We start from the raw sequence: 144,179 nt of genomic DNA, 5'->3' as shown, positions 1-144,179 counted from the left end.
GTCTGTAGAGACGGACGAGCCCAGTTTCCCCAGGATTTCCTCGCTAAGATGCTTGCAGAGTCCAGAGATGATGGGTGATGCTGGGGCTGGCAGCTACTTGGTTTCTCATCTGGGAAATGGAAGTGACCTCCCTCCTGGGGGTGCCGGGAGGATGCAGCCAGCTTGGATGTGGAGGGCCCAGCCCACTCTGGCCCACAGTGGGTACACACTGACTGTCACAGTCCTCACACTCCTTCAAGCCTGCAGTCCCCACTGTGGTCCGTGTCTGTGTGCGAACTTCCCGGCTTCCCAGTGAAGGGCAGGGGAAGGTTGCTGACAAAGCCCTTGACCTCGTGTACGTGAAGCTACTGTTTAATAATAACTGCTACCATTTGGGGGCTTTTTATAGGCCTTTCATACAGATTATCTCACAAGATATGGGATGAGTCTCAAAGAATTGAGCTGAGATTGAGCCCAAGGCTTTCACACCCTAAAACCAACTGTCTGACCCCAGAACGGGGGTTCCTAACTGGGAAGATGGGGCTCCATGAGTCCCCTGAGTAGAAAATGTGGTGTGTTACACTTTTCTAGAACAAATCCCAAGGCCTTCAATCAGCAGTAAGATGTGTGTGTGTGTGTGTGTGTGTGTGTGTGATACTCATGAGATGTCTAAAGAAACAATGACTGCTACATTTGATAATTTCAAAGGATGGCTCCAGTGTTATCCTGAAAAGTTAAGCGTGTTCCCCAAACATCGCTGGCTCTTTCTCCCTGGTATTAGGCCAGTTTATCTTGATGGTTTGTTTCATCATTAGTTAATCTGATCTCATAGAGCTGAGTGGAAATGTGCAGACTTAGGAGGCTGGCAAGGGCTGGCCCTCCAGCCGGCCCCTCCCTCACGCACAGAGCAGTCAGCCATCAGATGCCGCAGCGCTCAGGGTTGGGGACTCGGACTTGCATCCCAGGCTGGCTCCTCGGAATCCTCCCTGGTGCAGAACAGGAGGAAAAGGAGAGTGTGAGCCCACGGTGCTTGGGAAAGACCGTGGGCCACAAAGCCGCCTTCAGCAGGAGGCACCCTGTTCCCTAAATGGTTAAACAGAATTCCGAGACCTTGGGGTGGGAGGGCGGTGGGAGAAAGAAGGGAGACAGGAGAGAGGAATTGTGTTGGCGATGGCTTGGGATTTATTTATTGTACTCGCTGTTGATTAAGCCTGCTCCGCAGCAGGCGCGGGGCTGGTAAATACACAGGCTGATTCATTAGTTTCTGACCATCTGCTTCCCGGGGCCAGGGGGTGGGGGGCCGGCGGGCCCTGCAGGTTAGGGCAGCTTAGTGCCCGCAGCCAGGTTGGAGCCCCCGTCCCTTGGCAGAGCTGGCCACGTCCGTCTTCCTGATGACAGACAGGCTGGTGCAGTCTTCAGTGGGGACCCCTGGAGCTGGGGAGGTGAGGGAGGGTAGACAGGGGGATGGAGAAGGGGGAGAGGTGAGGTGTGAGTGATTGACAGCAGCTGGGGGTGGACAGAAATACTCTCAACATTCACTATGAGATCTATTACTATCAATATAGTTATCTTCTATTAATAACTAGTTAATAGGGTAACAATAACTATCCCTTGGTCTTCCCTTGTGGCTCAGCTGGTAAAGAATCCGCCTGCAATGCGGAGACCTGGGTTCGATCCCTGGGTTGGGAAGATCCCCTGGAGAAGGGAAAGGCTACCCACTCCAGTATTCTGGCCTGGAGAATTCCATGGACTGTATCATCAATGGGGTCGCAAAGAGTCGGACACAACTAGCGACTCTCACTTCACACTAGTGTTTACTGAGGTCCAGGCCCTGTACGGAGGCTTCACCACACTGGCCCAGATAAACACACTAACAATCCTGTGATGAGGGAACTGGGTTCAAAGATGAATCAGACAAGGCGGGCTTCCTGGAGGAGGAACATCGGGAACGACTCTCTAAAGAAACCCAGAAGAGGGAAGGTGGCTCCAGGTGTGAAGCTCAGAGGTGAGAGAGGGCGAGACAGCTTCAGTGCTGGGTGGATAACTTTCCAAGTGGGCAAGGGAGCGTGATGCCACCTAGTGCCAGCTGACCAAGAAGTGGGCTGGTGGAGGAGGGCCCCAGAGAGAGCTTCTGGTGGCTCTTTCCGCCTGACCCAGTCTCTGCTGACCTGGGGTAAGACACATACTAGTTTGCTAGGGCCTGGGTGGGCTTAAACCACAGAAATTATTCTCTTAGGTTCTGGAGCTGGAAGTTCAAGGTCAAGGTTTGTCTGGCCCTTGAAGCCCAAGGCAGGCTGGTATCTTCTGAGGCGTCTTCCTTGACTTGCCTCCAGCTGCTTCTTCACAAGCTCATTTCCCTGTGCGCACAAGCCCCAGGTAGCTCTCTGTGTCCACACTTTCCCTTCTTGTAAGAACCCAGGCAGGTGGTGACTCAGGGGTAAAGAATCCACCTGCCAATGGAGGAGACGCAGGTTCGATCCCTGGGTTGGGAAGATTCCCTGGAGAAGGAAATGGCAACCCACTCCAGTATTCTCGCCTGGGAAATCCCACGGACAGAGGAGCCTGGCGGGCTACGGTCTATGGGGTCGCAGACTTTGACACGACTTGGTGAATAAAACAATAACAACAGACTTGGACTAGGGGCCACCTAACGGCCTCCTTTTAATGTCATCACTTTTCAAGGCCCTGTGTCTCCAAAAGCTGTCAAATTAACACAGTCAATTAATTACAGTCAAAAATACAAATTTGGAGGTCCTGGGGGCTAAGGCTTCAACATATGAATTTGGGGGGAGACACAGCTTAGTCCATAACGAGGTGGCGGGGGCGGCAGAAGAAGGGGGAGCTGTGGAAAGAGGGTGACGGCTGGGTTGGGGGAGGGGAGGACCCCCCCCCCCCCCGCCCGGTGCAGACTGTGTCTTCCGGTCCCCAGTGTCCAGCTGTGAGCTCGGGGACATCTGCCCACATGTCACAACCGGAGCCCATTCTGCTGTGGGCGGCCCGCGGCCCGGGCAGGGTGTGCCCCCCGGGCAGGCCTGCGTCCTCCAGCCCCGGCGGCCCGCCCGGCTCTTATCACCAGGCCTGGCCCCTGCGGGCCCCTGAGCCATCCCCGCTCAGGGCAACATCGCAGAATCATGGGCCGGAGTGGGAGGAAGCTCGGACCCCCGTGAGCCGAGCCGGCCCCTCTCCCGTGTGTTGTGTGTGAGGTCAACGAAGCTCCAGGTCACCCCTGGGGTGGTCCAGGACCGAGGAGGGCTCATCCTCAAGCCCCTCCCACCTTCAGGGAGGCGGGGGCGGTCCTGCCCCACCCTGGGCCTCAGTTTCCCCATCTGCTCAGTGGACTTGATGTTCCCCTCCCCTCCAAGTTTCCCGGTCCTGCGAATCCGCAGAACTGAGCAGGTGGAGTGGGCAGGCGCCACAGGAGGCCAGGACAGAGCTATTTTGGTGGAACCTGCCCCAGTAAACCCCGGGGCTGGCCTGCCCACCGAGGATCCCTGAGGAGGGCTGGGATCTGGCCTCCACTGACGGGCTTCAAAGGTGATGGCCTGAGGTCGCCGCAGTGATGCGGGCTCAGCCCCCCAGGAGGCGAGGCGCCCACTGCCCCAGGAGCCGGACGCCTCATTTTAGAACGGGAGGCTTTAACTCAGATTCAGGCCGCTTTGTTTCTGAGCAAACCGGGGACCTAAAATATTCATCAAAAGAAGCTGCAATTGGTCTGGGGCGCGTGCGGCTCTTAGTGACAGTTTTTCCTTTTAATTAATAGACTTTACTTTTCAGAGCAGTCTGAGGTTTACTGAAAATGGAGCAGGCAGTCCAGAGAGCTCCTAGGACCCGTTTCCCCACACAATTCCCCCATTATTAACAGCTTACGTTAGCGCGGCGCCTTTGTTAACCAGACGTGTCGTGATTACCCCAAGTCCACACCGACAGTAAGGTTTACTCTCGGTGTTGTACATTCTGCGGGTTTGGACAGATGGATCATTTCTCCACCATGACAGGATCGTACTAGAGGGTTTTGCTGCCCTAAAACTCCCCCGGGCCCCCCCTTTCATCTCTCCCACCCCGGGCAACCACTGCGTTAGATTTTCAGGCCTCTGGGTGAGTTCATATGGTGGACCAGACCCGGGGGGATGGGGTCGGAACTACCGAGGAGGGGAGCCCCAGCTGGAGCTGGCTGGGCCTGGGAGTGGGCTGCCAGCTTTCGGACGTGGGGGCGTTGGGGAGGAGAGGAAGCAAGTGGGAGCTGTGCCCCGGCTTTCCCAGCCAGTGTCCCCCACGGGGCCCGCCAGTCACGTGCCAGGGACCCGAAAAGGACCTCCCACCAGATGTACCTCTTTGAGAGGGACCAGTCAACACCCAGTGTGCCCAGGCTGTGGGTGAAGCGGACAGGCAGGCTCTGGGGACAGGGAGCAAGCTCCTGTGACAGACAGACCCCTGTTGCTCCTCACAGGGTCTTGGGGCCAGGGCCACCACCTTCCCGAGCCCGGGTGTCTCCATCTGGGGCACGGAGCTAATGCTCCCCACCGTGCACCTCTGAGGTGAGACACTAAACAGGAGGGAAACGGGCACCAGGAGACCTTGACTCCTTCCACTGCCCCTCCCGTGGCTACTGACTGTTCTGTTCGAAGGGTCAGGAAGGTGTCTCTGTGTAGGAGGCGATTCAAGAGTCAAGAGTGTGAGCAGGCATTTGGAGGCAGACAGAGGGTGGAAGGGCACGTGGGGGACAGGGAACACCATCCTCAAAGGCTCAGAGGCACAGACACGGGAGGCTTGGAGGACAGGCGTGCTCAGGTCGGAGGCCAGGAATGGTGGCCCCCAGCACAGAGGGAGGAGGTCAGGGCATTGCAGGAAAGACATAGGGCATTATCCTCCAGGCTGTGGGGAGCCACAGACAGTCGTGGAGCGGTGACTAGCTCCCACCTTTCTTGCTTGTCTGTGCTTAGAGTAGAAACAGGTGTGTTCTCTGGGAAGGCCCTAGAGCTGCGTGTGTTTTAGGGATTTCGGGAAAGAGAGGCTCCCTGGTGCCTCCAGAGAGGCTTCCCTGGAGCGCAGGCTCTGAGACCTCTGGGCACCCGGCAGGGGCCGGGCTGGGCCAGGGCTCCCAGTCCCCACCCACCCAGAGGAGCCAGCGCCCACCCTGGTCTACCCCCCTTCCCCCCCACCACTTGCAGGAGAACCCCTACCTGTGTAGCAACGAGTGTGACGCCTCCAACCCAGACTTGGCCCACCCGCCCCGGCTGATGTTCGACCGGGAGGACGAGGGCCTGGCCACCTACTGGCAGAGCGTCACGTGGAGCCGCTACCCCAGCCCGCTGGAGGCCAACATCACCCTGTCGTGGAACAAGAGCGTGGAGCTGACGGACGACGTGGTTGTCACCTTCGAGTACGGCCGGCCCACCGTCATGGTCCTGGAGAAGTCGCTGGACAACGGGCGGACGTGGCAGCCCTACCAGTTCTACGCGGAGGACTGCATGGAGGCCTTCGGCATGCCCGCGCGGCGGGCGCGCGACCTGTCGGCGTCGGGCGCACACCGGGTGCTGTGCACCGAGGAGTACTCGCGCTGGGCCGGCTCCAAGAAGGAGAAGCTCGTGCGCTTCGAGGTGCGGGACCGCTTCGCCATCTTCGCCGGCCCCGACCTGCGCAACATGGACAACCTGTACACGCGGCTGGAGAGCGCCAAGGGCCTCAAGGAGTTCTTCACCCTCACCGACCTGCGCATGAGGCTGCTGCGGCCGGCGCTGGGCGGCACCTACGTGCAGCGGGAGAACCTCTACAAGTACTTCTACGCCATCTCCAACATCGAGGTCACCGGCAGGTAAGGCCCCGGGGCGCCACGGTTTCCGGGATGTTACCTGATACCTGGGATGTTACGGGGTACCCAGGATGTTACCTGGTTCCTGGGGTGTTATCTGGTTCCTGAGACGTTACCAGGTTCCCAGGATGTTACCTGGTTCCTGGGATATTATCTTATAACTGGAATGTAACGTGATACCCAGGATGTTACCTGGTTCCTGAGATGTTACCTGATACCTCGAATGTAACGTGATACCCAGGTTGTTACCTGGTTTCTGCGATGTTATCTGGTTCCTGAGACATTACCTGGTTCCCAGGATGTTACTTGGTTCCTGGGATGTTACCTGATAACTGGAATGTAACATGATACCCAGAATGTTACCTGGTTCCTGGGATACTACCTTATAACTGGAATGTAACATGATACCCAGGATGTTACCTGGTTTCTGGGACGTTATCTGGTTCCTGAGACATTACCTGGTACCCAGGATGTTACCTGCTTCCCGGAACATTATCTTGTTCCTAAGATATTACTTGGTTCCTGGGACATTATCTTATGCCGAGGATGTTACCGGGTTTCTGAGATGTTACCTGGGACTTTACTTGGCACCTGGAATGTTTACCTGGTGTTACATCGAAGGGGCTGCTTGTATTTTTCCATAGAGGGAGATGAATGGTGGATGATAAATGCCCTCCATAAAGCCCAGGCTACCTCTGGCCACAGGACTGGGAAGTCTGGAGAGAATGGGCAGAGCTGGGCCCAGCTGGTGGGACTAGGGCTGAAATGAAGCCTGGTGCTCAGGGTGTACGGCATAACTGCCCACCGATTCAGTGAGGAGCAGTTGTGTCTGGGGGGACCATGAGATCACCCTTAGGCTCGGTGATTTACTAGAACTCACTGAACTTGGCAAAGCTGTTATACTCCCAGCCGCTGTTTGTTACAATTAAAGGACATAGATAAAAACCGGCAGTGGAGAAAGGGGCACAGGGCAGGGTCTGAGAGACAATATTGGGAGCTTCCAGCCATCATCTCCCAGGGCAGCCGTGCAGACAGTGCTTGATTCTCCCAGCAACGATGCGTGACAACACCTGGGGAGTAGCCCAGCCAGGGGGGCTTGCCCGAGCCTGGATTTCCAGGTTTTTATCAGGAATTGATCGCATAGGCATGGCTGACTGGCCATATGATTGATCACAGCCCCTAATTCCTTGACCCACAGGTCATGTTGATACAACATGGCCCAAGGCCCCCACCATAAATCACATCTTTATTGTAAACTATGTGGAATGGCCCCCAGCTCCAAGTAAACCAAGACACTCATTGGGCAGGCCATTCCAAGGCTCAAAGTTACCTCCCAGGAGCTAGTCAAGGGCCACACTTTTCTTTGGAACATGTAGGCTGTGGACAGCTGTCCAAACCTGCTGAGTTATTCCTTTGCTCACAGCTTTGGAGAAGGAGATGTTTTGAGGACCCTTTTGGGGGGAGGCAAAAGACCATCATAGGAGGTAAAAACAGCCTTTGATTCCCAGGAACTGTTTAGGTTGCAGCAGATAAACCAGTTCCACACTAGGATACTTCGTTTGTTTGACAGGCCCTGTGCTTGTCAGTATGAACAAGGCCTTTATCCCACAGCGGGGATAGAACACCCTGCACTCAAGAGCCAGGCTCGGGGAGGCCCCATAGCTCATAACCAAGGGGTCAGTTGTAAAGGGCAGTGGCGTGTAACACAAGGACTGCCTGAGTGTGGTTCCTGGACCAGCAGTGTCAGCATCACTTGGATACTTGCTGGAGATGCAGATTCTCAGGCCCTATGCCAGACCCACTATATGATAAACTCCAGGGCAGGGGCCCTGCAATCTGTGTTTGAACAAGCCTCTCTGGAGAATTCTGATACACACTTACATTTGAGAACTGCTGGTGATGGTTGGGAGTAGACACGTTTTAGTCAATGGCCTGGGCCTGCCATAGACTGGCTGTGAGCCTCTGCACGAGAACCTCTCTGTGCCTCAGTTTCCCCCTCTGTAGAACAGGGAAGATAATAAGCATGCTTCTCTCATTGGGCTGCAATGAGTTAAATGTGTTCCTGTTGATGAAACCCTCAGAAATACTTTGCGCCTGTGTTTATTACATCGTAAGCCGACTCATTGGAAAACACCCTGATGCTGGGAAAGATTGAGGGCAAGAGAAGTGGGCAACAGAGGATGAGATGGTTGGATGGCATCACCGACTCAATGGATATGAGTCTGAGCCAACTCTGGGAGATAGTGAAGGACAGGGAAGCCTGGCATGCTGCAGTCCAGGATCGCAAAGAGTCGGATACAACTTAGCGACTGAACAACAACAATTTAAACTACGTGTTTACCATGTTACGCATGCTGAAAAAGTACTTATTGAATAAAATAAATCGTGGTCAAAATAATGGTGTCAGAGAGCTGGGGCAGGCTGAGGAAGGACCGAGTTGAGACCCAGGGGTGTTGGAGTAGAATTAGGGCCAGGACATATCATTGGCCAGTTTGGGCGGGGTTGCACCAGAGTCCAGCTGGGACAATGGAGCAGGGCATCTCTCCACAGCAGGCTCCGCAGACTGCCCTTGTACACAATTACTGATGAGTACAAAAAATAGCTTGCTGCATGGTATGTATAATATAATCCCAGTTTTGTGAAATATATGATAAAGCCACGCACATAATTTCTCTGTTGACTTTAACATTGAACAGAGGTTGACACTGACATTGGAAAGAGCTCTGTTCCGGCCCAGGAGGACCGTGGATGCAGGGGAAAGGCTGGAAGCCTGTGTACTAACCCCTCACTGTGGTCACGCCTGCGGAGCGGGGGTGGGCAGGAGCGGCATGGGGCTTTGTCTTTCAGCTTGTGTTGGCATTTTATTTCACTTTGACTCTTGGTGTGGATTCCAGATGGGCCAAGGCAAAGGCAAAGGCAAGCGATTCTTTGAGGTGGGGTCAAGTTCAAGGCTGGCAGGTAGCAGTGAGGCAGGTGCACGTGCAGGGGCCTGTGGTTCGGACACCCGTGATTCCTAACCCGCCCTCGCTTGGGGCGGGCTGTTTTAAACCAGGAATGTTCTGGAAACTGCCTGATATATGGTGGTTATTGTGGAATCTGGTGGTCAAAGATCAACTTCTTGCTCCTGCTTCTTGGATCTATGTCCAGGCTTCGGGCCATTGGTCAGCACAGTGACTTCTGCCGGCCCTGGGGATGTGATGGTCTGGTTTGCTTAAGACCCTCCCATCTGCCAGCTCAACAGCTCAGCAGTTTGGGGGTGAGAACCAGATCCCCACCCTTTCTGGGGAGTGTGGCCTTTTTTCTGTCCTCCTCGGACTGCTACAGGGGGTTCCTCACCTTCAGGAGTCTGCTCGAGGGCCAGCCTTCCACTTTATCAGGCGGCTCAGGCAGGGTCCTGAGGTCTGAGCCGGCGGCAGGATCTGGGCTGGATGCTGACAGCCAGGACCGGTCGTACCCCTCCTACCTCAAGGTGGGTGAAGGTCATTTTTCTCTTAGGAGGGACTCTGTGATGCTGAAGTGGGGCAAATCGTATGTGGGAAGGGACAGAAGGGGTGGGAAAGAGTCTCAGCTTTTCAGCCTCGTTCAAATCAAGAGGGCTGCACTAGTGCTGGGTGACCGAGGCCGGGCAGGCAGGCGGCTGAGCTGGGCTCCAGACCTGCCCCCTGCACCCCTCTCTGGGGCTCAGTTTCCATCTATAACATGAGGACCGGAGCTGCCTGGAGCCCGTGCCACCCTGGTAGGGTGGCAGGGCGATCCCTGCCAGGCAGCTCCCAGCTCTGGTTGGCCCCCAGCCTCTGTGGGCAGCGGGGATTGGCCGTAGTGGAGGCGAAAGCACGCAATCAATTCACAGATAAAGTAAGTACTCTTCAGGTGACTGGTTGGCAGGAAAGCGGCATCTTGGCTTATCGATTAATTAGGTCTGGTTAGATGGTTCAGCAAAGGGCCATGACTTCCCTTACTTCTTCTTTTCAAATTCCAGGTGGGAAAGCCCAGCTGTGCCAGGGAGCCAGAGAGGCAGGAGGGGATGGCAGAGGTGGCCATGGGCCTGCCCAGACGATGCCGTTGGTGTTCCTGAGTAGGCACCTGGGGACCCAGGGCTCTCGGGTGCTGGGATTTCAGACTGAACCTGTTCTGGGATTTGCTCAGAATTTTATGACCTAGAGTCCACGGTGCCTCCCCCTATGGCCTGTTAATGATATAGGTGAGATTTATTATTTGCGATGGGCTCCTTTCCTGTTGAGCAGTGAGGTAAGGGCTCACTTAGTTAATCTGTAGTCATTTGATTCCCGCATGATTAGTAAATCCCTAAGATCCCACCAGCTGGAGCACTGAGCAAGCCGGACCTGATCTCCACCCCCATAGACCCTTACCCACAGGGACAGCACTCCCCTCTGCCTCGTGTTTTTAGATAAGGAGGCCAAGGTCAGTGGGCATAGGTAGATCTCACAGCTAAACTGAATGCCAAACAGTCAAGATCCAACCCAGGAGTGCCCAAGCAAGCTCAAATCTATCTCTGTGGAATCCAGAAGTCTTTGACACTGTGATTGCTTCCAGCCCTGTCACTCATGTCAGCTATTTCCAGCTTCAAGGGGGACCTGGATGGGAGGGGGAGGCAGGAGCGGGCCTTCTGAGGCACCTGGCTCTGAGCTGGGGAGGGGGGCAGATGGAGAAGCCCAGGCCTCTGGGGATGAGGAACTGGTACAAATCAGATGGTGGGGGGAAGGGGGAGCTCCAACCATGGCCCCCAGGGCAGTGCTGGGAAAAGGAAGATAGCACCTGGGGACTGCTGTCCGCCACCGGCCTCCCCTCCCTGAAGGACCAGGCCAAACAGCCTTGGTAGCCCTGCCCACTCTGGGTCTGAGATAAAGAGAATGGGGGAGAGAATCCCACCTGCTCCCATTCCTGGAGGTCTGGGAGAGGCAGGTGCGATCTTCCCCTTCTACACATGGGGAACCTCAGGTGAGGACTGGGAGAGTGGCGGGCTTTATTTAACTGAGTGCGTCTGGGGCAGCATCCGGATTTGAGCAGGAATGAGGCGGTGCTTGGAGCAGAGAAAAGGGCCTGCTCCTCTCCCAACACAGTGGTCGAGGGCAGCCGGCCCTGCATGCAACCAGCTTCAGACAGGCAGACACACCCAACCCCACTGCCGAGAGCTCTGGATCCTGTAAGTTTGGGGGCGACACCCAGAGGCTTTATCGTTACAAAGCTACTCCCAGGAGTTGGAGATGTGGACCCCCCCCCGCCCAGGTCAAAGCATCATTAGACCAACCAGGGTTTGAATCCCTTCTGCATCACTGGTTAGCTGGATCACCTAAACTTGTCTGAGCCTCAGTTTTCCCACCTGCAAAATGGAGATATAATAAGGACCTCACCAGCTTGGGGTGAGGCTTGAATGAAATGATGTATTTGAAGAGCTTACCCTGGTGTCCCTTTCCTCTGGCTAGATGGCCGGAGAGGGGAGGAGAGACCAGTTATTCCCAGATACCCTGATGTTGCGAGAGAAGGCACATGGCAGATATATATAGAGAGAGGTAGATATAGGTAAAGCATCTGCTGGCAAGGCAGGAGACACAGGAGATGCAGGTTCGATCCCTGGGTCGGGAAGGTTCCCTGGAGGAGGCAATGGCAACTCACTCCAGTACTCTTGCCAGGAAAATCCCCATGGACAGAGGAGCTTGGTGGGGTTGCAGAGTCGGACATGACTGAACACGCATGCACAGATACAGATACATGAAATCTCTTGCTTTTTGATACTGCCACCTACTTCACAATTCTTTGAAAACCCTGTGCGGGTGAAACAAAACATACCTGCAGCCCAGGGCAGCTCCCGAGCGTATCCGTGTGTCTCCTCTGCTCTGAGACGTCCCTGTCTTCTCCCTGTTCTGACAGCATAGCCACTACACTCGTAGTATTCCACAGGTGCCTGGCAGGGTGGGCACCCTGGGATCCGAAGTCAGGCAAACTCTGGCTAAACAGCCTCACCGATCCTGCTGACTCTGGGTCTGGGGCAGAGACAAAGGGAGGTGTTCACTGTCCTAGTCTCACCCCCAGGCCCTGCCCTGGGTCCGAGGCCTCCACCCAGAAAACTCCACCCAGAAGGCTCCAGGGAAGCCGTCCACCTGGGCCTTGGTCGGCCAGGGACAGAGAAAGAAGAGTGAGTTCCCCGTTCCTGGAGGTATCCAATCAAGCAGGGTGGTGGTGGTGGGAGATGGTGGAGCATTTCCTCGCATCAGGTGAAGGTCCTGTGCCCCTGATCTATACACCACTGATTAAGGGAACAGAAGCTATAGCTACCATTTGAGAATTGGGTGGGTGTTGGAATCCACCAGCTTCCCCAGATGCTGCCGGGGTCTGGCTTCTCATCCAAGGCCCTGGGCTCGCCAGCACCCGCCTGGTTTTCCCCTCCCTTGCCCCCTCCCCCTTTCTTGCCTTCTTCTTCCATAAGCGTCCTGTCCCTATTGATCACCCAGTAACTGGAGATGGACGGAACTTAGGACGAGAATAGAAACCGCAGGAGGGAAGAAGGCTTTGTGCACGTTGGTGGGGGGACAGAGAGGGGAGGGAGGGGAGAGCAGAAGGCGGCCCAGTGACTGTTCGTACCTTCTAGCCTCGTCCTCCGCTGACCCACAGGAAACACGGGCGAGAAGAGAAGCGTGCAGTTCTGTTCTGTCTGCACTGACCCTTGTAGCTCTGTGATCCCCACCGAAGTTGGGGGCGGGGCTTCCTCCTTCCATAGTAACGTCTGTCATTGCTGAGCAGTTGATGGGCCACGTGGTATCCTGAGTCCTTTATGTGTGTTTCCTCATTGATCCTGCCCCATGAGGGTCATCGTCCCCAGCACACAGAGGAGGAAACTGAGGCTTAGGAGGCCGAGGAGTAGAACTTTCTTTCTTTCTTTCTTTTTGGCGGTGCTGGGTCTTTGTGGCCACACGTTGGCTTTCTCTAGCTGTGGCGGGTGGGGGCTACTCTCTCGTCTCCGTGTGCAGGCTTCTCAGTGCAGCGGCTTCTCTTGTGGCAGAGCGCGGGCTCTAGGACTTCCGCAGTTGTGGCTTGTGGGCTCCGCAGGTGGGACTCTGGGGTGCTACTTCACAGGCTCAATAGCTGCGGCACATGGGCTTAGTTGCTCTGGGGCATGTGGGATCTTCTAGACCAGGAATCAAACCTGTGTGGGCCTCCTGCATTGGCAGGCAGATTCTTCACCACTGAGCCACCAGGGAAGCCCCTTGGAGACCGAGAAATAGATGAAGGGACCCCCTTAGGATGACTGTTGTCAGAAACACAGAAAACAGCAAGTGTTGGTGAGGATGTGGAGAAATTGAAACCCTTGTGTGCTGTCATGGGAGTGTCAAATGGCACAGCCTCTGTGCAAAACAGTTTTGTTTGATTCCTCAAAAAATTCAACAGAATTCCCATATGATCCAGCAATTCCACTCCTGGGCATACCCCAAAGAACTGAAAGCAGAGACTTGAACAGATAATCTGTGCACCCATGTTCCGAGCAGCATTATTCACATGGGCAAAATGTAGAAACAGCCCAAGTGTCCCATCAGTTGACGATGGAGTAACAAAAATGTGGTCTATACATACCGTGAATTAGTATTAAGCCTTGAAAAGGAAGGATATTCTGACACCTGCTACAACGTGGATGAACCTTGTGGACCTTATGCAAGTGACATAAATCAGACACAGAAGGACAGATGCTTTGTGAGTCCACATGGAAGGCACCAGGAAAACCAAACTCTTAGAGACAGAAAATGGGATGAGGTTACCAGGGGCTGGGGGGAGGGGGGAATGGAGTTATTATTTAGAGGGTACAGTGTTTCTCTTTGACGTGTTGTAAGCATTCCAGAGAAGTATTTTTTAAGGTAATTCCTCTTCTTTGTTTGTTAACTTAATTTTATTTTTGGCTCTGCCACGTGGCTTACAAGATCTTAATTCCCCAACCAGGGATTGCACCTGGGCCACTGCAATGAAAGCTTGGAGTCTTAACCACTGGACCATCAGGGAATTCCCTGGAAAAGGATATTGACGGTAGTTGCACAATAATGTGAATGTACTTAATGTCACTGAGCTATACACTTTAAAACAGTAAGTTTTATATTACGTATAAGCTCCCCGCACCCGCCCCCCCCCCCCCCCAGCGGCTCAGTGGTAAAGAATCTCCCTGCCAGTGCAGAAGATGCAAGAGATATGGGTTTGATCCCTGGGTTGGGATGATCCCCCGGAGGAGGAAATGGCAACCCACTCCCGTATCCTTGCCTGGGATATCCCATGGCCAGAGGAGCCTGGCAGGCTATGGTCCATGGGGTCACAAAGAGTTGGACACGACTTAGCGACTAACACATGACATGTTATATGTATTTTAACACACACATACAAGAAGAAGTAGGTGGATGACTTCCGTGTCAGACTGTCCAGGTGCAACGCCTGGCTCAGGGGTGACCCTGGACAAGTTTCTCAGCCTGTCTGTGGCTCCTTTTCCACCTCCACAAAATGGAGATAATACCATGGGGTTTACATGAGGTAAACCACGAAGAGGATCGGAGCCGTGGCTGGGCCGTGGTGAACGTGCAGGAAGTGCTCGGGTCACCACTGTGTCGGTAAAGCCCCAGGATCACACATCCTGGAGGTCCTTCTCGGGGCCCGTGGACTTTCAGGGGGGTGGGCTTTAAGGCTCCCAGTCTCCCAGAAGTACATTGTAAGTGCTGTCTGGGTGTGCAGTCGGCCCAGGGGAGGGCCCTAGTTTTTATTCCATTTCCAAGGGGGTCCATGATCCCAACACGTCTGGAGAGTCAGTTTCATGTTTTACTTTCTATTTTTTCAACCCAGCATGTGTGTTCCAGCTCATTAGAGACAGAGATTTTGTGAGGTGCGGTTAACACCCTTTAACCAAATCTGTCAAGCCTCCTAAACCATTGCCTCCCACCAAAGACAGGACATGCGCAATACCGTTGTCTGCCGAGAAATGGGGTACAGGTAGAGCTGTGTGGAGGATTGCGGGGGTCCACTGCCAAGTCTAGGAGGTGGACCCAGGGGGTATTCGCGTGCCTTTGAGCTGCTCATCTATCAGGTGTGGCTCCACCTCTCATGGGAGGGGCAGGAAGGGGGTCCTGGGTTTGGCTAGGGTCTCAGAAGATGTGGGGAGCGCTGCAGGTGAGTTAAGAATGGAGTCGCTAACAGTAAAACCTTCCAACAGCCCTGGGAAGCACCAACACCCGCCTTTCTCCTTCTGAGCGAGGAGGATTTCCTTCTGAGAGTTTCATCACCGTTGTAGCACTTCACTCATCAAATATTTTTTAAAAATAAGCCAGACCAGTGTTGGTCCTTTTTAAAAGTTCTTTACTTATTTTTGGTTGCTCCGGGTTTTCACTGCTGCAAGCGAGCTTTCTCTAGTTGCAGAAAGCGGGAGTTACTCTTTGTTGCCGCCACGTGCAGGCTTCTCTCTGCGGTGGCTTCTCTGGCCGCGGAGCACGCGCTCTAGGTACCCAGGCTTCAGTAGTCATAGCACGTGGGTTCAGCAGTTGTGACACACGGGCCTAGCTGTCCCAAGACATGTGGGATCTTCCTGGACCGGGGATCAAACCCGTGTCCCCTGCATCAGCAGTGGGATTCCTATCCACTGAGCCACCAGGGAAGTCTCCAACAAATATTTCTGCTGGGCACTTGTATTAATTTCCTAGGGCTGCCATCCCCAAGTACCACACGTCAGGTGCGTTTAAAACAATAGAAATGTATTGTCATGGAGTTCTAGAAGCTTGAAGTCTGAAATCAAGGTGTTGGCAGGGCTGTGCTCTCCCTGAAACCTGTTGGGGAGAGTCTGGCCCCTAACTGCGACGGGGAGCCAGCATCTTTGGCATCCCCTGCCTGTAGGTGGATCACACCATCCATTCTGTCTTCACGTGGGCGCCTTCTCTCTGCTCTTCTGTCTCCATAGAGTGTTCTTCATGTGTCTCCTCTGCTTAGAAGGGCAGCAGTCAGATTGGACTCATCCTCCTCCAGCATCACCTCATCTTAGTTTATATCTTGATCACATCTGCAAAGACCCTGTTTCCATATCAGGTCACAGTCACAAACACCAGAGGTTAGAACTTCAACCTGTCTTTCTGGGGGACACAGTTCAGTCCATAGCAATACGTATTATGTGTCCAGCACAGCCAGGCGCTTCGTATCCAACAGCCCCACAGGGTTTGCAGTCCTGTAGGGAATCAGAAATAAACAAATGAAACCACCACGGGTGACTCAGGTTTCTGGGAAGGTAGCAGACAGGGAAATACAGGAAAGGTGGCTGGGAGGACTGGCCTGACGCCGGGGCTCAGGTGGTGGGGGATGCCCCCTGCGGAGGCAGGAAGAGCAGTTTTGGTCAATGGTCCCCTAAAACATCCGCCTGTCAAAGGGAATTTCAGTCGCTTCCAGTTTGGGGCAACTATGACTAGAGCTGCTTTGAACACTTGTGGGAAGGATTGGGAGTGAGCATAAGCTTTCATTTCTTTTGAGTGAATCCCCGGGTGTGGGATGGTGGGTTCATATGATAAGTGTGTGTTTAACTTTCTAAGAAACTGTGGATCAGTTTTCCCGAGTGGCTGTCCCTGAAGAGGAAGACAGAGTTCTGTTTGCACCTGTTGCTGTGAGATGCCCTTGAGATCGGAGCCTCTGAACGCCCAAGTCTGAAGGGCAGGCAGCACTAGGCAGCAGGAATCCTGGGCTTCACGATGACTCCTGACACCACGGGAGCATGTAAGGCTCTGAGACAGAGGAGGAAGATGAGGGCTGACCGGGGATGGAGCCTGGGAAGCCAGACAGTGAAGGCAGGACGCGGAGAATGAGCAGCCACAGGGGGAGGAAATCTGGAAGGACAGTGTCCCAAGGCCCAGCAGGAGGAGTGGGTCCAGGGGACAGGGGCATCAGTGTCCAGAGCCACTGCGGGGTCTAAACAGAGGACAGGTAGGTGGGTCTGTGGACTTAGCAATAGAGAGATCAAAGGGGGCCTTGAAGGGGCAGATTTGGGGGTATTGGGGATGAAAGCCAGGTTGGCTGGATTCCAGGGTGAATGCAGAAAATTTGTAAAGAATGAGTGAGGAGTAGAAAAAAAAAGGCAACGCCGATAAGGCTTTCAAGGAATTTGATCCTGAGAGGGAGCAGGGAAATAGGGCAGGAGATGATGGGGAGTCTGGGGGAAGGAGAAGATTCTTCCTGAAAAGAAGGAGGGACCACAGCACCCTGGGGTGCTGACGATGCAGAGAGGGGCAGCAGGGGGACGTGCTGGAGAAATCAGTCAGGTGGGGTGGAGGGGCTGGGAGGGGCGGGGACTCTGCCACACGTGGAAGGAGAAGAGAACAGGGACAGGCTGACAGACAGTAGTTAGGCCAGCAACCCCCCCCCCCCCACTTCTTACATTTCTAAGGATCCTATATCCTCATGGCAACCAAAAGCAGTCATCCTCCCGGCTCCGAGGTCTCTCTGAAATGAGTCAGTGGCGGCCCATCTGGGTGTCAAAGAGAAGCCCGCGTTTGAATTCGGACTCTTTCATTTGCTAGTTTATGGCCCGGGTCAAGTCTCTTCAATTTCCCTGGGCCTCAGTTTCCCCATCTGTGAAATGGGATCCTGCCGTTTTGAGAACGGTCTGAGAATTGCAAGTCTTCAGCTCGAGACCCGATGACATGCAGTAGATGCTCAGGAGATGGGCGCCCCTATTATTCCTAAGGAGTCAGTACGTGGTCAGGGGAACCAAACCCCCTTTCCACGGATGCCTCGCTCACGTGGAGGACCCGCTGCAGCCAAGATGAATCCCTGGATCTCTGCTCCTGTCCGGCTCTCTGCCCCGCCTACTTCATCAGTCACTGGGTGTGTAGGAAAGAGAAACTTATTTTCATGTCAGAGGCACTAACCTTGGAAGAGCGTTAGTGCCAACAGCATCTCAGGGAGTGTGAAGGACCAGGCAGGTGCCTGTGCTCCGCCCCCAGCCTGGTAATCCGCAGGATCTATGTAGCTGTAACCGGGGCTAATGAGGCGTGGGCCGGACAGACAGGGCCGGGCAGGGGAAATCCGACTGGGGAAGAGGCAGGTCAGTTCCAGGCTAACTGCGAGGTCCTGTTCCGCTGCTGCCCTGGCTTGGCCGCCTCCCTACCCCTTAGCAGAGGGAGCCTGGGGTGGGGGGTGCATTTTGAAGGCTCGCTGGCACACCGCCCACATCAAGCACACTTCAGACTCACTGGTGCTCCCTTGTATGTACCCCTCCGTGCCGCACACACATGCAGCCCCCCCACGCGCGGGAATCCACCTCCGCAAGCGTCAGTCACAAACACATCACACGCCCCACCGCCGCCGGGCACCCCGGCTCACGGAAGCCGACCCGGAGGACGGAGCTGGGGCGTTCTCAGCAGCCCAGGGTCATCAGGGAGCCTCGGCCGGCCTGCTCCAGCCTTGGGGCATCTGGGGGGCCTCTCCCCCCATTTGCAGTTGCCTCCTTCCACTCTGGGGAAATGCCTCCCTCTGGATTCCCTTTTTTTTTTTTCCATTGAAGTGTAGTTGATTTACAATGCTGTGCTGATTCTGGTGTATAGCAATGCGGTTCAGTTAGACATATGTATACATGTTTTAAGTGTATTCTTTTTCGTTACGGTTTCTCATAGGCTATTTAGAGTTTCTCATAGGATATTGAATGCGGTCCCCTGTGCTGTAGCTAGGAGCTTGTTGTTTATCTGGTCTGTATATACAAGCTTACATCTGCTCACCCCAAGCTCCTACTGCATCTTCCCCTAAGCCCCTCCCCTTTGGCAACACGTCTCTTCTCTGTGCCTGAGAGCCTTGTTCTGTTTCATAGATACGTTCATTTGGGTCATATCTTAGATTCCACATATAAGTGGTTTCATCTGGTATTTGTCTTTGCTCTTTCTGACTGACTTAGGGTGATCATCTCCAGGTCCATCCATCCTGCAAATGGCGTGATTTCGTTCCTCTTCTCTCTGAGTAGTATTCCATTGTGAACATACACCACATCTCCTTTGTCCATTCTTCTGTCGACGGACATTTAGGTTGTCCCCATGTCTTGGCTACTGTAAACAGTGCATGTATCTTTTTGAATTACAGTTTCATCTGGTTATATGCCCAGGAGTGGGATTGCTGGATCATATGGTAGCTCTATTTTTAGTTTTCTAAGGACCCTTCATACTGTTTTCCATAGTGACTACACCAACTTACATTCCCCCCAACAGTGTAGGAGGGATCCCTTTTCTCCACACCCTCTCCAGCATTTGTCATTTAGAGACTTCTTAACGATGGCCATTCTGACCAGTGTGACCACCTCTGGATTCCTACCCAGCCCTCCCATCCCAGTCCGTCAGCCTGAGCATTTCCTACGTGGACCCATCACCACCCCTGCCCCCCAGAGAGGGACATACACTCCATCAGGATCTTGCTTGGGGAGATGACTGGCCCGCCCCCTTCCACGCAGAGGTTATCTCCAAACCCAAACCCAGTCACGTCACTTCCCTGCAGAGTACTCTTCAGTACTTTCCCGTTGACCTTAGAAACTCCATTCCCATGGACCACAGACCCTTCCTCCCACCTCCCTGGGCATGTTGGGCTCTGCATTCTGGCAGATCAGCCCCCTGCCCGGAGCTGGGTCACTCTGACTTGCCGCTGAGCTGTTCTTTCTTCCTGGGACACAACCTGCCCACCCGCACCCCTGCTGTCTGGCAAACTCCTCATTCCTCAGGGTTTGGCTCGGAGAGCACCTCTCTGGGGCCCCCAGAGTCTGGGATCCAGGTGGCCATCCTCTCCGCCCGCTTCTCGGGCCTTCTAGGAGCGCAGCAGTCCCACTGCGCTGTCACGGCTGCAGCCCAGCAGCCACGCTCACACCCAGCAGCGTCCCTTCCCCACCCCGAGCCCTGAGCTCCGTGAGAATAGGGTCTGGGTCTGTGTTCTCCACCTGTAAGACTGTAAGGCCAGCACCGAGAACCCGAGAGGCAGGCTGTGTATTTGGGGAATTCATTCATGAACGAGTGAACTTATTTGCTCGAACAAATGGGCCTTACCATCAGTAATTCTTTCAGAGAAGGGAGCATCTGGAATCTGGGAGCGAGGAGGCGCGGTGACAAAACCAATGGGTCTGTTGACACCCACCCCGTCCCTCTAGCCCCCCTGCCTCCACCAGCACACCCAGCACGCCTCGTGTTTCCCCTCCCTCCTCCCCCAGCACCCCCTCCCCACCAGGTCTGGCCCTTCCCTCCAGGGTGCTGGATTCTCCCACAGGCAAAGAGATGATGTTGCTTCAGTCCACCAGCCTGGTCACACACACACACCGTGTCTCCCCCAAGCCACACGCCCGAGTCCCCCCAGCATCATTCTCTCAGCTTCCTGCTGGCCGAGGAGCTGCCTCTGGCCTTATAACGGGTAATAGGATTTATCAGTAGACTGGAGGAGGTGATGTCCGTTAAAGCACTTAATACAAAAGGACTTCGCACAGAAGCCCAAATCTGATTTGGCCAATAAACTCGATTGCCAGCCCGACTGCGTTCCAGGAGACCCAGCAGCCGGCATTTATCCACATCACCCTGAGAGCGCCGGGCCACGCCGGGCAGCCGAGGTCTCGCACACCCGCGCCCTGCGGCTCGGCACTCAGTCTCCGCTCTTCTCGGGGTCTCAGGCCCTGACTCGCACTTTTTTGACCCAGATGGCTCAAGTTCTCCGGCACCTAGGAGACCTCTTCCCGATAATACCCTAGTCCTGCCCCCACTCCACAAATTCTCTATGAGTCCAGTATCCCTTACCAGGGATCCCCAACTATCCTCATCACTTGTCACCTCTTGTATTTTTTATATTGATCGTCACGCTGTTTGGCTTGTGAGATCTTAGTTCCCTGACCAGGAATTGAACCCAGGCCCTCAAGAGTGAGAGCATGGAATTGTAACCACTGGACTGCCAGGAAACTCCCTATTTTATTTCTTGGCCGCACTGTGCAGTATGTGGGGTCTTCGTTCCCCCACTAGGGGTCCAACTCTCACCCCCTGCGTTGGAAGCGTGGAGGCTTAACCGCTGGGCCAGCAGGGAAGCTCCCCCTCATCCCCTCTTGATCCATCCTCTCCAGGCATTTCTCCTGACTGTTGCTTGCTTGCTTGATGCATGCCAGCCTCTCCCTGCTGGTGTGTACCAGCCAAGAACACAGCCTCTCTCTTAACCCCCTAAAGGTCTGACACCCCCAGGCCACAGCGATCCATCACAAGTGGACTCGGACCCTGGGGCGAGTCAATGAGAATGGTCACATACAAAAGGGACACCTCAAAGAATGGCCATTAGCCAGCAATGACCCTGAGATCCAGCCGTTGGCCTTGGCCGCCTGCTGCCTGGGAGGGACAGCCCCTGGGCCACCTCTCTCATGAGCCCCCAGCCCCCTCCCATGGCCTCCCATCGCTCCTTGGGGTCCAGGCCCCCAACCCCAGATGCATGAGCCCTTCCACGAGGGGCGTGCCCTCCTCGGGGTCAGCCTTCTCCCTCACGTGTCCACCCTCACCTGCTAACATCTCCAGGCCAGCGGAGGCGTGGGTTTGCTTCCCTGCACACCCAGCAGCCCACTGAAATCTTTCTCCCCAAACAAAAGAACAGTCTTTCCCCAGAGATAAATGCTCTCTCTGGCAGGAGAAACGGGAAGACACTGCTGGTGGCTTTAAAATAGAAGTTTGTTTCTAGCAACTCTAGCCTTCAAGGTGTCAGAAATACGCCCGTCCTTCCCCAGAAGGCTCCATATGTAATGACGTTCGGACAAGTGGTAAAAGAAGTGGGGGAGGTGCCAGGCAGAAGGGAGCGATTACCAAGCACCCCCCGGGGTCCTGGGCTCTCCTGTGCGCCCCCCACCTAGGCACAGCCGGGAATACCCTGAAATCCTGGCAGAGTTGATGGTTGAGGGGGACAGCCGCACCCCTCCTCCCCTCCCAGTTCCAAGCACCCAGATCTCTTGTTCACCCAAACTCACCGCTTCCCCCTCTTTCCCCCAGAAACCGATGACATCACTCTTTCCGGTCTTTCCGGCAGCCAGGAGTTGACCTACATTCCTCTGTCCTCCTGTCTGGGAGGCTCTCCAAACCCCCGGCTTCTCTCACCCTGAGAAGGGGAGGGCCCAGCTCACGATTTTTGTGGCGCCCCGGTGCCAGGCCCGTGTCCAGATGGCGCTCCCGCCAGGAGCTCCCGGGCACTGCCCGCCCCTCCCCGCGGGGCAGGGCGCGCTGGCGCCTGGCACGGGCTGGCGCCCCTGCCGTCCTGACGAGAGCTTCGTGCTTCGAGCGGCTGTCAGGCCCCCAGCCGGGCCCGGCGGGTGGATGGGATGGGGTGAAGTCCGCGTGTCAGTCTCCTGGCAGGAGCAGGGCACGTTTCCCCGAGAACTTGGATTGTCTGTGCTGGCCTGCTCCAGGAGCTGAGGCCCAAGCCCGCCTCCAGTCCCTCCTGGCCCTCCCCTGGGGCTCGTTAGGGACTCATCAACTGGAGAACAAGAGAGGACTTAGCGGTTTAGTGGGGGAGGCAGCTGTGCCCGCCTCTCTGGCGGGCAGCCGGACCAGCTTCCGGTGGGTGGGTGGGCAGGGACACTCCAGGCCAGGCCCTGAAAGGGATCGGGGGTCGGGCAGAGGGCCGTGGCTCACCCTGAGGGTGAGCAGGGTGGCAGGTGGGGCTGCCGGATGAATGCAGGCTGCGGGGCCAAACCCGAATTTCAGATAAGCCATGAGTATTAATGATGTCTTTAGTACAAGCACGTCCCAAGTATTTCATGGGACATGCGGGCAAAGCTTGTTTTATTGCTCTCGCTTTATTGAACTTCAGAGGTACTGTGTTTTTCACGAATTGAAGGTTCATGGCAGCCCGCATCGAGTAAGTCAGTTGGTGCTGGTTTTCCGACAGCGTTTTCAGGGCTTCCCTGACAGCTCAGTTGGTAAAGAATCCACCTGCGATGCAGGAGACCCCGGTTCAATTCCTGGGTCGGGAAGATCCCCTGGAGAAGGGAGAGACTACCCACTCCAGTATTCTGGCCTGGAGAATTCCACGGAGAAGTCCATGGGGTCGCAGAGTCGGACACAACTGAGCGACTTTCACTTACTCACTCACTTCAGATGCTCTGTGTCATGGTTTGGTAATTCTTGTGCTGTTTCAAACTTTTATTATTATTGCATTTGTTGTGGTGATCACTGGTCTGCATTTTACTACTATGACTCACCAAAGGCTCAGATGAGGGCTAGCATTTTTAAAAATGTAGTATTTCTTTAGTTAAAATCTGTACATTTTTGTAGACATAATGCTATTGCACACTTAGACTACAGTGTAGCGTAAAGATTAACTCTTTTTTGGGGGTGGGGGCACTCTGGGTCTTCATTGCTGTGCACGGGCTTTCTCTGGTTGTGTTGAGCGGGGCCTACTCTTCGTTGCGATGTGGGGTCTTCTCTTGTTGCAGAGCAGTTCCTTCAGAAAGCTATTCTCTAAGTCTTCAAGTAGTTGCAGCTCTCAGGCTTAGCCGCCCCTAGGCTCGTGGGATCTTCCCAGACCTGTGATCAAACCCATGTCCCCACATTGGCAGGTGGACTTCCAACCACTTGGACCACCAGGGAAGTCCCTGACATGACGTTTATATTCTCTGAGAAACCAAGAAATTCGTGTGACTCCCTTTATTGATGTATTTGCTTCATTGGTCTGGAACTGAACCCGTGGTATCTCTGAGACCCGCCTGTGCTTATACTTGAAAATTATTTCCTGTCTACCTGAAATTCAAATTTAACCAGGGATTCTGTTTTTATTCGCTAAATCTGGCAACCGTAGTGACAGGAGGCCCTTCAGGGAAGCGACTCTAAGACACTGGGTGTGGCCCCCTGGTGGGGGCCCCCAGGGACCCAGAGAACAAGTCAACTGATGGGGGGCATTTCTGCTGGCTGCCAAGAGGGGCTCTAGGGTAGGGTGTTGGCAGGACAGCTCAGATGAGGGGAACTCTCCCATGGGGCTGGGCGCCTGTCAGATAAGGACAGTCTGTTCCTAGGAATCCACAGATTCCCACCGACGTCACTTGTGGGCCATTACAAGGGCAACGCGGCTGGCGTATATGGAAGGCTGGCTGTGTGCCCGACCCGATGCTGAGCGCTGCCCCCATGCCAGCCCATCCTTGTCCTCTCAGTTGCCCGGCCCCATGGGAGCCGTCAAGTCCCCAGTTTTACCAGGAGACTAAGACCCTGAGGCTGGCCACCCGCCCCCACACTGCTCCGGCCGAGACGCCACCTGGCCTTCCGTGACAGGTGTTGGGCAAAGAGCCTCTGTGCAGTATCTCCTCCCTCCCGTCCGTCCTTCCTTCCGTCATTCAGCCCCTCTTGATTAGAGCCCGCTCTGTGCCAGATAACACGACAGTATGTTAGGCACCCATGAACAACTGAATAGTAAAGTTGAAAAGCTAAGGTGTAACTCAGCCCTTCCATTTGCAATTGGAAGGTCTGAGGCCGGGAGAAGTGACTTGCTCAAGGTCACCTGGGCAAAACCTGAGCAGAGAATCAGCTTGGCGCTCTGGCTGCTGATTCAGCATCTCTGCCCCCTCCCCCATCCCCTTTCTTACCAAGCTACTCCCACTGCCGTCCACAGGGTCAAAGCCCTGGCATTCTGTGATGGGGCGGGCAGCAGATCCTGATGGGCTTGGGCAGGGGGGTGGGGGTGGAGAGGGGGACTGCTGGCCAGGGGCAGGTCCCGTGGGCTGGCCGGCCTTGCGCTGTCCCTTTTGCTCATTATTAAATAATGCTTCCTGATGGATGAGCCGAGAAGTGCTGTGTGGCGGGCTCAGGTGGCTCAGGTGATGGTTTTCTGGTGAGACTGATGGTTCTCAAAGGTCAAATTCAGAAAGCAATTCCTTGGGAAAATTGATCCCATGGATGCAGGAGAAGTGTCTGGGCCAGAGGTGCAGCCGGGAGCCTGGACCACCTGCCTCGGTCTAGATGCAGGCAGCAGCTGGTGTTGGGACAGGAGGCAGGAAAGGGAGTTTCTTTCTCCTGTGTTTCCTTGGCCAAAGTTGGGCCTCGGAATTGGTGATGGGCTTGGGAGGATCAGCCCAGCGGCCCTCCCCCCGGCCTTCATCATCCAGGTGGAATCAAGGTAAGGGGAGTGCCGAGAGACGCAAGGAGTGGAGTGGTGATGAAACCCGAGCATTGTACCCAACAGTTCTGGGTTCAAATCCAGCCTCTTCCACCCAGAGGCCTGGGGTGACTCGTGGCACTTGACCTATCACAGTCTTACTTCCTCACCTGTAGAGTGGGAAGAATGGTGCCTTCTGGGTTTTCACCGGGATCCAGTTAATAATGCAAGATTTTTCTCCCATTCTGGGTGTTTTTTCACTTTTTTCACTTTTCTGATGGCTTCCCCCTGAAACAGAGAAGTCTGTAATTTTGATGAAGTCCAGCATCTCTATTTTTTTCTTCTGTGGCTTGTACTTTCAGTGTCACGTGTAAGAAACCATTGCTTAATCCAACGTCGCAAAGGGTTAGCCCTGTTTCTTTCTCAGAGTTATCTAATTTTAACTCTTACATATAGGTCTTTGATCAATTGTGTTTTGTTGATGGCATGAGGTTGAGTTCTGATATCAGTCTTTTACATAAGGATATCTCACATGATTTGTTTACTTACTAATTTTTTTAAATGAATATGCTTTTAAACTTTGGCCTCACTTAGGCAATAATATTTCTGAGATTCCCAGGTTTGGTGAATTTCTCCCTTAAAAAATTACTGTGTAATCAAAGTGAAAGTCACTCAGTTGTGTCGGACTCTTCGCGACCCCATGGACTATACAGACCATGGAATTCTCTAGGCCAGAATACTGGACTGGATAGCCATTCCCTTCTCCAGGGGATCTTTCTGACCCAGGGATCGAACCCAGGTCTACCCCATTGCAGGCAGATTCTTTACCAACTGAGCCACAAGGGAAGCCCAAGAATACTGGAGTGGGTAACCTACCCTTTCTCTAGGGGATCTTCCTGACCCAGGAATCGAACCAGGGTCTCCTGCATTGCACATGGATTCTTTACCAACTGAGCTATCAGGGGAGAATCCCAATGAAGTCTAAGACTATATAGTCCATGAAATTCTCCAGGCCAAAATACTGGAGTGGGTAGCCTTTCCTTTCTCCCGGGGATCTTCCCAACCCAGGGATCAAACCCAGGTCTCCCACATTGCAGGCAGATTCTTTACCAGCTGAGCTATCAGGGAAGCTATATAATCAAAGCTAAACAAAAACTATTAAACTGTTCGGCAGTTCATACTCACATCTCTCCCAGCCATCTCGCGGGCTCCACTTTGGGAGATGACGCTGATCACGATGAACACTGGGACAAGGGAGAGTGTAGCAGGGGCTGATAGAGGCGGGATCATGAAAGGCCTGCCTGCAGAAGTGGCATTGGGCCTTGAACTTGGCACTCTCACTAGGTGTTAGCTTTAGGAGAAAGGAGCGGAGCCTGGCAGCGCATCCAGCAGAGGGAACAGCGTGTGCAGAGGTCCAGAGGAAAGCAGGATCTGAACCATGGGGGACAGAGACGTGGAGAGACATAGAGGGACACAGAGAGAAAGGCTTCACAGAAAGGTGAAGCCCCCTGCCCTACACACAGAGGCAGCATCACCCCGAGCTCCCTGCACAAGTCAGGACGTCTGAGAAGCAGCTCCATTGACTGGGTTCTGTTTCTGTGCCAGTCCTGGTGAACCTTCCCCCACGCCATGTGGGCTCCTCCTGGCAGCCCTGCCCAGCATGAAACTTCCCTCCACACTCATTCCAGGGCTCAACCAGGGAGGCAGAGAAGCCAAGACACCCTCTGGGAGATGAAGATGGTGGGAGGGGATGGCCAGAGTGGGGCAGGGCAGAGCCGGGTCCGGGAGAATTGTCTGGATTTGGATCTGGAGTGGCCTTTAAACTGCATGACCTTGGACAGGCTTCTCCCCACCTGTACCCCTCACCCCTGCCAGACCTGTCCAGCTCTCACATTCTGTGACTGTCGTCTATCGGCATTACAGTACACTTCTCAGATTCAGCTGCCTTTTAACAAATGTTTAACAAGCCAAGGTCAGTGTGATCACCCAAAGTTAAGACGGCAATCTTTTCTTTCTGTAGCTGATATCTAAAAATATCTGATCTTCGGGCCAGAGGCATGGTGTACATTCCTGCTTCCACACAGCTGGGGTATTCCTCTCCAGCTAGCTCCGTGGGATGTTAAATAGGGATTCAGATGAAAAAAATTAAAACCTTCCGAGGTCAAATATGTTTTGCCAGCAAACTTTAGTTAGACAAAGTCAGCAGTTTCTTTCCTGCAGGACTTGTCAGAGCCTTTGATGTGCTAATGTACACTAGGACTCTGGGTGAAAAAGCAAAAGTTTTTGCTTTTGCTCTGACTGTTAGTCACTCAGTCATTTCCAACTCTTTGTGACCCCATAGACTGTAGCCCTCCAAGGCTCCTCTGTCCGTGGGATTTCCCAGGCAAGAATACAGGAGTAGGTAGCCATTTCCTCCAACAGGAGAACTTCCCAAGCCGTGGATCAAACCCGGGTCTCTTACGTTGCAGGCAGAACAGATTCTTTACTGTCTGAGCCACCAGGAAAGACCTGGGTGGACGGGGCAATCAGGGAGCCGGGTAGGACAGCGTTAGGAGAGCATCATGTGTGTTGACCAATAAGATTCAAACACAGAATCTTTCTTTGCCATGGACCGTCTTTGGGTCTAATGTTTCTAGGAAGAAGGGTCCCCGGTGCCAACTGGGGCCTGCCCAACCCTCTCTGTGCGTTTTCCAGCAACGGGAATACAGTAGGCCCACAGTACCTGTGTGGTAGTAGATGGGGGCTCCAGAGAAACAGGGAACAGACTTTCTCAAGCTCCATTCATTTCAGCTTTGTGCTGCAGGAAAACTGACCGGGCCAGGGTGCAAGGAAGATGAAGTTAAAACAGCATAGACTTTAGCACCAGCTGATGCATCAGAATTCTAGTCCAGAGAACTCAGCGGACATCTGTGGACCCAGGAATTGAGAGTCATGAGCATCACATGTAACATGGAGTGATGGCTTCCCAAATAGGACCCGATAGACCTGCTTCTCCTCCTGAGAGGAAATACCTGTGTGAGCTCAGGAACCGGCCTGGCCTGATTTCAGGTTTTCAAATCTCATCTGTTTTCTGCTTACCAGAGTAACACCTGCTCACTGTGGAGGATGTAGGAAACATGCAAAGTGACAAAGAAGGAGACAGAAACCATTTGCAATCCCATCCCTTCCCTCCCTAGACAACCACGGGAGTACCGAGATGTATTGTCTGCTGGTGTTTCAGGTGTGAACTTACACACAGTCAGAAGCTGATTACAGTCTGATGCGTCTGTGCCTGCCAAGTTGCTTCAGTCATGTCCGACTCTTTGTGACCCTAGGGACCATAGCCCACCAGGCTCCTCTGTCCATGGGGTTCTCCAGGCAAAAATACTGGAGTGGGTTGCTGTGCCCTCCTCCAGGGGATCTTCCCAACCCAGGAACCATACCCAAGTCTCTTAGTCTCCTGCACTGGCAAGTGGATTCTTTACCACTAATGCCACCTGGGAAGTCCATAGTCTGACAATAATCTGCTTGGGCCCCCATAATGGAGTGTGGGGCTTTAATTACAAGCATTTATTTATTTCCTCACAATTTTGGAGGTTAGAAGTCCAGTATCAAGATGCCGTCAGGGTCAGTTTCTGGTGAGATCCCTCTTCCTGGCTTGCAGATGGTTGACTTATCACTGTGTCCTCATGTGATAGAGAGAACTCCAGGGTCTATTGCTCCTTTTATAAGGGCACAAACCCTGTGCGATTAGGGCCCCACCCTTCTGACCTCATTTAATTTTAATTTCCCCTCAAAGAACTCTGTCTCCAAATACAGTTGCATTGAGTGTTAGGGTTTCAACACATGAATTTCAGATTGACACAATTCAGTCCATAGCTCTATAATACATACCATTTGGTGTCCTACTTTTTTACAATCCATATTCTAACCTATATTCACCTGTTGGACTCCAGAGCTGGATATCTCTGAGTTCCAGTCCCAGTCAGCTTTGGGCAGCCCCGTGACTCTGGGCAAGATGCTTAATATCACTGAGCCTCCATTTCCTCGTCTTTAAAGTGAGGGGGACGGTAATACCAGCTCTGGTAGCCATTCAAAGATCAAATGAGATACCCATTGGCACACAGCAAACGCTCACTAATTTTGGTTTTTTCTTTTGTATTAGGAACATTCCCCAGGGCTTGAAATAGCCTCTGACAACAAAATGTTTAGTCACTAAGTCATGTCTGACTCTTGTGACCTCATGAACTGTAGCCCTCCAGGCTCCTCTGTCCATGGGATTTCCCAGGCAAGAATACTGGAGTGGGTTGCCATTTCCTTCTCCAAGGGATCTTCCCAACCCGGGGACCAAACCACATCTACTGTGTCTCTTGCATTGCAGGCAGATTCTTTATTGCTGAGACACAGGGAAGAGATATTTAATGGCTTTATAATACCCCATAGCATGATTGTGTCTAATTTCCATAACCATCCTGCAAGATGACCTGATGGCAGAGAGAAGTTACAAGAAGGAAGGTGGGGACTTCCCTGGTGGTCCAGTGGTTAGGACTCCGAGCTTCCGCTGGCAGCAGAGTGTGCAAGTTCAATCCCTGGTCCAGGAACTAAGATTCGTCAGGCCATGCAGCCCAAAAAAGAAAAAGTTCTTGAACTGAATAAAAATGAAAATGCAACATATCAACAGTAAATTATTTTTAAAAAATTACAGAAGGCGGCCCTGAGACTTCTGAAGCCAGCAGGCATCAGGTTAACTCAGAGCTGCGGGGCTGCTAGAAACCTGGCAAGCACCTCCCCGCCTTCGGGATCCTTGCCCTGGAAGGGCAGCCTCACAGCGGTGCTCCAGTCAGATGGAGACAGGGAGGTCAGGCGGGGGTGGGTCTGGCAGGACAGATTCATGAGGCGGGAAGATGCAGGAAGTTAAATATTCATCCTGTGGATAAGCAGAGGCTAAGGGGGAACACTCCGTCCAGAAGGAGCATCACTGAGTGGGAGGTGCAGTGTGAAGAGAAGGGGGAATTGTGAGCTGAAGAAGTGCTGGGTGAGCTTTCAGGAAACAGTCTTCGAGATGCTGGGAGCCAGTGGTGGGGAATGTTGCCCACGTTGGGCATCACTGGTGGGACGCAGGTGCCTCCATCCTTGTCCAGACCGCTGCCCTCTTCTGCCAGCCAGGCACGGCTTCCTGTTGCCGCCCCCCACCCCACCGTGCCCTGGCTCTGGTCTCCCAGACAAAGCATCCTCCATGGAGCAGCCACGATGACATATACGAGCCAGAGCAGGACACCTCTGACCTTCCCGGGGCTTCCAGAACAGAATCCAGCCTCTGTGTCCGGTCTGGCCTCCTCCTGCCCTCTCTTCTCATCCCATCTCAGACCTCATCGGTTGTGCTCTTCTTGGCCCAGGGGTGTCTTTCCTCATTCTTGTCTCCTCCAGAAGGTTCTCCCCTCTTTGCCTGAGTTACTCTTGGTGCTGTTGCAGGTCTCAGATTTAAATTGTTCTTCCTGGAAGCCTATCCTGCTCCCCGCTCAGACTGAGACCCCACCGTCCCCTCTCCTTTGTAGAGCACGTGGGCACCAGTGACCACTGACATGGATGTTATAATTAAAAAGATTGGCGCGATTATTATTTTAAGATTAAGTCTTTGTGGAGTTTTAGGTTTTAGGTTTACAGAAAATTGAGTGGGTTGCACAGAGGGCTCCTAATACCTAGGTTATTCACATCTTGCTTTCCTGTGATCCCTTTGTTACAGTTGATGAACCGATACTGATACGTCATCATCAACTCAAGTCCACAGTTGACGTCAGGGCTCTATCCTGATGCTCTCTGGGTTCTGTGGGTTTTGACAAATGCATAACATCATGGGTCCACCATGACAGTGTCATACTGATCACTCCACTGGCCTTAAAATCCCTTGGGCTCCACCTGTTAATCAGCCCCTACCCCTCCCCCACCACTGATTTTTTTTTTTTTTTTTCCTTGTCTCCCTGCTGGACGCTAGGCTCCAGCAGAACAAGGACCCCATCTGTTTTATCAACCATTGTACTTGCCATTCCCAGCTCAGAGTCTGGCACGTAACAGGTGCCCTATAAATATTTGTCTTTGCTTATTTTAATAAAAAGAAAATTCTACCAAACACGTTATTCTGCTTTTTACAAATATTGACAATATATCTTGGAACTCTTCCCATATCAGAATGTAGAGCACTCTCTATCTCTAACTTTTATTACAGAGGTTTTCCAACATGCATACAAAAATAGAATCTACTGTAATGAACTGCCACATACCTGTCACCCAACTTCAGCAATTAACTCATAGCCTTTCTCACTTTGTCTGCATTTCTCCCCAGGTTCTCCCTTCCTGTGTTATTCTGAAGCAGACCCCAGACATCAGATCATTTCATCTGTAAATATTTGTGTGTCTCTCGAGATAAGGACTTTTAAAAACATAATCACAATGCCATCACTGCACTTAATAAACATTAATTTAATATTGGGCTTCCCTGGTGGCTCAGACGGTAAAGAATCCACCTGCAATGCAGGAGACCCAGGTTTGATCCCTGGGTCAAGAAGATCCCCTGGAGAGGGGAATGGCTACCCACTCTGGTATTCTTGCCTGGAGAATCCCATGGACAGAGGAGCCTGGTGGGCTACAGTCCATGGGGTCACAGAGTCAGACACGACTGAGCAACTAACACACACACGATTTAATGTCACCAAATGTAGGCAGTGTTCAAGCTGTTTCACAAATATGCTTTGTTTATCTGAGTTTAGGGGTTGTTTGAACCAAGGCCCAGATGAAGTTGTCCTGCCCTTGGTTGCTTTGCCCTTGAGGTTTTTCTTAATCTGGGTTCCTCCTTCCTCTGTATCAAGTTTTGCTCCCCCCTTGCAATTCATCGGTCCTAGAAGCTGTCATCACTTCTGGATTTTGCTGACTGCATTCCCTCCTGGTGTTGTTTAGTATGTTTCTCTGTCCTCTGTATTCCCTATGAATTCATAGCTAATCCAGAATCTGCTCCAGAGCGTTGATCAGATTCAAGTTCAATTTGTCTTGACGAGATTGCTTCAGGGTGGGCTGTATCCTTCCACTGGGAAGTTTTTCTCTGGACATCTCTGTTGATGCTCTGTGCCCACAGCCATCCATTCAGTAGGGAATGCTGCATGACGACTTTCTAATTCTATCTTTCCTTCTTCAATTAGCAGCTGGACTGTTTCTATAAAAAGAAACATCCCCTCATCAACTGTTGGTTACCTGGAGGTATGCTTTATATAGGACACGCAAGACAAATGCTTGATTCTTTCCCTTTATTTACTGGTTTCAGAATGATGAGTTGCCTATAAATATTTGAATGAATGAATGAATAATATATGTGTGGATGAATTGACAGGGGTTTGGGAATCAGGGCTTCTTTCTGCCCTCAAGGGCACGGGTGTGGGCCACAGCCAAGAGCAGGGGTGCCACCTGGGGCCAGGGCCAGGTCCAGGTCCATGCAACCAGGGGCAGGTAACTCTTGCTACCTGTTAACCACCACAGTGATCCAAAGCTGCGTTACTAAAATACAGCATCTGGGACCACCCCGTGAGAGGCAGGAGCCAGGGGCAGACTCACTCAGAATGGTGTGTCGGGGGTGCTTGTCCCAAAGGAGAGTCTTGGCAGGTTGGATGGGTGGCCTCAAGGGTCCCTTCCCGGCCACCGCTGACACTCTCCCAGCCCTTCAGGGAGCCGGAGCAGCCGCCTACCCGCTCACTGATGCCTCACCCCCTCCGTGTCCCCCCAGGTGCAAGTGCAACCTGCACGCCAACCTGTGCTCCGTGCGCGACGGCAGCCTGCAGTGTGAGTGTGAGCACAACACCACGGGCCCCGACTGCGGCAAGTGCAAGAGGAGCTTCCGCACGCGGTCCTGGCGCGCCGGCTCCTACCTGCCGCTGCCCCACGGCTCCCCCAACGCGTGTGCGTACACAGGCTGGCCACCGCACTCGGCACCCCCCGCCCCTCCCCACCTCAGACCAGCAAGGCCGTGGGCTCCCCCGACCTTCAGCCTCAGGAGCTGTGGATCTCATCACGAACACACATGCACACACACTTGCACAAAGATGTGCACACAAATGTGCGTGTGTACACAGACACACATGTGCAAACACATGCACACATTCACACAAAGGTGTGCACACAAATATGCACACGTGTACACACATGTGTGAACACACATTTGCACAAAGATTTGCACACACAAACATGCATATGTGCATGCATAGACACATATGTGAACAACATGCACACACTTGCACAAAAGTGTGTGCATAAACATGCATGCACAGGCATGTATGAATGCATGCACACTCACACAAAGATTTGTACACATGAACATGCACACACCCATGCACAGACTCACATACACACATACACAAAGGTGTGCACATACAAACATACATGCATACACACACATGAACACACACAAACATGCACATGTGCATGCACAGATACATTTGTGAGCACATGCACAGATACACAAATTTGTGCACACAAACATGCACACACTGACACGCATTTGTGATCACATGCATACACACTTGCACAAACAGGTACACTCTTTTTAACCAAGCTCCTAAGTGCCAGGCCTTGTCATCAAGGCCCTCTAGCATGCCTGCATCCTGCTGGGAACCTGAGATGAGCTGACTCAGCATCCTTCTCACTGACCTTCCCCTTCATGACCCTCAGGCAGGAGAGAAGGCCCACAGGGAGTCAGGGAGGGGTGGGCAGGGACCCCTCCCTCCAGGCTGACCGTGAGGAGCAGCACCATCCCTTGTAAATGTCCCAGTGTTTACGGGACATTTACAGGTGCCGCATGGCACCAAATGCTACCGAGTCCCCCCTCAGCCCTCCAGGTGGCCCCTGGAAGTCGGTCTCCTGTTATCCCATTTTACAGAGGGGTCCTCCGAGGCCCTGGCCATGCCGTCTGCATGGTCCACTCCTCTCTCGACTCAGTTCCAGAGTCCATCCTCAAGGTGTGCCCTCACACACCTGACTCGTGAACACACTTTCCCCCCGTCATCCGTCCCTAGCACAGTCCCTGGGTGTCTCCTTGAAATTGAGTCCCAGGGAGCCCCCAGCTGTTGTGGATAAGGGCCCAAGCTGGTCCCGGGTGGGCTCTCCCCAGCCAACCCCCCGCCCCCCACCCAGTCACTTGCTGACACTCGGCCAGTGCTTTGACAAGGAGGCTGCACCGGGTACTTTATGTACAGCTTCTCTGCCCTCTGATTACCCCTCAGATGGTATTTTCATTATGATCCCACTCTCCAGATGAGCAAACTGAGGCCCAGCGACCCTCGCCCTCCTAGTTAGCAGCAAGTTAAGCGCCAGCACTGGAGCCAGTTCCTAAGCCAGGCTGGGCTGCTGGGACTACTCGGCCCGCCCCTCCTGGGCACACTCTCTGGAGCCCATCCACTGGCACCCTGCAACCGAGCAGTGAAAGCTTTATGTAACGTAACTCGAGGCTGATCAAAGCCAGAAGCCTCGTGATGAGGCTGTGACAGTATGTCGTGTGTGTGCCTGGCATGGCTCTCGAGGCCTTTGAAGGGTGACTTACCGGAGTCGCAGCCCCCACGCGGGCCTTCAAAGGCACAGAGAGTGCTCTGGGCAACCACCCAGCCCCACCCGGAGGATGTCAACCCATCTTTGTTGCCAAAACCAGTTCTTGAGTTGCTGTCACCTCCCTCTGATTCGCAGGCTCACCTCCCTTCAACTGTCCTGCTGCCCCCCCACCCCCTCTCTGGGCCCCATTCTCCTCCTAGAAGGATCTGTGAGATCCCCCGGCACCCACAGACCGACACCCTTACCTGCAGGTCATCCTGTGGGCCCCCAGGCGCATCCCCCCAGGCACCTCTCACTGTCCCGCCCCCTGAGTCACCGGGAGAGGCCCACACCCCAGCAAGCACCCTGGGGCTCCTCACGCCCCATCCTTTGTCAGGACCGCCTGGAGGGGACACTGTAGCCCCAGCTCCTTGCTCCTGAGACTGATGACTACCACCCAGCTCAGACCGTGCCCTCGGGCGCCTGCAGTCCCAGAGCACAGATGCACACAGACAGAAAGGACCAGGTCAGAGTCAGGCCTCTGCCACTCAAAACTGTGAGGCCTCGGACAAGCCATCTCTCCCTCTGAGCCTTTTGTTCATTTGTAGAACCAGGACCCTAGAAGCCTGCCCTAGGGCTGTTGTGAACTGTAGCCTGCCAGGCTCCTCTGTCCAAGTCTGGAATTCTCCAGGCAAATGAATCCTGGAGTGGGTAGCCACTTCCTTCTCCAGGGAATCTTCACGGCCCAGGGATCGAACTTGGGTCTCCTCCATTGCAGGATGGATTCCTTACAGGGAAACCCAAATTATAAAGTGCAAGTATTAGTCGCTCAGTTGTGTCCGACTTTTTGCTACCTCACTAGGCTCCTCTGTCCTTGGAATTTCCCCAGGCAAGAATACTGGAGTGGGTTGCCATTCCCTTCTCCAGGGGATCTTCCAGGGATCGAACCTGGGTCTCCTGCAGTGCAGGCAGATTCTTGACCATCTGAGCCACCAGGAAGCCCTGAGCCCTGAATGGCCCGGGTGGGGGCGGTGCTCAGCGCGTGACAGCCGCTGTGATCACCTGCCCGTCAGCCCCGCAGGCACCCCTGCGTGTCCCAGATGGGAGCAGGCACGGCGGCTTCCCCCTGTGGCAGCATCCATCAGAGCCTCCAGTAAACCAGTCTGCCCCTGTGGCTGGGACCCTCATGTTCTCCGACACCCCATTGCCCCCCAGAGAATGACCTCCCACCTCTTCGTCTTGCACTGGAGGACCTGAGAGTCTAAAGTCAGACGAGAAGGGTGCATGTGAGGCTCCCAGCGGAGGCTTATCAGCAGGTCCCCTGATGGGGTAAGTCACAGCTCCGAGACTCAGTGGACTCAGAGCAGCCCTTCCCTCGCAGGCACGGGTGAGGGTATAGTGGAGAATCAGACCCAGTCCCTGCATGGTGAGGTGCCCTGGCCCCCCTGATTTCCTGTCCCCAGCCCTGCCACCCCCTCCTTACTCTTCTGTGACCCCCCTCTTTCCGCAGGTGCCGCCGCGGGCTCCGCCGTCGGCAGTAAGTACACACCGGGGCCACCCGTCTGGGGAAGGTGCCTGGGGCCCTTGGTGCCCGAGCCTCTCTGCACGTCCTGGAAAGAGCAGGAGAGGAAAGACGGGACTTTCCTGTCCTCCCCTCCCCAGGTCCACCCCCTCCTCCCATCCATTTGCTTCTTCGCCCTCGTTCCTTCCTTCCTGTCTCACAAGCCCTTCCCTCCAGCTTCTTGACTGGTGCTGCTTTGGAAAGATCCCCTTGTCCCACCCCCGCCGGGAACCCCCACTTCTCCCACTCCTGCCAGCCAAGAATGGGGGTCACCTTCCTTGACCGGTGGCAGAAGCCACCCCAGTCTGATCACGGGGTCTGGCCTCCCTCTGGGCAGCCCACAGCCATCACCATGGCAGCTGCTTGCCCGTGGGGAGTCTGGGCGAGGTGAACCACGATCCCAGCTGCAGGGAGGCTGGGGGAGGTGACCCAGACCCCCATGTGTCCAGGTCAGCTCAGGCCCCAGAGTAGTCAGACTGTCTGAAGGAGGGACTGGGCGTCCCAGGAATTCAACAGGGAATGTGAGGGAGGGTGGGAGGGGGTGACTGACCGACTGTCGTTAAATCATCATCAAACATGCACGGTGCTGGGCATCAGCTAAGTAGGATCCTCATACTATCTCATTCCATCCTTGCAGCCAGCACCCCCAGGTGGGTATTGCCATCTGCTCTCAGATTCAGCAGGAGAGAACTTGCCAGAGTCAAACAGCCAGCCAGCGGCAGACCCCAAATCTCAGGCTTCCAGGGGCACCACCCCACCTCCCGCCATGGCTCTTTGGGGCCAAACTCAACCCTCGTGGGACGCCAGTGGGCAGAGAGGGGCCAGAGGAAGCTGGATTTAGAGGGGACCCTGGTCCCCTCAGTGGGATAGTAAGCTGTTCGTCTGCCTTGGCCCCCCGCCACTGACCCCCACCCGTACCCTCTCTTGCTTTTCTCATCTCTCACCAGGCATCAGCAGGTCCCGGAAAGACCCTGTCCCCAAAGCCCCTGTGGCCACTGCGGCCATTAGGGGGGACCCTGCTACTCCTACCCCCCCAACATCCACTGCCTGGGCCCCTGGGGCCCCCAGCACCCTACAGCCCACAGGTGGGTGCCCAGCTGCCATGCCCTTCCCCACTTCTTGCCCCGAGTCCCTACCCCTCTCTGCAGTGTGGGGGTATCAGCTCTGGGGAGGGCAGGGGCTTGGCTTTTAGAGTAGGGGGTGCTAGATCCACAGTCGCAAGAGCACGGTGCCTGGAGGCCTCCAGGCTGTCTGGACCTCCTGTTGCTGAGGTCCAGCCGGGGCACCCAGAGCTTGCGGCAAGCCCCTGGGCCCTCTTCCTCCTGTGACCCCCTCCCCAGGCACTGCTCAGCATCACCCAGAGAGCCCAGGGAGCCAGCCCAGGCCCTGCCCCCACAGCCATGCCAGCCCCCCGGCCCTGCCCCCGGCGGCTGACCCCTAGGAGATGGACAAGGCAGGGTTAGCTGAGCAAACAGACTCCTCAGATCAGCAGGGCGGAGGGGATTGCCGCCTTGAACTGCACAACCTCTGAGCTGGGCTTTTAGACTGTGGACTGCTGGGCCTTTGGGGGTGCAGAGTGCGGGGCAGGGCCAAGCTGGGGGTGTGTGGGAGGCTTGGGTGCTGGGGTGGCCCTCTGGTCTCCCCGGGGGGGGGGCGGGGGGATCCCGCCAGATCCTGCCTTCTGGGAGTGCCAGGAGTTGAAAGGACTCACCCTCCCCCAAGGGTAACAGGGAGATGTGGTCAAGGTCCCTGGTTCCACCATCCGGGGCCGGGTGCCCCCACTGTGCGCCCCCACCCTGTCCCACCCCCTCTGCAGTGAGGAGATGGCAAGGTGGGGGTCTCCTTACTCCTCGGGCACTGCCATGACCCTTCCTCTCTCTGATGCTCACGGACCCCTGTGGGGTGGCATTTAGAGTAGGCAGAAGCCCCTCCGTCAGCGGGGAGGCGCCCCCGACTCTCTGGCCTCAGCTTATTGTGGGGGATGGGGTTCAGCCCTCTCCCAGCCACAGGCGAGTGCCTGCACCCAGCTCCTCCACGGGACCAGAGGCTGACACACCACATGTCCTTTCTTTCTGTCCCCCTCCCTTCTCCACGGGAGGCATTTGTCCGGGTGGGGCAGGGGAAGGGGCCTGGGAGATCCGAGGGTTTCAGGCTGGCCTCCTGGCCCAGGAATCGCTTTGGGTGGAGGACACGGGTCACTGGGAGTCCAGGCTCTGGACGTAAGTTGGGCCAGCCTCCTGAGACGTCGCACTTTTTTTTCTCTTGCTGAGTCTGTGACGGGCAGACAGGACCAAAAATAGTCGTGGTGGGTGCCATGTCTGCCTGCAGGCGGTGATCTCTCTGGGTGGGAGGCCAGACACACACATGCACATGCACACACACACATGCACACACGCACACGCACATTGAGGAACCCGGACTCCACCTTTGGAGCTGCTTCTGACGCGGGACACGGGGTGCCAACTGCAAAGCTAGGAATTAAGGAGAGTGTCAGTCAGGCCAGTGAACCTGGATGAGGGGAGGTATGAATCGTGAGGGTCCCCAGGACTCTGATGGAAGAAGGAGGCATCCTTCCCACCCTTCCCTCCCTGGACTGTCGGACATCCAGAAAAGTCAGGGTCCTCTTTGCCTCTTGAGCCCAGGGCTGGGCTGGAAGCCCAGTCCGGAGCGGCCCATGGCTTAGGGGTCATCAGTCCTCTCTAGCACCTGAAGCCCATGCCTGGGCCCCCGTGATGCCCCCCACCCCCTGCCACTGATAGTGACATTCACTGTGGCGGGTGGAGACTGGGTGCCTCCCGGGCCAGGAGCTTGTAGTGGATTCCTGGTCCGTAGCCCCAAGAAATGGGGACTGGGATTTTCCTAGTTTCCCCAGGTGAGGATATTAACACTTAGGAAGCAGCAGCTGGGTTTTTATGGTATGTAAATGATCCCTCAATAAAGCTGTTTTCAAAAGAAAGACGTAGTTGCTCAAGGGAACAAGACAGGTCCTGACCTTGGGGCTCACCGACTCCTGAAGCTTCCTGCCCGCTCAGCTGCCCAAAGCCACCGTCCTGAGACCTTGGGGAGCTGTGAGGTGGTGCTGCCTCTAAGGCCAGGTTTGCACGGCTCCCCAGTTTTGAAGGAACAGACGGGCATCCATCTGGCCTTGGCAAGCAACACGAGTCACTCTGAGAAGGCTCTTCCGGCACACCTGAGCGCATCCCTGGAAAGTCCAGTCTTTCCCACCCCCAGGCCGCCAGAAAGGTCCTGATTCTCTCCAGGCGCCTCCCAACAGGTGCTTCGGGCTCTTTGGCCCGAGTCCAGCTGGGCCTGTGGACTGTTGGCCCGCATGTCTCTCCCTGCTGTCAAGCTGTCCTGAGGGCGGGGGCTGCCGGCAGAGAGGCTGTTCAAGACCACTAACCCTGTCCCCAGTGAGGCTGCGGTGGGGTGGCGGGAGCGAGCCTGCAAAGCACCATGCCTTCAGGGCGGGTTTATCGCAGCCCTAATTAAGCCCTTGCCAATTTGAGTCCTGAGGCCTCTTCTCATTGAACATCTCATAAATGTCAATTTCACATCCAGAGGCTCCCGGCTCCCAGCTGGAACATCCCCCGCACTTTTTAGCTGGTAGATTTTCTTTCTCTTTCTCCACCAACTGGCATCATGCGTAATCCCTTTAAGAAGCAGAAAATATCCGATTTCTCCCCTTGTCCCTCTGGGTTTGTCCTTTGAAATTCGGCGCAGAGTGATTCTTCAATTACTCGTCTTGCCAGCCCTGCCCGCACCGCCTACTGTGGGTCCAGTTAGTCCCAGAGAAGGGCAGTGTGGCGCTTGGGGGCTGACTCATATTGGGGTCCCTGGGTAAGATGGGCCCAATCTAGGGCTCAGGGAGGATGCTCCGGTCGCTGGGTTGGGGTTGGACCGGAAGCTTTCAAGGACCCTCTCTGGGCATGTTTGGTATCTTGGCCAGAAGACACACACGCCCTTTACAGCCATTGGCCAGAGACCCCGATACAGGACTCCATCTAACTCCAGCCTTCATTCAGAACGGAAGCCACGCAGGGAGGGAGCTCCAAGGATGAGGGATCCCACTGAAGAAAGGGCTGTCCAAAGTATGCAGATTCTCAGGCAGGGGTCCCTGTTCCATCCGGCATCCCTGCGCCCTTCACAGGCTGCCTTAGCATAGATGCTGCCTCTCCTATAGATTTGAACCCAGTTCCATTTGGCAGCTGTAGACAGAGCCGCTTCTTAGAGTGCTGCTTCTGTAAGGCGCCTGCAGGGGTGATGCCTCAGGAGGTCCCCGGGACAGCCCCAGCCCCTCGCGTGACTTGGTTTCTCCTCTTCTCTCCCCCAAGAGTGGAGCAGGCCGTCCACCGCTGCCCCGCTCTGGGCGAGCGCCCCTTGGCCCCAGGTGTCCTCCAGTGCAGAAGGTATGGGGGAGGCGGGGTGGGTGCTCCTGAGACTCTGCAATGGAGGGATCAGGGCCATGGGGTGGGAACCCCGGGTGGCAGGGTGCCCCCGGGGGCGGAGGGGAGGGGCCTCGGAGCTCTACTCCGCACCCCCAACCCCACCTACTTAGCCAGCATGACCTCATCACACCCGACCCCTTGCAGTCCTGCACCCGAACCCCCGAGGGCTCCCAAGCCCAGTGGATACCCTGTCCTAAGAACAGTAATGCCCTGGGGCTCAAGAGTCAGAGAGGGCTTCCTGCAGGGGCTTGGCTCCTGGGTCAGGAAGATCCGCTGGAGGAGGGTATGGCAACCCACTCCAGTATTCTTGCCTGGAGAACCCCATGGACAGAGGAGCCTGGTGGGGCTCCAGTCCATGAAGTTGCTTCTAGAGGAAGGGGGAAGGTAGCCTTCCAGATGGCAGGACCAGCTGCGGCAAAAGCTTGGCTGTGGGATGCCAGGGAGCGGTGGCTTCACCAAGCGGGACCTGGGGAGGGCTTGGGGGTTGCGCTGAGACCAAGCCCAGAGCCTCATTCTCCCATTGCATTGGAAAGAAACTCGTGTGGGCTCGAGGGCTCGTTTGCACTTATAATGGACACACCCAGGAAGCATACAGGGTCTGCCTGAGTCTCCAAGATGGGACACTGTCCCTGGTCCCCGCTCACTGTTCCCTGGGCGGTAGGACCTGATGCCTGGCTTGGGCGGCAAGCCCACCCGCACCTCCATTTCCCTCCCGCGGGCTGTGAATGGTGAGCAGGGCTTTGCGCGCCCCCTGCTGGTGAGTGGTTCCGGAGGTAGACACAACTGGGGAGGGTCCGCGGTTCCCCGCAACCTGGAAATCTTGAGTCCGGGGTCGTCCTCCCAGCGGTGGGAAGCCGGCTGGAGCAATCACTTCTTGGCCCTGGGCCGACTGGGGCACCACGGCCTCCCACGGAGAAGCCGAAGGGACCGTGGAATGCTCCCCCACAAATAAAGGGCTGGGGTTCTGGGCAGTCTGTGCTGCTGGCTAGATGGCTCCTGCCAGTGGAAGGCAGAGGAGTCACTCTGCCTGGAGCAGGGAGCTTGCTTCAGAAAGGAAGTTCTCAGTCATTCAGTCATGTCTGAGTGACTTCATGGACTGTAGCCCACCAGGCTCCTTTGTCCATGGGATTCTCCAGGCAAAAATACTGGAGTGGGTTGCCATTTCCTCCTCCAGGGGATCTTCCCGACCCAGGAATTGAACCTGCATCTCTTGCTTTTCCTAGATTGGCAGGCAGGTTCTTCACCACTGAACCACTGGGAAAGGAAGGGGGATGCCCAAATCTTGCATGCCAGGTTCACACTCTGGACTTGACCCTCACAGAAGTCTGGAGAGGAGCAATAGTTCAGGGTGTCCAAAGTGGTGGTTTTCAACCACTCAGCAAACCGTCCAGCTTCAGCAAAATGTTTAGCGTAGCGTGAGAGATGTCAGAGAATAATGTGGGAGGATTAATCCAGCCAAATTGATGGTAGATGGTCTCCGAGGGGGCACGCCGGGTTCTGCATGCCACTGGTGGTGCTGTGTCATCTCACATCTGAGCAGGTGACAAAGTTGCTCCAGAGCTCGCCCAGGGCACCCTGGGAGCCTCTACTGGGCTTTATCTGGGCAAAGACAGCCGCCCTGGGCAGCTGGGCCACGGCTGATGAAAGAGCTTATTTCTCATCTCTCCAAGCTGCGGGCACCTCCGCTGTTGCCCCCGCCCCCGCCCCTGCCAAGGCCTCCAAACTTTTCCAGCTCAGGCCCAAATCTCCTCAAGTGATGCCTGTTGAAGAATTCGAAGGTAAGAGGAAGGCCCTGGGGTGGATCAGCCCTCCTCCGGCATTTCTCCCCCTACCTCCACTGGAAAAAAAAAAAAAAAAAGTGCCAGACGAGGACCAGTGATGTCCGGCTCAGAAAACCCTCCCAGAGTAGCTGGGTCAAGGTGAGATGGAGCCTGTCTCCCCTCCAGTCCTCCCTCCCCAAGGGAGCTGGGGGCAGGCATGAGTCAGAAGCACAGTGGGCAGGCACAGGGCAGGCAGAACAGCTGCCAGAAATAGCCTGCCCTGGCTCCCCTGGGAGGTGTGGCCCAGGGGCTCATCTTGGCGGAAACAAGACTGGGGACACGGGGTCACCGACAGCGCTCCTTGGACACCTGGAGGCTGTCTCACCTTCTCACTGTCCCTGGAGGGATGTGACAGGAACAGGAGGCCATGGGGCAGGAATGCCACCCAACTCCTCCTGGGCACAGCTCAGAGGTTCTTTTCTCCAAGGCCTCCCGTGTCCTTGGCCCTGACACCTGGTCAGCCCTCCCCCTGCCGTCACAAAGGGAAGAGTGGCTCCCCTGGAGAGACACAGATGCTCTCCCACAGAGCGCACCCTTCCTTGTTCAAGGGGGTGCTGCACCCCAGGAGGGGGCGCCAGGGGACGGCCCCCATCTGTGGCAGGGAAGGTGACCCTCCTCACCAAACTCTGCCCCCTCGATGATGCCATGGGAGCCACCTCCAATCCCTGGGGGCCTCACCTCTAGGGGTCACAGGTGGCTCCAGTGAGAGTCAGAAGCTGGGCCAGGGCTGGCCTTGGAGGCCAAGGCGAGACACTCAGGGCTCAAGCCTTAAGGCAGCATTCGCTGTCAGGGTCATGCCAGAGCAGGCACTCTGCTGCCAAGCACATCAGCAGAACAGCTCAGGCTAATGGGAAAGGGTCCTGCAGGTGGCTATTTCCTTCAAAGCGTCTTCCAAAGCAGCACGGGGAGGAAGTTCCTGGTCCTTTCCACCTCTGGCGTACATGCATGCGTCTACCCGTCACTGAATCACTGGGATAGCGTGGTGAACGCCATGTACCCAGGCACCGCCCTCCCTGAGCTCACCAGCTGGTGGCATGACCCATCCTCCCTGCATGGATCATTTCTAATCACCCCAGCATCCCTCCGGAGAGCGCTTCACCCTGGTACCCAGCCAGGGCTTTAGCGCGTGCTGTCCCTGGTCCCTGCCCACGGGGCCAGGTGGGAATTTGTGGGCCGGGCCCACGCTGGTTCTCATTCGGGTTCAAAGCCAGCAAGGCCATCTCTCCCCAAACGGTACAGGAGTGTTGGAGGCCCGGGGCACCTTCCTGTGCCAGGTCCTCCCCGCCCCGCCTCAGTTTCCCTGACTGCATGGGGGAGGGGCACAGGAAGGCACCGTCTCCATTTGCCCTCTGACCCTTGGTGTTTCTCACGCCCGGCCGGCCCAGACTGCGAGTGCTATGGCCACTCCAACCGCTGCAGCTACATCGACTTCCTGAACGTGGTGACCTGCGTCAGCTGCAAGCACAACACGCGGGGCCAGCACTGCCAGCACTGCCGCCTGGGCTACTACCGAAACGGCTCTGCGGAGCTGGACGACGAGAACGTGTGCATCGGTGAGCCCTCGGCTGGCGTGTGGGGGGCGCGGGGGCGCAGGGCGCCAGAGCAGCGTTAGATGGAGGCTGGAGACCCCTGCATCGGAACCCCCTGGGGAGCCTGGTGGTGGTCATTGTTGTTCAGGCGCTCAGTCGTGTCCGACTCTGCGACCCCACGGACTGCAGTACACCAGGCTTCTCTGTCCTTCACTAACCCCTGGAGTTTGCTCAAACTCATATCCATTGAGTTGGCGATGCCCTCTAACCATCTCATCCTCTGTCAGCCCCTTCTCCTCCCGCCTTCAATCTTTGCAAGCGTCAGGGCCTTTTCCAGTGAGTTGGCTCTTCACATCAGGTGGCCAAAGAACTGGCACTTCAGCTTCAGCATCAGTCCCGCCAGTGAATATTCAGTGTTGATCCGGGAAAATTCCAATTCCAGGGCCCACTCCGGCTGGGTATCTCTAAAGGCAGAAGCCTCCAGAATCTGCTCTGTTGATAAGCTCCCCATGTGGTTCTCCCCGCAGGCACTGGAGTTTCAGAACCACGTGTTCGAGCCAAAGACAGGGTCTAGGGCTTGCCTGGCTGTGTGGTGGTGGTGGTTTAGTCCCTAAGTTGTGCTTGACTCTTGCGACCCTGTGGACTGTAGCCCACCAGGCTCCTCTGTCCACGGGATTTCCCAGGCAAGAATACTGGAGTGGGTTGCCATTTCCTCCTCCAGGGGGATCTTCCCAAGCCAGGCTATGTGCGTTTCAGCAATTCTCTTCCCCTCTCTGGGCCTGTTTCCCTGTTAGTAAAGTGGGAGGTGGATCAGATCAAGGGTTTTTCAACCCTTCTTGGGGAACTGATGCTTTTCTTCAAATGAATTTTCTTTTGTGCTTTATAAGCGCTCCACCCCCCAGTGAGCAAATGGTCTGCTTTCTTTACCCTCTGCGCCAGGCCTGGCTTTTGCAGTAAAGAAGGAAATAAGTCTACAAGCCTGGGCCCAGGCAGGGGCAGGCCAACCCCAAAAGTGGGCCCCATGGCCTGCAACCGGCACCCACTAGACTGGAACGCTGTCTCCTGTAGAGGCCAGTTCTCAGCTCTGGGATGCCCAGCGCCCTTGGGAACTGCACTGTCCATAGCCCGCCCAGCAGGCCGGCCCTGGCTGTGCAAAGCTGCAGCTGTCAGTCTGAATTATGGCAGCGGCCTTCAGATAATTCCATCAACTCTCAAGTGATCCCAAGGGAACCGTGCAGCCCATGTCACACTGGCCAGTCGCGGGGGACAGGGAGGGGCCTCTGGATCCGATTAGAGGCGGTCCTCCCCGCCCCCAGCACCGCCTTTTTCCTTGCCTGTCTGCCTCCACCCCCGGCCCAGCACTAGGCGACAAGGACACCCAGCGTGGGGGCGTTTGCCTCCCCCAGGGGGCAGAGGCCCCAGGAAACAGACTGGGAAGGGGCAGGGTGAGGCTGGAGGCCCTGGAGGAGAGCTGTGGATGCCCGCTACACCTGCCCGTCACACAGCCCGCGGGTCAGATGTCAGGTGGCCTCGGTGAGGCCCCGCCCACCTGTCAGTCACCGCTCTTTGAAGCTGAGCTGGATCAGCGCCAGCCCCAGTTACAGAAGCGGGAGACGGGCCCAGAGAGCGGAAAGGGCTGGCCTAGGCCACGTAGCGCCAGGGCCAGAAAGAGGGGAAGGGGCTGCCTGGATGGGAGGAATTGCCGTCTTCCCTCGCGATCTGGACACCCCAGGCAGCCCTCACCCCACCGTCCAGCCGCAGATGCGGAGATCCGATGGGGAGGGTGGCGGGGTCTGGCGAGGTGGGTCCGTGCGGACAGCGTCCACAAGTCACCCTGATCACTCGCCGTGCGACTGTCGGTCCAGAGTGTAACTGCAACCAGATCGGCTCCGTGCACGACCGGTGCAACGAGACCGGCTTCTGCGAGTGCCGCGAGGGCGCGGCGGGGCCCAAGTGCGACGACTGCCTCCCCACGCACTACTGGCGCCAGGGCTGCTACCGTGAGTGCGCGCCGGCCGGTGGGAGGACCCGGGGCTGTGGGGCCCGGGGCGGGGCCTGAAGCTGAGGGGCGGGGCCAGTAGGTGGGTGGGGCCTGATGCTGCCGGGGCCAGTAGGTGGGTGGGGCCTGATGCTGCGGGCGGGGCCAGTGGCTGGCGGGGGCCTGATGCTGCCGGGGCCGGTAGGTGGGTGGGGCCTGATGCTGTGAGGCGGGGCCAGTAGGTGGGTTGGGCCTGATGCTGCGGGGGGCCGTAGGTGGGCGGGGCCTGATGTCAAAGGCGGGGTCTGGGTGGTGGGCGGGGCCTGATGCGACTGTGGAGTAGGTACCAGGAAGGGAGTTGGAAGGAAAAGTGGAACTGGGAGTTGGTTGGAGTTGGCAGGAGGCGGGAGGGCTTTCGGGGAGGAAGGGAGGCTGTCCAAGGAAGTGATGGGCTGGCGGAGACCCGATGTTAGCCACGTGAAGAGGGTGGAAGGGCGCCCCAGGTACTTGGACCGGCACCTGCTAAGCACTGGATGCGCGAGAGCAGGTGCGTCTGAAGAACCACCAAGGCCAGTGCCCGGCGGCAGGGGCGGGGCGGGCAGGGAGGCAGGGGCCAGGGCTCGGCCCTTGAAACCATGACCGCAGGGACGGCTCGCACCAAGTCCGCCCTGAGCCTCCAACACCGCCTGGTCCCGGCCGCTCCCCCAGGATTCGCACGTCCCAGGCGCAGAAGCTCCAGCACGGGTGGTGGTGGTGGGTTCGGGGTGGACCAGACCGCCGCCCGCCTTAACCGCCCCTCCGCCCCGCAGCCAACGTGTGCGACGACGACCAGCTGCTGTGCCAGAACGGGGGCACCTGCGTGCAGAACCAGCGCTGCGCCTGCCCGCGTGGCTACACCGGCGCGCGCTGCGAGCAGCCCCGCTGCGACCCCGCCGACGACGAGGGCGGCCTGGACTGCGACCGCGCGCCGGGGGCTGCCCCACGCCCCGCCACCCTGCTCGGCTGCCTGCTGCTGCTGGGGCTGGCCGCCCGCCTGGACTGCTGAGCCCCGCGGAGGGCACCCCGGGCAGGGTGGGGGCCAGTCCGCGCGCCCTGCCGCGCTCTGCGCCCCTCGCCCGGAGAGCCGGGGGGCCCCGGGGCCGGCGTCCGAGGCCTGGCGGTGAGAAGGGTGCGGCCTGAGCTGCTCCCAGGTGCTACTCAGCAGAGTCCTCCCGCCCCGTCCCCCACCCCACCGCAGTCGCACCTGCCCTCGCCCCTGCACAGCAGCGGGGGACGCTGTGGGGTCCTGGTCCCAGCGGCCTGCGATTTTGGTCTTAGTTTTTCTTTTGTATTACCCACCGCCCCTTTCCTTTTTTTTTTTTTTTTTTTGCCGGCGGTGAGACAGAGGGTGGGGAGAAACGCTGATCATCCCACACCCTCAGATTCTGCCTCCTGCCACACACACGACTGTTGCAGACACCCCCAACGCCTGTCCCTGGCTCACCACCAGCCAGCGGACCCAAAGTCCAGTTGCCTACAACTCTAGTCGCTGACGATTCTCTGTTCTAGTCTTGGTTTTCCTTTGCAACCCACCAGACCCCAGGCCTTTCCAGAGGTCTGGTGACCAAGGAGTTCACTGTCTGGGGGAATGCAGTTAAGACAGACGGTTGGGAGGGCCGGACACTTCCTTTTGTAGAGAACTATTTTTGTTTGTATTAACTGCCCCTATGAAGGAGGGACTGGGCTGGGATGTTGGTCACCATGGTGGGTGGTTGATGGTGTATAATCTGACAGTAAAGAATCTGCTCACTGCTGCCTCCAGGGCCTGTGTTCTTTCTGCTCTTTTTTTACCCAGCAAGTGTGGAGGTGAAAGGGGAACCTACAGAAAAGCCTTAAAGAAACGACTTCACTTTCAAGGCCCGTCCCTTCCCCAGGCCCCTCTGCGAATGACAGGCAGGCGTGGCCAGCAGAGCTGTCTCACTACGTGGCCAGGCCTGGCCCTGCAGTGACCGATGTTCCCCAAACTTGGGAGGTTGTCTCCCTCCTTTCCCTAAAAAGAAAAAAAAATCCAAAGTGTATTGGCACTTTTCCTTAACTGTCTTCAAATTTAAAAGCACATGGTAGACAGGGATTTGCTGAGAAGTCCCAGTGAAGGGACTGGCAGAGCGCGGAACAGGGCTGGACGCCAATGATTCTATTTATAAACCGGTGTCGGAGCGGGTATCAGGCCGGCTGGACCCTCAGCCTCAGGCCCAGTGTCTGCAGCTGGGGCCGCGGCCTTCCGGCGCCCCCTGGTGGCCAGATTCCAAGATGGGCACAGGCTGAGGGAGGCGGAATGACAAAGACCCACAGCCCACAATCCTCCCCTTTCATCTCCCTCTTTCCCTCCCAAGCATCAGTAACGGGACGGCCAAGGGGACCAGGGACAGCCTGGGAACTGTGAAAGGAAGCTCGGAAGAAAGGGGTCCCTCAGCTTAGCCCTGTGCTTCTGAGGTGCCTGTTGGTTTCTCTCTGGTCCTTGGGAGTTGGACTTCCCTGCTGTTTCTCAAGAAGGTCTGACTTTCCCTGGCCACCTGCTTACTTCTCAGCCGCCTCGTTAGATTCCCAGCCCATGGATCAGGTTCCGGTTCCTTGCTGTCCCTACGGCCTCCCCACCGCCCCACCCCCACCCCCACCCCCGCCCCCCACCCAGCACCTGCAGTTACCCTCTGGCCGCAGCCGATCTTTCCAGGCTGGGACATTTAACATAAAACTGTGTTCATTCCTCCTGCAAGTCCCCAGAGCAAAGCTCAGACGGAGTCTAACGAAACTTGCCCTTGCAGATGACAAGAGATACAACACGGCCACAAGGGATATAAAATGTGTTTAGGGCCTCTCAGGGCCAAACACCAGGCCCTTCTGGCCTCCCGATCTGTCTCAGCTCCCAACCCCAAAGTGCCTTCTGTCAGGTCCCCCGCGCCCCCTCGCCCTTACCATCCTCACCTTCTTTCTTAGTGACAAGCTCACTAGCTCAGTGGCTAAAAGAAAACATCCCTGGGGCACCTTGTGGCTGAGCGTGCTCACGTGACCCAGCTCTGGCCAATGGGCTACAAGCAAGGGTGATGGGCGGGGCCTCCGGAAAGAGTCTTCGAAGCCCTTGTTTGCCTTCCTTCCGCACCAAGCCTCAGTTGGCCAAGTGTGGGGCCCTTGCTCATCTCTCTGGCCCCCTCTCCTTGATGCTCAGTCAGCATGGTTTGGGGAGCCACCCGCTCAGGAGGGTGGAGCCCAGAAGGTGGAGGTTGGTTTTCTGAGGACCTAGCAGAGCTGGGTGACACCAGCCCTGGTCGCTCGCCTCTGCACTTAAATGTGTGAGAAAAAATAAACCTTGATGTGATCAGAAACACTGGTCTTCGGGTTTTCTGTCACAAGAGGACTTACCGGTTCCTAAGTTATTGGCCTTTCCCACTCAGCATCTGGGTTCCTGAGTCCAGAGGCAGAGACACTAAAACGCTCCCAGCCACAGCCCCCAAGTTGCAACACTGCCCACGAGGAAGACAACAGGTCACAGCGGCTTTAGGCCCAGGAGTTCAGGGCCTCACTGTCTCAAGACCCTCTTTCCAGGACGGGACTGTCCTCCACCTTCAGATGAGCAGGGGGTGGGGGTGGGGGCTTGGGGAGGATGAAGGGGAAGGGGGAGCAGGCTGAGCAAATCCGCCTCTAGGTAAAACACCAGCTGCTGGCTACAATTTGTAAGCAGTGGCTTGTCTTCCTCCTCCTCCTCATGATGTTAACATAGGAAGGAACCACAATCATCACCCCTAAATACACACACAGAGTCTTGGGTTCCTTGACAGAAGCAGAGCTTGAGACATGGGTTCGGAGCGTGGATTCATGGAGGGGGTGCTGTTCAGAAGAGAGATGAGAGGATTCGGATGGGGGTGCGGAGGCCCAGTGAGGATGCCTGAGGGTACGCACCGAGAGTCTGAGCAGAAACCCCATCTTGAAGCAAGGGGCAGGCTCATGTCATGGGCTTCATGCTGGAGTTGGGGGCCCCAGTACAGAAGGTGGGCAGCTGTGAGCTGTATCAGGCATCACAGCATTGCAGGGGTGGTTCCCATAGGCGGACTCTGGGCCAGGCATCAGCAGCTTCTACTGTAAACACACACACACACACACACACACCTTGGTGTCACCCTGGGCGTTCCCCAGGAATGGTCCTGAGGGGTCGGGGAGGAGGTGGGCAGAGCTCTGCCTGCCCTGAGCACTCTCAGCAGGGCCAGTGGCACTGTGGCAGCTCCCCTGGGACCAGATCTACACAAGCCAGGGCCAGGGAGGTGGAGCACGTGGTAAATCAGAGTGGCAGCCCTGGTCCCCCAGGACACGGCCCAGGCCCTGACCCCAGCCGGAGGCTGGGCAGAAAGTTGCCAGCGGCCATTTGGAAAACTCGACATCTTCCAGGCCGTGGGGAGAAGGAGAAAACAAGGTGAGCAGAGCCCGGAGTCACAGCCCGCCTCTTCAGCGGTGCTTCCTGGTCCCAGACCTCATGTGTGGACATCTGGTTCTGAGTGGTCGAGAGGAGAAGGCTCCGCTTTCACAACGTGGATGGTGAGAGCACGGTCCGAGGGCCCAGCCCGTGCGTCCTTAGGCTGCACCGTCACGAACTTCACCCTAGGACAGGACTCGCAGCCGCAGCGCCACCGACATTGGCGGCATTGCCGGCTCGGGGGGTGCAGCTGTGCTGGGCGGGTAGGATGTTTAACAGCATCCTTGGCCTCGAGTCTCCAGGTGACAGTCGCTTTCCCTCCCATGTGGTGACAACCAAAAGTGCCTCCCGGCCTTGCAAATCGGGGGTGAAACTGTCGTGGGTGGAGAATGTTCTAGGCGGAAGGACTGGTCTACCCAGTTAACAGAGAGGGAAGTGGCGGCTCTGATTTGGGAGGTAACTTGCCTGAAGTCACGCTTGCTAAGAAGCAGGGGCAGGAAGTGATTCAGGATGGCGAGAGTGTGAAGCCCAGGGCGGGGAGTGTCCACCCCGCAGGGCCTGCCGCTCTGGCCCAACCCCCTTCCTCCGCCCCTGCAGCAGCTCCAGGGCAGAGCGAGGCGCCCTGGGGAGCCAGGTGTCACCCAAACGGCCTTGCTGTCAGGGGAAATGCCTTGCCTGCTGCCCCCACGTGCCCCCTCTAAATAAGCAGGCCTGCTGCATCGGCACTTTTACAGTTATGAGGCGTTTATGGGCACCTGGGGAGCAGTTGTGGGCATCTCCCCGCAGGCCTGGGCAGGCAGGGCTGAGAGGGGGCTCCCCCATGCCTGCACCCCTGCCCCAGCATGGCACCTCCAGCGAGGCCAGTCTCCCCCAGTCCCTAAGGGAGCCCTGCACATCTCAGGCCAGATGAGCAAAAGGTAAAAACCCAGGGAGGAGAAGCTTGACTTGTTTTTGTTTTTTTTATAAAACACAAATCACAACTTCAGGGAAGTTGGAAAAAACAGAAATGCTAGATAATAAGAATTTTTAAATTAAAATCACCCGCAATCTTCCGTCCAAAACTAATAACTGTTAATATCTTCTGATGTGCGTGTCCAGTTTCTTTCCATAAAACACTACCCCGCCCCCACGCAGTTTGCCCAGCATTTGTTAAGACCGTGCTAAGCCCTGTTCTGAGGCTGAGGCGGACCCCTGAGATGAAGCTGAGAAGTGGACTCTGGGAATTAGAGCCATTTTACAGCTGAGAACACTGAGGCTCCACAAATGTCTTGGTCCGAGATCTTGGGCACGGCATCAAAAGTCGACTGGGCAATTTAAGTTGAAAAGATGATTTGAAAGATCACAGGACCCACATGGGACTTCCCTGGCAGTCCAGTGGTTTAAGACTCTGAGCTCCCAATGCAGGGGACCCAGGGTTCAATCCCTACTCAGGGAACTAGATCCCACATGCTTCAACTAAAGATCCTGAAAGCTGCAACTAAGACCTGGCTCAGTCAAATAAATTATTTTTTAAAAAAAGATATGCAAAATCCCACCCTGTTACTTTTTGCCCCTGCCAATGACCCTCTTCCCCACCCACTGGCCCACCCATGGGTCCCCCCACACACACACGGCAGGGTCTCCCAGGCTGTGCTCCCCGAGACACAGAGGAACCTTGCGGTCTTGCCAGGTTGGGCCAAGGCTGGAGGCCGGGTGGGTGCATCTGCATAGCCGCGCTGCTGACAACTTCCAGTCGGAGGACGCCTCCTTTGCTGATGTTGCAGGCGGCCCTGGGGACCTGGCCAGGAGCCGCTGAAAACAGAGCCCGAAGTCCCAGGAGATCCCAGAGCTGGGCCTGCAGCTGACACCCAAGGTGACGGGAACTGTCCTGCACTGTACACTTCATGGCTGACGTAGGGCCCACGCTTCCTTCCTTGAGTGGAGGGCAGGGGGCGGGGAGGGGTGTGTTTCCAAAGGCGGAAGGGATGGCACTGATGGGCTCTCAAGTCCCACGACGTGGGTTCAAAGCTGTCCTCTACTACCTGGATGAACTTGGACAAGTTACTCAATCCCTCTCTGCCTCAGTCTCCTTATCTGTGAAATGGGGATGTGAAAAACGGCACCTGGTGGTCCAGGGGCTTGAACTTTGGGCTTTCTCTGATGAGGGTGTGGGTTCAACCCCTGGTTGGGGAACTAAGATCCCACCAGCTGCACCACAGGGCGGAAACCAAACTGAACGAACGACAAGAAAACCTAGCACCTATATCATAGCGCTCTCATGAGGGTCACAGAAGCGCAGTGCCGGCCCAAATAAGTATGCGCTATTGTTATCCATCTCTTCCCTCTTTCCCCCTGCCCCCAAAGCCTGCCACGGGGGTGCAGCATCACATATATACACACACCTAGAGCCAAACTGTAACCCTCACCTTCTTGTGAGATCGCAGACATCCTCCTTCTGCCAGGATCTATTTCTATCGGAGTCTGTCCTTCTGCCCTAAAGAAGTGCTCTCATTAACCAACCCCTCATGTTAGCTGTAAGGCCAAGTCGAGGAGTTACAACGATGCTAGGACAGGTTGGTCTCTAGACCCCGTAACTACCTGAGGGTAGACTGCTAGGTAAGGGGTATTCTAGTCAAGGCATTTCAGTTGCAAAGAATGGAACCCACACAGGCTGGCTCCTGTGATCAGGGGGTCACTGGTGGGATAAGGGGATTTGGGTGCAGGCCAAGGGCAGGACTCCAGCCAGGCCCCACTGGCAGGCTGTCCTCGCCACTTGGTTACTGGGAATGGGGGCACCTGACCATGCTGTTGTTTGGAGCCCTGATGTCACAGCCTCAAGCCAGAAGCACCCAGGGCCAGGTGTCCTGGAGGGCCTTCCAGTCCTGTGTCCCCGTGTGACACAGGTCTGGGTCCTGCCCAGGAAAGCTCCTCTGTGTGTGCATCAGAGCGGAATGGACAGACTCTGGCATGTTCCTAAAACAGAATACTATCCTCCAGCCCGCAAGAGTAGACAACCGCTATAGCTATCTCAGAAACGTAAGGACGAGGGGGAGAAAACTCAGTCACGGGATATCCATTGTATATATCACATCAAGTACAAAATTAAGTAAATATAATTTGGGGGTACATGTGCTGGAGCAGCAGCTGCATGGCGCTGGACTGACTTTGAGGAGATACCCCACGTCCAAGGGCAAACGAGAAGCCCCAGCCAAGACGGTAGGAGGGGCAAAGTCACATTTAGAATCAAACACCATACCGCCAGAGACACTCAGAGGGCCCAAACAAACCCTGTGCCCACGAGGACCCAGAGACCCCACAGAGACTGAGACAGAACTGCATTTGAGTGTCTCCTGAGGAGGTCTGGGTAAGCAGTGGCCTGCTGCAGGGGCAGGGTCTCTGGGTGCAGCAGATCTGGGTGTGGCATAAGCCCTCTTGGAGGAGGTCGCCATTAACCCCATCACAGAGCTGCCAGAACTTACAAGGGTATGGGAAACAGACTCTTGGAGGGCACAAACAGAAACTTGTGTGCACCAGGACCCAGGAGAAAGGAGCAGTGACCCCAAAAGAGACTGACCCAGACTTGCCCGGGAGTGTCCAGGAGTCTCTGGCGGAGGCGTGGGTCGGCGGTGGCCTGCTGCAGAGTCTGGGGCAGGGAGTGTGGCAGTGTGCGCACGAGACCTTTTGAAGGAGGTCACCATTATCTTCATTACTTCCACCATAGTTTGGGCCCAGGTAAATAACAGGGAGGGAACACAACTTCACCCATCAACAGAAAATTGGATTAAAGATTTACTGAGCATGGCCCCGCCCATCAGAACAAGACCCAGTCTCCCCCTCAGTCAGTCTCTCCCATCAAGATGCTTCCATAAGCCTCTTATCCTTCATCAGAGGGCAGACAGACTGAAAACCACAATCACAGAAAACTAATCAAACTGATTACATGGACCACAGCCTTGTCTAACTCAATGAAACGATAAGCCATGCCTTGTAGGGCCACCCAAGACGGACGGGTCATGGTGGAGAGTTCTGACAGAACGTGGTCCACTAGAGAAGCGAATGGCAAACCACTTCAGTATTCTTGCCTTGAAAACCCCATGAACAGTATGAAAAGGCAAAAATATAGGATACTGAAAGATGAACTCCTCAGGTCGGTAGGTGCCCAATATGCTATTGGAGATCAGTGGAGAAATAACTCCAGAAAGAATAAAGAGACAGAGCCAAAGCAAAAACAACACCCAGCTGAGGATGTGACTGGTGACGGAGGTAAAGTCTGATGCTGTAAAGAACAACATTGCTTAGGAACCTGGAATGTTAGGTCCATGAGTCAAGATAAATTGGAAATGGTCAAACAGGAGATGGTAAGAGTGAACATTGACATTTTAGGAATCAGCGAACTAAAATAGACAGGAATGGGTGAATTTAACTCAGATAACCATTATATCTACTACTGTGGGCAAGAATCCCTTAGAAGACATAGAGTAGCCCTCATAGTCAACCAAAGAATCCGAAATGCAGTACTTGGTGCAATCTCAAAAATGACAGAATTATCTCTGCTCCTTTCCAAGGCAAACCATTCAATATCAGAGTAATCCAAGTCTATGCCCTGACCAGTAATGCTGAAGAAGCTGAAGGTGAATGGTTCTATGAAGACCTACAAGACCTTCTAGAACTAACACCCCAAAAAGATGTCCTTTTCATTATAGGGGACTGCAATGCAAAAGTAGGAAGTCAAGAGATACCTGGAGTAACAGGCAAATTTGGCCTTGGAGTACAAAATGAAGCAGGGCAAAGGCTAATAGAGTTTTGCCAAGAGAACGCACTGGTCATAGCAAACATCCTCTTCCAACAACACAAGACTCTACACATGGACATCACCAGATTGTCAATATCAAAATCAGATGATATATTCTTTGCAGCCAAAGATGGAGAAGCTCCATACAGTCAGCAAAAACAAGCCCAGGAGCTGACTGTGGCTCAGATCATGAACTCCTTATTGCCAAATCCAGACTTGAATTGAAGTAATAGGGAAAACCACTAGACCATGACCTAAACCAAATCCCTTATGATTATACAGTGAAAGTGAGAAATAAATCTGTGATCTATTTATGATTATACAGTGAATACAGTGAAAGTGAGATTAGATCTGATAGACAGAGCGCCTGGTGAACTATGGATGGAGGTTCGTGACATTGTACAGGAGACAGGGATCATCCCCAAGGACAAGAAATGCAAAATAGCAAAATGGCTGAAGAGGCCTTACAAATAGCTGTGAAAAGAAGAGAAGCAAAAAGCAAAGGAGAGAAGGAAAGATATGCCCATTTGAATGCAGAGTCTCAAAGAATAGCAAGGAGAGATAAGAAAATTTTCCTCAGTGATCAATGCAAAGAAATAAAGGAAAACAATAGAATGGGAAAGACTAGAGATCTCTTCAAGAAAATTGGATACCAAAGGAACATTTCATACAAAGATGGGCTCAACAAAGGACAGAAACGGTATGGACCTAACAGAAGCAGAAGATATTAAGAAGATGTGGCAAGAATACACAGAAGAACTGTACAAAAAAGATCTTCATGACCCAGATAATCACGATAATGGTGTGATCCCTCACCTAGAGCCAGACATCCTGGAATGTGAAGCCAAGTGGGCCTTATGAAGCATCACTACAAACAAAGCTAGTGGAGGTGATGGAATTCCAGTTGAGCTATTTCAAATCCTAAAATAGGATGCTATGAAAGTGCTGCACTCAATATGTCAGCAAATTTGGAAAACTCAGCAGTGGCCACAGGACTGGAAAAGCTCAGTTTTCCTTCCAATCCCAAAGAAAGGCAATGCCAAAGAATGTTCAAACTATCACACAATTGCACCCATCTCATACATGCTAGCAAAGTAATGCTCAAAATTCTCCAAGCCAGGCTTCAACAGTACATGAACCGCGTGAACTTCCAGATGCCCAAGCTGGTGTTATAAAAGGCTGAGGAACCAGAGATCAAATTGCCAACACCCTTTGGAATATCAAAAAAGAAAGAGAGTTCCAGAAAAACATCTATTTCTACTTTATTGACTATGCCAAAGCCTTTGACTGTGTGGATCACCACAAACTGTGGAATATTCTTCAAGTGATGGGAATACCAGACTGCCTGACCTGCCTCTTGAGAAATCTGTCTGCAGGTCAGGAAGCAACAGAACTGGACATGGAACAACAGACTGGTTCCAAATAGGGAAAGGAGTATGTCAAGGCTGTATATTTTCACCCTGATTATTTAACTTATATGCAGAGTACATCATGAGAAACGCTGGGCTGGATGAAGCACAAGCTGGAATCAAGATTGCCAGGAGAAATATCAATAACCTCAGAAATGCAGATGACACCACCCTTATGGCAGAAAGTGAAGAACTCAAGAGCCTTTTAATGAAAGTGAAAGAGGAGAGTGAAAAAGTTGGCTTAAAGCTCAATATTCAGAAAACTAAGATCCTGTCCCATCACTTCATTGCAAACAGATGGGGAAACAGTGACAGACTATTTTTTGGGGCTCCAATATCACTGCAGATGGTGACTGCAGCCATGAAATTAAAAGACGCTTGCTCCTTGGAAGAAAAGTTATGACCAACCTAGACAGCATATTAAAAAGCAGAGACATTATTTTGCCAACAAAGGTCTGTCTAGACAAGGCTATGGTTTTTCCAGTGGTCATGTATGGATGTGAGAGTTGGACTAGAAAGAAAGCTGAGCACAGAACTGATGCCTCTCAACTGTGGTGTTGGAGAAGACTCTTGAGAGCCCCTTGGACTGCAAGGAGATCCAACCAGTCCATCCTAAAGGAAATCAATCCTGAATATTCACTGGAAGGACTGATGCTGAAGCTGAACTCCAATACTTTGGCCACCTGATGGGAAGAACTGACTCATTTGAAAGATTGAAAGCAGGAGAAGGGGATGACAGAGGATGAGATGGTTGGATGGCATCACCGACTCAATGGACATGAGTTTGAGTAAGCTTTGGGAGTTGGTGACGGACAGGGAGGCCGGTGTGCTGCAGTCCATGGGGTCGCAGAGTCGGACACGATTGAGCGACTGAACTGATAATGACAAAACTTTACGCAAACTACAGAATTCGGGATGATGTTTACAACTAGGTGGAAGGGGAGGCGGGAGGATGTCTGGAAGAAGCATGGAGTGACTTTCCCAGGTGTCAGCCGTGTCCTGCTTCCTGTGACGGGGCAGTACAGAGATGTTGATTTTGTCTTCCATTTTGCATTGGCCTCATATATGCTTTGATGTGTACAATTTATTTCACAAGAGTTTTGAGAGCCAGGTCTGTGCCATTCAGTGGTCTGACAATCACTGTGGACATACACTATCCCCAGGTCACAACTTTAACTGCTTTGTAGCCCAACTTGCTTGGGATGCCAAACTGAAGTCATTCAGGAAGATAAAAACCATCCCATCTTGGCTGCGTTCTAACTTTGGGAAAGCTGAAAATTAAACAAGATAATGTAGTAAATTGAAACCATATTGCTAATGCTTTGTTTCAAATTATGTTTGTTACTTAGAGTGTATTTGATGGCTCAAGGGTTTTTAACATTTAAGAAAGTTTGGCATTTTCATCAGATTAGTTATTTCAAGTTGAAACCTACTGAATCGCTCAGTTTAGGATTAAATGGAAAAGTTTAAGACCGTTTTATTAAATGCGCTTTTTAAAAGAACTTTAGACTCAGCGTTTGATTAGATTTACTAGATCGGTTTAAATACTGTTAGAAGAGGTGGCATTTGAAGGTTTAAAAAGAAAATTAGGCAACAGTTCTCAGAGCTTTCTGAGATGCTCTTCCTGGGTGGTTATCCTCAAATTTGCCTTGAATAAAATTTCTCAATTCTTTCTTTAAAAAAATTTAATTAAAAAAAACTAAACAGATTTAATTTGTAAGAGCAGCTTATAAAAATGCCTTTTTATGGCAGTAGCCTATAAAAAAGATCAGAGTCAACTCTCAGTTACTCACAGATACCAGGGGCGTGTGGTAAAGCAAGTGCTGGCAATACTTTGTCGTTTTCTGGAGGACCAGGAGAGAGGCCCCAACCTCAGAGAAAACCCATCCCTCCGCCCAGAGGAGCTCGGATAAGATGTCCTGGGGGCCTGAGGAGTGACCTGTGTGGGGAGCCCCTGCTGTTATTTTTGAAATCTCTTTTCTCTTGCTGCTTCCCTCAGAGGGTGAGCTTCCCCCAGAGCAGAACTCTGTTACAGTGCAGGGGTCCACAATGCAGTCTGTATAGGGGACCTAAGAAAGTTAGTTTTAGGTTCATTTGTTGCTTTAATCATCTATTGAGAAGGGGATGACAGAGGACAAGATGGTTGATGGCATCACCGACTCAATGGACCTGAGTTTGGGCAAGCTCTGGGAGATGGTGCAGGACAGGGAAGCCTGGCATGCTGCAGTCCATGGGGTCACAGAGAGTCAGACACAACTGAGTGACTGAACAACAATGTTGTCATGAAACCCAAGGAACTATAAACCTAAGTAGAATCTTTGAAGACATTCTCCACCAAGATGTGGGCAAAGGCGGGTGCCATGGGCAGGCTCCCTGCCCAGCTGTGTTGGGGTGATTCTGGGTCAGTGTCCGAGACAGGGGCAGTGGGGGTCTCTGAATGTGGAGCTGCAGCAGCTCAGAATCAGGAGACCCCTGCACCACCAGGGAAGTCCGCACTGTGCTCTTTTAGCCTGTTCTTCTCCGGGACACGTCAGGGTTTGGGACTTGGAACTTTAGAACTTATTAGTGAAAAAGAACTAACACCCTGATCATCATTTTCAGGCAGAGAACTTGAGCCCACAGCAGGTCCTCGGGAGCGGCCCACAGCCAATGGCAGAGCTAAGGCAGACCCCTGCCTCGTTTCCTGTGACCGCCTACTGCCTGCTCAGTCCCCTCCGCGGCCAGCTTGCTGGGCACTCCCGCTCAAACCTGATGCAGGCTCGCTCGGCTCTTCTGAGGCTCCACAGGCAGCCTTCTAACTCCTTCTCTCCACGGCATCAGGACCCCCAACCCCTGACTGAGCTGTTCCCGGCTCTCCTTCCCCAGTCCCACTGCGGTGCCCTTGGGAATCTCAACAAAAGGATGCCTGCCCAGATGGCTTCTGGGGGGAGTGCCGCACCCCCTCCAGAGCCCCTGTAGGGGACGAGGCACTGAAGAAGGCAGACTGGACCCCGATGGGCCCCAGGGCTGTTCCCCTTTCTCCCTGACCCGAGGAGCCAGGCCTCAAGGCCTGCCGCTCACTGCAATCACCTTGGAGTGAGTTCAACTTTTAAGGTTTTTTTTTTAAAAAAAAAGGCAGCAAGTACTTTCTCCCAGACCCAAGAAATTAGCAATTCTAGGGGACAGCCCAGGAGAGGGAATTTTTAAAGTTCTCTGGGTGACTCCCAGGTGTACCTCCCAGGCTGAAAAGTACAACAATTAGATTTGCAACATTGCTTGAGAACAAAGGCTACAGCATCCACAAGCAGAGCTGGCCCCAGCTGGAGGGAGGGAACACAGAGACAGCTCCCTTGGATCACAGCACCGTCCACCTGTGGACACCGTTTACGCAGTTTGACTCAGCAATCAGCTCCTGTCCAGTGGACAGGGTGACAATAACTCGGGGCCTTTAAGAGTTGCCGAGGGATCCTTTGTGTACAGAAACTGCCTTCACAGTACTACACAAAACTGTAAATTCTACTTAAGCTGAAGCTAAATTTTAGTTTCCTTTTTTATTTATTTCCTCAAAATAAATGGTGAAACCCAGGAGGTGGTGATGATGGCGTGTGTATTGGTAAGGAAGGATTTTTTTAAAAATCCCTGTGGCAGCTGCTGCAGGAACCAACCGCATGGATAGAATGGCCATCACGGAGCGCATGCCTCTCATCAGGTCTCCTGGCAAGTTCACCTCACCCCACGACTCCCCCCGAGGTCGTCCCTTCACTCTCACGGGTGGTGGGTGCCTCCATCCCGGATGAGTGGGAGGCCCAGCGAGGCTGGCGGGGTCCACATCCCGGTGGAACTCAGCATGTCCAACTGTGCTCCCTGAAGCCACCGCTTTTGGAGAACGTGCTCTCCTTTGTGACCACCAGTGCCTACCCCCGGCCTGGCCATCTGCCTGCAGCCCCGCCACTGGGGCTCCCGCAGCTCCTTCTGTGGGTCCCTGCTCATCTGGCTCCACTCTCCCAAGCTCAGCCTGGAGGTGAGCGTGTGTTTCTGGACCAAATCTCAACATGTAACTGACACCACAGTTGGCCACACGCACCTCACTCACTACCTTATGGGTAAGATTCCAAGAAGAGATGAGAAGCTAGGAGCACTGTGGGTACAGACTAGATGAAAACATCAATCCAATGGCAGACTAAACGGATTATCTGGGAAGTTCCTTGAATCCTCATTCAATAACTCCTAACCCGCGTCAGTTTTCTTGTTTCTGCTTTTAATTCTGCCATTTTCTCTTAATATTCAGGTCTTAACAGAGACAACAGAGCTATTGTTTGCCAAATCCTGGCTAGGAATTCAGAGCATAGAAAGAAAACTACAGCAAAGAAAACTATAAATCTGTACAACTGACTTTAGAAAACAGTTTAGTACAATTTTGTTATAAAACTCATTTACAGGAGGTTATTCACAAGTACTTATCAAATTTGCTCCTGATAATACATGAAAACAGAACTAAATAAACCGTGCACAGTAATTTGAAGGCAAATCATATACAAAGAAACAAAACAAGATTTTAAGTAGAATATTTTCATGTTGAAAGAATTAAGACTGAAAGAAGACAGGGCACTTTCTTATAAAGCCATGGCAAGGACAAAACTAACAGCTGTTATTTTTCACCTGCAGATTAACTGCCCACCAACAACACTGCTGTGACAGCTACATCAACAAAGGCCACACAGGACATACGAAGTGCTTTGTGCAAATACCTAAGTACACCAACTGGAACCACAGTGCATTTCCAATGCAACGTCTGGTATGACCATTTCTGCTGGGAGAGGCTGTCGGGACACACGTGCTCATTAGATTTTCTGATGTGCTACTTCTTGTATTCCCAGACTAGGTCAACCAAAAGGTGGACATGACGTGCGAGAACAGGCAACAAACCCTTCCTTAACTTCATGTTGTGTGAGCAGGGAAAGCTCCTGGCCCAGCTGTGTCCATCACACCTCTTCTATAAGCTAACAACACCTTCTAGACTCTCTAAACCGTGACCACTACAACTGTCTGCTAAATCAAGCATTCTACCAAGACAGGAGGAAAATAAACACAGTAACAATGAGCTTTCTTGTCAAAGGCCAGGCAGGAAGCTTACAAAGCCCCGGCCCCAAGTAGGGCTCGGCTCGCCTCCGTGACGGGGGAGCAGGGGCTGACTCTGGGGACAGAGCGCATGCTCCCCAGGTGACAGGGAGTATCCATGCCCATCAGCAGAGGTCTAGACACCAGTGGGAGGGACAAGGGGAACAGAAGTAGAGTGTTTAAACCTATGGCAACCAAACACTCTTTTGAAGCTCTTAATAATCCGCTTCAGTAGAATTTCTGACGAACACAAAGCCCTCTCTGCTTAAAAAGCAGAAGAGCAAAGACACTTCAGAGGGTGCGCGTTCACACTCAGGGATGCACTCTCTACCCCCAATTAGCGGGGTTGCTGCACCGCTACACGACCAACCAGGGCTTCAAATGCTGGTTGGCTGTTAACACACGCTCGCGTCTGTGAGACTTCAGCACCACCGTGTGTGTGCAGGGAAAGCCAGGTTTTGAAATCAGGCAGCCCTGCCCATGTCCAAGTCTCCAGATCTCCACCCACCACAGCCACTTCCTTTCGCAGAAGCACAAGCCCTCTAATCAGATGCCCCAGAACAGCGCTGCATCTGCATCGGTTACAATGGTCTCCAGTGACGACAGGAGATCTGTCAACTCCCTCCTTGGTTCTGCACTCCCAGGTATCTGCACTGCTCTTCCAGCCTGCTCTTTTTAAAGGATGTCTCTTTCCTGTCTAAAATATTGTCTCAAGTCCCCAGGAACCCCTTGGGAAGATGCTGAACACCCCGTTTTCTGGGCTCAACCCAAGAAATGCATGCTCTCACACAAGCCACCTCGGCACTGATCTTGCACTTGGCAACTGCTGGATTTCTAACCCACGAGTTGCAGAAAACTCATAATATGCTGGGGGCACCTGAATGACATGTCAAGAACTATACTTTCATTTCATATTCTAATTCAAGAAGAATGAGAATTTTAGTTAGAGAACTATGTGCTCACGACTAGAAGATGAAGTCATCACAGAAATGCACTATCCTGTGTCAGGGTGCCTGGTCTTCAAAGGTCATCAGTGAAACTTAACTAACATAACTTTCTGCTTCCCAAGTTTCCCCTAGAAGACTCTACTTGCTTTTAAAAAACAGAACTAGAGACCTCTGACCCACCAGCACTAAACTCAGCTCCTTGCCAGACTACCTGGGCTGTTAAACATCTATTTTGCCATAACAATGGTTTAAAGGACCTGCCCTCCTCACACTTTTTTTTTTTAAAATATAAGGTTTGTTCTGTTGAAAATGATTAACATTTTAAGCAGGGGAAAGAAAAGCTATCTACCAGATTAAATTTTAAAAGGATTTTGTTATTTGCTATACAAATATACATTCCAACTTCTACAACCTCCTCTCCAGGCTGACCTCCTTTTCTACAAGAACAAGAGATCAACACTGCAAGCCTCCTACTTCAAAGACATAATTACTGATACACAAATGTCCTCTGAAAGCTTCTGCAACTGACAAAAAGGACCAAGAGGCCCACGTGTTATGATACATTTTGTTTTCCAACAGCAACAAACTCCTTTAAGGAAAAAAACAGTCTTATGTGGACAAGCCTGTTAGCTGGTCATCAGAGGTCTGCAGCAATGGTTGTGGCTGACAGCCTCTGTTGTTCGGCTGTACTATAAAACCCGTCTCTTCTTCGAGCTGCTGTCCTCCTCCAGGCCCCTCTCGTCCCAGTCTGAGTTCCTCTTTGTGTGGGAGCTCGCCCACCACTCCTGATCCCCTTCACTCAAGGCCCTGGTCTCTCTCCTGTGGCCGAGCACCCCCTCTTCCTGGTCACACTTCTTTTTGCTTGTGGAAGTGTCAGTACTAGCAGCTGGAGAGTCACACTGCATGTGAGGTGTGTGGTTGTTCAGGGTAACTCCCTGCTGCCCGATGGTGCACGGCTCCTGGGGACTCCCAGGGCAGCCTGGTGCTCCCGAAGGAGGCACTGCTCCGGAATGCTGGGGGCTCAAGGGCTGCGGCTCCCTGAGGTTTATTCCTTGGGCATCAAAGGCCAAGCCCATCCTCCGCAGCAGTCTCGGGTCCCGAAGCCGGTCCTGATTGGGTGGCCTTTCAGGATCCTTTGCAGCATCAGTGACTGTGGCTTCTTTGGAATCAGAAGGTGAGTGGTACAGGGAAGAAGCAAAAGATGTCTTGCTGAGTTCACCATCTTGCTTGCTGCTGGGTAGGCCACCCTGGGGTCTGGATGCCTCTGGAGCAACAGTAGGAGGGTGAGTAAGGCTCCTTTGAAGCAATGGTTTGAGCTTCAGGATCTTCATCGCATCGTGTCTGTAGTTCTTGTCGCAAGTCTTAATAATGGCTCCACGCTTCTGTGCATCTTGAATCAGGTGATACCAATGCCGGTTTTCCTTCAAACAAAGAGAAGCAAGAAAATTACATCCCAAAAAAACACTCATGTGCTTGGGAACAAACAATAAGAATCTCGTGAACAGATTCCCAAGAATCCATTACTTATTAGACAAAGCAGAAAGAAAAAATAAGATGAAATACAGAACGATAAAACACCCTGCTACAAAACAACACTCAGCACCACCTCAGAACTTCTACCATTTTGCCAGTTACTCAAGCCAGCTGTCATGCAATTCTGTCTGCTGTCAGTAGCATTCTGCAGCTATTTGAATTTCAGTTAATTAGAAGTTCACTTCCTCAGTCACACCAGCCACACTTCAAGCTCTCTACTACCACACGTGACTGGGGTTAGTGTCCTGGATGACGCAGACATAGGAGGGTTCCGTCATCCCACTGAGTTTCCTCTGACACTGCCTGCCTCCGGGAAGACAGCAGGAAGGCTCAGTTTCAGAAAGTTCTAACTTTTGAGTGCATGTTGACTGTTCTACAAACAGGTCCATAGCTGTCACCAAATTCCCAAAGGCTTCCCAAACTCCAACAGGCTAAACCATCTTAATCCACTGAGATACTAAAGATATCATGAAACTTTCTGTCTCTTCTAGAAGAGCTTTAAGTTATGAAAAGCACATCTCAAGAAAGTGGAAAGAAAATCCAACTCAAGCATCTCTCCTCTCTTCCTTTTAGAGGAAGAGAGACAATAAACTGCTTATTTACAATCATCAAAACTTGGGCTTCCTTAGAAGAGAGAGCATAGTGGAGGGAAAAACAATTAAGACTTTTTGACAAAGTAAAGAGAAGAAAAAGGATGGCTACCAAAGAGCCATACGTGACTTAAGTGACTGAGCAACAACCCTCCTGTGGGCTCCTGCACTATAGGTGGCTGGGGGTAATGAGTTACTGAAAGTCATTCAGTCGTGTCTGACTCTCTGCAATCCCATGGACTACACATATACAGTCCATGGAATTCTCCAGGACAGAATCCTGGAGTGGGTAGCCGTTTTCCTTCTCCAAGGGATCTTCCCAACCCAGGGATCGAACCCAGGTCTCCCACATTCCAGGAAGAATCTTTACCAGCTGAGCCACCAGAAGTCATAGGATTTATTTGCTGTGTGACCATGCTCAAGTTACTTGACCTCTCCGAGTCTGCTCCCTCAACTGGAGAACATGAATGGTTACTTTATTTAAACGACTCTGAAATGCACTCTGTTTTCACATTTTATCACTTCTGACTGTTGGGTGTCTTTGGGCCAGGTAGCACTCTCCATATATGCAATCCTGGAGAAATTCACAAGCTCTTGCCTTTTAGTCAAACCATTTTTAAAAAGAACAAGTCCTGGCTCTTGCCTGAAAATCCACAGACATCTTATATGACACAGTGGCAGCACTACCACTTGGAAAGCAGGTGGCCTTGCTGTGATTTTTGCCGAGTCTGATGCACCTAAACATGGTGTTTAATCCAAGTCCTACATCACAGAAACAGTTCTGAGGAGCGGCTATTAGTCCTCATTCCACTCCCATAAGGGCAACTGGGCTGAAAAACCAAAAAAGGTGTCGGGTGAGAAGCCCAAGAAGAAACCCGAAAACTGGACTGGAAAGTCCAAATGACAGACTGGGGAGCTTTTTATCCTTGGTTCTCTCCGTCTCTAGCTTCCCAGAGTGGGACAGCAGCGCTCTGCCAATGTGCATGTGGGTGACTCTGGAGGCTCACAGAGATGCCCTTGGCGGGGGAGGGATGTGGGTCCGTTCTCTGCCAATCTATTTCTAAACCTCAGCTTTCAAACGTCAGTTTCCTACGTCCCCTCCTGGGGTTTTCCTGCCCTTCCACTCCACCCTTCCCAGTCACCATCACAATCCTCACCCGTACCCAGGCTGACAACAGAGCCAGCTGTCAGGGGCAGATACAACCATCTGCATGTCACATCTGGGGGCCCACGAAGGCTTCAGTAATCAGGGCACCTAAGACACACAGCTCTATAAACATTTACTTTTCAGGTTGGAATATTATCAGAATTCAACTGTATAAAAATAATCACTGTTAGTATGTTCTTCAACTGATAAGATATGAATTGTTAAACATTTTGATCCTTATGGTCACAGGAAAAAGAATGAAAAAAAAAAAGATCTTTAATTTACATGCATATGTATGGCTGGGTCCCTTTGTTGTTCACCTGACACTATCACAACATTGCTTGTTAACTGGCTATATTCCAGGACCAAAGAAAAAGTTAAAAAACCACCTTTATTTTGAGGTTAACTATAGATTCACTATAGATTTGCTAAAGCCTTTAACTGTGTGGATCACAACAAACTGTGGGAAATAAGAGTTGGGACTACCAGATCACTTTACCTGTCTCCTGAGAAATCTAGAGCAGGGCAAGAAGCAACAGTTAGAACTGGATATAGAACAAGAGACTGGCTCAAAATTCACAAAGGAGTGCGTTAAGGCTGTATGTTGTTACCCTGCTTATATAACTTATATGGAGATTATATCACGTGAAATGTCGGACTGGGTGACTCACAAGCTGGAATCAAGATTGGCAGGAGAAATATCAACAGCCTCAGATATGCAGATGATATCACTCTAATGGCAGAAAGAGCCTCTTGAGGAGGGTGAAAGCGGAGAGTGAAAAGTGAAAGTCACTCAGTCGTGTCCGACTCTGTGACCCCATGGACTATTGTATAGTCCATGGAATTCTCCAGGCCAGGATACTGGAGTGGGTGGCCTTTCTCTTCTCCAGGGGATCTTCCCCACCCAGGGATTGAACCCAGGTCTCCCGAATTGCAGGTGGATTCTTTACCAGCTGAGCCACAAGGAAAGCCCAAGAATACTGGAGTGGGTAGCCTATCCTTTCTCCAGGGGATCTTTCTGACCCCGGAATCGAACTGGGGTCTCCTGCATTGCAGGTGGATTCTTTACCAACTGAGCGATTAGAGAAGCCCAAAGAGTGAAAAGGCTGGCTTAAAACTTAACATTCAAAGATTAAGATCACGGCATCCAGTCCTACCACTTCATGGCAAACAGATGGGGAAAAAGTAGAAACAGTGACAGATGTTATTTTCTTGGGTTCCAAAATCACTGCAGACAGTGACTAGAGCCATGAACTTAAAAGATGCTTGCGCCTTGGAAGGAAAGCTATGACAAACCTGGACAGCATATAAAAAGCAGAGACAACACTTTGCCAACAAAGGTCTGTAGAGTCAAAGCTCTGGTTTTTCCAGTAGTCATCTACGGATGTGAGAGTTGAACCATAAAGAAGAACTGATGCACCGAAGAATTGATGCTTTTGAACTGTGGTGTGGAGAAGACACTTGAGAGTCCCTTGGACTGCAAGGAGATCCAACCAGTCGATCCTAAAGGAAATCAACACTGAATATTCATTGGAAGGACTGATGCTGAGGCTGAAGCTCCAATACTTTGGCCACCTGATGTGAAGAGCCAACTCCTTGGAAAAGATTCGACTCATTAGAAAAGACCCTGATGTTGGGAAAGATTGAGGGCAAGAGGAGAAGGGGGCGGCAGAGGATGAAATGGGTTAGATAGCATCATTGACTCAATGGACATGAGTTTGAGCAAAGTCCCAGAGACAATGAAGGACAGGGAAGCCTTGGGTGCTGCAGTTCATTGGGTTACAAAGAGTTAGACATGACTTAGTAATTGAACAACAATAGATTTACAGGAAGTTACCAAAAAAGTACAATCTTCACAGTTTTCCCAAATAGTTATGAAAAACAACTCTTTAAACGTTCAATTTATATTGTAAATTTTTTTGTGGCAGAAAAGCCTCCTAATCACATTTACAGAGACTTTTAATTATGAAAATATATTCATTATCCCCACTGAATTGTACCGTAAACAGTACAGATGACAATTTTAAAGAGCAGAAAGAACAACACTGCTCTGTACACCACTGGATACACTTAAAAGAGTGACATAATAGATTTATTTTTATTAGCCTTATTTTAAAATGTCAGTATTTACAAAATATTATAAACAAAATCTTTATCAATACTTCTGATAAAAGATTCTCAGTATCAACTTAAAATGGAGGATATGCAGCTTTTAAAAATTATTTCAAGGAGGTACCAAACAACGAAAGCTGCAGACCACAGACCTAGGGAAGAGCTGAAGGAGGAAGATTGTATTTGAACGCCCTCTGGTGGAACTAGCCGAAATAGGGGGAAATACTAAGTTGGCTTCCCTTGTGGCTCAGCTGGTGAAGAATCCACCTGCAATGCGGGAGACCTGGGTTCAAGCCCTGGGTTGGGAAAAGCCCCTGGAGAAGGGAACAGCTATCCACTCCAGTAATCTTACCTAGAGAATTCCATGGACTGTACAGTCCACAGAGTCGCAAAGAGTCAGATATGACTAAGTGATTTTCACTTCACTTCACTAAGTTGGCAGGAAAGTGATGACCAACCTAGACAGCATATTAAAAAGCAGAGACATTACTTTGCCAACAGAGGTCCGTCTCGTCAAGGCTATGGTTTTTCCAGTAGTCATGTATGGATGTGAGAGTTGGACTAGAAAGAAAGCTGAGTGCCGAAGAAATGATGCTTTTTAACTGTGGTGTTGGAGAACTCTTGAGAGTCCCTTGGACTGCAAGGAGATCCAACCAGTCCTTCCTAAAGGAGATGAGTCCTGGGTGTTCATTGGAAGGACTGATGTTGAAGCTGAAACTCCAATACTTTGGCTACCTGATGCGGAGAGCTGACTCATTTGAAAAGACCCCGATGCTGGGAAAGATTGAGGGGAGGAGGAGAAGGGGACGACAGAGGATGAGACGGCTGGATGGCATCACCGACTCAATGGACATGAGTTTGAGTAAACTCCAGGAGCTGGTGATGGACAGGGAGGCCTGGCGTGATGCAGTCCATGGGGTGGCAAAAAGTCGGACACGACTGAGCGACTGAACTGAACTAAGTTAGCACTTCTCCTAAGATAAACCAAAGACTGTTAAAATTAGAGAAACTGAGTTATTACCCCTAAATGAGACAAAGCAGCAAATACACATTTATCCAGCTGTAGCTCACCCAACTAAGCTACACTGTCTGTGGACCACAAGGGGAACCTGGCCCTTCTGGAGGAGCATCTGCTCTGAGAGGACCCTGATAGCACTCATCTCTCAAGGGAAGCAGGAAGTGGTGCAGCTCCGAGTGTCAGGACAGAAATGAAGATCCATACACACACCTGCGAACTCCCACTCTCTCTGGCATTAGGCTGAGCCAAGACCACATTAACTCAGAGTTTACTAAGGGCTGACCAAACCCACGATGTAGAAACAATTCCTTAAAGGTCTTCTTGAGAGCACACTGTGACTACTGGGTCCTGGGCTAGGATAAGAAGAACGGTCTGGGTGTCTAAAAGCTCCCATGAAGAAGCTGCTGGGGAACTAACAAGGTGGGGGTGAAGGAGTAAGAGGAACACTATTGTTTGTGACCTTGAAATCATTTCCATTTTGATGAAACATAAAAACAAAACCTCAACCCAGTATGAGTAATAAGGGGCAACCCTTTTGAGATCCCTGGTCCTCTAGAATGTACTTACCACTAGGGTTCTCAAGTGTCCCAGGATGAAGAGGCTGTACTTGGCTCGTGTGATGGTGACATTCAATCTCTGCAAACTTGCCAGAAATCTAAGCAAAAGAAAAAAAAACATTACTTCTTTGTACAGAATGACTTGGCAGTGTATCAGTGTACGTGAGACACAGGCGATATTTCAGACAGCTTTTCTTGGCTCCTTCTGCTTTAAAATCACAATGCTTTTGCACCCCTTCTCCCAACACAGGGGACCTGGCATAGGGCAATTCTCATCAAAAACAATAAACAAACGATGTCTGGAGCTTTCCTTCAAAGTGATGCACTTATTTCCTATCGTGACTTAGATATTAGAAATTTTAATGCTGTGATTTTTAAGTCTTAAAACATCCAAAAATATGACAGTAGATCAATTATGACACATACTATGGAGAGGAACATGCCCCTGCAAAATATACTGGATTCAATCATCTACTTCACTCTTATCAAGTGAAAAAAACAGATTCACTAGGTGACATGGGTTAATACACAAGGAACTAAGAAAAGCAGACCTAACAGTGGATCAACTACACAACTTAAAAACCTTCATGACATTACGTAATTTTTATATAATTGAGCAAATGATGGTACTAACAGTGATTAAAAATAGATCTACTTCTGGATTATAAACAAAGCAAGGAATCAAGGATGACAGTTACCCACCCAATTGAGCCTTGTGTGGCACTTGCTCTGACACATGTGACAATAACACAGTCTTTCTGACGACCCTGGAAGGCATCCACGGTATCTACTTCTGCTGCCCTATTAATGAGAGAGAAACATATTTACTGAAAAACATAGTTATTAAACTATGTCTATTCCCAGTTGAGAAGCCCTGTGCCCATTAGCCATCAGTCTCTAATTCCCTTCCCACCAGGCCCTGGCAACCACTAATCTGTGTTCCGTCTTCATGGACTTCTCTACAGGGGACACAGCTAGCATGTAAATGAAGTTACAGACTACGTGACCTTCTGTGTCAGGTTTCTTTCACTTAGCACGATATTTTCCAAGGTTCACGTGTGTCACAAAATATACCACTACTTCAATCCTTCTACGAGTATTTCCTTGTACAAATACACAATTTACCCATATACAATTTTTGGAAGTTTGAGTTGCTTCCGCTTTCTTTCATGAAAAATGTTGCTATGAACATTCCCCTGTACAAGCTTTCCTGTGAATATTTTCCCAACGCAGGTATGGATCTAGGAATGAAATTGCTGATCATGTGGTACTTCTACATTTTATGAAGAACTGCCAAACTGTTTTCCACAATGATTTACCATTCTATCTTCTCACCAGCAATGTATTGTTTCAATTTCTCCACATCCTTGCCAAAATTTGTTAATGCCTGTTTTTTAATGATAGTCATCGTGGTGGCTATGAAATGGTTATCTAATTGTAGTTCTGATTTGCATTTCCCTAATGATAAATAATGTGGAATACTTTTTAGTGTGCCTGCTGGATTTTTCTCTTTTGAAAAATGCTATCCACATCCTTTGCCCATTTAATAAATAAGACTGTCATTTTATTACCAAGTTGTATGAGTTCTTTATATTCTGGATATAACTCATCAGATAAATAATTTGCAAGTACCTTCTCCCATTCTGTGGGTTGTCTTTTCACTCTTTGATAGTGTCATCTGAAACAAAAGCTTTTCATTTTTATGAAGACCAATTTAATTTTCCTCTGGTTACTTGTGCTTGGATATCACACCTAAGACTGTTGCCTAATCTGAGATCATATGAATTTACACTTTTGTTTCCTTATACATTTTATAATTTTGTCTCTGAAGACTCAGGGCTCTAATTTGAGTTAATTACTGTATACAGTGTGACAGGGGTCAAAATTCACTCTTTTGTAGGAGGATACCTATACTTATTCCAGCACCATTTGTTGAAAAAACTACTCTTTCCCCACTGAGTGATCTTGGCACCCTTCTTGAAAATCAACTGGCCACAAACATATGGATTTATCTCTGGAATCTCACTTCTATTAGTCTATATGTCTACCCTGATGACAGTACCACAATGTTGATAGTTTTGTAGTAAATTCTGAAAAAGTGTGAGCTCCCCAACACTGTTCTGTCAAGTTGTTTGGAGAGTATCTTACACTTCCACATGAACTTTACAATAAGCTTTTCCAAAACTGTAGTTTTGATTTTGATGGAGATAACCAATCTGTAGATTAGCGTGGGGAAAGGTGCCATCTTAATAAGTCTTCCAATCCATGAACATGGACTGTCTCCACTTATTTTGGAGTTCTTCAACTTCTTTCAACAACATTTTGTACTTCTCAGTGTAGGAGCTTGTATTTCTTTGGTTATATTTATTCCTAAGTATTTTGTTCTTTATGATGCTACTGTAAATGTTATTTTTTAAAAAAATTTTTCAGATTTCTTGTGGCTGGAGAATACAATTGATTTCTGCATACTGATCTTGTATCCTACAACTCTGCTGAACTTGTTTATAAAGACTAGCAGTTTGCACAAATATTGCATTTCCTTTTCTTACTTAACCGCTCTGCAGAGAATTTCTAATACAATGCTGCACAACAGCAGTGAGAACAGACACCCTATCCTTCCTGATCATATAGGGAAAGTTTTCATCTTACCATCAAGTATGGTTTTCGAACTATGGGTTTTTCATAGATGCCTTTTATTAGCCTGAGGAAGTTCCCTTCTATTCCTAAATTTTTTGAGTATTTTTATCATGAAAGGTTGCTGTTGCACTCAAATGCTTTCTCCACATTTATTCAGAAGATCACAACCATGTGAGATTTCCCTTTAATATGGTACAGAACACTGACTATCATATGTTGAACCAACCTTGCATTTCTGAGATAAATTCCACTTGATCTTGGTCTATAATCCTCTTAATATGCTACTGAGTTCAGCTGCCATTATTTTGTTGAGAATTTTTGCACCCACACTCATAAAGGATATATTGGTCTGTAGTTCTCTTTTCTGGTAATGTCTCCATGGCTCTGGTATCAAGGTAAAAGTGACCCCATAAAATGAGTAGTCTTCCCTTCTATTTTTTGGAAGCATTTGCAAAAAGACTGGTGTTAATTCTTAACGTTTGATAGAATTCACCAGTGAAGCCTGGTCCTGGGTTTGTTCTCTGTCGCTAAGTGTTTGATTACTAACTCAATCTGTTTACATTTAATAGATCTGTCCATGTTTCTGGTTTTTTCCTAGAGTCAATTTTGGTAGTTTGTGTATTTCAAGGTGCAGAAACTGCAGAGTTATTGGATTTCCAATATTTAATTTTACTGTTGAGGTAAAAGGAGACAAAGACATGATATCTTCATGATCTTTAGTGAAGGCACTAAAAGGTTTAAATAATTTTTTCTAAGTGAAAATGTGACTATGTGTATCTCGGTACAATTAGAATTTAGATTAACAAGTCATCCAATGAAATGGAAAGACCTGGAGAGTTTCTCAGTCAGTTTCACTGTCAAGTGTAAGGTGAAGACCTTCAAAATGGCAGCAGGCACTCCGTCTACAGGTGCTACAAGTGCAACCACACTCCCTCTCAGCACAAGTCTATGGAGCCAGCATCCTGGTCTCCTTGTTCTGCGTTACCAGGGTCTATGATCATACCCCAGGGGTTAAGTTTCATTTTCTTCTTTCCTTCCATCCCCTCTTTCTTTTTAATTAAACAGAAAAACTGGAAATAGCCGTAAAAACAGAGATGCCTCACCCTTTTCTATCAAACTCTTTGTCCAAATCCTTCTGAATCATCGTCTTCTGAGCCTTGTAATGGGTTATTATGCCAATGTTTCGGAAATTAATGTCCCTTCTTTTGTCTTTAATAAGTTTAATTAGTTCCATTACCAGTTTTATCTCTTGAACATTTACATATGAGCTAAATAAGATGAAAAAAAAAATACAACACATCAAAACTAGTAGCAGTCCAACTGTTAAGTTCCACTTTGTTTTCTATTACAGTAAAGGGTAGATTAGTAGGCTTTATCTTTATTCAGTCAGCAGTGATTCAAAGAGGCTGTTATAATGACCATTAACACTGTACATATGAATAAACAGAATAACAACTGCCCAGTGGAAAATGAAGCTGTATGACAGAAAAGAGCTTGGAGTCAAAGAAGTTTAGACACCAGCTTCTTCATTTGTTAAAACAGGGATAGCCACAGTGAGAACAAAGGTATTTATAATAATGAAGACATGATTAATGAAGAGCTCCTATTACAGATTTATTATCTTCCCAACACTGAGAAAAGTGCTTCAGATATATCACTTTTCTCATTCCCCACCACAGGCCACATGGACCATGTGCTAGCATTCACAGACCACCTGATTCACACAATCCAATATGATCAAAGTATTGTCCACCCCCTGCCTCACACCTTAATTCAACTGTGTCTGTATTTCTCCTTCACAATATTTAACCCAACTGGAATAATCAATCACCACAGTAATGGCCTGGTTAATGTCTGCCTCGCGTTAGACCACAATAGCCTTGCACTGGGGCCACGTCTATCTTACTCAGAAGTTCAGCATGGATCTACTTAAGTGTTAATCACATGTTAGGTAACATAATCCCCACTAATAACAATTAAGAAAGAAAAACGGAAAGACTGAAATACATAAAGATATCAGCATTTTTTTATGATTAAAAAGATGAATTTATCAATCCAACTAAAAGAAAATGATTGTGCCCTGGCACTAGGCAGAGAGATTTGTATGAAAAGTATTTTGAACTTAAATATAAACAAAAACAATATAAAAATTCTGACACCATCAGTGAGGACTGAAATAAAGAACATACTCATTATCCCGTCTTTCCAAGCCATCTCCAACATCAAACACGAGGTAGGGTTGAAATGGCCAGTCAGATGAGCACCGACTAGTCTCTGTCCCTCTATAAAAGAGCAGCACCATTTAGAACACAAGTCAAGTTAGAAACATTTTTTTAAATTGTTACTACCATTTTTCTGTGTATATGTGGCAGGAGAGAGCTAGGGAAAGTAAGGGGACAAGAAGGACTCTTCTTTAAAAAATTAAAATTTCAGTACATTAAAATAATGTATTTTAGTGAAAGGTAGAAAGTGAATTTTATTTCTATTCTAGTGCTAGGGAGAATAATCTATGTATTTAAAATATAACAATTATGATTGGAAAATTACTCATAATACAGTACATGAAAAAAGCAAGGTATAAAATACTAGGTAAAGCATGGTATGATTGTTTCCCAAAAAGAGAAAAACGAAAAAAAAAAAAAATGTGCATAGTACAAGGACTGGAAGTAGATATACTAAAAGGTTACTAATGATTATTTCTGGGTAGTATAAATAGGGGGGTTGGTTTTTTTTCCCCCCTTTTCATTTATCTGCATTTGCTACAATCAACATGACTTTTATAATTTAAATTAAGCCTTTATGTTTTTAATAACAAGACTTAAGAGCACCGTGAAACAGCTATTCTTCCTAAGTAGCCAAACCTACAAATAAAACAAGCTAACATGCAATGAAAAGAACCCACCTATTTGTTTTCAAGGTTCCATCATAAACGTAACTAGAAGGGAAGAGACATATGTCTGGGTGCATCCTGTACTGGATGGTGAGCTGTAAGACGGGCAGCCTGCCAATCATGTTGTGCTCCACACTCTCCTCTAGGAGCTTGTGGAAGCGGGCCATCATCGACTGGTCATAGCCATAGTCCTGTGCCTTCTGAAAGCGGGAAGACAAAGCAATGATCTCTAATGATTCATCTGTACTTTTTCCATTATTATAAAAACAATTACTGAGCTCTACAATGTACATAGCAAACGCACATCTAAAACGCACACAGCATTACCAACAACCAAAGATTCAGAGAAAGAAGGTGTTTCTGATTTCCACCTTTGAAAAGCCACAGAGCGTGACTACAAAAGCTGAGGCATATTCTCCTATTCAGAAATCCCACATACTGTTGATGAATGATGTGATCTTGTGAATGATCACAACCATTGCTATTTTGGTGCTAACAGAGGTCACCTGAAAGAACTGATGAGAAAAGCAGCAAAGAATTTTAACACAGATTTTAACCATTATTTCTGGGCTGCACTCCCACAGCTTGAAAAAATGAATGTCACTGTAAACCAGCGTCTTAAAGACCAATTTTTTCATCCATCCATCCAGGCAACATGCACTAAGCGTCTAAAGCTTGGGGTGCTGGGGGTCTAAGGTGAATAAGATCAAGCGTCATAGAACTTAACACTCTAATGGAGGAGACAGACAACTAAGTTGATTTCATAAATCCTACAAAGGGTTACAACAAACCTGCAACCTGAAACAGAGTTAATTGACAAATGAAGGAAAGTGTCTTCATGTAATCACAGTTGTGATATACTTGGGATATACTTTTCAATGTTAGTACCATGTCAAAATTTAGAAAGAATAGTGGAATCTTTATGAGTATGTTGCAGATATGAGCACTGAAGATGTATATGCAAAGTTTTAATAAACCTGTTTCACAAACTATCAGAGTGGAGAAAGCAGACATTACTTCCTATTTGTATTATTTATGCAAGTGATTATATACCTATGCAATTTTAAATAGGTTTGTGTAATTAAATAGAATAAAATATCCTTAGTGGACATTTGGCATTATCATCTATACCTCAAAAGTTTATCTATTCAAGTTAGCAAAAAAACTCACTCACTTCACTCTGGGAAAAAGGAAAATGGGATTTATAGGAGGTAACACATTTACTTAAACACACAAAAAAACTGAGTCCATTCTACCAAATGACAGAGATTTATGTTTTGACATGAATGTACATTCCTGATCTATTTATTGACTAGAAAAAAGGCAGTGTGACACAGACTGACTCTGCCGCCGTTAAACAAGGTCAGAGTCGGCACACACAGATGTGCACATCCCCTGTAACTACCCAACCTTCTGAATTTAGTAACGTACTGTCTGTTACCCACTAGAATGTCAGCTTTGTAAGGGCAGAGACTTTTGTCAGTTTTCAACACTGTCATAACCCTAGAACTTAAAACGGTGCCTGAATTAGGCTAGCACTCAATAAACACAGACTGGAAAAAAGGCAACTTTGCACACCCATGACCACAAACTGTTCAAATTACCGACTACACTATTCATAGTAATTATTCCTAGAAATAGGTGGTCAGAAAGGCATGTTGAGAAAATTAACTTTGTAATCTTTTTCTGAAAATTTCTCAATAAGCCTGTATTATTTTTACAACAGTAAGAAAAGCCCGAATAGATTCTTCTCATTTCCGCTGTTCTTATTCTTAATCAATTACCAAAGCAAGCAGTAACGCTGAGGCCTATCAACAACCCCCTTTCGCTAACTACATGCTAAGGCCCTTCAAGAAGTGGTCAGTCAATTTCTGAAACGCTCTATTATCATTCACATAACGGAGTGCAGAGCTGGCTCCTCCTAGCTCCCCACGAAACCCGGTGCAGCAGCTCTTCCCCGTGGACAAGGTTTTCACTCCAGGTCAGGGGTGCTCCTAGCCTACCCCCTCACATGGTCACGTAGGAGTGCTCAGACATCAAAGAACTGCACCATCATGTTGATGATTCCAAAGTCAAAAAACAGTAACAACAAAAAACAGCAACACGCTTTCATTCCATAACTGAACAGAAATGCTGTGAAAATGGTCTGCTCTCTGGGACTGTTCATGCAGCCACTACTCTGCACACATACTCTCTGTATCAGTAAAATGCTCAAGTGTTATTAAGTTTCAAAACCTAGGTGGAGGCCTGTGCAAGATTACCCCAAACATCCTGCTCCTGGAAGTGCAGGCACAGTCTGGATCCTGACTGTGAGCAGTTCTAGTGAGTGTTCACACAACAGGGAAGGGGCACAGCTGTGCTGCTCATCTTCCCGCAAGCAGAGCCCAGTCTCTTTCCTTCCACCTTCCCTTTCAGAGCATGTGAGGAACGTTATAGGATACAGAATCCTAATACTGTACACATTACTGTAAGAATAATTTCTTACTGTTTTCCTCAAAATTTGTATATACATAAACATAAATTAGGAGGTCAGGATTCTTCCCCTTGCTTTTAGAGTTTTTCTTTTATCATGGGTTTGGTGGCTGTGTCATGAAAACAAATCAGCCCTCAGAAGAGCGGCACACTGCCTTTCTCAGAGGGACGGCCATTGCACAAGGGTCACCCTGCTCCTCAGCTTCTGGTCTTCTGACACCCACATGCTCCTGGTCACACGCACACAAGCTCATTACGAACAAAGAATATTTTTGGAGACTTTACTATGAAGGCTCTGAACAGTGGCTCTTCTCTTTCTTCAGCCACTCCCTATTTCTCCCTGCAAGTAAGAGATGATGATCCAAGAAGGATGCCCACCCCCCAAAACAAAACACCAAAAGACCCTTCCACTTTAAAGCAACATGAATGTGAAAAAACATACCACGGAAATGACTGTGGGAGGGAGCTGCTTAGGGTCTCCTACCAGGACAAGCTTGTTGCAACGATGGATGAGAGGAGTAAGTGTTTCAACTTCACAGGACTGTCCAGCCTTGGTAAGAAAGTACAGAATGGAGATACAGTCATAGTTATCTCTGTTACTTTTTATCCACATATAGTCTAATTCATAATGAAAGTGTTAGCCATTCAGAAACATACACCTTCTCCTTCTGCACCAAATATCAAAAATAAAGATTTTCTTTGGTTAGAAAACAATAAAAACATTCTAAACACTTGGAGGGGGAAAAAAACCCCAAAACAACTCCCCCGCCCCAACACACATACATTTTGGAAGCCAGCCATCTTTCAGGTGCCACTACCACTTGGGAAACAGCCATAAACTACAAGGGCCAAGTCCTGTCCCAGGTCTGTCTGTCTGTCTGTCTGTTTGTTCCCGCTGGACACGTGCCTGACAGGGTTGTGTTTCTGTGTGTCACACTCCCACCCACCCACCTGCTCTCCTCCTCAGTAGGCCACTTCACATTTGCAACCCTCAAGCTTCACTTCAATTTGGCAACATTTCCTTCAATTATTTCATCATCTTTTCTATTCCTTCATTTTGGTGAATACTGCATCTTGGATCTCCTGGACGGGTTCTCTATCCTTCATTTTCCACCTCTTTTTGTCTTCTGGCTCTATATTCTGGCAAATAGTAGGTAAACCAATAAATACTTGCTCAGTGAATGAACTAGGAATTAGGATGATAAGCTGAAAATATGGCGCTCAGAGCTATCGGATTGCATTAAAAATGCTTCAAAAGGTAACCAGAGATATTCTAAGCAGGAGCCAGACAATCCTTGGGATGATTTTGTTAAGATCAGGATCCCTAAGACTATAATTCCAATACTAGAAAAGCAGTTTTCATCATAGTGGGTCATTAGCAGCATATTTCAACATACAGGAATACCCACGTAAGAGCAGGTCAAAATCAGAGGCAAAAAGACCCCTATGTCAACATCTTGGCAGCCACGCTGCACCGAGGACTCCCTCCTCACAGCACTAGGCAGAGCCGTGGGGCCAGCTGCTCACTGACCTCATCGACGATGACGCAGCTGAAGGGGACGCCACCCTGCCCACGGAAGGCCGCCTCGAGCAGCAAGCCGCCGCTGGTGCTCAGCGTGCAGCAGATGACATGCGACTCCAGGATGATGATGCTCTGGGTCTTCTGTGGGCGTCCTTGAACCTGAGGCAACGGAAGTTCATCAGTGCTCACTCGCATCTAAGCAAGTCTTGACTACGATAGGCCTCTCTGTACCTCGTAACACATCTGCCACTTACGTGACAGAACAATGTTCAGTAAGTGTCGGGTGGGACCCTGCAATCTAGAAAACAGCAGCAACACGCAAGGTACTCAGAAGCCATCAGAGAGAACACTCTGCAGGGGAGTCTAATCTTGGAACATGATTTCAGCACGTTAAGAAAAATTTATTCAGGATTTAATTTGGTCAAAGTACATTTACAATTCTTACAGCCTGACATATGTGGGAAGGTATCAGAATAAGCAAAGATTAAATAATTCTACTGAACTGTGAAGCGATTATCTGAGTAAAACCAGGAACAAAACTAAGCCTGAACATACCCTTTTCTGTTAGTTTTAAGCATGTAACCTTACATTCTTTCTAAGGGCCAGTACCAACAAAAACACCTGTGAAACTGATGAGCATTCTACTTCCACAGCAGTAATGACCACCTTGGTCCCTGTCTACATAATGGAATAAACTGAGATGGAGACTGAGTCTCATCAAAGATTCAGTTAGCCCATTTCTGCTCCTGAAAAGCTGGAGCTGAGCATATCACAGACTCATGCCTGGACTCGTTGACGCAGGTCTGTGAGAGGGCGATGGCAGCTGTGGCCTTCCTGCCAGTGCTCATATGGTAACTGCCATATCCCTCTCCTTACAGCCAGCATCATGGTAAAACCACAAGTGCAATTAATTTAACCACCCACAGAACAATGTGATCAGTGGCAAAAACCATAACACCGGTAAACAAAGACTTCATCCTGAAATATGGGAAGATTAATTTTGGGCTGAGTTTAAACTTTAATAGCTTTCCACATAATTTTTAATTGAAATAAACTGCTAGTGGAAATATGCATTAAATTCAACTATATTCATTTAGCCACACAGAGGTCAATAATATATTCAAGAGAAAAATCTCAGCTCAAAAATACAAATGCCATTACCGGCTGCTAGTACCCTCTCTCCCTTCCCCAGTTCATTTCATTAGGCTGGCTCATTCTAGCTTCGACTCATCTAAATGTGAGTTGATATTTTTATACCCAAAGAATACTGGGGGGCAAGTTATACATGCTAATAAGGGTTTTTGTAATCAAAAACAAGTAAAAAGAGCTTATGCTTTCAGCTAATAATTGAGGGGAAAAAGGCACTTTTCTTGTGCCACATCCCAGCCACTGTTAGTCTACCTGAATTCAGACATGTAATTTTCTTTATTTTTAATAAAGGAAAACCCTACAAATTTAGTTTCATTAATTATTCATATGACAATTACCATAAATTTCTGGGTGGGAGAGTAGAAAGAACACTTGAGAGTTTTAGAAAAAACTATAAATGCACAAGCAATTACACCATTTTCTCTATTTTTATATATGCTTGAAATTTTTCATTATAAAAAAATTTTAATTTTATTTATCTACATTTTTGACCACACATGCAGCTTGAGGGATCTGAGTTCCCTGAAAAATGGAACAGATTCACATCCTCTGCAATGGAAGTGCAGAGTCCTAACCACTGGACCGACAAGAATTCTCAAATTTTAAATGTAACTAAGAAAAGACCATAGGCTGTCTGAACCATTTCATAATTTTAAAAAAGAAGTGCCAGGAAAATGCTACAGATGAACTACTTACCTCTTTAATTTTAGAAGCAAGCTCCTGCCTTTCTTTTGAAACTCTGGCAATTTTTCCATCTAATTCTTGCCTCTGGAAAAAATTAAGACTGCTATCATTAAACTAAGCATTTTTAAATGCTTTCCAATGAACTGCCTCACATTTCAAAAAGGAGAGCCAGTACTTTACCAATGAAAAACTGACTCACCCAGTGTGTTTCCCCTACCGGTCTCTCTATACTACTGTGTTTCAGAGTTCAGCTAAGCTACTCCAGGGCACTGCTGCCCTGACATTCATTGTGTTTGGCCAGGTGCCTGCTGTGACTTCAAACTGACACTAGCCCCTCATTCTTGCAAATGTCTTATATAGCACCCAGAGTCACCAGCAAATGTTTGCTCTTGTGATCAATGGTTTCCATGGCCTTCCAGCACCTGTATTCCTTATATGTTCCCTTGAGATAAGACTCTCTATGAAACTTACTAAAACCCTGCTCTTTCCATTCAAACTGCCCAATCCAGCCCTAGTCTGGAAATGTCAAAACACGCCAACCATGGACCCTGACAACAACAGGTGGCCCAGGGCCTGCTTCTGTCTCTACTCTGCATGGACCTCCTGTGTGACCCCTCAAGGTAAGCTATGCACCTCCTCCAGGACCTCTGAGTAATCAATTTCTCTATTTCAACTTCTCCTGTGGTCTGTTTTTAAACCTCAGCTCATTATCCAGCAACCCAACAACTAGCACTCCACAGTCCATTTAGTAGGTGTTCATTAGATAAATTCTTTTTTTTTTTTTGACCACACAGTGAAGCATGTGGGATCTCAGTTCCTCAGCCAGGGATTGAACCTGCACCCCCTGCAGAGGAAAGCTCAGATTCTTAACCACTGGATCACCAGGGAAGTCTGATAAATTCTTAATACTGTATTTAAGATGCAGATCTGTCCAAGGTATTGTAGGTTGGCTCTTCCTGTCTGCCTAGCAGGCCAACCCTTGGCACATCATTTACATGTTACCAACTGCTGCTGTCTTCAGGCTACAACAGTGGAGCTGAGTGGCTAAAAGAGACTCCACATACGCCTGTAAAGTCTAAAATATTTACTATCTGGTCCTTTAAAAAAAAAAGTTTAACTCCTAATGTAAAGATACCATTTTTGTATACATCTTTTACACAAATTACATACTACTTCACAACAAAAGACTAGCATCAAATACTCAACTAGTTTATCTATGAGCTGTTATAAACACTGATCAAGACATGTCTAGATACCTGCGATTCCCTTCCACCTCGGCATAAAGCACGCTGGCGGGAAAGTTCATCAAGTTGACGATCGAGAAATTCCTTTCTTTTGTGCATCTCCTGAACATGAGACGGTAAGTCTTTTTCTTTAAAAAAAATAAAAAGACAAAAAATTGCTCATTCTAACAAATATACACATACACACACACAATGAGAAGGAAAACTAGCTTTCAAAACCAGACTATTTCTAGGGTCTCCAAATTACCTTTAATGCCCCAGCCAACTATACAACAAGAAAAAGAAATAAATTAATATATACCTTTCTTCCATACTTACTCATTCTGTGGTTAACTTGACTGTCCAAACTGAATCTTAGGACCTCATTATTAATAGACTTTTCTGGACCTAGACGTACTAAGTTTATATCTCCACAGTTTCCTGTTGATAAAAGTCACAAAGAGATCAGTAAGAACACTGTCCATCTCTGTACATAATAACTGTTTCTTAGCAAAATATTAACAATCAGAGAAGGGAGCTAACATGAACTATTAATCAACCAGACATCTGGAATTGTGCTAGAAGCTCCACATACATCCTTTTAGATAAGCTTCATAAAAACCCCTAAAAGGTAAGGACTTATTTCCACCTAATAAAAGCTACTGGGGTTGCACAAATAGTACATAGCAGAGATGAGATTCTGTTACACTAATGCTCCTCAAACTATGTTCTATTCAACAATCCATGGTAAAATTCGTTTGGAAAATGGTAAACAGATTCCTTAACCACAAGATATTTCAAAGATGAAGATGTTTATCTTTTAATACATGTCTGAATTCCCCAAATGAAATTTTATGGGACCACCAATCAAATCCTTTTCTGTAGAATACTCAGAACCAAGGTTTTGAAACTCTGCTCCAGGTCACAAGGCCACCTCAGGATCTAAGGGACAGAAGATGCTGGAAATTCTGGCAATTTCAAAAACTGTCAGCATCATTTAAACTGGTTTACTAACCACGTTTTTAATTCTAGGTTAGCACACTCAGGTATTATTTAGTCTAAAAATCTCCCACTGCTTCACTGAACTAAATAACATCAACCAAGCACTGTTTATTAGCACCTATCCCAACCTAACATGTCACGTACTTGTTTGCTGTCTCCTTCCACTGAATCCCAAGTCTCATAGAATCAGGTTTTGTTTTGGTCACTGCCTAGAACAGCAGCTGGCACACAGTACGTACAATAAACGTGCTGAATGAATAAATTAACAATTATACAGTTGTCTACATGTATCTGTATTCCTAGTTCAGCTCCTTCTTCTAAATATGAAGCCATCTTCTCTGGCCAAAGTTTCAAAACTGCTAAGTTGTATATCTGCCAGAAAGGTGATGAGATTTATACCCACTCTAAGCACCTCAAAATGCTCCAGAAATTAAAACAGACATCCCTTAAATTGCAGGGTGAGCTCAGAAGGATGTAAAAGAAATTCCTAGGGGCGAAAAACAGAGAAAGGTGAAAACCAGATATGAAAGTCCCTGAGATGCTGTGGCTTCCCTGGAGGGAGAAGGGTGAGAGCCGGTCACTGTCCAGGTGCTGAGGTGTTGGGTTTTTTAATTCACATACAACAAAACGCAAGGATTTAAAAATTAGCAAAACTCACTCAAATGCAGAAAACTTGAATAAATCAACAATTAAAGACATTCAGCAGAAACTTATCCATCTGTCAAAAAACAGACCAAAAAGAAAAAAAGAGAACAACAAACACCAAAACAATACTAAAAACAGATTAACTTTCAAGGAACAGATAATCTCTTACACAAAACATTGCAAATAAATGTCTGTATAAAATTCAGCACCCATTCATAAAAAAGCTAATGAAAAAGGAATTTCTTTAACCCAATAAAGGGTATATACCAAATCCCACAAACATATATATCACATGCAATGGGGAAAAAAAAAAAAGTATTGAAAAAGAAGGAAAAAAGCTCTCTTTGCTGACAGAAATGTCATTTTCTAGCAAAAAAAGTTAAAAATCCAACCTAGACCCGGCATTTGTCCCACCTTCATCCAGCCTTGTTATGTTGTCAACAGACACCTGAAAAAGTGCTTATTACCCTTTCTCAGGAAAAGCAAAGTGAAAATAGCACCCCTGCCCACTGTTTGGGAACTGTTCTCAGTGTAGGATCTGACACAACCACTTTCTAGAAGAATCTGGCACTATCTAGAAGATGCACAAATCCTTCAACCCAGCATTTTCACTTCTAGGTGTATACATGCTAGACCAGTGCTTTTATGAGGTACACTTCACACTGTACTGAAAGCAGTACTCTCTCATTTCACCAATAAAATAGGTTTCACAAAACACTACTTACCCCCCTCACTACCTATGCTCTGATCTTTTCTGTTTCCTTCTGTTCTGTTCTATCTTATTTAAGTATGCTGGTTCTGACCTCCCTAAATTGACCTCACAATTCACTGACCGGCCACAAGCCACACTGTGAGAGAAGCACTGTCCTGGAAGGCCTGGAAGGCCGCATGAATGAAATTCGGGAGATGCGCATAAGCCAGAACTGGCTTACTTTTTGTCATTCAAAGCTCCCCACACTAAACACTGAAAACAAATTAAAAGCCCACATAAGTATCATACCCATAGGATTCTTCTTGTCTTTACACTTTTCTTTGAATTCAAGGATAATTTTTTTCATAAGTTCATCAACAGCTGCATTGGAAGGTGCACATACAAGGACACGGTTTTGCTTGATTTTGGCATTGGAGTTTTCATCTGAATGCCCCCTCCTTTGGTTCTGCAATTTGCATCAAACAAAAAATCCTGATGAGTTCTATTACACAATGTTATAGTTCTTTCCTACTTTCACATATATTCAAAAGTTCCTATAATAAAAATAAAAAGTACCTGCATCTTACACTGATAACTAAAAAATTACTGTGGAACAGCTCCACCCCAATACAAAATAAAAAGTTTAAAAAAAAATTACTCTGGCATAAAATTTTATCATTAACTTTTCTGAGCCTTACCTTATTATCCACTTATTTTATTCAATATTCAATCCAACCAAAATGCAGCCCAGGGATAGAAATATCCAGGATGGTCTCCTGGTATCGGCTGTGACCACTAACAAAGCCAGAAGACTACCATACTAGCCCTTAGGAGTAACTGCACACAAGATAGTGTTTTCTGCCTTTTTATTTCTTATAACCTTCTCTATCTCTGCTACCCCTTTATCTGATATGGTTCCACACAGTATCAAAAGATACACAAAAGTGAAGGGGAAAAAAGGCAGTTTAGTACTTGTTCACACATTAGTTAAACCTAGTGACATGAAATGATATATTCAATTAAGAACACTGCTGCCCTCACAAACACTTCACCTCTGTCAGGAGGCGGTACAGGATGCCAACAATGGTTTTTGATTTTCCTGTTCCAGGCGGTCCATGAATCAGACAGATCTTGGCAACTGATGAGGAGTGTTTCACCATGGCATATGCAGTTTCTATCGCTTTCTTCTGGTCTTCATTGAAATCTTTTAAGTAGGCAACCTATATGAAAGACATTTTAGTGAGAAGGACCTTTTCTTCCTGAGGCGGCCCAGGAAAGCAAGACAGTGGAAAAATCTGTGTGAACTGCTCCTGTGCTTCATCAGACAGAAGCTTTATGATCAGGCAAGACTCCAAAATGACCTTTAATCGAAGAAGCGTGTTCACTACTGCAAAGAGTCACTTGCAAGTGTCTACAGGCTTCAGTCCATCTATAAACAAAACAATATTTTTATCTGTGATTCTCATAAAGATCACAAACTGTTCTGTACTCTTCTTATTTATTCTCTGATTCTTCCCATTTTAGTCGATTCTCTCCCTAGACAGTAAAACCATTCCAAGACTTTCTCCCCTAACACAAGTGACAGAGGGGAAAGAGGATGGATCCTGGTTCAGCTCCGAGTCTACCCCTCAGTTTCACTCTCAAGCTGTGTCTCCAAACTCACCTCTCTGGACTTCAGCGTCCACCCATTTTTATATGAATTTAGGATCCCTCAGAAGGTGAGAATTGACTGAGAAAACACACATGGAAGCCCGAACACGAGGAAGGGGTTCAAATAACATTTCTTTCTCTTCACCTGCCTCTGTGTTAACTTCCTGGAACTTATACACAATTTTATAATGAGAAATACGCGTTCACACAATACAACAACTTCATCTTCATACTGGCAACAATACCAAAGCTCCACTGGTCATTCAAATGCAAAATTCATTCCATTTAACCTATTCCTACTTACTCCTGCATTTTAACCACCTAAAAAGTTAATAAAAGTAGGATGTTCACCCTAACATTTTAATGTTGTTCTTCAAGCATATTTTAAATTTCTTATTGCACTCTACCTTCTTCCTAAGGTAAGCTGACTAACACAAAGACATACTTGACAACATTAAAGAAAACCAGGCACTAAAAATGTCACTGGGCATACATTGTGACTAATAAGTCTTTGCTGTGGACAAAAGGAACATGATGCTTTAACGTTGTGACATGAAATGTTCTGACTTTCCCTGTATCAAATGGTTATCACTCACAATTCTCTCAGATGTTGTAGTTAGTAAATCTTTTGTACAGAAGTCCATGGGGTTTGGATTCAGAATGGCTCTGGCCAGTTGGTTCCGACCACTCAGCAAAGACATGGCTTTCAACTTCCTTTGTGTAGTCACCAGAGAGCTGATTACAAAGCATTTCACGAGTTCATTTAAATTGACTGGTAAATTATCTTGAGTCTGGATGGAAACTGAACACTCAGTCTTCCCATTACGCACTGTTACCAAGACAGAGAAAAAGCAATTTCGGTTACCAGTGAATGCAAGGTGTCCAGTTAAAAAGGTTATTCAGAACAAAGAGTTTTGTAACATGTTTTCTACACATCATTCAAATAATTTACTCAGTGAAGGTAAATTACTATTTATCTACTGAATGGCTCCTACAAACCAGGCAACATTCCAGTCCTTGGGAGGCTTATTTTTTAGGAGGAGGTGGCAGGTAATCAAACAAACATGCCAGGTGATGGTAAGTAGTATGAAGAATGCAGAGGAGGGGGATGAGGAATTGATGAGGGATGTAAGGGAGTGTTATGCAGACAAGAGAGTCAGGGAAGTCCTTCCTGATAAGATGACATTTGGGCAGAGACTTAATACAATGAAGCCATGCTGATAACTGGAAAACTACGTTACAGGCAGAGAATCAGCAACCACAAAGGCAGCAAGGTGCCTGGATTATTGAGGAACAGAGAGAAGGCTGGTGTGCTGGAAGGAAGAGAGCTCGAAGCCTGAGAAAGTACTGGTGGCTACTCCTCACAGGGCTCTCTGAACCTGACTGTGAGTCAGGTCAAGGGCTACAGGACAGCTCTGTGTAGGGAAGGGACCTGCTCTAACGCCCACATTAAAAGAATCACTTATGGTGAATCAAGAATAAACTACAATGGGAAAAGCAAAAAGACCACTTAATCCAGGTGAATCCAGGTCAAAGTGAAAGGTCCTGTAGGCCAGGATGCAGTGAGAGAGGAGGGGCCAGGATGGAGGATACACTGCAAAGGATGGCCAGTAACAGGGCTTCCTGATGAACTGGAAGGCGCCTGTGAGGGTGAGAAAGACTCAAGCCTGACGCTGAGGTCTGGGGCTGAGCGACGGGGAGAACGGAGGCCCTGCATCCTGTGACGGGAAAATGGAAGTGACAGTTAGTCAGGTGTTTTGGAGTAGATTTTAAATATCTAACAATCTCCAAATGGAGATGGCAGAGTATTAGACACATGAAGAGCTCAGGGAAGGAGGCCACCTTTGAAACAGAACTCTGGCAAATGTAGCCACCTGTGGGAGTCAAAAGCACAGAGTTATGTATCCCCACAGCTCCTCTTCACACATGCTACACAAACAGCTGAGCTGTGCTCACAGGAGTAAACACAGCACACCAGTTACAAATCAACACATTGCTGAACTCCAACAACTTTGTTGCTGTCTATAAGATGTAACCCCAAAAAGGTGAACGAATAATGAAATCATATTCTCTTCACATAACAGAGACTAAAAAAAGCAGCACTGTCTAAAGGGCAGCTTGGCATATATAAAGAATGTGGACTAAGCAGTCAAATAAAATTAGGTTTCAATTCTGAACCTACCATTTAATACTAAGGGTGACCTTGGGTAAGTTATTCCACATCCCGACCTCTGATTTCCCAGTAAGCAGGGAACAACTAATTCTGCTTTGCAGGGCTCTGGGAACAGACAGTAAATGTGCACAGGAGGACAGAGCACACCGTGTGGCATAGTTGGTACTCCTTAAATTCAAGCTAACATTATTTCTGTTCTGCTCCCTTAGGGAGAGAAGCCCCTACAACACAATGGAGAAGAGTGATAGAAACAGTAAAGCCCTCAAGGTGCCTTACAGTTAGTTACATCTTTGGTCTGCTCATTAATAATTAGCCAGAAAATCAAAGCTGGAATGTGATTTAACAAACAGATGGCTTGCAAACTGTCTGTTTTATAACAAACACTGACAGATGAAGAATTTACTAGAAGGAGAAGAAGACATTACAAAAGAAAGCTTTCAAATCTGAAGTCTAAAGCAAGAAATACTGGGCCTTTTCCACCCGAGTCTAGAAAATCTAAAAGAGGTCTCAGAAAGGTAAATCATCAACCTCACAAACACAAGTCTGATAAATGTACACCAGCTAAATGTACAGCAAATACATGGCTGGTAAAGCCTAATCTAGAAGGAAATGAGAAGACAAGTTTTTGACAGACTTCTCTACAGAGTCTCACTAGGTACTCACTGACTGAAGTACGGCGGAATTTATGAACATAGCCACAATAATATTCACAGGCATCCTCCAGATGACTCCACTCTAAATCTTTCTTCTCCTCATTGGGTCTTTCAGGAACCAAAAACACCAAATCATTTTCCTTTGGATGAAGCTGTTTAGCTAGCTCACATTCCTCAAGATAAACTGTAAAACAGTGAGAAGTCGGCATTTATTCTAACAGAATAAATTTACATAAGATTAACTAAAGGAATATTAAACCCTTGTACTATGAGTTCAAGCAAGTAGAGAACGCTGGTCGACTTTGTATACACTTCAAAAATGATGGTCTAAGCCAGTGGGCATTTTCAAATATTGATCACAAAGTATTACAAAGTTTTTCTTAAAAACTGCTACAACACCAAAATAGATGAAGTCATAATATTCAAAAGGAGCTAATAAATTTCCTTTCCTTGAAACTTACCTTAGTTTTTAATCAAAAAATTCTCATTTTTGTGTCCTACTTTCAAAATCCCCAGAGAAAATCTGGAAACAAATCCAAGTACACAGAAGCATTTTGAGCCTACTAGTGGCATTTCAAACAAGGGGAAAGGACAGCAGTAAAATAAATGGGGCTGGGAAAACAGCAAGCTCTAATTAAAAAATTTAGTACCAACTCTGCCAATTCTCAACAAACTTCAACATTTTTTTCCTCTAAAACTTACACAGGAATGCAAAGGGACAAGAATAGCCAATGTACTCATAAGGCAAAACAAGCTAAGAGGACTTGTTTACTAAAACTTATTCTAAAGCTTAACTAATCAAACAACGTGACATGGGCACTGAGGTAGGCAAATGATCCAATAGAGAAAGGCGCCCAGAAAACATCACTGCATTAAATAGCCACTAGATTTATGGCAAATATGGCACTACAGACCATGAAGAAAGGATGGTCTTTTCAATTAACAGTAGTGGGATAATTACATCTCCATTAGAGAAAAAAAATGAAACATGGCCCCTACATCTTACTTATGCACAAAATCAATTCCAGGTTGACAAAACAGTGAAGCCTCTAGAAAAGAGATTGGTAAACTTTCTGTAAAAAGCCAGATTTTTCTTTGCAGGCCACATAATGGAGTCTGCTGCATATTCATCATCACCATCTTTTTTTCAAAACCTTTAAAAAATATATAAAAACCTTACTTCTAGGGCAATATAAAAACAGGATATGGGCAGATGTGCAAGTTGTTGTTTGCTGGCACCAGATCTAGATGTTAATATATTTATGACCTGCAAGCAGGGAAAGGTTTCTTCAAGAGTCATAGAGCATTCCATAAAAAAATACACAAATGCATTTGTTACGTTAAAAATAAATTCTAAACAAGAATTTTAAAGACATCTCTACGAGTGTCATAATGCAAGCCAAAGTGGGAGAATGGTTTATATCCAAATTATACAAAGAACTCGATACAAATCAGTAAGAAAAAGACAATAGAAAATGAACAAGTCTTTTGGTTTCCCCAAAGAGGTTACTTACGCATCTACTAAATATATGAAAAGGGTGCTCAAGCTCATTGATAGCAAAATAAAACCACAAATGGCCATCCGTACGCACACCGTAACAGGTTAAATTAACAGCACAATCGATACAAATGTGCTGGTATAAACATGGAACAATGTGACTCCCATACACTGGTGGGGGTGCATAATTTCTCTATAAACTGGCTTGGGATTATCTACTTCAGCTGAACTCATACAATTCATTTCAGGAGACAAGACTACAAAAATGCCTTCACATGACACTACAGACACATGAATGACCACAGTGGCATTATTCATAAAATGCTATGCGTAAAAGAGTTATTAACATAGTAGGCCTGAGGCTTCTGTCCTTAGAAAGCTTACAAGTTGCCCCCCCATTGGCATCTGAGAACTTGGATTTCCAGACAGTTCTCATTCACTGACGACAATGGTGCACTGCATCTAACCTGTTTGCCAAATTCTTTCTCTGTGGTTTATGTCAAATATCCACTTTGCTTCTGGAAAGTTATGAATCTGGAATAGGCAGAGGGTGTTGCAGGCACTGAGTTCCTCAGTTTCCCTGGTAGGTAGTATGTCCCATGTATTGTCACACCTCACTAGTGGGACAATTAAGTGCCTATTTGTGTGACTCCACTGGGAAAGAACTCTTGAAGGTTGCTCCTGGTCTGCTTTAGACTTCACCCACGTGCTTAGTCCCCTTTGCTAATTTTGTTTTGTATCCTTTCACAATAAGAAGTCACAGCCATGGGGGTACTCTTTTGCCCCCTTCTGATGCCTATGTCAGAAGCTTTCTCTATCTCCTTTATACTTTAATAAAACTTTATTACACAAAAGCTCTGAGCGATCCAGCCTCGTCTCTGGCCCCGGATTGAATTCATCTCCGCCGGAGGCCAAGAATCCCGCGTCTCATCGTTCGGTAACAACCTTTCATCTTGGGGGCTCATCCGGGATCCTTCAGGACAAGATGGGCCTGATAATCTATGTGAGCCTACTTCTGCTGACTCCAGAAATCCTGAGTCTGCCGTTTGATCCTCAAGACAATGCCTTCCTGTCCTGGGCTCACTCCTATGCTGCATTCCACAATCGGTCTAACTGCTGGGTCTGCGGAGCACTCCCCTCTTCATCAGTGGAAGGCGTCCCACGGTGGACATCTCCACTTCAAGGGAAGGACTTTCTCCAAGTCTGCAAATACTTTCAACAATCACATGTGATGCCTCTTCTTAAACTAATGACATCTAACAACCTTAAGATGGACTGATGTAACTATGGACATAATGTGACTTTTCATTTTGATTTTAACTTGGTTTAATGACTATTTTGCCTTACATCTGTAACTGTATAATGGGGTTTTCTAACCGTCTAAAAGCTTTTAGTTTACAAATAGGTGTGCGAGCTCCTATGAGTGCCACAGCCTCCTCCAACTATTACTTGGAGGCCCTGGATCAGACATCCTCACTATGAGGATTAGGAGAATATGCTGCCTCACCAATTTAGGGACAACGCCCCTTGTCAGCTCGGAAGCAGTTATGGAATGAGAACGACGCCCCTTTTCCCTAGGCAACATAATTCTCCTAAAAGAAAAGGGGGGAATGAGAGAGTCATTTCCTAGGCAGGTTGATAAGAAGTCTAGGGGTCCCCAAGGAGAGAGAAGTCTGGGATATTCAAGGAGGAAGGAAGGACAAACTTTTTTACTTTTTTTCCTCTACATTCCTTAGGATTATATAACAATAATGTATCCTGCCTGAGGACAGTCTTTGGATTAAACCCTCTGGCTAATTCTGTTATCTTAAAACAGTCTGGTCTTTACAAGGACGTATCCTGCCTGAGGACAATCTTTGGATTAAACCTTCTGGCCAACTCTGTTATCTTAAAATGTAAATTATGGGAGTGGGTCTGGTGAGGTCTTTACAACCTCCAGACATTCTTTGGATTCATTGGAGAGTATATAACTCCATTGCTAACACTAGCAAAGGGGGTACTCTTTTGCCCCCTTCTGATGCCTATGTCAGAAGCTTTCTCTATCTCCTTTATACTTTAATAAAACTTTATTACACACACACATACAAAAAAAAGAAGTCACAGCCATGAGCATGAATATAATTCCTGTGAGTCATCCTAGTGATCTCTGAACCTGGGGTTGGGCTTGTGGACTCCTGATACACAGACCAAAACTGATGGAAAAAATGCCCATTAATAGAAGCTCCATGGTGGTCCAGTGGTTAGGACAAGCCGCATGGCTTGACCGAAAAATAAAATAACAATCTCCATCAATGGTAAAACTGTGATGTAGTTATACACTGAAATACCACAGCAATGAAAACAAATACTGAAGATACACACAAAATTGATGAATTACACACATGTTAAATGAAAGAAGTCAGAACCAAGAGAAAAGACTATGTGATTCTATCATATAATCAAGATAAATGGCAGATAAATCAGTTACTTAAACATTAAAAAGAAATATAAAACTACTACAAGAAAATATGAAACTATTTAATTTCTAAAACCAAAATTTGAACAGTAAAGTTTATGAACATAAGAGGATAAAAACTGCCTCAAAAACCAAATGTGAAACTAAACGCAATAATGAAATAATAAAAGTTATAACAAATGCATACGAATAAGAAGAAAACAAACTCAACAGAAAAATGACAAATGGTATGCAGAGACAATTATGTACCCCCTTTCTACCCCTAAGAATAATAAAAGACCACTAAAGATTTGGGGACAAAATGTGTAACCTCAAATGAGATACAGTTCCCACGTAAAACTGGGGAAAAGTTTAAATTAGCAAATGAGGAGAGATACAGTCTTATGTTCTTATGTTAGACGTAACAATGGAATTCTTTTTGGTAGACAGAGGCAATATGAATCAAAAGTCAATATGCATACACTGTGATCCAGGCAAAAGGATTTATTCAGTTTAATAGTGAAAAACCATAAACAATATACATATCTAACTAGAAATTGGTTAAACAGAACTATGGAACGTGTTAACAACGGAATAATTACAAATACTGAAAAGACATTTACAACAGATTAAGTGACAATAAGTCAAATGTAAGCTTCATAAAGGCAGAATTTTATGTTTTCATCCAAGCTACATATCTGGCATCTAGAATCACACACTATCAGGCAGTACACAGGCAATAAATATTTGCTGAGGTAAGTAAATGAAAAACGGCACACAATAGGCAAGATAACCCTACCCCCTCACCTCCTCCCCACACTTCACACAGATGAGAAGCAAGTCTAGCAGTAATATATGCACTACTAATTATCCTCATTAAGTAAGACTTTAAACATATTCTACATAAGATTCAACTTAGGAAACCTATATCCCAGAAAATTCAAACAATTATCCTGTTCCCTCAAAAGAAATCTCTCCAATTATTACATGACACAGCCCAAGTTACTTGAGAAAGAACTTACCCACAAACTCCCAGTATTTTTTATAATCACCAGGAAATTTTCGTAAATGCAACTGATGGAATTTCTCTTTGTTTGGAGAGTTGATCCATTCCTGTGCCACCTTAGCAAAGCAAAAAAAGCAAATTAAGAAGGCAAAAACATCTGAAAAATTTTCCAAAGTAAGCAACAATAAAATCCAGAACCTAGAAATCCCAGGTGACAGAAACAGTAAAAATTAACTTGGGACTTCTGGTCTCCAGCTTGGTATGTATGGAACTTAAAAATCACCAGTCCATCCTAACAAGTATAAAGAGACAAAAAGGTGGATACAGACAATCAAGACTTACCAGAGCAGAAACTCTTTTAAGTAGAAACCTCCATGCCAGGAAGAAACCTGAACTGGATTTGACAAACTGTTGGAGGCTCAGTATAAACAACTCTGAATGCTTAAAAACTCTAGGGCGACCCAGTCATAAGGGATATACCACACTCTGCTGAGTTTCACAACTAGAAGCTCTCACAGGCCCCCACAGCAAATCTAGGAGAAAATTCCCTGTGTCCTTCGGTGGGGGAGGGGGAGTGGATATAGCAGTGTTGAGGGATGGGAATTGAAGAACCATTTAAAAATACATCACAGTATTCTGACCTTGTAAAAAAACTTTCACTGGAGGATAATTGCTTTACAATGTTGTGGTGATTTCTGCTGTACAACCACCTCAATCATCTATTAAATATATATCCCCTCCTTCTTCAGCCTCCCTCCCACCTCCATTCTGACCTTCTTAACACGGCTTTGATCTATACAAAAATTATTTTACGAGAGCCAAACTTGCTGGATGACAACGGGTGAGATGGCTGGATGGCATCACCAACCCAATGGACATCAGTTTGAGCAAGCTCCAGGAGTTAATGATGGCCAGGGGAGCCTGGTGTGCTACAGTCCATGGGGGTCATAGAGTCAGAGACAACCAAGCAACTGAAGTGAACTTAAACTTGGTAGGCTTTTAACAGAGCCTAACCTACTTGGGGGAAGAAAACCTACTCCAGCCCATTCTAGTCATCCTGTCTCACCTGAGGAGGAAGGGAGAAACCAAGATGAATGAGTGTGAAAGCCAGAGGCAAAGGTTCACTAAAAGACTGACACCTGGGCTTCCCTGGTGGCTTACAGGTAAAAAAATCCAGCTGCCAATGCAGGAGACATGGGTTAGATCCCTGATCCAGGAAGACCCCATATGACAGGGAGCAACCAAGTGCTTGAGCCACAACTACTGAACCTGTGCTCTAGCGCTCAGGAATTCCAACACACCCTAGAACTTGTGCTCTGCAATAAGAGAAGCCACTGCAATGAGAAGCCCTTGCACCACAACTAGAGAGCAGCCCCCACGTGCCACAACTAGAGAAAAGCCCGAGCAACAACGAAGACTCAGCACAGCCAAAAAATAAAAAAAGACTGACAGCTTATCATAGGACTATGGCAGGCTCTCCCGTCCCCCATACCTCAGTACTATTTACTAAAGGTCTATTTACTGCTGTTCTTTTTATTTAATAGATCAAATCCACCTTACAACAAAAAATAACTGCATTCTCAAACGCAAAAACACACAGTTTGAAGAGACTGAACAAGCATCAAAACTAGTCAGATATAGCAGGAGTATTGGAACTGTCAGACCAACAATTTTTCAAAAATAAAAAACTATTAATTTATATACTAACTTTAAAGGAAAAAGTAGCCCATAAACTAATAGGTGGATCAAGTAATGAATGAGATGTCAATTCTGAAAAAGATCCCAAAGGAAAGGCTAGAGATTAAAAACACTAACAGAAATGAAGAATGCCTCTGCTGGGCTCATTAGAACAATGGACACTGCTGAGGAAAGAATCTCTGAGATTTAGGATGCAACAACAGAAACTACAAAGCTGAAAAACAAAAAGAAAATGAGGAAAAAAGCCACACCCCAGAATATCCAAGAACTGTGCCATGATGCCAAACGGTGCAGCATACACATAATGGGGATATGGGGGGGGGGGAGGGGGGGGCGGGAAGAAGCAGCACCTGAGACTATGATGACTCAGGTTTCCAAAATTAATATCAGACCCCAAATCACAGATCCAGGAAGCTCAGAGACCAAGCAGAATAAATGCCAGAAACTATACCTTTAGGAATCGTATCGTACCATATTCACACTTTAGGAATGTGAAATATTAAAGATAGAAAAAAATCTTGAAAGAAGCCAGTGAGGAAAGTAACACCCTATCTATAGCAGAGAATATTAAGAACGACATTCAACTTCTCTTCAGAAAAATGCAAGCGAGTGAAACATTTAAGATGACTGAGAGAAAAAAACCTACCAGCCTAGAATTCTGAATCCTGCAAATTATCCTTTAAAAGTGAAAGAGAAATAAAGATCTTCTCACACAAAATTTGAGGGCATTTGTCACCACTGCACCTATCGTGCAAGAAAAGTTAAAAGATATTCAAGGAGAAGGAAAATTATATAGGTCAGAACTCAAAGCTACATAAACAAAGGAAGACCATCAGAGTATGAATACATGAAGGCAAAATTAAAACCTTTGTTTCTTATTTTTAATTCATGTAACAGATAATGATAGCTTATTCAAAATAATAGCAACAACATATTCAACTATGGATTCAACACATATACAACTACGTGTGTGTGTGTGTGTGTGTGTGTGTAATGTAGGCCTATGTGTATGTGAAACAAATGACAGCAATGATACATTGAATGACAAGGAAAAATCAGGACTGTTTTGTTATTGTAAGGTAGACACACTATCCATGAAGTGTTATCTGAACACAGACTTAGTTGTAAATATACACTATAATCTCTAAGGCAATCACTAAAAAAAATTTTTTGATATTCTAAGGATAGAGAGAAAATAAAATTATATAAAATGCTCAATTAAAACCACAAGAGCAGGGACAATAAAAACAGGAATAGACAACAAGGGTAACAAATAGAAAATAGTAGCATGTACAGTTAACATGCTGAAGCTAAAGCTCCAATACTCTGGCCACCTGATGTGAAGAGCTGACTCACTGGAAAAGACACTGATGCTAGGAAAGACTGAGGGCAAGAGGAGAAGGGGGTGATAGAGGATGAGATGGTTGGATGGCATCACTGATTCAATGGACATGAATCTGAGCAACTTCTGGGAGATAGTGAAGGACAGGGAAGCCTGGCATGGGGTTGCAAAGAGTTGGACATGACTGAGCGACTGAACAAATCCTTTCATCGTAAACATTTCTATTAATAGCTCTTTTTATGTGAACCTCTGGCAGACAACATTATTGGCCTCTTTGTAGATCACAGCCTTGTGATAAAGGAGCTTATGTAACTAAATGAAGCCATTAACATGCTGTGCAGGATCACCCAAGAGAGACAGATCTGAGTCAAGAGTTCTGACAAACGGTGGTCCACTGGAGAAGGAAATGGCAACATACTCCAGCATTCTTGCTTGGAGAACCCCATGGACAGTTCAGTTCAGTTTAGGCACTCAGTCGTGTCCGACTCTTTGTGACACCATGCACCGCAGCACACCAGGCCTCCCTGGTCCATCACCAACTCCCGAAATTTACCCAAACTCATGTCCACTGAGTTGGTGATGCCATCCAACTGTCTCATCCTCTGCCGTGCCCTTCTCCTCCTGCCCTCAATCCTTCCCAACATCAGGGTCTTTTCAAATGAGTCAGCTCTTCACATCAGGTGGCCAAAGTATTGGAGTTTCAGCTTCAGCATCAGTCCTTCCAATGAACACCCAAGACTGATTTCCGTATGAAAAGACAAAAAAATATGATAAATGACGATGAGCTTCCCAGGTTGGAAGGTGTCCAATGCACTACTGGGGAAGAGCAAAGGGCAATTACCAACAGCTCCAGAAAGAAAGAAGAGGCTAGGTCAAAGTGGAGACAATGCTCAGCTGTGGACGTGTCTAGTGGTGAAAGTCAAGTCTGATGCTGTAAAGAGCAATAATGCATAGGAACCTGGAATGTTAGGTCCATGAATCAAGGTAAACTGGACATGGTCAAGCATGAGATGGCAAGAGTGAACATCAATATCTTAGGAATCAATGAACTAAAATGCATGGGAATGGGAGAATTTAATTCAGATGACCACTTTATCTACTACTGTGGGCAAGAATCCCTAAGAAGAAATGGAATAGCCCTCACCGTCAACAAGAGTCTGAAATGCAATACTTGGGTGCAATCTCAAAAATGACAAAATGATCTCAGTTCATCTCCAAGGCAAACCATTCAACATCACAGTAATTCAAGTCTACGACCCAATCACTGACATCAAAGAAGCTGACCAGTCCTATGAAGACCTTCAACACCTTCTAGAAGTAACAAGAGAGACGTCCTTTTCATTACAGGGGATTGGAATGCAAAAGTAGGAAGTCCAGAGGTAGCCACAATAACAGGCAAGTTTGGCCTTGGAGTATAAAATGAAGCAGGACAAGGATAACACACAGTTTTGTCAAGAGAACATACTGGTCACAGCAAACACCCTTTTCCAACAACACAAGAGACAACTCTACACACGGATGTAGACATTTCACGAGATGGACATTATGAAATCAGACTGATTATGTTCTTTGTAGCCAAGGATAGAGAAGCTCTATACAGTCAGTAAAAATAAGACCTGAAGCTGACTATGGGTCAGATCATGAGCTTCTTATTGCAAAATTCAAGCTTAAATTGAAGAAAGCAGGAAACCACTAGGCCATTTAGGTATGACCTAAATCAAATCCCTTATGATTACACAGTGGTGATGATGAATAGACTCATGGGATTAGATCTGGTAGACTGAATGCCTGAAAAACTATGGACAAAGATTCATAACACTGTACAGGAGGCAATGACCAAAACCATCCCTAAGAAAAAGAAATGCAAAAACACAAGGTGGTTGTCTGAGAAAGCTTTAGAAGTAGCTGAAAAAAGAAGAGAAGCAAAAGGCAAGTGAGAAAGTGAAAACTGTACTCAACTGAATTCAGAGTTCCAGAGAATTGCAAGGAGAGATAAGAAGGCCTTCTTAAATGAACAGTGCAAAACAAAACAACAGAATGGGAAAGACTAGGGATCTTGTCAAGAAAATTGGAGATGCCAAGGGAACATTTCATGCAAACATGGGCCCAAGTAAAGGACAGAAACAGCAAGGACCTAACAGAAGCAGAAGCGATTAAGAAGAGGGGGTAAAAGTCAACATGAATCAGCCACAGGTATACCTATGTATATAAAACTCTTGGAGGAAATTATAAAACTCTCAGAGGAACACTCTTTGACATACATCACAGCAAGATACTCTTTGACCCACCTCCAAGAGTAATGAAAATAAAAACAAAAATAAGTGGGACCTAGGTTAAACTTAAAAGTTTTGCATAGCAAAGGAAACTAAACAAAATGAAAAAGCAAACCCTCAGACTAGGAGAAAATAACTGCAAATGAAACAACTGACAAAGGATTAATCTCCAAAATACACAAGCAACTAATGCAGCTCAACAGCACAAAAACAACCCAATCAAACAGAGGGAGAAAAGACCTAAACAGACATTTCTCCAAAGAAGACATACAGGTGGCTAATAAACATATGAAAATATGCTCAACATTGCTTGTTATTAGAAAAATGAAAACCAAACCTACAATGAGGTATCACCTCACACTGGTCAGAATGGCCATTATCAAAAAATCTACAAATAATAAATGCTGGAGAGGGTGTAGAGAAAAGGGAATCCTCTTGCACTGTTGGTGGGAATGTAAATTGATATAGCCACTACGGAAAACAGTACGGAGATTCCTTAAAGAACTAGGAATAAAACTACCACATGACCCAACAATCCCACTACTGGGCATATACCCTGAGGAAACCATAACTGAAAAAGACCTATGTACCCCATGGTTCATTGCAGCACTATTTACAATAGCTAGGACATGTAGGCAATCTAGATGTCTGTTGACAGGTGAATGAATAAAGAAGTTATGGTACATATACAATGGAATATTACTCAGCCATAAAAAGGAATGCATCTGAGTCAGTTCTAATCAAGTGGATGAGCCTGGAATACAGAGTGAAGTCAGTCAGAAAAACAAATCCTGAATATTAATGCATACATATGGAATCTAGAAAAATGGTACTGATGAAACCTATTTGCAGGGCAGTAATGGAGACACAAACATAAAGAGAGTTGTGGACACAATGGGGGAAAGAGAGGGATGGACAAATTGAGCTGAAATACATACATAGCCACATGTACAACAGCCAGGGGGAACCTGCTGTATGGCTCAGGGGGCTCAGCCCAGTGCTCTGGGACACCCGGAGGGGGAGGGTGGGGTGGGTGGCTCAAGAGGGAGGGGACAGATGTACACTTATGGCAGATTCATGCTGATGTATGGCAGAAACTAACACAATAGTGTAAATTATCCTCCAATTAAAACAATTTTTTTAAACATAATTAAATGCAGATGGGAAACTATCTCCTCTGAGAAGTCTTCCCTTTCCTTTGCACTGAAAAACATTTCCTCCTTTGCCATTCCTGGACTGTGTCTGTAAGTTCCAGAAGAGCAGAGATAGGAAAGTACTGCTATTTCCTCTGTATGACCAACATTTAGAACAGTGCCTGGCACAATGTCTGTTCAACATGACATTGACAAGTTACACCTAAATCAAAATGCAGTAAGTTATTTTAGCTGTTCTCTTAGCATGGTAAAGAAAGGCAATTTCAAAATCTGGATGTATATGATTAAAACATATACTTACCGTTTCAAAAGTATTCAGTACCACCAAAGGGAAAAACACACTAAAATAATCTCCACAGTCTTGAAACCTGATAGGCACCCGTCTTGTGATGGACTGACACAGACTCAACGGGGGCCCACACTGATCAAAGTTCACAAACATCTCATATCTCCATTTCAAGACCTCTTTTACGAAAGTATCACAGATGGACTGTGGCGACGTGAGAATGTTTACTGGAGACGAAGTCAAAAAAGATCTGCTTTCCCCAAATGGAACGCTTGAAACTTGCCTGTTGGAGTTATCTGGAGTCTGAGCAGGGAAAACATTGCACAGACCTTTCACTTCAGCCACTGGCTTCAGAGACACCAGGAGGGGTGGCTGTGGTCCTTTCAGAACAGACTGTGCCCCACTTGACTTATTTTTCAGAGATGATGGGAGGGCTGCAGTACTTTCCAAAGACTTGGAGAGACCAGCAATCCGTGAAGTACTGCTTGAACTAAAAACCTTGGTCGTGGAAGGTCTCGAACGTTTTGATACAGACAGAGGCAAGCCAGGTTTACGAAATACATCTTCATCTGTGGCTTTAGTTTTTGAGTGTTTTGAGCAGTACTCACCCGGGTTTTTCAGAGCTTCAACACAATCTTTGTATTTACATTTTGTGCTACTCAAAGATTCCAACTGAGGCCGACTAACACACTCTTCCTCTCCCTGGATTGTATCTTTTCCAGGAATGACTTCAATGAGTTTATCATTCTCTCTCTCGATTTGTGAACATAAATCCATGTCTTCAGGGTCACGCTGTGTTAAGAATATATTATCTTCCTCTATGTCACTGCTGAATTCAGGCTCTCCCTCTCTCAAAGTCGCCACTTCTAAACGATGAACTGTCAGGTCACCTCTGCCTAATGGGTCCTCTGAGGTAGGAACAATGACTTCATTTGTTGCTATTCTTCCATTTACCATGACAGGATTACACTGGTTTGCTTTCAAGGGTTCTGTTTCAAAAGACTGACAAGTTATTAACTGTTTTCCCTTATTGTTAGCAGTCACTTCGGCTCCTCCATTATGACTATAATCTGACTTATTTGATTCTGGCACAGAACTCTGTGCGGCATGTGGCCCTGCTCGTGTCATATCTGTACTTTGACAATCGAAACGTTCTTGTCTGTTTTGCTGTGATTTGGATCTCATCTGTCTTTGCATCTGAAGGTCTTGACTCGTCAGCAGTTTCTTATTATTTCTGACAGAGAGAGTCTGAGGAGAAATTAACTTTGTCTTTTTCCGGGTATCCACTACTCCAACAGTTTTGCCATGGTCACGCAGCTGAACTATACACTCTAAAGATCGCTGGGACAATTCAAACGCCCTACGAGGAGCCTTTTTCAGGCCAAGTTTCTCAACTGTTGAAGTTGGTTCAGGACACTGGCGAAATTTCTTTGGCGGCACAATAGCAGGAGTTGTTCTACAGCTTATGTAATGGGAGCTTTTACTCTGCCCTTTCTTGGTATCTGAATGGGATTTCTTAGAAGTTTTAGCCACTGGAACTTTCCTGACAGGTTTGGAATACGTGCGAGGCTTTGGAGGAGACTTCTTTGGGGAAACCGCAGCGTTTCTCTGAACACTTGAACTGGGAACTGTAGACCTTGTGTCTACACCTTTAAAATCATTTTCACTCAGATTTCCCTTGTTAGTATCAGACTGGTCCTCATTTTTGACAGAAGATGAAGAAGGCCTTAGAGGATCTTCAGCTATAGGTTTTTCATATCGTCTTCTCTTGGGTTTTTTTACTTCAATTTCACAAAAGTTCTCAACAGAAGTACTACTACTATGTGCTTTTGTGCGCTCTTCAAAGTTCTCTGCTACTTTTTTAATGACCTCTTCAGATACATAATCTGTCTCATAACCCCAATCATTTGCAGTATCACCCACATGAGTCAAGCATGGATTGTTTTCATTCTCTTGAGCTGAATTCTTGTCTGGTTTCTCATCTTGCCAAACTGAAAACACTTCACATGGAGTCTCAAACTCAAAAAACTGAGAATCAGATTCCTCAAACTGCAAAAGGGACATTGGATTTTCTTCCTTTATTACCTTCTGTTCAACATTTGTGTTAGCTATTGAAGTATGTTGCTCTGGACATTCTTTCTCAATGCATGCTTTGATCTCTTTCATGTGTTTCTTCAAACCCAGAATTCTTTCCTCATCATCATCGTCATCAGAATCTGAAATAATAATAACCTGTGCATGGCAGGTTTCCCTGATATTTTGGTTTGCTGTGAAACATCTTTTCTCATCTTTTACTTTCCTTTGTATCTGGGATGAACTTTTTTGAGTTGAATCTGATGGGAACTTAGTAACACTGGCTTGAGCTATTAAAGATAATCTGTGGAGGTCTCTGTCTACCTGAGAATCTGTTAAGGTGTTAGGCTGTGGGCTGCTGCTAAGGTCCTGTTCTCTTAAATTAGAAGAAAACGGATCAGTGCTCCTACTAATTTTCCTATCTCTCAATTCATGACCAGTCACAGGCTCTTTAAAGGGAGATGCTTTCGTCATGCAAGTGTCGGTCATTTCTGTGAGTGACACCAAATCTTTGGTATCAACATGAGATTCCTGTATTTGACAGCTATTTTCAGGGGTAGAGAAAATATCTAACTTTTCTTTCTTTACTTCTTTCTTTCTCAGCAGTAAACAGCTTTGAGATTTTTGTTCTCCATTTTTATCATCCAGAATACCATTTGGGACTAAAGGAGGATTGGATATGTTTCCACTTCCTTTCTGACCTCCTGTATCTTTCTTTGAATAGAAACTCTCAATGCTAGATACAGTCAGGTTTTCCTCTAAACTGATACTTCTCCTGTGTTGCTTTTTTATTACATGTGACAACTTCGCACATACTCCATCTTTATGTGTCTTAGATTTTGCTTTTGAGCTTTTGCCAAGACCACCATCCTTTAAAGAGAAGTCCTCATTAGAGGCAGACACTTTTTCCAGAGAGTCTGTGCTAGAAACAGTCAACAAGCGCCTTGATATTATTATTCCTCTGTCAAATACTTTTTCTGGACCATTTCTTAAAGTACCATTCTGTGGGGTATACGAGGAATTCTCTTTTACAGATTTATATTTCCCTGTACTTATTTTAACTTGATTTTGAACTCTTTCACAGGCAAGGTTTTTACTACTCAGCTTCAAACATGACTTAGCTGAGAGGTGGTCTTCTAGTTTCAAATCTTTTATATAATATGGCTCTTTATTCTCTTCTATGGTATTATTTGCTTTGCTCAAAATACTCTCTTGCACTTGATAAGTATCAGCCTTCATTGGTTCTTTAGAAAATGTTGGGCTGGAATTTTCCAGACAGTGCCCATCTTTTTCAGACTTCTTCCCTATTTGTTCACTTTCTTCTTTATAAGATGCAGGAGGCGTCTTACATGCAGGATTCAGATCCACAAAAGTGCTACACTGAGGTACTTTGAACTTTATGTTCCTAATAATTTGCTTTAAACAAGTTTGTAGCTCATGGGTTTCCTGACTAGTCAACTGCCAACCTAAAGATAAATTTCCTCGCAGGAATAAGTTGAGCTTATCCCAGAACCGCTTACAGAGTGTCTGTTGCCCAAGCTGATAGCCTTCTTTCAGGAGACTTCTAATCAGCTGCACACAAGCCAGCTGCACAGAGTTGGAGGGCATCGAATGCAGGGACAGGGATGATATCATTGCTGTGCCTTTGGAGCAGTTTCCAGATGACTTCTCAGAACTCCGTGCAAATGCTGTGGTTGGGAGCTTGGCACACTTCACCACGGCCTCCACCCACTGCTGGGAACTAACCCACAGCAAATGTAGACATTTTTTATTTCTATGCAGTTCAATCACGGACACCAAAATCAGAAGGAAAAACTCAGTGACTTTGTCGCACACAGCGTCTGTCTGGTTGAGAACATCTTTGACTTCAGAGTATAGATGGTGAATAACCTCCACTATGTAAGCCACACCCAGATCCTTCAGGTCCATGAGGGATTGCACGAAAGGGATGAACCACAGAAATGTGCTGTTATGAACACGCATGTCCTGACCAATATCTGACTGGAGCACGTTAGCTAATGTTTCCATTTCTTCATACATGTTAGGACAATAATCGGGGCAAATGGCTGATCTCCACCCTGAATCCTAAAATGAAAGAGATACAGACATTCAGATAAACAAGCACCATTCATGGTTGCTTGACACACAAGTTGGAAACAAGAAAACATATTGCTCAATTGTCCTGTTTTGGTACACATATATGGACCCCCAAGAAATTGAAAACAGTTCAATTTTGAGGCTAAAGTTTCATGAAAAGGTTAAATTTACAAAACCTCCATGCACTCTGAAATTCTTTCCATCAGCTCGTTCTGATTTCCAGTCATGTGATTTATCTCCCCCATGCCATAAACATTCCACCCTTCCTAACCATTCCTAAAAATTTCAAAGTGTGTCCATTTTTTCCCAGGCACCACTGTTCAATCAGAAAAATTTTATGCAACAGTTGATTCAGAATAGCTATATACCATAAAATCAGCACTGTAACTGATCACTGCACTGTCTACACTATATAAAGGCAATACAGTATCATCTGAACTCTAAAAATGCTTTATACCTTTTTGGTCTTTTCAGGATTGTAATTGTATACAATCTGGCTGCAAGTCACCATATCATCCAAATATGACTCCGGCTCTAACTTGGTCCTTAAAAATATTAAGAATAAATAGAAATTACTGAACTAAAGGGGGGAAAAAATCCTGTCAATTAATAGACTTCCTTATGCAGACTGTTTCATATCCTGACACAGGAACTGAACAAACCTCATAGAGCTGTTCCGTATATTCTGGATCTCTCTATTGTAGCTCACGTTGTTAATAATGGTTTGAAATGCTTCAATAGGATCAATAAGTTGACCCCAGACCTTAGATCCAAGGCGATCCAGAATCACCATGAAACAGTGTAATGCTGGCCAGAAAGGATCCACACTATCATCTGAAACACAATGGAGTAATTGCCAAATTAAAAAGCAATTTAAAAAAGTACTAAAATATATTGAGAATTAAGCACCCTTTACCTGGGTAGCAACAAAACTGAAAGCAAAGCAGGAAGTAATTTAAGCACTGCCAACTACAGGTTTTAGAAAGCTGGCAAACATTTAAGTAGTGTTTGCATTTTTTTAAAAGCAATACACCTTGGTTAAGAAATTTTTTCATGTGGAACAAACTGAGATAGTCTAGATAGATAAAACTCAACTTTCTCACCCTGTTTGCCACACCTTTAAGAGTCTTTCCTACTCTGCTTCTTCCAGACCTTTATATTCTCATCCTTCAATAAATAGCAGAAGTGAGGAAGAGAGAAGTAAGAAAAACTTGGTATCTCCAGATCTAAACAAAGTCCATGATACAAGAAATCCTGAATTGTCTCATCTGGCTGGTGTATGAGATTGAATCCCTGAGGCACTGGACAAGCAGAAATACACTCTTTTCATCCACGCCTGTCTCAATGTGGCCTTGTTATTTCCACTCCATCCAACTGTCAGGAATACCCACTACTCCCATACTCTGGCACCCAGTCGCTTCCCTCTTCGCTATGTGCAGTGGCAAAACACTGACCCACTCACAGGCCTTAAACTGCTCCTCACTGTTTCCTAAGGAAATGTAAATTTCTCAGTCAAGCACTTAGACGATCTTACTGTGCTCTTCTCAGATTTATTTTTCCATACTAAAGATACACTATCTATAGCAAAAAAAAAGGATCCCTGGCTTTTCCCATGTAAGAACTAGAACAGCTTCACTATTAGTACCACCAATCAAAAAAAAAAAAAAACTTCCTATCCTTCCTTACAGTTCAGCTCAAATATCTCCCCCTGCAGCAAACACTCCCAGTCATGTGACCTTCCACAGTACTCTATGGAGTAAGTGGTCTCACTCACACAATCTCGGACAGCCCAAGAACTTTCTGCTTTATTTTCTTCAGGGTTCTTAGACTCTACTTTAAAAAAAAAAAAATCATAGTCATTTGTGCAGAACTTCTCATATACTTTTTTTATCCTACACTGCAGCTATCTTTTGTCTAGCAAGCTCTCAAATATGAAATCATCAGTAAGGTAAAGACAATTACAGAAGGTTTCCTAAAGAGGTGACTCATTCTGAAGCACGTTAGGGGAGCTGGATTAACAGAGAGAACAGAAACGCACGTGCAAAGCACTGGGAAAGAAATGAACAAACTACTTAGTAAATTCTGGTAAGTGAATTTAGTAATAACCTTGATCAGAAATAATCTCACAAGAAAATACATGTGATCAAAGAAATAGTAACATATTTCTTTAAAAATTCTCCACAAAATAATTTGTATCTATATCGAAGTTGCCTAAAGAGAAGTGAAAGTGGGTAAAAAATTGTATTTTCACAGGATTTAGCATGCTTAGTCTTTGCTGATTCATTCCTTCATAAAGAAGGTTAAGATTAAACACTAGTACAGACTCTCACTGATAAGCCTGATAAAACCATGATAAAACCAAGCTGGCCTCCACTAACAAATACAATTTTAGACCCTATTTATTAGGCTATCTGAGTAGCATTGTCCAAGGGAACTTTCTGTGATGATGGAAATGGCTCACTGTCTGCACAGTTTGATATAGTAGCAGCCAGGCACACGTGGCCACTGAGCTCTTGAAGTTATAGCTAAACGGACTGAAAACCTGAGTTTTTAAGTTTAATTAGTATAAATTTAAATAATCACATTTGGCTGGCAGTCACTGTGTTAGACAGTGTAACCATAGAAAACCGAAGTGAAATGAAAAACCAAGCAAAAGTGAGATGGTGGGACAGCAGAAGCTTTCTGCATAGATTTACTATCACATTATTAGTAATTCACCTCCTTTAGGTCCTAGTCTAGTCTTCCTTCTACTACTAATTGGGTATTACAACTTGAGAAAGTTAAGTTAACATCTCTGGGCTTCAGTTTCTTATGAAAATAAGGTGCTGAAAACTCTAAAGGTCCTTTCCAATTTAACATTCTGAATCTGTGACAAAAACCATAAAGTGTTCATTCTTTCCTCTCTATCATACATCCAAATCTTACAGTGACTCTAGTAATTTTAAAGTGCACCACCATCACAAAATTTAGCAAGTTTATTACCATTTGATTGCCTCTCCATGGTGTGAAGTATTGACTGCATAAAATCATTCTGTTTATCTGAGCCCAACAACAGTGAATCCATGGCTTGCTCCTCAAGAATGGTCAGCAGCATGCAAATACCTGTAAGACCACATATAGTTTGCTTGAACTGATTACATTAACACTGTTCTAAAGTCTTCTCTGGTTTAGCTGGCAGAATAACAACATGGCAGTAAGATGAAGCAAAACATAATCCAGTGCCCCAGACACTGAAGTCTGAGACAATTCACATACAACTGCTCGCAAGAAGAGAACTTTAGACTGAATAAAAGGGAAAATGCTATGAACTTTGTTAAAATGCAATTTCCAAAATGACTACACACAATTTAATCTCATAAAATCGAAGATGCCTTAAGTTTTGAGATCATCATATTTCAAGTATCAATCACTGCCAATTATACACATGACTAAGACTGAATCAATGAATAGGACAGAACTATTTTAAGTTCAATATAGAATTTGTTGAAAACCAAAGTTAACATCTCTTTCTGCCAGGAAATATTTTACAGATAGGAAAAGAGGTATTAAATCTCCTTTATTCAATAGATCAAATTCTATTAAAGTCAACTGCTATGCTAATATTTTGTTACCTCTAATACTGCCTTAAATAAAAGATCTACTTGCCATACTTCAAAAGATACTTGTTACACAGATGATTTCTAGGATAAAAAGTGTTTAAAAAGAGATGTTATAATAGTCAATTTAATGAGAGAACAAGAACTGGAAACTATGAAATCTTTTATTTAGCAATTCTGATCAGACTACCAAATGAGATGACTTCTGCTGGATAATCATAAGAACTACTGGATCATGTCAATGTATGGCATAAACTAACATAATATAAAGCAATTCTGCCAATTAAAAAAATAAATAAAAATGCTAGATTATTGTAGGCTTAAAAAAAAAAACACTACTGGAAAATACTAATTGTTATTCGCATAGCAACAATACTCACCTAACCAATAGTTTTTGTAGTTGGCAGTATCATACATGTGTGAAGGCAGAAGAACCAGTTTACCCTTCTCAAGGACAGAAGAAGTATAAATGTCTGGGTTTTCTAAAAGTCCCAACTCAATAACTTTAAAAAGGCAAGTCAAAACCTCCTGTAAGTCATAGTAATCATCTCTATCCACTTTCCCCAAGTTTCTTGCAGTCAGGATAGCCCAACGCCGAACCTAAAAGCATAACACATTCATTACTTCATTCAGTGAACAACTGTCTATATACAGCAAGAATCTTATTTAAAATAGGATTCTCTACAGGTTTTAAAAGACACAAGACATACCAATTATATGTCAAAATCTTAAAAAATCACCATGCTGTACACCTTAAAATTGTACAGTGCTGTATGTCCATTATATCTCAATAAAACTGGAGAAAGAAAAAGCCATCACACAGAATAAAGTAAAGTACTTCAGTAAAAATATATGATTTTCAAAGACATTTTAAAACCAAAAGGAGGTGATGACTGAGAAAAAAACCAAAACACAAGACACTAATTATAATCAAATTCTGAACAACACACAGGGGTTACGAGCACTGACTTTCTGCATAGTTCAATATACCAATATAACTTAGTCACCAGCCTTTCCATATCCAAGATTCTGCATCATGGATTCAACTAACCTTGAACTATATATTACTAAACTGTTGTTTCTGAGTCACTCAGTCATGTTCGACTCTTTTGTGACCCTATGGAATGTAGCCTGCCAGGCTGCTCTGTCCATGGGATTTCCTAGGCAAGAATACTGAACTGGGTTGCCATTTCCTCCTCCAGGGATCTTCCAGTCCCAAGAATCAAACAAACGTCTCCTGCTTGGCAGGTCTTTACCAATGAGCCACCTGGGAAGTCCATGCATTAAAAACAATCTGCATATAAATGAACTTGGGAGTTCAACCCCATGTTGTTCAAGCGTCAAATTGTAATGTGATGTGTGAACTGTATTTGATCCTGATTTGAACAAACTAACTCCAGTAAAGCATTTAGAATAACCATTTCCATTCAGTTAAACACTAACTAGAAACATGATATTAAGTAACTATTATTGGTATATTTTTTAAAACCCTTACCTTTTAGAGACACCTACTAACATTTTATGGATTAAATGCTCTGATTATCTACTTTTGTATGTTTGTAATGTTCCATATTAGAAAGTTTAAAAAAGGAAAGAAACAATGAAAAGAGAAGAAATCAAAGGTCACCTCTACATGGCAATATAGCATAGGAAAGTGATTTTAAATTTCTTCTGAGATACAAATTTAATTTATTGACCATAACCAACCTTAAAAACTAAATAAAACAGTGTGCATCCTTCATAGTAAAATTATTTTGTGAAATGCTGATATATGTATATGCATATATGAAAAGTTACATATGCATATACATGTGTTAACTCAGTGAAAAACATTTTTATCAATACTTATCAAGTATGGGCACAAAAGTTTGAAAAACATAGAACTAATGGACAAAAGAATGAGCTCTATGTCAACATACTTTTAAGCTACAAAAACAAATACAAAGGCATCACTGAGTCTATACTAGTAATAAAATAGACAAACGAATGGGAGAAGGGAAAACGGCTCCTGATCACAGTATAATCCATGTCAAGTGCTGACTGGTAATTGTGTAAACTGCTGGGGCTGAAATTATTTTGCAATCTTAGAAAAACTGGCTGAAGGAAGAACCATCAAGTAATGCTAAATTTAGGAGAAAATTATGGAGTAAGGTAGCTATGTGATCTAAAAGTAAGAAATGTAATTGCACAGTGAAGAAACTGTGCAACACCTCAACTGGATAATTAGCATCACCATAAGAGGCCAAATCACATGGCATGCCTGTACTTCTGACACCCTGAGGACATAACATCACTTATATAGTACATTCCAGCTGGAACATACAACCTGAGTCTAACAAGGAGCAACATCAGGCAAACCCAAAATGGAAAGCATTCTATTTTATGAAAATGGAAGGGAAGCAGAAGTTAACTATTCTTCAGGAATGTTACTGTCATAAAAGACAAAGAGGGCTTTCCTACTGGTCCAGTGGTTAAGAATATACTTGCCAATCCAGGGGACACAGATTTGATCCATGGTCGGCGAAGATCTCACATGCCAAAGAACTACTAAGCCTGTGAGCCACAACTACTGAGCCCATGCACCCTGGAGCCCACACATTGCAACTAGAGAGTAATTCCCAACCAAAACTAGAGAAAGCCAGCATGCAACATGAAGACCCAGAGCAGCCAAAACAACAAAAGCAAAAAAACACAGGCCGAGGAAATGTTCCAAATCAAAGGAGACTGATGCACCATGCTATTGTTCAGTCACTAAGTAATGTCTGACTCTGCAACACCATGGACTGCAGCTCTGCAACACCATGGACTGCAGCAAGTCAGGCGTCCCTGTCCTTCACTATCTCACAGAGTTTGCACAAACTCATGTCTACTGACTCAGTGATGCTATCCAACCATCTCATTCTCTGTTGCCCTCTTCTCCTGCCCTCAATCTTTCCCAGCATCAGCGTCTTTTCCAATAAGGCAGTCGGCTCTTCGCATCAGGAGGCCAAAGTATTGAAGCTTCAGTTTCAGCATCACTCCTTCCAATGAATATTTAGGGCTGATTTCCTGTAGGACTGACTGGTTTGATCTCTTTGCTGTCCAAGGGACTCTCAAGAGTCTTCTCCAGCACAATTTGAAAGCAGCAACTCTTCCGCGTTCAGCCTTCTTTATGGTCCAACTCTCACATTCGTATCTGACACTGGAAAAACTATAGCTCTGATTGTACGGACTTTTGTTGGCAAAGTGATGTCTCTGCTTCTTAAAATGTTATCTAGGATTGTTATAGCTTTTCTTCCAAGAGGCAAGTGTCTTTTGACTGTGATGCAGTCACCATCCACAGTGACTTTAAAGTCCAAGAAAATGAAATCTGTCACTGTTTCCACATTTTCCTCCATCTAATTGCCATGAAGTGATGAGACCAGGTGCCATGATCTTAGTTTTCTGAATGCTGAGTTCTGAGCCAACTTTGTCACTCTCCTCTTTCATCACGAGGCTCTTAGTTTCTCTTTGCTTTCTGCCATTAGATCAGTATCATCTGCATATCTGAGGCTGTTGATATTTCTTCAGGAAACCTTAACTCCAGTTTCTGATTCATCCAGTTCAGCATTTTGCATGATGTACTCTTAATATAAGTTAGATAAGCAGAGTGATAATATCAGCCTTGACGTACTCCTTTTCCAGTTTTGAACCAGTCTGTTGTTTCATGTCCGGTTCTAACTGTTGCTTCTTGACTTGCATACAGGTTTCTCACAAGACAAGTAAGGTAGTCTGGTATTCCCATCCAATTTAAGAATTTTCCAGTTTGCTGTGATCCACACAAAGGCTTTAGCGTAGTCAATGAAACAGCAGATGTTTTGATCTAATGAATGTTGCCAATTTGACCTCTGGTTTCTGCCTTTTCTAAACCAGCTTGTTCAACTATCTGGAAGTTCTCAGGTTCATGTACTGCTGAAGCCTAACTTGAAGCATTTTGAGCTTTACCTTGCTAACATATGAAATGAGCTCAACTGTACGGTAGTTTGAATATTCTTTGGCATTGCCCTTCTTTGGCACTGCGATGAAAAGGTGACCTTTCCCAGTTTTGTGGCTACTGCTCAGTTTTCCAAATCTGCTGACGTATTCAGTACAGCACTTTTATAGCATCATCTTTTGTGATTTTAAGTAGTTTAGCTGGAATTCCATCACCTTCACTATAGTGATGCCTCCAATGATTTCATACTCCAGGATGTCTAACTCTAAGTGACTGATCACACCATTGTGGTTATCTGGGTCATTAAGACCTTTTTTGTCTAGTTCTTCTATGTATTCTTGCCACCTCTTCTTAATCTCTTCTGCTTCTGTTAAGTCCTTGCTGTTTTTGTCCTTTATTGTGCCCATCCTTGCATGAAATTTCCCCTTGGTATCTCCAATTTTCTTGAAGATCTCTAGTCTTTCCCATTCTATTGTTTTTCTCTATTTCCTTGCACTTTTCACTGTCTTATCTCCTGAATGTTCTCTGGAACTCTGCATTCTGCTGGGTTTATCTTTCCTTTTCTCCTTTGCCTTTCACTTTTTTTCTCAGCTATTTGTAAAGGCCACCCCCAACAAACACTTTGCCTTCTTGCATTTTTCTTTGGGATGGTTTTAGTCACTACTTCCTACACAATGTTACAAACCTCCTTCCATAGTTTTTCAGTCTACCAGATCTAATCCCTTGAATCTATTCATCACTTCTACTGTATCATCATAACCACAATATTTGAATGGCTAAGTGGTTTCCCCTACTTTCTTCAATTTAAGCCTGAGTTTTGGAATAAGGAGTCATGGTCTGAGCCACAGTAAACTCCAGGTCTTGTTTTTGCTGATTGTATAGAGCTCCTCCAACTTTGGCAGCAAGGAATATATATCAGTTCAGTCACTCAGTCGTGTCCGACTCTTTGCAACCCCATGAACTGCAGTACACCAGGCCTCCCTGTCCATCACCAACTCCCAGAGTCCACTCAAACCCACGTCCATTGTGTCAGTGATGTCATCCAACCATCTCGTCCTCCGTCGTCCCCTTCTCCTCCTGCCCTCAATCTTTCCCGGCATCAGGGTCTTTTCAAATGAGTCAGCTCTCCACATCAGGTGGCCAAAGGATTGGAGTTTCAGCTTCAACGTCAGTCCTTCCGATGAACACCCAGGACTGATCTCCTTTAGGATGGACTGGTGGATCTTCCTGCAGTCCGGGGGACTCTCAAGAATCTTCTCCAACACCACAGTTCAAAAGCATCAATTCTTCTGAGCTCAGCTTTCTCTATAGTCCAACTCTCACATCCATACATGACCACTGGAAAAACCATAGCCTTGACAAAATGAACCTCTGTTGGCAAAGTAATGTCTCTGCTTTTTAATATGCTGTCTAGGTTGGTCATAACTTTCCTTCCAAGGAGCAAGTGTCTTTTAATTTCATGGCTGCAATCACCATCTGCAGTGATTCTGGAGCCCAGAAAAATAAAGTCAGTCACTGTTTCTACTGTTTCCCCATCTACTGTCCATGAAGTGATGGGACAAGATGCCATGATCTTAGCTTTCTGAATGTTGAGCTTTAAGCCAACTTTTTCACTTTCCTCTTTCACTTTCATCAAGAGGCTCTTTAGTTCTTCACTTTCTGCCATAAGGGTGGTGTCATCTGCGTTATTTCTCCCAGCAATCTTGATTCCCGCTTGCGCTTCCTCCAGCCCGGTGTTTCTCATGATGTACTCTGCATATAAGTTAATAAGCAGGGTGACAATATACAGCCTTGACATACTCCTTTTCCTATTTGGAACCAGTCTGTTGTTCCATGTCCAGTTCTAACTGTTGCTTCCTGACCTGCATACAGGTTTCTCAAGAGGCAGGTCAGGTGATCTGGTATGCCCATCTCTTTCAGAATTTTCCACAGTTTATTGTGATCCACACAGTCAAAGGCTTTGGCATAGTCAAGAAAGCAGAAATAGATGTTTTTCTGGAACTTTCTTGCTTTTTTCCATGATCCAGCGGATGTTGGCAATTTGATCTCTGGTTCCTCTGCCTTTTCTAAAACCAGCTTGAACATCTGGAAGTTCACAGTTCACATATTGCTAAAGCCTGGCTTGGAGAATTTTGAGCATTACTTTACTAGCATGTGAGATGAGTGCAATTGTGTGGTAGTGTGAGCACTGTTTGGCATTACCTTTCTTTGGGATTGGAATGAAAACTGACCTTTTCCAGTCCTGTGGCCACTGCTGAGTTTTCCAAATTTGCTGACATTATTTATAATCAATATGATTTTGGTATTGACCATCTGATGATGTCTATGTGTAGAGCAGTTTCTTGTGGTGTTAGAAGAGGGTGTTTGCTATGTCCAGTGTGTTCTCTTGGCCAAACTCTGTTAGCCTTTGCCCTGCTTCATTTTGTACTCCGAGACCAAACTTGCCTGTTACTCCAGGTTCTTCTTGACTTCCTACTTTTGCATTCCAGTCCCCTATGATGAAAAGGACATCCTTTCTGGGTGTTAGTTCTAGAAAGTCTTGTAGAAACTTCTAGGACAAAGGAGAAGCTACAAGGATATGGTAGGAGGGCTGCAAACACATTAAAATCAAATCCCAATCTCACCAAGTGGCAACCCAAAAACTGGAGAACAATTAATACCAAAGAAGTTCTCTCACTGTTGCAAAGGTTCTAGGCCCCACATCAGACTTCCCAACCTTGGCATTCGGCAAGGACCTGGAGGAAACAGAACTCTTGAAGAGCAAAAAAAAAAAAAAAAAAAACACTGTGTGTACCAGAACCCAGGGGAAAGAAGCAATGACCCCCACAAGAGATTGAGCCAGACATGCCTTGCATGTTTGAGGGTCTCCAGTGAAGGCGTGGGTCAGCAGAGGCAGGGGCACTGGGAGCAGCAGACCTGGGAGGCACATCTTGGCATAAATCCTCTTGGGGGTAGGTTGCCAACAGCCAGACAGTAAAGCATCTGCCTATGATGCAGGAGACCCAGGTTTGATCCCTGGGTTGGGAAGATCCTCTGGAGAAGGAAATGGCAACCCACTCCAGTCCTCTTGCCTGGACGGAGGAGTCCAGTAGGCTACAGTCCATGGGGTCACAAAGAGTAGGACACGACTGAGGACTGACTGACTTTACTGACTTCACTTCAGAGCCCACAGCCCCATTACAGAGCCTATAGACTCCATGATTGGGTTGCCTCAGGGCAAGCAATTAAGAGGGAGGGAGCACAGCCCCACCCATCAGCAGACAATTGAATTAAAGATTTACTGGGCATGGTCCCGCCCCTCAGAGCAGTTTTCCTCATAGCCAGTTCAGCCAATCAGGAAGCTTGCACAAGCCTCTTATCCTCATTCATCAGAGGGCAGACAGAAGCAGCAAGAACTACAATCCCTCAGATTCCAGAATGAAAGGCCACAACCACAGAAAGCTAACCAAAATAATCTCAAGAGTATGGGGGAAAATGCTACTAAGTACAATGGATCATATGACACAACTGGAAAACAGGCCTTACTCTATCAACATTAAATTCACTGTTCACTGAAGTTCATATTATGATAATATACTTATTCTTATGAAATATACACTAAAGTCTTAAAAGGTAAATGGTCATGATATATACAACCTACTCTCAAATAGTTCAGAGAACAAAAAAGCTTTGTAGTTAACTGAAAGCAAGAGATAGAGCAAAGAGAGTGAAATGTTAACACCTGGTGAATATGGATAAAGAGTATACAGAATGTTTGCTACTTTTCTTACTCCTGAGAATTTTGCTTTAAATTATTTCCAAATAAAATTTAAAAAAAAAGCATAAGGACGCTCGAGTCAGGTTGAGTGTTAGTCGCTCAGTCGTGTCCAATTCTTTGTGTCCCCATGGACAGTAGCCCACCAGACTCCTCTGTCCCTGGAATTCTCCAGGCAAGAATACTGGAGTGGGTTGCCATTCCCTTCTCCAGGGGGGCTCTTCCCCAACCAGGGATCAAACTCAAGTCTCCTGCATTGCAGGCAGATTCTTTACCAGCTGAGCCACCAGGGAATCCCAGTAGGGGAGGGGCTTGCCCTAAGTCCCACAGTTGCCAAATGATCCACCCAGAATGCACACCTGGGTCTATGACCGCCCAACCTGAGGCCTCTCCCACAGGCCACTTTATGGAGTCAGGTTGCCTGTACACAAGTACCAGTCACCACAAACTAGACTGTGTAACTGTGGGTAAGTTTCCTCACCTGTAAAATAAGCCTATAATGAAGAATCCAGTCACTCCTGGCCCTGAAGACTCAGTCCCGAAGCCTGCAATGGCAGGACCAGGTCCTGGTTGCTCAGCTGGACCAGCTTCCTCTACTGGTTTGCAGCTTTAAGAAAGCCAGTCCTAGATAGCCGCTGGTGGTGCTTTCTGTCAATCTTCTTTCACAGGAAGGAAGGCCCCATCTCATTTAAGCAGAGGCCTTGACTCTGGGTCTACCCACGCACCGAGTATACTTGTAATTCCTGTTATCCTGCACAAACTCAATCCCCTGCTACCTACGCCAGCCAGGCCTACAACTTTCCACTGCTTATCACTTTGTGCTTGTGCTCCCTTACTGGTTCAAAGGAACATTTACTTCTTGAATTGTGTGATTATAGCTTTTCAAATTCCTCTGTTTTGAATTTTTTCTATCATTGTTAGGGTTTAGCACAGAAGAGACCGAAATTCATCACCATTTTTCTTGAAACACCATTACCATGTTCTTTCCTTGCCACTTAAAAGGCTCTTTACTGGCCCTCCATCAGCAGAGCTGCCCTGCAAAGCTTTTGTCTTATCATTGTAACTCAAGAGGCCAAAGTGCACAGACCCACAGCACATGCTGCCTCACCACATGAGATAAATCTGCAAACCCCAGCCATCAGCTCAACATCAGGTTCCAAAACTCTGGAGTTGCTCTCTGCTTCCCTTCTACCTACTGCTCTGATTCTTACGTTCCTCCCGTCCAGCACCTAGGAACTAATTTTCTTGTCCTCCCCATACCCCATCACCTTTTAAAAACCTCATTCACTAACAAAACAATTTCAAATGTTTTAAGCAGTATTTCCACGTGCTTGGAGTGGGGCAGGCTGGCAAGAAAAGCAACAGAGAACAGTCCTTCATTAGCTCAGGTCAGCACATTAAAAGAAGTCTGGCTTTTAAACTGAAGCATCACCTGTCAGAAGAATTCCCTACTCTCTTAAATCTCTTCTTTTTTGACCCCCCCACCCCCACTAAAGCATTCTCTCCTTGATTCCAGTAATTTTACAACAAGAGAATAATTTTGGCAAATATTTTACACAAAGTACACTCCAAAACTTCTATTATAGTTAGTCATCTATTGGTACAAAAGAAGGTATCCTCTTCTACTGCCTGTCACTGACACTCACCATTTCATTGGGATGAACCAAAAATAAATAGATCCCTGGATGTTTGTCAAAAACTTGAAAGGAGCAATTAGCTTGTTCCATCCGGCAAAGTGCTTCAACACATAATTCATCTAAATAGAAAAAATAAAGCAGTAAATGTAAGATAAAACTTATCAACTTAATGAGATTTCCTAAATCTGGCTCCTTCAGTTACTCTGTAAGTAAATGAAAAGTTTCTCATTTTTTTTTTTAAACTGAGGCAAAAAACAGTGTAAATGTACGAACAATATTCAATCTTCTGAAAGACTGACTGGTATATATGTGGTAGTCACGAAAGACTGTGGTATACATATATATGGTAGTCAAGGTGTAATTTATAATATATTCCTATGAATGACTCTGACTTTACTGATACAAACATCTTCTTTCACACGGGGCATAATTATCTCCAGAGGGCATCTTCTTAGAAGTAGGGTTAGAGTCCAATTCCATTAACATTTTACATGTTGACCCCATGTGAACTTCATTTTGTATCAGAGTGGTAACAACTTTGTCCACAAATGGCTATCTTGTCCTACTCTCAGTTACCGAGTACCCCATTTCCTCCACTGGTTGAAATACTATCATCATCAAACACTAAATTCCGCAAATACACTTGGTTTCCTTCTCGACTCTCTACACTGTCTATCAGTCTATCTGTGCCAGCACTATCCTAATCCCGTTGCTTTATGGAAATCTGTTACTTTCAGAAGTGTACTGAACAGACTGACACATGCATTCTATCAGATGAGCCAACTCTATTTTACCAAGCCTCAAAAGAATATCACAGTGACGGTGGTTAGCTTTGGGGAAGAGGAATAATGACTGGAAAAGTAGAAGAGCTCCTGGGGTGTTGATGTTTTGTTTCTTGACCTGGATGCCAGCTACACAATTGTGTTTAATTTATGAAAAATTAAGCTTATATACTTTTCTGGATATGGTACTGTTTAATAAATGCTTGAAAAATGACTTTAAAAATCTATTTTGAATTTAGGAAGAACTGATTTCTCTAGTAAATCTTTAGATCTACTTTTCAGTATACTGAAATAGAATAGAGAAATAAGTTAAATAACATGACAAGATAGCGATCAAAAAAATCTAGGAAGTGCATTATTCTACAGGGCAACCACTTGATCTCAGCAAGTCAAAAGTTACAGCAAAAGAAAAAAAAAAAGTTACAGCAAAAGAAAAAAAAAAAATGTGTGTGCATGGATGTAAGAGTAAATGATTCTGGATTAAAAGAGACATAAGAAACACGAACTAAATGGAACCAATGCAAAGTCCTTGACTGCACTCTAATTTAAATAAACCTGCCAAAAAAAATTCTGCAACTACTGGAAAAATCTGAACATGGCCTAGATACAGTAGTAGGTACCTAAAGGTACTCTTGTTCTGTTAGATTTGACAGATCATAAAAATGTCTTCAAGAGATTTGTATTAAGAAATGCAAATACAAAGGACCAAAATCTAGGCAGTTATAATATGCTATGTCATAGTAATTACTGAAAACTACTACACACCAGTGGTTCTGAACCTGGCAATTGTGCCTCTCTCTGGCCCCACCCAACAACTCCCAAGGGACATTTGGCACTATCTAGATACATTTTTGGTGGTCACAACCAGGGCAGAGGGAAGAGAAAGTCAGTACTGACATCTAGTGGAGAGAGGCCAGGGATGTTCCTATAACATCCTACAGGCCCACCCACCAAGAATTATCCAGTTCAAAATGTCAACAGTGCCAGGTCTGAGAAACCCTGCTATAGACAGATTCCAAGAATGAAAATTAACTGAATGAACAGATGAATAAATGGACAGATAAAGCAAGCAGAGTTAGATGTTAGCAACTGCAGAATCATCTATGTGGTATATACATGGTATTCACTGTGTAATTCACTTTACTATGTTTAGAAAAAATACTAAGTACCCTAATTATACATTCAAGGAACAGAGTTTTCAATATACATAACCAAAATTCTTACAATTCTTAAAATAAAACTGATACAACTGTGAAAACCCATGATACTCACTGACATGCTCATGTAAAAGCAGATACGGATATTTCAGTATTTCAAGAAGAGGAACTCGAAGCTTATTTTCAAAGTCTTGGCCAGTGAAGTCAAACAGCTGTGCCTCTCCGTTGTTGTCTACTATATATAACTCATCATCATCTCCAATTTCTGCCTTCATGGATCTTTCAAAGTGATTTATGAGACGTAAGGTTTCTAATTCCCATAAAACCTACAGGAAAAGAAAAATGAACCATGTGCTCTGTATCTTATGATCAACAAAATATACTGCATGCAGTGATCCTTCTAGAAAGCCTTTTCCTAAGTAAAAAAATTCATAAGTTTAAAGAAGTACTAACACCACATATTAGATTTATTTGAAGAAAACAGTCACTAAATGTGGCTTAGTGGACTTTTATGATACAGGAACATGAGCAATAGAGTATGAGACATTTAAAACATTGCTTTTGTAGAGTTCTGCTATAAATACATCAATATCTCTGTCAACTACACTCTGTTGAAAAGGAGAAGGTGGAGCTTCTTTGTTGAAGCATAAGATGGGCCTTCTGTGACTCCCCTTTTATATTCCAGCCATAGGTAACTACCCTGAAACATCAGTTTTAGCATAAAGACACTAGTTAGGTTTGTAGCTAGAGAATTCTGTACATGTCAAAGTTCATAAGTAATCATTCCCTCTCCTCTTTGTGGTATTACACGTATCTTTATGGTCTATGTTCCATTTTCCATCAGATACATGTAATAAACTAAATATTCAAAGCCATACATTTAAAATTGTATGTTTCACTTTGGTTACTATGACTAAAAAACATGCTTGTCCTTAGTGATTTTTGGGGCTTCCCTGGTAGCTCAGTGTAAAGAATCCACCTGCAATGCAGGAGACTGAGGTTCAGTCCCTGGGTCAGGAAGATTCCCTGGGGAAAGGAAGGGCTACCCACTCCAGTATTCCTGCCTGGAGAATTCCATAGACAGAGGAGCTGCTATGTGTTCACGGGATCGTGAAGAGTCACAAGATGACTGAGCAACTAACACTTTCACTTCACTGACTTATACCACCTACCCATTTAAAAAATGAAGAGAGGAGAAGGAAATGGCAACCCACTCCAGTACTTTTGCCTGGAAAATTCCATGGACAGAGGAGCCTGGTGGGCTACAGTCCATGGGGTTGCAGAGTCAGACACGACTGAACACACACACACCATGCCCCCATCCCCATCTACTTTTATTCCTGATCAGACTCTTAGCCTCTGCAGGGACTACTTTTGGAACCTCATCCTCAGGTTCCTCAGGTCTGCCTTGGAGGTGTTGCTGGTGCCCGCTTGGGAACCTGGATGCCTCTGCTTCACAGCACTCTCCTGGCAGGGCACAGGGAAGCAGCAGGTGGCCATGCACTCGGTTTGCTCCTGGACTGGCTCCCATGTGATTACTACGTCTTCTCCATGTCACCTTCAGTGTGGAAGCCTCCTCAGCCCTTCCTCTAAGCTGAGGTTCACCTCTCTGAAACAGAAGCTTGGGCATTGCTGAACTATGCTGATCTCTGTAAAAGCAAGATGCATTTTCTCCCGAGGTCTGTGGCAGTCAGCTCCCAAATGAAGTTTATTTAATAAAGGAATTAGTTCTAATTAAAAAAAAAAAAATGGAGAGAGGAGCAGTCTCAAGAAGGCAGAGGAAGAGGACAGGGAGACCACTTTCTCCCCCACACATTTATCAAAAGATCATCTGAATGTTAAGCAACTTCCACAAAACAACTTCTGAACGCTGGTGGAGGACACCAGGCATCCAGAAAGGCAGCCCAATCTCTATGAGAGGAAGTAGGACAAAATGTAAAAGACATATCAGACACAAAAGGTTTAGGGATGGAGACCATCCTGGGGAGGGAGTCGTGAAGGAGGAGAAGTTTCCACACAGTAGGAAACCCTCTCACATGCCTGTCTGTGGGGAGTTTTGGAATCTCAGAGGGCAACCTAACTGGAAGGGCGAAAAAAAAAAAAAAAACCCACAGAATACGTGCCTAACGGCAACTATATGTGGAGATGGAGAAGTGGCACAGACGCTCGCGTCTGCCACTATTGAGTGGGGACTGTGCAGGGAGGCACAGGCTGCATCATTGGTCCTTAGGGTAAGGACTGGGCCTGAATGTCCTGAAGACAATATGAGGAGCTCATATGAGATAGCTATCCAAACCATGGGATGGCCAGAGAGACAAAAAAATAAAAAAGCACCTTTCCCGCGAAAGGCTCTAACACTGCGTGGTGACCCCTGGCATGCTCACACAACAAAGGATTGCGCGAATATCAGGAGAGAGCAAGCCGAACACCAAAGGAGAGCAAGCCAGCTGCCATACAGGGCCCTCCATCTCCAGAGGCAGAGAGGGAGGCATGCAACAGCCAGAGCCAGAAGGCAAGGGGCTGTTTCAATCTCGGCCCGAGCCCACATCTTCCACCAAACTGTGAGCAGGCTCCCAGTTGCTAACCACATCTTCCTGGGATCCTGGATGGCTGACATCTGCCAGGAGTGTCGCAGCTTGATCAGCTCCCAGGGGAGACACACAGCACACCTGGACTCTGCTCTTGCAGCACATCCAGGAAACCGAGCTGCCAGGACCCGGGAGGTGAGCAAGATGCACGGCCCGCCTGAGACCGCGAGCTCGCCGAGCACCAGTCACCCCAACAAAACACACAGCCCGTCTGGGTCTGTGCCCTTGTGGAGCCCCCAAGAACCTGAGCAGCTCAGACATGGGACGTGCACAAAATGCAGGGCCCACTCGGGACAGCGCCCTTGCAGAGCACCCTGGAGCCTGAGCAGTGTGGACACAGGAAGTACATGCTGTCTTGGGCTGTGGAACCCAGTGTGGTCCATCCACTGAGCGCACTCCCGGCACAGGCCAGCAGTATTTGCTGCAGTATCCCTCCCGCCCACAACACATCTGCACAAATGAGCCTAAACAGCTGGCCACCTTCGCCCCCTTGTGTCAGGGCAGAAATTAGACACTGAAGAGACCTGAGAACAGAGGAAGCCAAAATAAACAAAGGGGGAACCACTCTGGAAGTGACAGGTGCAACAAACTAAAACCCTGCAGTTAATACTGAGACAGTGCATTTGAGGGGTACCTGTAGACCTTGGGAACAAGTACAAGCCAGAACAAAGGACTAGCTGACACTGAACTGACCCCACAGTGCCCACAACAGCACCAGAGAAAATTCCTAGATATATTTTTACTATTACCACTTTTTAAATTTTTTAAAACTTTTAGTTCTTTATTACTCCTTTAACTTTCATTTTTATAGCCTACTATTACCACCCCCCAAAAATTTTTTTAGAAATTTAGAATATTAGGGCATTTCTTTTTTAGAAATCAAATTCCATATATATGTTTTTTTGTGTGTGTGTGATTTTATATTTTTTATATTGCATTTTTGAGAGTCTAACTCTATACTAGGTTTTTAATCTTTGCTTCTTTATATTTGTTATCAATTTTGTACCTTTAAGAATCTCATCTACAGTATCCATTTTCACTAAGGGATTTGATTAACAGCTAGAATGCTCTCTCTCCTTTTGACTCCCCCTTTTCTCCTCCTGGTCACCTCTAACTCCTTCCTTCCTATTCTCTTCTCTATATAAATCTGTGTATCTCTCTGGGTGTTCCTGGCCATGGAGAATTGTTTCAGCATTAACCTAAGGGTTTAATCTTCTGTGCTGTATGGTTGGAGAAGTCTTGAGGTTACTGTAAGGAAAGGACCAAAAGCCAGAGTCAGTAGGCTTAACTCCAAAACTTTAAAACATCAGAGAACCCCTGACTCCAGGGAACTTTAATAGACAAGAGCTCATGCAAAATTCTCCATACCTACACTAAAACCAAGCTCCACCCAAAAGCCAAAAAAGTTTCAGTGCAAGACAAACCACACTAATTCTCCAGCAAAACAGGAACACAACCCTGAACATTAAAACATGGGCTTCCCAAAGCCATGCTGAACCCATAGGCAACCCAAAACTCACCTATTGGACACTTCAATGCACTCCAGAGAGAAGACCTCCAGCTGCACCCACCAGAAGACAGACACAAGCTCCCCCAACCAGGAAACCTTGACAAGCCACTAGTCCAAACCCACCCACAGGGAGCAAACTCCACAATTAAGAGGAACTATGAACTTCTAGCCGGCAGAAAGGGCACCCCGAACACAGCAATCTAAACAAAATGAAAAGGTACAGAAATATTCAGCAGATAAAAGAACATGATAAAAACCCATTAAATCAAACAAAAGAGGAGACCGTCTACCTGAAAAAGAATTCAGAATAATGATAGCAAAGATGATCCAAAATCTTGAAAGCAAAATGGGAGCTACAGTTAAATAAGACTAGAGGCAAAGATTGAGAAGACACAAGAAATGTTTAACAAGGACCTAGAAGAAATAAAGAAGAGTCAACAATGAACAACGCAATAACTGAGATTAAAAGCACTCTAGAGGGAACCAACAGGAGAATAACAGAGACAGAAGAGAGGATAAGTGAGGTATAAGACAGAATGGTGGAAATAAATGAAGCAGAGAAGAAAAAAGAATTAAAAGAAATGAGGACAATTGCGGAGACCTCTGGGACAAAGCTAGATGCCCCAATATTCGAATCATAGGTGTCCCAAAAGAAGGGGCCCATGTCCCAAACAGAAAGGCCATGAAAAAAAACTTAATAGCCAAAAACCTCCCTAAAATAGGGAAGGAAATAGCCACCCAGTCCAAGAAATCCAGAGTCCCAAACAGGATAAACCCAAAGCAAAACAACCCAAGACACATATTAAACTAACAAAGACCAAACAACAAAGAGCAAATATTAAAAGCAACCAAGGGAAAAGCAACAAATAACACACAAGGGGATTCCCATAAGGATAACAGTTATCTTTCAAGAGAAACCCTTCAGGCCAGAAGGGAATGGCAGGACATACTTAAAGTGATCAAAGAGAAAAACCTACAACCAAGATTACTCTACCTAGCAAAGATCTCATTCAGCTATGAAGGAAAAATCAAAAGCTTTACAGACAAGCAAAAGCTGAGAGAATTCTGCACCACCAAACCAGCTCTTCAACAAATGCAAAAGGATCTTCTCTAGACAGGAAACACAGAAAAGGTTTATTATAAAAAAAAAAAAAAAAACTAAAACAACAAAGTAAATGGTAACAGAATCATACTTATTAATAATTACCTTAAATGTAAATAGGTTAAATGCTCCAACCAAAACACAAAGACTGGCTCAATGGACCCAAAAATAAGACCCCTATATATGCTATCTACAAGGGACCCACCTGAAACCTAGGAACACGTATATACTGAAAGTGAAGGGCTGGAAAAGATATTTCATGCAAATGGAGACTAAAAGAAAGCAGGAATACGAATACTCGCATCAGATAAAATGAGCATGATAAGAGACAAAGAAGGACACACTATATAATGACCAAAGGATCAATTCAAGAAGAAGATATACCAATTATAAATATATATGCACCTAACACAGGAGCACCTCAATATGTAAGGCAAATGCTAACTAAGTATAAAAGGGGAAATTAACAGTAACAAAGTAGCAGTGGGGGACTTTAATACCTCACTCACACCTATGGACAGATCAACAAAACAGAAAATTAGCAAGGAAACACAAGCTTTAAATGATACAATGGACAGTCAAACCTAATTGATTATCTATATGGCATTTCATCCAAAAATAATGGATTTCACCTTTTTCTCGAGTGCACATGGAACATTCTCCAGGATAGATCACATCATGGGCTGTAAATCTAGCCTTGGTAAATTTTAAAAAATTGAAATCATTTCAAGCATCTTTCCTGATCACAATATGGTAAGATGAGATGTCAACTACAGGAAAAAAGATTAAAAATACTAACATGGAGACTAAACTACATGCTTCTGAATAACCAGATTGAGAAAGAAATCAAAAAGGAAATCAAAATACGCATAGAAACAAATGAAAATGAAAAGAAGACAAACCCAAACCTATTAGTTCAGTTGTTCAGCCATGTCTGACTCTTTACGACCTAATGGACTGCAGCACGCCAGGCCTCCCTGTCCATCACCAACTCCCAGAGCTTGCTCAAACTCATATCCATCAAGTCAGTGATGCCATCCAAACATCTCATCCTCTGTCATCACCTTCTCCGCCTGCCGTCAATCGTTCCTAGCATCAGGGTCTTTTCTAATGAGTCTGTTCTTTGCATCAGGTGGCCAAAGTACTAGAGCTTCAGCATCAGTTCATCCAGTGAGTATTCAGGACTGATTTCCTTTAGGATGGACTGGTTGGATCTCTTTGAAGTCCAAGGGACTCTCCAGAGTCTTCTCCAACACACAGTTCAAAAGCATCAATTCTTTGGTGCTCAGCTTTCTTTATGGTCTCACATTCATACATGACTACTGGAAAATCCATAGCTTTGACTAGATGGACCTTTGTTGGCAAAGTAATGTCTCTGCTTTTTAATATGCTGTCTAGGTTGGTCACAGCTTTTCTTCCAAGGAACAAGCGTCTTTTCATTTCATTCTTGCAGTCACCATCTGCACTGATTCTGGAACCCAAGAAAACAACTCTCCAACTGTTTCCATTGTTTCCCCATCTATTTGCCATGAAGTGATGGAATTGGATGCCATGATCTTAGTTTTCTGAATGTTGACTTTTAAGCCAGCTTTTTCACTCTCCTCTTTCAATTTCATCAAGAGGCTCTTTAGTTCTCTGCTTTCTGCAATAAGGGTGGTGTCATCTGCATATCTGAGGTTATTGAGATTTCTCCCAACAATCTTGATTCCAGCTTGTGCTTCATCCAGCCTGGCACTTCACAGAACGTACTCAGAGAGTTAAGTAAGAAGGGTGACAATATACAGCCTTGACGTACTCCTTTCCCGATTTGGAACCAGCCTGTGGTTCCATGTCCAGTTCTGTTGCTTTCTGACTTGCACACATATTTCTCAGGAGGCAGGTCAGGTGGTCTGGTATTTCCATCTCTTGGATTTTCCAGTTTGTTGTGATCCACAGTCAAAGGCTTTGGCATAGCCAATAAAGATGTTTTTTCTGGAACTCTCTTGCTTTTTTGATGATCCAACAGATGTTGGCAATTTGATCTCTGGTTCCTCTGCCTTTTCTAAAACCAGTTTGAACAGCTGGAAATTCACAGTTCATGTACTGTTGAAGCCTGGCTTGAAGAATTTTGAGCATTGCTTTGCTAGCATGTGAGATGAGTGCAACTGTGCGGTAGTTTGAACATTTTTTGGCATTGCCTTTCTTTGGGGTTGGAATGAAAACTGACCTTTGCCAGTTCTGTGGCCACTGCTGCGTTTTCCAAATTTGCTGGCATACTGAGTGCAGCACTTTCACAGCATCATCTTTTAGGAATTGAAATAGCTCAACTGGAATTCCATCACCTTCACTAGCTTTGTTTGTAGTGAGGCTTCCTAAGGCCCACTTGACTTCGCATTCCAGGATGTCTGGGTCTAGGTGAGATAACACCACCGTGGTTATCTGGGTCATGAAAATCTTTTTTGTATGGTTTTTCTGTGTATTGTTGCCACCTCTTCTTAATATGTTCTGCTTCTGTTAGGTCCATACCATTTCTGTCCTTTATTGTGCCCATCTTTGCATGAAATATTCCCTTAGTACCTCTAATTTTCTTGAAGAGATCTCTAGTCTTTCCCATTCTATTGTTTTCCTCTATTTCTTTACATTGATCACTGAGGAAGGCTCTCTTGTTCTTCTTTGAACTCTGCATTCAAATGGGTATATCTTTCCTTTCTCCTTTGCCTTTAGCTTCTCTTCTTTCCCCAGCTATTTGTAAGGCCTTCTCAGACAACCATTTTGCCTTTTTGCATTTCTTTTTCTTGGAGATGGTCTTGATCACTACCTCCTGTACAATGTTACGAACCTCCATCCATATTTCTTCAGGCACTCTATCAGATCTAATCCCTTGAATCTATTTGTCACTTCCACTGTACAGTCATAAGGGATTTGATTTAGGTCATACAAGAATGGTCCAGTGGTTTTCCCTACTTTCTTCAATTTATATCTAAAATTTGCAATAATTTTCCAAAATCTATGGGGTTCAGTAATAGCAGTGCTAAGAGGGAGGCTCATAGCAATACAAGCCTACCTCAAGAAACAAGAGAAATATCAAATAAACAAGAGAAACATCAAATAAACAACCTAACTTTACACCTAAAGCAACTAGAAAAAGTGAAAAGAATCCTGAAGTTAGGAGAAGGAAAGAAATCATGAAAATTAGAGCAGAAATAAGTGAAAAAGAAACAAAGGAGACTATAGCAAAAATCAGCAAAAGTAAAAGCTTGTTTTTTTGAGAAGATAAATAAAATAGACAAACCTTTAGCCAGACTCATCAAGAAAAAAAAGAATCAAATCAATAAAGTTAGAAATGAAAATGGAGAAATCACAACACACAACACAGAAATACAAAAGATCATAAGAGACTACTATGAGCAATTATATACCAGTAAAATGGACAACTTGGAAAAAATGGACAAATTATTAGAGAAGTGTAACCTTCCACAACTGAACCAGGAAGAAACAGAAAAGCTTAACAGACCCATCACAGGCTCAGATATCAAAACTGTAATAAAAAATCTTCCCAACAAACCAAAGCGCAGAACCTGGCTTCACAGGTAAATTTTAGCAAAAATTTAGAGAAGTGGTAACACCCATCCCACTCAAACTCTTCCAGAAAATTGCAGAGGAAGGTAAACTCCCAAATTCATTCTATCCCATCACCCAAATATCAAAATCAGACAAAGATGCCACAAAAAAAGAATACTACAGCCCAGTATCACTGATGAACATAGATGCAAATGTCCTCAACAAAATTCTAGCAAACAGAATCCAACAACATATTAAAAAGATCATACATCATATGACCAAGTGGGCTTTATCCCGGGGATGCAAGGATTCTTCAATATTTGCAAATCAATCAATGTGATACACCATATATTAACAAACTGAAAGATAAAAACCATATGATCATCTCAACAGATGCAGAGAAAGCCTTTGACAAAATTAAACACCCATTAATGATAAAAACTCTCCAGAAAGCAGGCATAGAAGGAACATACCTCAACATAAAAGCCATATATGACAAACCCACAGCAAACATTTTCCTCAATGGTGAAAAACTGAAAGCATTTCCTCTAAAATCAGGAACAAGACAAGAACGCCCACTCTCAGCACTACTATTCAACATAGGTTTGGAAGTCCTAGCCACACCAATCAGAGAAGAAAAAGAAATAAAGGGACTCCAGACTGGAGAAGTAAAACTCTCACTGTTTGCAGATGACATGATCCTCTACATAGAAAACCCTAAAGACACAACCAGAAAATTACTAGAGCTAATCAATGAATATAGTAAAGGTGCAGGATATAAAATTAATACACAAGAATCCCTTGCATTCCTACACACTAACAATCAGAAAACAAAAAGAGAAATTAAGGAAACAATCTCATTCACCATTGCAACAAAAAGAATAAAATACTTAGGAATAAATTTACCTAAAGAAACAGAAGACTTACATATAGAAAACTATAAAACATTGATGAAAGAAATCAAAGATGATACAAATAGATGGAGAAATGTACCATGTTCATGAACTGGAAGAATCAATATAATGAAAATAAGTATAATACTCAAAACAATCTATAGAGTCAATGTAATCCCTATCAAGCTACCAACGGTATTTTTCACAGAACTAGAACAAATAATTTCAAAATCTGTATGGAAACACAAAAAACCTTGAAAAGCCAAAGCAATCTTGAGAAAGAAAAATGGAACTGGAGGAATCAACCCACCTGACTTCAGACTATATTACAAAGCTAGTCATCAAGACAGTATGGTACAGACACAAACAGAAATAGAGATCAACGGAACAAAATAGAAATCCCAGAGATAAACCCACACACCTATGGACACCTTATCTTCAACAAAGGAGGCAAAAATATACAATGGAGAAAAGAATCTGTTTAACAAGTAGTACTGGGAAAACTGGTCAACTATCTGTAAAAGATTGAAACTAGTATGTTCTCTAACACCATACACAAAAATAAACTCAAAATGGATTAAAGATATAAATACAAGACCAAAAACTATAAAACTCTCAGAGGAAAACACAGGTAGAACACTGTCTGACATAAATCACAGCAAGATCCTCTATGACCCCACCTCCCAGAGTAATGGAAATAAAAACAAAAATTAAAAAAATGGGACCTAATTAAACCTAAAAGCTTTGCACAACGAAGGAAACTATAAGCAAGGTGAAAAGGCAGTGTTCAGAATAGGAGAAAATAACAGCTAACAAAACAACTGACAAAGAATTAATCTCCAAAATATATAAGCAGCTCATGCAGCTCAATACCAGAAAACTAAACGACCCAATCAAAAAGTGGGCCAAAAAACTAAACAGACATTTCTCCAAAGAAGATATACAGATGGCTAACAAACACATGAAAAGATGCTCAACATGACTCATTATCAGAGAAATTCAAATCAAAACCACAATGAGGTACCATCTCAAGTCAGTCAGAATGGCTGCCATCAAAAAGTCTATGAACAATAAATGTTGGAGAGTGTGTGGAGAAAAGGGAACCCTCTTACACTGTTGGTGGGAATGCAAATTAGCACAGTCACCATGGAGAACAGTGTGGCGATTCCTTAAAAAAAAAAGGAATTAAAATTGCCATACAACCCAGCAATCCCACTGCTGGGGATACACACTGAGGAAACCAGAATTGAAAGAGAACATGTATCCCAACATTCACTGCAGTACTGCAGTGACAACAGCTTGGGACATGGAACCCAGATTGTCTATCACAGACAAATGGATAAGGAAGTTTTGGTACATACACACAATGGAATATTACTCAGCTATAAAAAAGAACATGCTTGAGTCAGTTCTAATGAGGTGGATGTAACTGGAGCCTATTATACAGAGTGAAGTAAGTAAAAAAGAGAAACACCAATACAGTATATTAACGCATATATATGGAATTTAGAAAGACAGTAACAATGACCCTATATGAAAGATAGCAAAAGAGACACAGATGTAAAGAACAGACTTTTGAACTACGTGGAAGAAGGCAAGGGTGGGATGATTTGAGAGAATAGCATTGAAACATGTATATTACCAAATGTAAAACAGATGACCATGGAGAAGGAAATGGCAACCCACTCCAGTAATCTTGCCTGGAAAACCCCATGGACAGAGGAGCCTGGCAGGCTACAGTCCATGGGATCACAAGAGTCAGACACGACTTAGCGACTAAACCATCCACCACTACAAAGTGAATATATGCCTAAAGATAATGCGTGAAAAGGATATTTGCCATATACTAGCTAGTTTTTTGGTGGGAGGGTGGGAGTCAAGGAAGACTTGGGGTTATTTTTTCATCAACTTCCATTTTATACTTATTTATAATGGCCATTATTTTTACTAATACTGTAAAACTATGAAAACGAATAAAATACTAAAAGTTTCATATAGCCAAAAAAAAACAAAAACAAAAAAACAGATGACCAGTGTAACGGGCACTCAAAGCCAGTGCTCTGGGACAACCCAGAAGGATGGCGTGGCAAGGAAGATGGGAGGGGGGTTCAGGATTGGGGGACACATGTACACCCATGGCTGACTCATGTCAATGTATGGCAAAAGCCACAATAGTGTAATTAGCCTTAAATTAAAAGAAATTTAAACTTTTTTTTAAAAATGAAACGAGGAAAAAAAAAAAATGAAAAGAGGAAAAAAAAAACACTATTGGCCATTCAAACACCTGCCTGTAACACCGTCAAACACAATGACATAAAAACATGGAACTGAAAAAAACCCCATACATCATTTCATAAAACTGCTTTACATAAAATGACTATAAAAGGAGGATTATAAAATTCTGCTTTAGGTGTCAATTCAATTCCATTAGTCAATAAGCAATTACTCAGCACCCACTCTCTACAGGTAATGAGTTAGGTACTGCTGCTGCTACTGCTAAGTCATTTCAGTCGTGTCCGACTCTGTGCGACCCCATCCGCGGGATTCTCCAGGCAAGAACACTGGAGTGGGTTGCCATTTCCTTCTCCAAGGCATAAAAGTGAAAAGTGAAAGTGAAGTCGCTCAGTCATGTCCAACTCTTTTCGCCCTTATGGACTGCAGCCTACCAGGCTCCTCCTCCATGGGACTTTCCAGGCAAGAGTACTGGAGTGGGGTGCCATTGCCTTCTCTGGAGTTAGGTACTAGCAGTATTTTAACCTTCACAGTTTAAATCATACTGTCAAGCTCCTTGAATGCTTCCAATACAGTTCAAATGTATCCCCTTCCTAGTTATCAAGCTCAGGCAAAAACTACCCATTTCATACACGTTACCTCATGTAAGAATGGCAATTCGTCCCTTGCTTTGTGGTACTCAGCCACACACTCCAAGCAGTAGCAGAGGTCTTCATCAGCTGTCTGAAATTCACTGGAGCGGGTCTTGGATGCATAGCGTTGCAGGAAGTCAGTGGTGGAAGTACCACCTGGGGTACACCAACAACATGTACTCATTCTGCACCTGTACCCAGAAAAGACAACATTGAAAGATTAAAGGAAAATATCACATAACACTTCAGGACTATTCTGGTGGAGAATGGGTACACTTCCTACTAATGATCCTGTCTTCAACTTAAAATGTGCCTCCATCACATCCAGAACATTCTGCTGGCCAGCTTACCAATCCCTGGTTAAACTCAATCTGAGACAACTTGTAAAAACTGTATCTGTGACACATGAAAAATAATGCAATGAAAGCAGTTAGTAACAAACATCATAAGGTGACATACAGCTGTGCTATAAAGAAGGCTCAAAACTACTCAGTACGAATGGAAAATATACAGAAACAGAATTATCAATGTTCTCAAAATACAGACTTTGGAGGGCTTCCCTGGTGGTTCAATGGTGAAGAATCCACCTGCCAATGCAGAAGACACAGGTTTGATCCCTGGTCTAGGAAGATTCCACATGCCTTGGAACAACTAAGCCTGTGTACCACAACTATTGAGCCTGTGCTCTAGAACCTGGGAGCCACAACTATTGTGCCCAAGTGCCCTACAGCCTGTACACTGCAACAAGAGAAGACATCATGATGAGAAGCTTGAGCACTGCAATGAAGAATAGCCCCTACTCACCACAACTAGAGAAAAGCCCAAGCAGCAACTGAGACCCAGCACAGCCAAAAATAAATAAAGTACAGACTTTGGAGTGTTCTAAATCATATACTGGAGTCAAGTGAAAAGTTCAGGAAACCTTTCACATTCCCTGAGGCCATCTTCCAGAAATTCCTGGAAACCTAAAAAATCCATAAATATTAGTCCACACCAATAACAAAACTTCATAAAGAGAAGAATTTTTTCTATTGGTTATAAAGTACATATATGAATTTGCACATGCATGTATAAATTGCTGCCCATACATAACTCACTGCTCACCAATTTAGTATTAACTATAATGGCTACAAATACAACAGCTACAAACCTATTACTACTGAGTTTCATACTCTCAGTTTTTGATAGTTTCCAGTTTTGGATTGTATATCATCAGAGCCTCCACCATCCAAACTCAAGTAAAAAGAGTTAAGATAAAATTAATTTCCCAAATCCTAGCAGTCTCAAAGAGAACAAAGTAGCAAGATGGTACCTGGAAACGAGAGGAAATCCCAAGAACCAAATATGTCAAAGGCTTGAAGGAAAACAGAGTCAAGTTTATCAGAACTACAGATGGCATGAAGCAGAGGATAAGCAAACAGGGTGGAAGCCAAATCCAAAGAGATCTCCAATTCTAATGAGATGTAGTAAAAGCAACCTAAGATGCCACTAAATGCATATAAAAGCAAAGAGAAAGTTCACTGTCAGTAAGCAGTATACTACGGCTGAACAGAAAGCACATGTTTTGCACTGAAACAAAAGGCTGGGGCAGGAAAATATAAGTGAGTCTGGGGCATCTTGTAGCAACAGAAATAAAGTGCTCAAAACACAGATGGAGGGGGGCATGTCAAAGGGACATATTAGCCACCAACTTGAAAGAGGTCCCGTGGCCAAAGCTTAAAGAATTTTGAGTAACAAAATAACCTACTACTGGATTATAAGCCAGTACAAATATACATGAATCCATACTGATACAAATGAATGAATAAACAAATGTTGAGAAAGAGACAAATTTTCCTTATAAAAGAACTGCAAATAATATATATAGATATTCCCTATTCCAGGAAGTGGAGCTTAATCTTATCTTGAGTCAAGGCTGGACTTGGTGAAACACTTTCAATGAAAAGTGAAAATCACACATACAGTGGAGACACCTGGCAAACAAAACCTTAACCAAGTCATCAAGGTTAATATCACCGGTGCTAAGCCATGTTGGTAACCCCTGACATAGTGTGATGAGGCAGGAACTTCAACTCTGCATTATGCTGCCCCAAAACCACAGCCCCAGTCTATTCCCAAGAAAAACATCAAACAAGGCATTATCCCAACAGCTATGAGCTGTCTTTGACAACAAAAAAGAAAACCACACCCAAGGGAAATCAAACCAAGTGTTTTATACTATGAAAATGTTTTATGTTTTATTGGGAACTGGGCCAGGAAATTACCCAACAAACTTGATCTTGAAACCTTGATCTTAACTATCTAATGAATGTAAAGTATCAGCCTAATGGGGGAAAAGTTACAAACCCATCTGTAAACCCAATGAAATTCATTTCCTCACTGGATGAACTTAACCCATTCATTCTCATCAGAAGGGACAACATCCTCAAGGAGATGAAAACTAGTGGGAAACAAAAAAAGTCCCACTTTTTATGTATACAGCACAGATATACATAAAGAGTATAATATGTATGTATGTAATATAGTGGTGATATTAAAATCTATAGGAAATTCATAGGAAAGAAATGCCTAAAAAGTTTCCTTTCAGAGAGGGAGAACGGACAACAAAAGGTTAATATGATCCAAGGCACTGCATATTTGGGGACAGAAACTTGAATGTGTGAAATTTTTAAATGCATATCACCCTAAAATTCAGAATGAATAAACTCTGCTAATGGGAGGTCAATCACATCTTAACAAATCTTATAACTTCTGTATCATCAAAAACATGTATGCCTTGTGAACTGAATTTTTAAATTAATATTAACTGCATATTTTTTTCATGCTTCTGAAAAGAATTTAGGGCAGCTTTCAACATTAAAGTACATACAGTAAAGGACATTTTAAAAGGAGATTTAGAGAGAGAAATCAAAGCTTATTTAGAAAAAATTGCACTAAGTCCTAATTTAGGAGCTTCCTGAAAAGCAGAGCAAAAAGATAACATGAGTTACACAGGCCTCATCTGAAAAACCAAAAATATGTGAGTTAGACTTAAGAGCCTTGCCCTTTCTTGACACTACTTCTAACTCAATAACATTTTTTAAGGGTGCTGCAAACAAGGGAATACTGAGTAATATGATGGACACTATGTCACTATGTCTCTGCAGAATATAAATTTCAAAAAACTTCTTATACCTGAAAAAACAGTACTATAACACCAGGAAGTCTGCACAAGCTGGGTTTTTTCTGTTGATGTAATCTAATTTATTAAGTTTCATTTTCTATAGAGTGTGGAAACAGAAAACGAAACTTAGCAGAGATTTCTCAAACATCAACTGCTTCAAGCTTGACTTGAGCAGGCAATGGACTGCAGTCAACTGAAACTTTGAAAAAATGAACGTACTGAAATACAAGAAAGATGTCCTTTTCATTACAGGGGACTGGGATGCAAAAAGTAGGAAGTCAATTAACACCTGGAGTAACAGGCAAATTTGGCCCTGGAGTACGGAATGAAGCAGGGCAAAGGCTAATAGAGTTCTGCCAAGAGAACGCACTGGTCATAGCAAACACCCTCTTCCAACAACACAAGACTCTACACATGGACATCACCAGATGGTCTACACCGAAATCAGATTGATCATATTCTTTGCAGCCAAAGATGGAGAAGCTCTATACAGTCAGCAAAAACAAGACTGGGAGCTGACTGTGGCTCGGATCATGAACTCCGTATTGTCAAATTCAGACTGAAATTGAAAAGTGGAGAAAACCACTAGACCATTCAGTATGACCTAAATCAAATCCCTTAGGACTATACAGTGGAAGTGAGAAATAGATTTAAGAGACTACATCTGATAGACAGAGTGCCTGATGAACCATGGATGGAGGTTCGTGACATTGTACAGGACATTGTACATTGACAGGAATCAAGACCATACCCAGGAAAAAGAAATGCAAAAAAGCAAAATGGCTGTCTGAGGAGACCTTACATTTAGCTGTGAAAAGACGGGAAGCGAAAAAAAGAGGAAAAAGCAAAGATATACCCAATTGAATGCAGAGTTCCAAAGAATAGCAAGGAGAGATAAGCAAGTCTTCCTCAGCAATCAATGCAAACAAATAGAGGAAAACAACAGAATGGGAAAGACTAGAGATCTCAAGAAAATTAGATACCAAAGGAACATTTCATACAAAGATGCGCTCAACAAAGGACAGAAATGGTAGGGACCTAACAGAAGCAGAGATATTAAGAAGAGGTGGCAAGAATACACAGAAGAACCATACAAAAAAGATCTTCACGACCCAGATAATCACGATGGTGTGATCACTTACCTAGAGCCAGACATCCTGGAATGTGAAGTCAACTAGGCCTTAGGAAGCTTCACCACGAACAAAGCTAGTGAAGGTGATGGAGCTATTTCAAATTCTGAAAGATGACGCTGTGAAAGTGCTGCACTCAATATGCCAGCAAATATGGAAAACTCAGCAATGGCCACAGGACTGGAAAAGCTCAGTTTTCATCCCAATCCCAAAGAAAGGCAATGCCAAAGAATGCTCAAACTATCGCACAACTGCACTCATCTCACACGCTAGTAAAGTAATGCTCAAAATTCACCAAGCCAGGCTTCAGCATTATGTGAACTGTGAATTTCCAGCTGTTCAAGCTGGTTTTAGAAAAGGCAGAGGAACCAGAGATCAAATTGCCAACATCCGCTGGATCATGGAAAAAGCAAGAAAGTTCCAGAAAAACATCTATTTCTGCTTTCTTGACTATGCCAAAGCCTTTGACTGTGTGGATCACAATAAACTGTGGAAAATTCTGAAAGAGATGGGCATACCAGACCACCTGACCTGCCTCTTGAGAAACCTGTATGCAGGTCAGGAAGCAACAGTTAGAACTGGACATGGAACAACAGACTGGTTCCAAATAGGAAAAGGAGTATGTCAAGGCTGTATATTGTCACCCTGCTTATTAACTTATATGCAGAGTACATCACGAGAAACACTGGGCTGGAGGAAGTACAAGCTGGAATCAAGATTGCCGGGAAAAATATCAATAACCTCAGAATGCAGATGACACCACCCTTATGGCAGAAAGGGAAGAAGCAGCAGCCTCTTGATGAAAGTGAAAGAGGAGAGTGAAAAAGTTGGCTTAAAGCTCAACATTCAGAAAACTAAGATCATGGCATCTTGTCCCATCACTTCATGGCAAATAGATGGGGAAACAGTGGAAACAGTGGCCGACTATTTTTCTGGGCTCCAAAATCACTGCAGATGGTAATTGAAGCCATGAAATTAAAAGACGCTTACTTCCTGGAAGGAAAGTTATGACCAACCTAGACAGCATATTAAAAAGCAGAGACATTACTTTGCCAACAAAGGTCCGTCTAGTTAAGACTATGGTTTTTCCAGTGGTCATATATGGATGTGAGAATTGGACTATTAAAGAAAGCTGAGCTCAGAAGAATTGATGCTTTCGAACTGTGGTGTTGGAGAAGACTCTTGAGAGTCCCTTGGACTGCAAGGAGATCCAACCAGTCCATCCTAAAGGAGATCAGTCCTGGGTGTTCATTGGAATGACTGATGCTGAAGCTGAAACTCCAATCCTTTGGCCACCTGACGCGAAGAGCTGACTCACTGGAAAAGACCCTGATGCTGAGAAAGACTGAGGGCAGGAGAAGGGGATGACAGAGGATGAGATGGTTGGATGGCATCACCGACTTGATGGCCATGGGTTTGGGTGGACTCCGGGAGTTTGTGATGGACAGGGAGGCCTGGTGTGCTGCGGTTCATGGGGTCGCAAAGTGTCAGACACACACACACAAAGAGTCAGACCCGATGGAGTGACTGAACTGAAATACAAATAAATAAAATGCTGTATACTTTAATAACTATTAACAGCTGTTCAGTCACTCCGTCATGTGCGACACCTTGCAACCCCCCAGAATGCAGCATGCCAGTCTTCCCTGTCCCTCACTATTAGCAAAAGAAACTTTTTATTAAGAAAATTATGGAGGGACCTCCCTTGAAGTCCAGTGATTAAGACTCCACACTTCCAAGGCAGGGGGTACATGTAAGATCCCACATGTGCCGCCAAAGGAAAAAAAATTATGGAGTTTCATTTTTATTCAACTCATTCAAAGAGTTAGCCTACTCCCAGATTCCAGAAAGCAAAACTATAAATTTTCTCAAAGTAGATGGAAGTTACTGCCATACAACAGGTAAGAATGGGATTCAGAACACAGAACAGTGCTACAGAGCCCATCAATAACAGAAACATCCGTTTCCACAGCTCCTCTCAAAAGGTCATAAATGGGTGTTGTTATGTCCTTAAAACAAAATCATCATTGGCCTGATAGTTAAGCCGAAAAAATGTGAACAGGGTATAGTAAGTATATTGTGATTTTTTTCTTTAAAGGGAAAACTGTTGGTAGATAGCTATGAACCTTGCAAGTTTTTGCACAACTCACTTCTTCTGGAAGGCGGTTTTGTTAATTTCATCAGCGTTTTTACTGCTGGGAACCATTACTGAACCACAAATGCGAGTGTCCTGGGAATCCTCAAGCTGCAGAAATCAGAGCTGCTCCTGTGCATTAAAGAGAGAGCTGATTTGATGATCACAGAGGATGCTTCACCAGAGATGTAACTGTTACTTTCCACTACCTTAGCCAGGGCTACCATTTCTCAATAATAGTTGGCCAGAAACTTCATATAACAATCACTTTCTTCTACCCTTCCTAGCTAAAACATCTTGGAATTTTTTAATTTATTTATTGGCTGCACCACACAGCATGTGGGAACCTAGCTCCTCCACCAGGTATCAAATCAGTGCCCCCTCCATTAGAAGGCAGAGTCCTAACCACTGGACCACCAGGGAAGTCCCACTTCTTGGAAATTTTAATTCTCAAAAACTTCTTTGCAATTGCTTTCATTTATTTTTTCCCCCCTCAGCCAGGCCAAGTGGCTTGTGGGATCTTAGTTCCCCAAAACTGAACTAAGGGACTGAACCCAGGCTGCAGCAGTGAAAGCACTGAGTCCACTAAGAAACTAACCCTTGAAAAAATAACTTAGTTCCTTTGCACTCTAGGTTGTATCTTACGTTTCACTGAATGTTTTCACAAAAGTCCCTAATAATCTCTGTAATATCAAATCCAGTTGGTTCTTTACTGGACTCCAAAACGTGAAAGTGCTAACATTTAATCCATAGCTAATATACAATTCTCCTTTCACTTCCTCTACCCAATCTCCAGAACCATCTGGTTCCTTTTCCCCCTCCTAATATCAAAATGTCCAAAGGTCTGTCCTCAGGGCTCTATCCTCCTCTTCATTCAGTATCCTCTTTCTAAGTGACTTAATTCAACCCATAACTACTACTTATACTGAAGCTTCCCAAAGACTAAGAATGTATGTAAACTCAGTGCAATGCTTACCTATGTTTCAGCTACTCAATGATAGCCTAGCCTAGATTTCCAGAAAGATATACAGCTGTCCCTCAGTACTTGCAATTGGTTCCAGAAGATAAAACCCCACCATGGATACCAAAATCTGCAGATGCTCAACTCCCCACATAAAACAGTGTAGCACAATGAACACAGCTGGCTCTCTGTATTCACATATGTGAAACCTGAAGATATTGAAGGCCGACTCTACTCAATATCCAACTATATAAAAAATCTCTACTCACCTGACTGGTGCGTCAGAGTAAACAGGACCAGAACAGAACAAAGTCTTTCCCTTAAATCTGTGATCTATCCTGTATGCTCTATACCCATGGTATTACCATGCCTTCAGTTTTCAAACCAGTAACCTGTTAATTGTATTCTCTCTTCCCTTAGACCCATCTCTACAAGTTCCACAGTGTCTACCACCTTGATTACATCTGCACTTAACTGTCAGTGAGACTGCCACTGCTTTAATACATTTTCACTATTTGCTTAGATTCCATAAGAAAACATAAATGATCTGCCTCTTGTTTGATCCACCATAAATTCTTCCCAAAAATGCTGCCAAAGGCCAAACCAAAAACTGGACTTTGAAAGCACAGATGACTTTGCTACATCTGGGCAATAACTTCTGAGCTCACCACACCAGTCCCTGCAAGAGCTGGCTTCAGCATCATCTCTTGCCATTTCCCCCTCACTTGCTCTTCCTAAAATGCCTCCTGGTATCTGGCATTACCTGCATTTATGGGAGCTCTTCTGCCTTTAACACCTACCCTTCAGACCTTTGCCTGGATCTTAAACCTGAATATGCATGACTCACCAAATGAACTTGGTAGAAAAAAGCAGATGGTGAGATACCACTGATAAAGTTCAGGTTCAATCTAAAACAATTCCAGCAGTGATAAAAAGCCAGATTTGAGATCTACCTATGTGCAATTCATCTCTGAGCATCATCATGCCTGGGGGCTAGGAGTCTAACTCAGCCCCTCCCTTTCCAGTTTGACTTTCTTCTTGGTCCTCTCAGGACTCTATACAGTTTCTATCACTACATTCACCTTGTCAGGCTAAGATGTTTACTATCAGATGTTTCCCACATACATGCTCCATCCTCAAAAATTTTGAGTCTTTTAGGGGGCAGAGATCTCTTTTGTATATACTTTACTTCAGTGCTGGGCACATATTAAGTGACTGAAAAAAAAAAAAATGTCTTAAATGTTAATTTAACAATTACCTGGGGTAGTTCCTGGTGGTCCAGTGGTTAAGAAATCACCTGCCAATGCAGGAGCCATAGGTTCCATCCCTGGTCTAGGAAAATCCCACACGCCCTGGGGCAACTACTGAACTCTGCTCTAGAAACCATGCTCCACAAGAGAAGCCACCTCAGTGAGAAGCCCACACACCGCAACTAGAGAATGCCCACAGCAACTAAGACCCAGCACAGTCAAAAATACATAAATCTTAAAAAAACAAATTACCTGAGGTGATGGCCTACGGAGAAGTGATCCTCTCAGTTGAGATGCCTGGATTTATTTGAGAATGGGTGAGGATCTGCATTCATATACACCCAGACTCTGGCTCCGCAAAGAACATTTCTGAAAAGGCAAAACAAAACTAGGAAGTGGTTTATATACTCTCATCTGAGTTTCACATCAATACTTACAGAGCGGAATGTAACCATTTGATGAAAAAGCTCGGGGCTCAGAGATTAGACAACTTGCCTGTGGGTCTACTGCCATTCTGACTCCACAGGGGGGAGTAGTTTCATGGGAGACCTCGTCCCCACACAGGGGACAGAGTGAGCCACTGTCGAAAAACCCCAATTAGCAAATGTAAGTGAGTTCAGCCCTAGGACCGTCAGTAACTAACTCATCTCTGTAGCTTTAAATGGCAAACCGATCCTTGGAGACTCGTGACGGTTCCTTCAGGGTCTTGGTACATTGTCGCTCCTGGGAAGTGGGGAAGGCGGCAAAGCCCCTTGTGGCTGGCTGTCAGCGATACATCGCCTTCAGGTGGTGCAGGAGGACTCAGGTGGCCACTCGGGAGTGGCACTCTCTCCAAAGTCACGGACCCCATCAGGAGAAAGTAGGGGGCGTCGAAAGGACAGAAACTTTCCACAGTGAGACCCCCCCAATCAATCCCACCTAATTACGCAGTGCCCAGACCCAGAACCGCTCACACGGGACCGCAGTGTAGACGACGTGAAAGGAGAGGACGGGGGTCCCAACGCCCGGGGCCCCGGGGCGCGAGAAGCACAGGAGGGTGGTCCAGCGGACGCGGCGGGGATGCTCCCGCTTCGCGCGCCTCAACTCTGCTGAAGGACGCAGCCAAGCTCGCGCCGCCCCTCCCCCACCCGCCCGTGCCTCACGCGCCGCGACGGTTACTCCACGCGGCCCGGCACTCACCAGCCGCGCGCGCACTCGGGCCCACCGGGCCTGCAGCCTCGGGCCCGCCGTTCTCCCCACCCCTCGCTCGGGCTCACGCCGGTGGCTAACCCGCCTCCATGCCTCGGCTCAACAGTCGGCCGAGGGCGGAAGCGCGGCCGCGCAACACTAAGCGCCTCAGCCCGCACCCCATCAGCCAACCAGCGGGCGCCGCGAGCACAGGCCCCGCCCCCTGCGCGGCGTCGGCCGTCCGCAGGCCCCGCCCCAGCCGCCGCTCTCTTGTTTTGATGCCCCCCGAGGGGCGGGGCGTGAGGTAGAGGAGCACCCGGGCTCAGCCAAGAGGCCGGGAAGCCCGGCGTGGCGCCACTTCCGGGCTAGGGTCTGGCCAATCAGGAGTGTCTTGCGGAGAAAGAGGTTGGGGGGGGGGGGGGTTGGAGGGAGGGGCAGGGGAAGGAGGGAGGCGGAGGCAGGGGCAGGAGCGGGAGGGAGGGCAGAGGCCCCTGGGGCCCTTGAGGCAAGTTTGCGGCCTAGCGTTGACCGCGGCCTGGCCAAGGATTTCTGCCGGTAGCAGCCGTGCCTGACGCCCACCCTGGGCCCCCTGTACGCCTACCCTCCTGCCTTTTCCGTTCGGTTCTGTTTCTTCTCTCTTCGACGCCTCACGAGTTTCAATAGAGCCTGTTATGAGTTGCGAAGCAATTTTTTTTTTTTCTCTTTAGATTTAAGACCTAAAATAGGATAGTGTGTAAACAACACGTAATTCGTGGGAAATAGATATACACTTTGTAAAAAAAAAAAAAAGATACTGCAAAAAAAAAAAAAGATACTGCAAAGAGAAGAAATAATACAGATGAAAACAGTACAACCACCTGGAAAGTCTACCCTTTTCTTGACGCTACTACTGACTGACTTTGACGATGACGACGACGACGACAAGGCGCCACCACTAGCTGAGAAGGTGACACACACAAAAAAATAATTACTAGTTCTGATCAAGGCTCTAAGGGAAAGCAGAGGCCAAGACACGCCCAGTCCGGAGAAGCAAAGCAGAGGCCGAGGCGGGCCCAGTCCGGAGAAGCGGGCCAGCGATGACCTTACCCCGGAGAACTCAACCCGCAGAATGAGAAGGGGCAGTGGGTGAAGCGGGGATAGGGTCCTGGTGAACATTCCAGAAGGGGTGTGGCTTATCGGAAAGCCTGGTGCCCGTTATGTAAATTTTAACCGTCCCTGCGCAAGGTATTGACCGTTAATTCTTCCTTTCTCGGTTTTCTTCTGTCTCTTGGACGGTGTTAGCCAAAGTAAAATCTAGTAGTTAAATAGGAAAGTCACGAATTATATATTGTGCTATAAGTTGTGTCTGTATATCCTTTAAAAAATAATATTAGTACTTCTGAAAAATAGGGATCCTGCTTGCTATTGAAAAAAAAACTGATTTTTGAAAGAGAGACAAGATAGTAAAATATCACCTGAATTTCTATGTACCTGAGATAACCATTTTCATTTGTATCCTTGCACGATGCATTACATACGTTTCTATTAAACTAGACATGAAAGGATGGTTGTATAAAATGCTATAACTGCTCACCATGGTGTAAGAAACGGAGTATTACAATGAACACTGAGGGGAGGGGCTTCTCCATTACACATTGTAAGCTTGGGCTAGGGACACATGAGAAAGTGTTTTAACTTCTTGTAGAATCAGAAAACAAGTGAAATTTTAGGTTGAGGAAAACCTATTAATAGTTACCATCTGTCTTTATACCAACACAGTCCTAAAATGCGATTTTTGGTATTTTTAAGGAGAAAAGTGCCCATGAAGGCAAAAAGTGCCTACCGCCCCCTCTAAAGTCATAAAGTCACCCTGCCTCTGAGCCCACTGTGGGCATTTCCTTATCGTTTTATCACAGTTGTCTTTAATCTGTAACTATATTAAGTTTTGAATGTTTTTAAACTTTATAAAGTTAGACTGAAGGCAGTCTCCCTCAAATTTGCTTTTTACACTCAGAGACCCATTGATCCAAGGTATGTTCAGGAGTTGTAGAGCCCAAAGTCTACACAACTTAAAGGGTGTGTCTTTAATATTTATGTGAAATGAATGCCACGAACTACAAATTTTTAAATGGACAAAACCCACAGATATTAAAATTTTGAGAGACAAACATGTAAGCTGCAAACAATTTACTAAAAGTTGTGTATTTGGACTTTAACCTCAGTAATGAGGTTCATGAGGTTAATGAGGATTATTTATTACATAGAGAACAAAAAATAATTTGGTCTTTTTTCTAGTAAGGTTGATAAAATGTTATTGAGTTTATAAAAGTTTCAAGTTAATATTTCATTTGATAATGTGCAAATTTTTAGGATTATCAAGTTTAAAAAATTTTCTATCAAGCCTT

General features: G+C 46.5%; 2 protein-coding genes across 4 annotated transcripts in view; one reads left to right on the top strand and one right to left on the bottom strand.

The window, feature by feature from the left end:
• Positions 1-46,786, top strand: part of NTNG2 (netrin G2) — a 71,975-nt gene extending 25,189 nt beyond the window's left edge. Inside the window, exons 5-13 of one of the 2 annotated variants that reach the window (XM_061154344.1) lie at positions 5,148-5,791; positions 32,616-32,788; positions 35,919-35,945; positions 36,917-37,054; positions 40,301-40,375; positions 42,085-42,192; positions 43,620-43,787; positions 45,629-45,763; positions 46,551-46,786. In XM_061154344.1, coding sequence (XP_061010327.1) covers positions 5,148-5,791; positions 32,616-32,788; positions 35,919-35,945; positions 36,917-37,054; positions 40,301-40,375; positions 42,085-42,192; positions 43,620-43,787; positions 45,629-45,763; positions 46,551-46,786 — 1,704 coding nt within the window. The remainder of the gene's footprint in view (positions 1-5,147; positions 5,792-32,615; positions 32,789-35,918; positions 35,946-36,916; positions 37,055-40,300; positions 40,376-42,084; positions 42,193-43,619; positions 43,788-45,628; positions 45,764-46,550) is intronic. The other variant, XM_061154345.1, reaches the window with a different exon arrangement.
• A 13,796-nt stretch (positions 46,787-60,582) lies between these two features.
• SETX (senataxin) lies at positions 60,583-141,957 on the bottom strand. 2 transcript variants are annotated; one of them, XM_061154341.1, is made up of 27 exons: positions 141,808-141,957; positions 140,881-140,997; positions 138,434-138,549; positions 131,998-132,181; positions 119,609-119,819; positions 117,564-117,673; positions 108,592-108,811; positions 107,598-107,717; positions 105,278-105,449; positions 105,073-105,160; positions 100,461-104,603; positions 93,709-93,808; positions 88,765-88,938; positions 86,525-86,757; positions 85,331-85,498; positions 84,588-84,744; positions 82,280-82,381; positions 81,974-82,089; positions 80,730-80,801; positions 78,894-79,043; positions 77,805-77,912; positions 74,903-75,090; positions 74,190-74,282; positions 73,104-73,268; positions 70,066-70,164; positions 69,374-69,461; positions 60,583-63,827 (listed from the first exon to the last, which is right to left on the bottom strand). In XM_061154341.1, exons 3-27 carry the CDS (start codon positions 138,487-138,489, stop codon positions 63,096-63,098), a joined length of 8,049 nt encoding a protein of 2,682 aa, XP_061010324.1. In that variant the 5' UTR covers positions 138,490-138,549; positions 140,881-140,997; positions 141,808-141,957; the 3' UTR covers positions 60,583-63,095. The 2 variants fall into 2 exon arrangements, with proteins under 2 accessions (XP_061010324.1, XP_061010325.1); XM_061154342.1 differs by lacking the exon at positions 138,434-138,549.
• Between the last annotated feature and the right edge of the window lie 2,222 nt (positions 141,958-144,179).

This window comes from Dama dama, chromosome 11, assembly GCF_033118175.1.
Source record: "Dama dama isolate Ldn47 chromosome 11, ASM3311817v1, whole genome shotgun sequence".
In the NCBI taxonomy this organism is placed as follows: domain Eukaryota; kingdom Metazoa; phylum Chordata; class Mammalia; order Artiodactyla; family Cervidae; genus Dama; species Dama dama.
The sequence above is the reverse complement of the archived record's forward strand: the minus strand, read 5'-3'. Positions and strand labels throughout refer to the sequence as shown.

Coding starts and splice junctions, on each gene's coding strand:
- SETX (XM_061154341.1), bottom strand. CDS start 138,489: ATGGTTCCCAGCAGTAAAAACGCTGATGAAATTAACAAAACCGCCTTC. Junction 105,450..107,597: donor CATGGAGAGGCAATCAAATG/GTAATAAACTTG, acceptor ATTGTGTTTCAG/ATGATAGTGTGGATCCTTTC. Junction 77,913..78,893: donor GCTGCGTCATCGTCGATGAG/GTCAGTGAGCAG, acceptor TTTCTTACCAAG/GCTGGACAGTCCTGTGAAGT.